This window comes from Lytechinus pictus, chromosome 4 (assembly GCF_037042905.1).
Source record: "Lytechinus pictus isolate F3 Inbred chromosome 4, Lp3.0, whole genome shotgun sequence".
Taxonomy (NCBI): Eukaryota; Metazoa; Echinodermata; class Echinoidea; order Temnopleuroida; family Toxopneustidae; genus Lytechinus; species Lytechinus pictus.
Window position 1 is genome coordinate 11,438,289 of NC_087248.1, and position 123,028 is coordinate 11,561,316.

The 123,028-nt window shown below is 36.6% G+C and overlaps 5 protein-coding genes across 6 annotated transcripts; 3 read left to right on the plus strand and 2 right to left on the minus strand.

Moving 5' to 3' along the window:
* Positions 1–3,180: 3,180 nt before the first annotated feature.
* LOC129259019 (E3 UFM1-protein ligase 1-like) lies at positions 3,181–33,892 on the minus strand. The gene is made up of 19 exons (XM_054897286.2): positions 33,516–33,892; positions 31,235–31,380; positions 30,185–30,213; positions 29,614–29,711; positions 27,799–27,913; positions 27,156–27,286; positions 26,399–26,457; positions 24,896–25,042; positions 23,056–23,231; positions 21,478–21,654; positions 20,707–20,812; positions 18,765–18,890; positions 17,464–17,587; positions 15,941–16,107; positions 15,150–15,277; positions 14,116–14,196; positions 12,904–12,995; positions 11,822–11,956; positions 3,181–6,128 (listed from the first exon to the last, which is right to left on the minus strand). The coding sequence occupies exons 1-19, from the start codon at positions 33,593–33,595 to the stop codon at positions 5,855–5,857; spliced, it is 2,391 nt and encodes a 796-aa protein (XP_054753261.2). The 5' UTR covers positions 33,596–33,892; the 3' UTR covers positions 3,181–5,854.
* On the plus strand, positions 33,237–52,073 carry LOC129258442 (TIP41-like protein). 2 transcript variants are annotated; one of them, XM_054896715.2, is made up of 6 exons: positions 33,237–33,780; positions 43,403–43,582; positions 45,397–45,499; positions 46,091–46,222; positions 47,128–47,223; positions 48,427–52,073. In XM_054896715.2, exons 1-6 carry the CDS (start codon positions 33,659–33,661, stop codon positions 48,601–48,603), a joined length of 810 nt encoding a protein of 269 aa, XP_054752690.2. In that variant the 5' UTR covers positions 33,237–33,658; the 3' UTR covers positions 48,604–52,073. The 2 variants fall into 2 exon arrangements, with proteins under 2 accessions (XP_054752690.2, XP_063954454.1); XM_064098384.1 differs by lacking the exon at positions 33,237–33,780 and adding an exon at positions 42,368–42,457.
* A 1,543-nt stretch (positions 52,074–53,616) lies between these two features.
* LOC129259554 (L-proline trans-4-hydroxylase-like) lies at positions 53,617–61,868 on the minus strand. The gene is made up of 7 exons (XM_064098385.1): positions 61,607–61,868; positions 60,545–60,629; positions 58,994–59,186; positions 58,094–58,185; positions 57,291–57,381; positions 55,226–55,510; positions 53,617–54,838 (listed from the first exon to the last, which is right to left on the minus strand). Exons 1-7 carry the CDS (start codon positions 61,617–61,619, stop codon positions 54,800–54,802), a joined length of 798 nt encoding a protein of 265 aa, XP_063954455.1. The 5' UTR covers positions 61,620–61,868; the 3' UTR covers positions 53,617–54,799.
* A 5,904-nt stretch (positions 61,869–67,772) lies between these two features.
* On the plus strand, positions 67,773–95,262 carry LOC129259018 (xaa-Pro aminopeptidase 1-like). The gene is made up of 23 exons (XM_054897285.2): positions 67,773–68,296; positions 69,801–69,886; positions 74,692–74,805; positions 75,307–75,370; positions 76,223–76,348; positions 76,808–76,951; positions 78,093–78,347; positions 79,448–79,588; positions 79,937–80,018; positions 80,682–80,779; positions 82,460–82,617; positions 83,409–83,495; positions 84,258–84,323; positions 84,971–85,041; positions 86,522–86,599; positions 87,092–87,163; positions 87,654–87,774; positions 88,313–88,382; positions 89,600–89,704; positions 90,242–90,313; positions 90,847–90,947; positions 91,546–91,662; positions 92,188–95,262. The coding sequence occupies exons 1-23, from the start codon at positions 68,251–68,253 to the stop codon at positions 92,392–92,394; spliced, it is 2,481 nt and encodes an 826-aa protein (XP_054753260.2). The 5' UTR covers positions 67,773–68,250; the 3' UTR covers positions 92,395–95,262.
* Positions 95,263–99,893: 4,631 nt separating this feature from the next.
* Positions 99,894–121,686, plus strand: LOC129259017 (xaa-Pro aminopeptidase 1-like). Its single transcript, XM_054897284.2, has 23 exons — positions 99,894–100,456; positions 101,074–101,171; positions 101,950–102,066; positions 102,613–102,676; positions 103,525–103,632; positions 104,618–104,758; positions 105,200–105,367; positions 105,934–106,059; positions 107,279–107,360; positions 107,645–107,736; positions 108,317–108,477; positions 108,972–109,058; positions 110,099–110,164; positions 110,844–110,914; positions 111,567–111,644; positions 112,083–112,154; positions 112,950–113,046; positions 113,522–113,591; positions 114,073–114,177; positions 115,781–115,846; positions 118,536–118,633; positions 119,569–119,667; positions 120,232–121,686. The coding sequence occupies exons 1-23, from the start codon at positions 100,411–100,413 to the stop codon at positions 120,436–120,438; spliced, it is 2,319 nt and encodes a 772-aa protein (XP_054753259.2). The 5' UTR covers positions 99,894–100,410; the 3' UTR covers positions 120,439–121,686.
* Positions 121,687–123,028: the final 1,342 nt, after the last annotated feature.

The following is a 123,028-nucleotide window of genomic DNA, read 5'->3' on the forward strand; positions in this document are numbered from 1 at the left end:
TAATCTGTTATTACAGATTATAATCTGTTTAAACAGATTAGTTGACGTACCGTAATCTGTTATTACAGATTACTAGAAATACCGTAATTTGTTATTACAGATTATAATCTGTTTAAACAGATAAGTAAAGATACCGTAATCTGTTATTACAGATTAGTAGAAATAGTGTTTTTGTTTCTCCGTGGCACTAATGGTCTTTCGTAGTAATTTCATTTGATCTAAAAAAATCATGTAAAATATCATTAAAAAGGTAGACATATCGTATTTTTTTAAAACTTGCTGTATGACTGTGGCAGATCCAGGAATCTGAATAGGGGATGGTAAAGGAGCGAGGGAGGTGAGAGGACACGGTAGAGGGTCGGGGTATCCTATTGGGTCGACTTCCGCCCCCCCCCCCCGCAAAAACAATTGGAAAAGGGGATACCAAAAAGTCACTTGGCGGGCCGTATCTGAGTTTTAAAAAGAAAACCACATTTTTAAAAAGTTCAATATCTGCTCTTTAATTTGATACCTCAATTACAGAAAATGGTCAAATAACAAAGTTCTGGTTATTTGAAAAAAGGCTTGAATTTCAATAATTTCATAAAATGAAGAGGTTTTACAGGCTAGCGTTCAAACTCACTCGACACTCCGTTTTGTTGACGATCAGCCATGCATTAAGTCTTTTGTTACCGTGCGATAGCTTCAGTGGGAAACCGGTTAAAACACGTTTATTTAATGAAATTATGGAAATACAAGCATTGTTTCGAGGGATCATAACTTTTTTACTACTCGACCATTTTCTGTGATTTAGGTATCAAAGAAAAGAGAAGATATCGAACTTTTTAGTCATGTGATTTTCTTTTTGAAATTCAGATACCCCCCGCCAAAGGAGTTTTTGGCATCCTTTCTTCGAATTGTTTTTGCTCAATCATGCGTGAATGAGGAATAATCTAAGTAATACCAGATGAAAGAGGAAATTCTAAGCTTTACATTGGTAGGCCATTTGTCTATTTTATTTATGATTAAGTTATGATAAATCATCGCTAAATTTCGGTTTCGTTTTTTCTGGGACGCACTGTCTGAATATTCTTTCAATCAATTTTAACCTCAAATAAAACATGCTTCGTTCACATTTTCAGAAAATGAGCAAATTGCAAATTGTTCCAAAATCGGATCGCGAACAGTCGTAAGGTGTGCGGTAGCCTTTATGCATTCATTATTTCATGAACCAAGTTTAATTCTGATTTATCCACTGAGCCATGGCGATTATGACTGATCAATTTCTGACCCCATATCACATCAGCACGCCTTCAATCTCGACTGCACTCATGAGCCAATTTTGAATTTGAACCATCAAACTTTATACTTGTGACCCAAAATATGATCAGATATCTCCACTCCAACATCAGTATAAACCCATTCCTCATTCAGTTCATTTATCACAATACACTAGGAGTCAATGAGACTCCAAAATTTATGCTAGCGCTTTATAAGCTGTTTTTCAAGTTTTTATCCAAATAATAATCATTATTACTCTTATAATAATAACGATAATAATATTATTATTATCATTATAATTTTTATTACTATCATCCTTATTATATCTAGACCAGATTAGAAATGAGAGGTCCAGACACCCAATAAAACCTCTTCTTTTTGGTGAAAACGGTGTTTACCTCTGGGGTTCACATACAATCAACACTGTTAGCAGCTAGCCATGTATCTACCTGCCTAAAGACAAAAGGTGACCAATTTCAGCGAATACCTTGGAAGCCGATAATGGATATAAAATATGTCAGTCGCCAATCTTTAAAGATCAGCTTTTGTATTAGCCTTGGGTTGTTACTATAGATAAAATTTACTTATTCTTATTCAGCATGAACAAAAATGGTCTTCAAAATCCACATTGGAATTTGTCCATCTCCATATGGAACTTACACGAACCTTATTTTTAATCTGGATTAATCATTTAAATTTCAATATCATTTTACGCAATACATGAACTGATGAAACAGAACAAGGAAAAGGAAATATACTTTTTAAAGTTATATATTTCATATGACTATATAGGCATCTCATGCATTCTTTGTGACTTTGAAGAAAAAAAAAGTGTTACTCAACTGAACTAAAAAAATATGTTCAGACATTACCAACATTCTACATCCAAATAAAATGCACATTATGTTAATATCAAAAGAAAACTAGACAACAGAAGAGGATATTTTGTTTGAACCTAATGCACTAATATACACAGGTTTACACAGAAATAATATAATCAAAATTTGAAAAGTATATATGTATAATGATTATTTGTTGTTTCTTCTGCTTTCATACCAGTCTTTAATTTATACTCTGCAACATTCAGATAGGTTCTTAACCTTAAAAGGCCCGATAAATATGCTGCGCTAAATTTTTAAACCGCGCCGCTTGCTAACTTTTTACTTTCAAATCTCGCTCAACTTTTTAGACCAAATTTGCGATGCCCAGGTGCGCGGTTAGGAAATTTCGCAACATTATGTAAGTGCACGTCAGACTAAAAACTGCTCAAAAACGTGAATTCATGTACAAATCCAATGCAAATTGTGTATTTAGCTAAAATTTATAAATGTATCATTATTTCTACTTTTAAAGATTAAACTTACTTAATTTTGTCTTGTTTATGATCAGAATTAAGTCTGCAACAATTTCCATCGAAAAAACAATAAAATAAATTGCGAAAAAAATTGCGATACCAAATTTTTTTAGAAGTACATTTGATTGGGATTCTTCAGAGTCTGTAAATTTTTTTTAGCAGTTTTGGGGCCGAATGGTAGTTGATTAGAGCAAATGTTTTATTTCATGCATAAATTAGCATAATAAATTCATTTAATAAAAAATCTTATTATTAAAAAAAAAATAACCATACAGCCTTGTAGATTTTATTGCAAACTACCACCGTGCAAATTTTCGCGGCGCTCGCGCGATCGAAGGCCGAGATCTCGGGGGGGGGGGGGGGGGCGGCGGAATCAACCCCACCTCCCCCCCGGCTGTGAGATGGGTTAAAGGGGTACTCCAAGCTAAATACATTATGATTTGATCAGTTATAACAAAATCAAACATAATAGAGAAATTTTTACTGGTTAAGGAATGAGAAAGTTATTTCGGATCCGTGCTTGTCTTCATGAATATGAAATGAGCAAACTCATAACGTCATATCCCTACTTGTTCTGTTGTATTTTATTACATGAAATTGTATTTATTAAAATGTTGTCCTTCAAGAATTAGAATAATTGGATTGACAACTGATTTAATGCATATCGGATATTCATTGCAACAATTCATCGTATTATTAGGGAGACGAACCATACATACATGTATAATAGAAAATAATTATGATTTAATTTAATAACATAAGAAAAGAAAAGGGGGCACATGACATCAACAACCTAATGAATTTTCATGACGACATGCACATAATTATTTTCATAAAATAATGCTTGATTTAAAATTCAATAAATCACTTATTTGTTGTCAGAATTTGATGATTATTTTTTAAAGCTTTTTGCTAGGTAGATTTTACTTTATTCATTAAGATATAATTATTTTCATCCCAGAGTAACTAAGAGTGGTAGTAAGTAATCATCTTCTTTCAACTTAGCTGCAAATACATTTTTTCCAATTGAGGAAGACAAATCAAGAGACAGAAGTGAGTGAATATTCATTTCAAATTTCACATAACATCCCAAACTACAATGTACCTTTAACCATAAAAGGACTGGGGGGCAATATTTCAGAAATTCCCAAAAATAGCGCCGCAAAAATTAATGACTTTTTTTTTTGAAGTCTCAACTTTTGAGACTATCTTTGCGACATACGGGTATAGCACGCCACACAACTTTTTACGAGACAATGTCATGCCGCAAATGGCTAATTTTTATACTTTGTTTACAAAGTCTATGGGAGTTGAAATTCATAAAAGGGTGATTGTTTTTCATTCTAATTGGTCTGCTTAGTTAATTCAGTTTTTAAATGGTCTGTAATAATTTCCCTTGAAAAGAAAAAAAGAAAAACAAAAGATGAAAAAACAGAGAAATACATAAGAAATTCTAAAAACAAAGAAAATTGGCTTTCGCAATTTTTCTACATGAAAACCTTTAAATTAGATTACAAAGATGACATCTGTAAAAGAAAAAGAAAATTTGAAGTGAAACAGGATGGTAAATTTGAAAATGTTTTTCACGAATAAATTTACATATTTTATTCATAATATATAAAAAGCAATTATTTTCTGATTTTTTTTAAATACTTGCTTGTAGTTTGTTTGGTAAATAATAGGCATGCCAAATTTTGGCGTGGTCGCGCAAACGGCGGCCAAGATCAGAAGGGCGGCCCCCCAGTCCTCAATACATCTCCAATAGCCCTTTCCTTTTTTAGGGTTAAAGGGGGAGTGAACTGTGTGTGGTCTCTCATTGACTGTGTGTTATAAAGACATAGTCTTGAAATATACATTTACAGATATTTACTAATACTACAGAGTATAAAGTGACCTATTATTGTATTTGTAAAAAAAAACTGAAATGTTTTGAGAGGAAAAGTAAGTGTTTTGCTACGTGGTAACATAATTATTGCGGTTTAAATGTATTGAGTAGTTAATAAGCTTGTTATCATTCAAGTGGGTCTGTATTACTAGACTACTCTAGCATTATGGTTCAGGAAACTGGCCAGGTATGAGTAGTTGAGGACTCGAGATGGCGCTTTTAGTTTGTATCTACTTTAAAGCATATACAATCCAGCAGCCCTGCACAGCATCCCGTGAATCCTAGACTGCTCCTCTCGCCATGTTCAAAACGAATTCTAGCAGTGTAGTCTTGTAATATAGACCCATTTGAATGGTAACACACTAATTCACTATTCAATGCATTGATACTGCAATGTTGGTCATCATACAGCGTAGGTCAGTTGGCCCCTTCCCCTTAAATACTCTACACAAAACAGGAATTCATTGGAATTGATTGGAAAGGGTGGAATATAATTATTTGGTGTCATATTTGATATTCAGTCCAACATAGAATATACTATCGTTGAGAAGGTTTGGTCTTTAATCAATACATAATGCAGTTATATTACACTAGGTGAAGATGTTATGGATTACCACGAGGTGACAATCTGAATTTCGAGAAATTTATCTAAAAATAAAAACGAATATTCTAACAATACATAGTGAGCCTCAAGAAGAAGGGGTAGATATACAATGCTGCGCAATTTTATAAAGCCTGTCACAAGCTTGGTAAAAGCATTTCAGTAATGTGAATTACATGTATACTCGGGCACCATTGAACATTATAATATCATACAAGCGCAGAAGTCATCAAATGTATTTAGCCCATTATAATTTCAATATGTTAATTTTCCAGTTGTTGGAATGTAAAGTAAGATCTAGCAGCCCCTCTCAGTAATGCTTTTATCTTTATAAAGAAAAGCCGATTGAGCACTTATTTTACATATTTACTAATTGGATATTAGAAAGCGACTGACAAACAACATGTCCTGAGATTTTCATCTGATTCCAGGAATGAGAAGGTATGTTATATAACCAAAAATATGAAGACATTTTATTCCGCTATTTTTTTTTTTTTTTTTGGGGGGGGGCAACTGATTGAATTCAATTTTGATGTGAAATCTGTAAATTTATCCAATAAAACACACTTTTTAGTTTATATCCATCAAACCACAACCATTTTCGGGCACATGGATTGATATGATCTATAAAAGAAATGAAATAACATGCATTATTTTGATTTATTAATTTTCATATCTATGGATATTCTGGGAACTAACGAAATATAACGGGAAAACATAAGTGAAAATGTATTAAAGGATTCAATCCTAGGGTTTAATCCTCATGATTAGCAGCTGATCCTTTCTTCACCAGAGCTACGTCCTTGATCTTATTCAGCAAATCCTGGAGTTGGGTCTTAGTTTTACTCTCCTCATCCACTGCCCTCCTCTTGTCCCCCTCCTCCTCGCCTGAAGGTGCGCTGTTCTTCTGATCTTGCTCTCGGGTGTGAGCCATGTGTTTTTGGACCAGGTCTTGGTATTGGACTAAGAGGGCGTGTTGGTCGGCAGTGAGGTGTTTACTGAGGAATGTGATCAGCTGAGGTACGCATCTAGGGTCAAAAAATAAACTTGTAAGTATAAAAAACAAGAATAACAAAAGTGATGATGATGAAGATGATGATGCTGATATAATTTATAGGATGCAAAATATTTGAGGAGGCGCAATAGCTCAGTCTGTAAAGCGGGTGTTTCGGATTCGGGTGACCTGAGTTCGATTTCCACTTGGTACGCTAGTGCCCTTTGGTAAGCCATTCATCTTCATTACCAGGTCCCACAGAGAGGACCTTAAGCTGTCGGTCCTCTGTTTGCTTGCTTACAAGCATTTATGCTTCCTTCACAATCAGGTAAAAAATCACTAACATATTTGAAGTAGTCAATATTCAGCGATAATCTAATATTAATGACATCCGATTGAATGGTTATTAGAAGCTAGTTTACAGAGTTTAATAAATGTTTCAATGAAGCTGATCTCAATACAATCTACACATTACCAGCAAGAACTTACGAAAACCGTACGTGTACACATTTAAGGCCTTTACTAGCATGTCGTTTTCTCATCCTGACTTTCCTGAATAATATCACAAAATCATATAAAAAAGTTAACGCTTCATCTTTAAATACCATCAAAATGCTTGAATTGGCAATGACTCAATGATAAAAAAGGCTAAGGCAGTGGCGTAACTACATGGGGAGGGGCGCACGTGGCCCCCCCCCATCAGCTGGCAAAATAAAACAAGGGAAATAGAGAACAAGAGGGAGAAAGAAAGAGAAACGTATAGTGGAGGAAGGAGAAATTATTGTATATTATATTATGTCATATTACATAAGAATTTTTTTCATAACTTTTTTAAACATAATTTGCTTAGGGCCTATGTGTTCATCATTCCTGGTGCTCGCATAGTTGCATTGTCTGTTTAATAATCCTGTTGTACTACAACATCCTGTTTTCAAGTCAATATACACCAAATATATTTCCTTGCACTTCGAGTTATTATTGTTTTATGTAGTGACATAATTATGCTTCTTTTTAATGACGACTTAAAGTGATTGCCCCCTTTTAAGGTCGCTGAATATGAAACATTTTCAGTCTGAGCTTACGTTCGCATTAGTGGATTGGTGATATATGACTGCTCTTCATGAATTCCTAAAACAGTCCTTAAATGTCCCTTTTTCTGGTCTGAATATCAAAACTTCTTGGCTCGCGCTTTGTGCTCGCATCATTTTGTTTAGTGAATCTCTACAAACAAACCTTAGAATGCCCCTCTTGTGGTCTTAATTTCAAAAATTTTCATTTTGCGCTTTGCGCGCAATATTTAAGTAGTGATATTTGTTTCATATTCACGATTACAATGTCTTTAAAAAGTGCTTTAAATGTTTTTAAGTGTAATTATAACAAAATCAGTAAGCACTTGGCACTCGCATTAGATGACTATGGTGAGATATGAATGGTCTTCATAAATTCCTAAAAGATAGTCCTTAAAATGTCCCTGTTTGGGGTCAATGTATAAAAAAAAATTATTGTTTGTTTAGTGAGACAGGTACAAAAATTTGCTTATAATGTCCCTTTTTTAGGTCTGAATATAAAAAAAAAATCATTATTTGATCAGTGAGATACATATCTCTTTAATGGAACAGTCCTTAAAATGTATCTATTAGGTCAGTACACCTGGCAATTTAGCGCGCTTTGCACGCCAACTAAGTGACACAAAATTTTTGTTGGTCCCCCCATGCCGTTACCTATGGTACGCCACTTGGCTAAGGTATACTTAGGACCTGGACTGGTGACCAGCGAACTTAGAAATGGCTAATCTTAAACTTTAAATTTTGAGATTACTTTATGGGCATGTAGAGTACAGAGGATGATTATCATAATTCTATTTATGTAGACATATTAAAATACTTTTGAGAGGATGGCTATTGATATCTGTTTTGATTTTTGGTAACAGGATTACTGCACTAAGGATGTATTAAGTGGTGAAGAAGTGTTTTAGAATTCAAACGGGCCTCTATTATAAGACTACACTGCTGAGTATGTTGCATTATGGGTAGTGATCCTGGCCGGATAGGAGTAGTTGAGGCCTTGAGGAAGAAGGGCCATTAACCCTATCTAGGCCGGGGTATTTTTGGAGTTCATATGGCCGGGGGGGGGGGGGGCCTCCCAGGCCCCCCCCCTTGAGATATCGGCCGTCGACCGCGCTGAAAATTGGCACGCAGGTTGTCTGGGATATAATCTACAAAATTGTATAGTAATTTATTTCATGCAAATTGTTATTAAGTAATTATGCTAATTTATGCGTAATTAGTATGCGAAATCATACTTTTTCCTCTAACTCCATAAATAAAGCTCCAAATGTTCTAATTTTTGGCATAGAAACTCTTTGTGGTGTTCTTAGCAAGTTTACATGAAAAAAATTGTGATATCAGATCAATTTCTTATGTATTATATTGTTTTTTGCAATTTCTTATGTATTTCTTTGTTTTTTGGACCCTTTGTTTTTCATTGTTTTTTCAATGAAATTCTTTGGGGACTCTTCTAAGATCATAAACAGCATAAAATACATACATTTAGACTAGCAAAACTAAAAATAATCATACATTTATGATTTTTGGTTGAAAACACAATTTACATTGACTTTGTACACAAAATCACGTTTTTGAGCAATTTTTGGTCCGACATGCACTTACATAACGTCGCGTAATTTCGGAACCGCGTACCCGGGTGACGCAAAATTGGTCTCAAAAGTTGCGCAAGACTTGAAAGTAAAAAGTCAGCGAGCAGCGCGGTAAAAAAAAATTGCGCAGCGAAAATATTGTGCGACTCGTTGAGGGGGGGGGGGCTTGGAGGCCCCCCCGGCCTAGATAGGGTTAAGGATACTGGCTTGTATGCCCCTTAAAACCTGCATACGTAGGATATCATTTTTTCACACACTGTAAAAATAATTTTAGACCTTAATTAAATAACATTTCACATATTGGGCCCTAATAGGCATTTCAAATCTGAATGTATTTTTGTTTGGAATTTCAAAATGCTGCATCAGTTCTAGGCATCATTTTCATATTAATCGCACATCTCTCCAATCATTTGCATGAAAGCAATAAACATTGCAATTAGTGTATTCCCTATTTCCTATTAACAATAAACACCTTCTACCACTGATATATCCTCTACATTCTAGATTCATTGAATCTACTTTTCCATGTGCCTATATTTTCCAATGTTCTCTGAACTTTATATTGGGGTCTGACCATTTTGAAAGCAAAGTTGTTCAAACAAATTGCAATGATTTTATGGACTAATAGTGCAAAAAAATTATGAGAATTGTGTAAAGTATGGTGACTTTGTTTTGACCTATTCCTTGTCACACACCATGACAACCATCATATTTGCTGGGCTCTTTTTTGGTTTTGTTTCAAGAGCTCTTTCGAGCATTTCGGGGGCTAAATTGCCCCCAGCCCCCAAGTATTTTTGTCCCTGCAATACAACTATGGATAAAGAGGTGCTACCACTTTAATCACCATTATAACTATAAGCAGAATTTCTACAAGCTTTTCCACTACCAGCAGAGCAACACCATCCGACCACCTACTACTACTACCAACATCATGCCACTTCCGTTACTATACCACCATTCCCAACAGTACCACAACCCGTATCAGTGCCTCAACCACTCCTACCACTTCCATGTACATCCCTGGTGCATGGAGCATACATTGGGTATGGTTTTGGGAGGGCAACAGTGATGGTGAAGATGAAGGTCTTAAGCAGAATCAGCAAAGCAAGTACCATCATCAGTACCACAAGCACTAGTATATGTACCACTCCCATTACCATCATCACTACAACCATTGCCTATACACTCCCACAACATAACCATTACCTTTTCTGCCACAACCACACCTCTCCTTATTACTTATAGCAATACCATTTCTACTTCCAACATCATCCCAACCATACCACCACCTGGTCCCGTTGCATATAAGTTACTATTATGGTAACTTTGCCATCCAATGGTAACTACCATGGTAATGCTGATCGACAGCCAATCAAAATCAGGGATTCCATGCAAGTTACCATGCAAAGCAAACTAACCATAATGGTAACTTTTATGCAACGGCCAAGTACAGTAACAAGTGGAACGTCTCTGGCAGTCTCGCCTGCATTATGCAATTTAATATAGCAGCAGTGCTAACTTTGAAAAGTACTATAAAATAATCATTCACAAAAACATCATTCATATAATGACATAATACCACGTTCATTGACCATAAATGACATTTGAACGGAGACTGAAGACTGTCAACTACACCCATGTCCACATTTCATTCACTCTATCCATAAACTTTCAAAGTTATGATGGCACTTCAACAATTACCCCAACATGGCCTAAGTTTATTGACCTTAACTGACCTTTGACTTGATTTTGTGACCTGAAACTCACAGGGGATGTTCAGTGATGCTTGATTACTCTTATATTCCAAGTTTTATGAACTAGATCCATAAACTTTCACAGTTAGGATGGTAATTCAACAAATACCCCCAACACGGCCAAAGTTCATTGACCTTTAATGACCTTTGACCATGGTCATGTGACCTGAAACTCGTACAGGATGTTCAGTGATACTTGATTACTCTTATGTCCAAGTTTTATGAACTAGATCCATAAACTTTCAGAGCTAGGATGGTAATTTAACATATACCCCCAACACGGCCAAAGTTCTGACCATTGACCATGGTCATGTGACCTGAAACTCGCACAGGATATTCAGTGGTACTTGATTAACCTAATGTCCAAGTTTCATGAACTAAATCCATAAATTTTCAAAGTTATGATGGTAATTCAACAAATACCCCCAACTTGGCCAAAGTTCATTGACCCTAAATGACCTTTGACCTTGGTCATGTGACCTGAAACTCGACCAGGATGTTCACTAATACTTGATCAACCTTATGCTTAAGTTTCATGAACTAGGTCCATATACTTTCTAAGTTATGATGTCATTTCAAAAACTTAACCTTCGGTTAAGATTTTGAAAATAATTTTCCCAACATGGTCTAAGTTCATTGACCCTAAATGACCTTTGACCTTGGTCATGTGACCTGAAACTCAGGCAGGATGTTCAGTAATACTTGATCAACCTTATGTCCAAGTTTCATGAACTAGGTCCATATACTTTCTAAGTTATGATGTCATTTCAAAAATTTAACCTTAGGTTAAGATTTGATGTTGACGCCGCCGCCGTCGGAAAAGCGGCGCCTTTAGTCTCGCTCTGCTATGCAGGCGAGACAAAAATGATGCAAACCACCACTATTTCCTTCCCAAGGTATGAAGCATACAAGGAATATGGTTTTGTAAGGCAGCAGTGACGTAAGAATAAGGTCCAAAGCAGAATCTGCTGTGCATCTACCATCATCACTACCACAAGCCACTACTGCATGTTATGAACCACTACCATCATTACCAGCACTGCTACAATTTCTACAACTACTTTAACCATCAATGCTATCAATCAATCACTTACCACAGCATCAATCAATCATTTACCACTTCAATCAATCACTTACCACTTCAATCAATCACTTACTACAGCAAAGCAATTACCTTTTCTTCTATAATCACCACCACTTCCTTCCACAACTACATATACCTCTATCACCAGTACCAATACCACTTCCACCACAACGGCCACAACCAACACCACAACCACCTGCATTGCTGTTGCAGCAACCACCATTATCACTTACCTTCCTGGTGCATGGAGCATGCATTGGGTGTGGTTTTGGAAGGCAACGGTGATGGTCAGATGAAGGGCCAAGGCGGAATCGGTTTCGTTCCTCAGCTGCTCGCACAGGGCTTGTCGATGATGGAACACCGCTTGCCTTCAAATGACAAATGTTTACAGCAACGAAATATGATAAGTGAAGGTGAGGTGACCACGGTGTGGTACAAATAATTATGAAGTATTGCTGAGGGAGGATAGTATACATATACATATATTGTGTTATGTGATTGTGTTATGAGATAAGACATATCTCGCATATTCAATAATATGTCAATTCATAATCAATAATTCTACAGGAAGTATAACATGAAACTATATGTTTACCAATTCCAACTTTCTTAAGAAAGTATTACTAATTCTTCTTCTAGCTGAACTTCTGACGCACACACATTTTATGGGTTTCTTATTCACTACATTTCATGTTCTCACTAAAAGGTCAACTCCCCCAATTCAGAGTAAAGTTATGACATACAGATTGTTTTGGTCAAGCGTGAAAGGTTGACTAACACCTGTTTGGCTGTAGAGTCTTGACCAGACCAATATATAAGGGTTTCACTTCTGAACCCAAGTCAGTTTTTACAGAATAGAGATTAGAGAATACAGATTGGAGTTTTGATTACTTTAGAAATTGTTCCAGGTGGGGGGGGGGGGGGTGGGGGAGATTTGAAAGTAAAAAGTCTGAGCGGCATGGTTGTAAAATTTTGCACGGTGGATTTATCTTGAAAATGTAGAGGGGGCGGATTCTGCCCCCTGGCCTTTTAGGGTTAAAGTGCCAGTGACATGTCGAGATGGCGACAGAATTCATCTTGCCTGGTTGACATATATAAAGTTGTCAATATTGCAAGATACCATATCTTGCCAAGTTGACGTATGAAAATGTGTATGTCATCATGGCAAGATATGCCATCTTCCCATGTTGACGTCATTGTTCGATGGGGCAAGATAAATTATCTGCCATCTTGACAAGGTGATGGCACTTTAAAGCTCCCGTATACTACATTTATCATTTTACTGCATTTCACTGCGATAAGTTTTCATTTTTACCTGTCTTTCTTTTTGTCTGGTTTCTTGAGCATGATGTCACAGACGGAAGGGTCACACGACTGCTCTAGGTTCTCCACGAATTCATCTAGATCCTAAAACAAAGAACAAACACATGAAATATATTCTAGACCATTACAAATCCTAACATTTTTCCACGGTGTGAACATCATTGGGAAGATCCCTTCATTGAACAAAAAAAAATCAGTACAGCTCCGCATACCCTAGCCTACATGTACCTAGGCGGAGGCTGCAGCTTTTGTTTTGTCTTTTATGAGTCTGATGCTGTTACGGAAAACATCAGCAATACCTACATTTGATGCGGAAGACTGTGAACGAGCCACCGCCCATACCCTCCTGTCTCGTGTTTAGTTGTATTCTTTCTATCAAACAGGATTCGGTACAGATTCTTCGAAAAACTGCAAAAGGACAATCATCGCTTGAAAGAAATCAATGCAAGACAGGCAGCCACGGTTCGTAGTATCTTGCATTAGATGTACTGCTGATGTTTCGCGTTACAGCATTAGACTCTAGACTCGTAAAGGCAAAGACAAGCTACAGCCTCCACCTAGACCATCATAAATTATGATCGTCTTCAAATGCAACTTTGCATTTATGTCCTGCCATCCCAGTGATATAGGTGGAGATTTGGATGAAAATTCATTACACAGGGTTTTAATTTTCCTGATTTTAATTAGCAATGAATCTGTGGTCACAAAGCCTTATACATGTTTGTGTTTTATGGAATTCACAAACTTTACATTTCTTAATGGATTTCTTTTATCCAAAATCTTAGAATAGCTATCAGACAGCGATGCCAACAGTAGAGACTGCATTGCAGTACTTTGAAAGTTGAAGATATTTTATAAACAACATCAATTTGTTTCATTTACATTAATTTTACCCATTTCACATTTATGAAATACTCATAACAAAGTCAATATATTGGAAAGTTATTTGAGTAATCAAACAAAATAATCATAGGTCTTGCTAAATCTCAAAATCTGCAAAAGACGAGCATAATTCATCTCAATTTGGAAAAATGCACCTCCAAGAAAACTTTCCTATCTATGTCCCTGCCCTGTCCCTTCCCCATCTCCCTCCCTCCTCTTTCCTATCCCCCTCCCTCTTCGTGCCCTCCCCCCAAAAAACTTCACAAATAAAAGTACATCCATTGTCATATACCATGTCTTGCAGAAAAGAGACTGTACATACCTTACCACTGAGGGAGCTATTTAGTTTTGACATGACTGTCTTGATCTTATCTGGAAGCTTGCTGATGATGTTTAATCGCATCTGTAATAATAATAGTAATAATAATTCTGTCATGTTTTACCCGGGGTAGCCACTTCAGTTCCAATAACTGATCTCCCAGCTGGCTCTGCTGAACAAGATAATGTTAATGCCAGAAGACTATGACTATTCAATATTGATACGAGAGGTGTGACAACGGGTCCAAAGCACTGTGATCTTGCAACCTGGCAATCTAGATCCAAAGCCAATCTTGCATGGATCCCTTTTACTTTTTAGCAAGTAGCCTAGCCTTTCCGATGGGCATTGGGCTTTCTGCCGAGCATGCATTGATGACAATGATCAACCATAGCTGGGAAAAGATTCATCTTAATTACATTGTCCCTTCTAAACAATAACAAACCTGTCCTCTGGACGTCATTAATAATTCTCACATTTCTATATGTGCCTTCGCATCGGCTGCTGGGTGACAGGCTCAAAATTTGGAGACTTCTCCAGAATACATTCTTTCATTTATGTCCTCTCTCGTCTCTTTCGCTCACCATGGAATCTCTTTCATTTCACTCTCTTCATTCCACTAATTCGCTACATGCGGTAATGTTGTTGTACAGCTCAAAACAATTCTTCATGAATTTAGTAAATGTACATGTACAAAGTGTGAAAGAAAGAGGAATACAGGTTTTTTGAGTGGAATGAAGTGGAGTTTCGATTTTCCCTGAACACTATTACATGTACATTACCTTACGACAAATCAGAGCTGCGTCTTTTCCACGGGATTCTTGCAAGTATCTTCTAATCACCTATCTTTATATTTAATGATACACAATACATTGGGGCTGCGGGAAGCTCTATAATGGCTGTATAGTTTTATGGGCTTCTTCCAACTAGCCTCTGGTGCATGTTCCTGGCAAGATGAAAAGACCTTACAGGATTCCTGTGAAAAACATGCAGCTCTGACTTTCGGAAGGTGCTTTAATCACATTGCCCAATCAACCCACCTCTGGTGTGAGCGCGAGAGGATCTGTTGCTATGGCTGGTTCAGCTACAGCACAACATAGCATGGTGGTTACATCGGAGCAGAGTGAACGCAGGAGATAGCGGGATAGCTGGCCTTCAAGTTCCTCATCTAGACACAGTAATGAGAACAAAAGCTGGTATATTGATGCTGGATATTAAAGGAGCGTTGCACTTATGGGATGTGCAAGCGAACATATTTGGGGGCGATGTAGTCTAGTGGTTATGACTCTTGTCCTTCAATCAGAAGGACATGGGTTCGAATCCCAGCCTTGGCGTGTTTTCCTTCAGAAATGACCATAGCTTCTCTTTTATATACTCTTCTTTTTTCCTTTTTCTGTTTCTTCTCTATTAATTTCTTCTCCTCTTTCTGTTTTTATTTTCCACTTCTTGAAAAGTCAAGTAATATAATTCCCTCTTGACCCCATTGCTGACCACACTAACTAAATTTTTCACTCCTTCTGGAAGATAATCTGTAAAATGTGGCTGAATTCTCCAGAAATTATATCAACTTTAATACTCATTCCTGAGCGAATTAATAATCTCACTAGTCACAGTTGTGCAAGAGATAACAAAAAGCTTTCAGTTGGTGCTGAAAATGATAAGAGCATATCAAAGCAATTTGCAGAATACTTCTAGCATTAGCATGGTGACTTTGCCATCAATGGTAATTCCCACAGAAACCTTGATAACGTTTGGATGTTCAGCAATGATGACATTGTTTACAATAGATATCAGGGTCATGTTACACATCACATTCAAATAATGTATGTACCTCCTGAGCACTGCTTGACCCCTTTGATGAACTGTCTGATGTTATTCCAAAAGGCATTGATCCCGTCTTGAAGATCATCTCTCGTCTTTCTCCTGGTGGCAGCGCTTCCTCCGGCCATCATCTGGAATGCCACTTTCACAACATCCTGGTAGGCACGAGTTAGAGGCCTTGGATATTTAAAAATGAGTAAAGTTAGACGTTATAATTAATAATGTATTACAGCCAGTCAGTAATCCAGGTTTTAATCCCCGACAATGGGGTCGGCTGGATTCACCTAGAACTCACAGAGATCCCCCTCACCACCTCCCTCTACTTTACTCTATCCAGTGCACCACCCTCCTCCCTCAACCCAACCCTTCTACTCTCCTCCACTCCATGCTTCTATATCTTCTTTGGTCCCCCCTTCCTCTCCTACCAGCCAACTCAAACTCAAGCGCTTTTCCAAAAAAATAATGAATATTCCTCCTCAGCACATGCCCATACCAACATACTCCCTTCGCATTCACCCTCTGATCTACGGTCTCTTCATAAAGGACTTGCAACTGTTGTAACTTCGCCATAATGGCAACTGCCATGGTAACAGGGCTCAGCAGCCAATCAGAATCAAGGTTACCATGGTAGTTGCCATAATGGCCAAGTTACAACAGTTGCAAGTCCTTTATGACAGGGGCCCCTGGGCATAATCCTATTGTTCCTTGCCTTTGAGGCATGGTTCCATCATCTCCTTGTGCAATTACCAATCAGACATCAGGGATAGATTAAACCAGGGCCATTGAAGGCCATGGTCTGTATATTGGCCATTGCCTTGGCGATTCGTCTGTGCTCTTTTAATTACTTTTCCTCCATATTTGCTATGATAAAGAATTGTGAGCTGTGGAAAAGTGGCTTTGTCCTAAATAAACTTGGTTCCCCCAAAAAACTGATCAAAGTTTTACAAGGGCACTGCACAAATTCTACTCAGTCAAAATGAACAATATTTTTACACAGGCTAGCTTCAATAATTGTTACTAAACCCATGCCAATATTTGAGAGATTGGGTCAATCACAGAGAGGCTATAGCCCTTCACATCAATTGGTTTCTGAATCCAAAGTCACAAACTGTCCAAAGAAAGACCAATGATAATGAGATGGGATTAAACAAACTTCCAAGTGTATTACACATGTACTTCACAGGCATGTTTGATTGATTGGCTCAAAACTTAAAACTTGTGTTAGACTTCACTCAAGACCCACTTGTGAATTAAAGTGTCATATCCGGTTCGAGCCTGCAGACTAACTTGACCTCGGCTAACACAGACCTAAAAGATTGTTCTCACATACTTGTATACACCATTTGTTTTGTCTACCCAGATACTGGATGAAAAGACCCTTCAAATTAAAAAAACACTCAGCAGGATTCCCACTACAGGGTGCAGCTTAACACAACTCTTTTGTTAACTTGTTGCCTGCAGGAACTGAAAGGTTCCTGTACAGAGTCTATACAAACTAGAGAATTCTGCATTCAACAGGTTAACAGGCCTTACCTGAAGAGTTCTTCAGCAAGTTCGGCATGAAGCTCCACTGGACATTCATCCAATTTCTCACTCAACATTTCTTCCATCTTCTCCAGCGTCATGAACGGGAACTCAGAGGCCGATACTCTGGACCCTGCAAGCATTTAGATTTCAAATAAAAGAATCGAAATATGCCACATGCAAACAAGCAAAAATATTCAGAAGTCCAATCTCAATGATGTGCAATGTTCACTACTATATAAATATTGATTTCCGTTGTTATACCTGTATTCCTAAAAATCGATAAATGGAGATCCACTAGTAATAAGTATTTTGAAATGGTTTTCAGATCTTGAAGTTTATCTGTATAAGAACTCTGAATCAGTATAATCCTATCAAAGTCTAGAAAAAAAACATTCAGATACGACTCTGTTTTTACATGTAGGTGAAAAAACTTGCTTATAATCAGCTATTGAATGGAAAGCTCTAGAATGTGATTGAGAATAAACAGTTAAAAGATTAAAAGATACATATCTTTTAAGGTCAAGATATCAGAATTACAGTAGTTATGAAATGAAGAGTATTTCTATGTGATTAACTCTTTACCTGCCACAGGCAAAATTCCACTGTGCCACTTTTGGGTTCAACCTTAAGAGGGGTTCTGCCCAGACTATTCTTATTCAAATCATATTAACTTTTGATTGCTTTATTATTGAGAAAAGCTTTGCGTGTACACTTTACAATAAGCCAGTTCACGGTTAGCTCATGATCAACTTTTCTCAAATGACCTTTGTGATTATTCATTAGGATAAGCACTATCATTTTCAAATGTAGATGATGCGTAAGCTTTACCGTAGAGTATTCAAATTCTAAGAACAAAAGGCATTGTATAGACCAGGTGACTAGAATAGTACATCAGGGATAAAGTTTGGAAATCTGTTTTATTGTCTGCATTTGGCACATCTGACTATTGTTTAGGCTACTGTCAAATACCAGTGAGTATGTAGGCTCTATTTATTACTCTTCAGCTTGGATGTGAGAAAATGAATATTTTGAAAGGAATACATGAATAATCATCTAATGCCTATGTCAGTGAAATTGAAAGCCACCTTCATGGTTTATCTCAAATGACCTTTTTCTGCTCGTGCGCAGTTTGCAACCGTGAACAGGCTTATACACAAGCATCACACACCACTCTGTGTGTATTGTGAATGAAATGTGCCTTGAGCCGTAGTTGGCCGTCCACTGAATGTTACTCGAGTCAAAACAAAGCAAGCAGTGATAAGAGTAAATATAAATAGTATAAAGATTGAAGCTTTGATCTCACTCACCTCTCTGCGTATCTTCATCATCATCCTCTTCAACTTCTTTCCCTCGTCCTTTCTTGACCTTCTTTGTTTTGACCTCCCTGGCCTGTCCTCCTACGCCTCCCTTAGCACTACCACCCCCACCAACACCTAACGGTCAGAGATAGGAAGAGAGAGACAGACAGACAGGAAGAGAGTTAGAAGGAGAGAGAGAGAGTGACAGAGATAGACAGCCAGACAGAGAAAGAGAGGGAGAGAGAGAAAGACACACAAACATAGGCAGAGAAGGAGAAACTTACAGACAGAGAAACAGAATGACAGAGGCAGTGAGACAGGCAAAGATATATGGAGAGAGACGGACAGTCAGAGACAGACACAGAGAGAGATAGAGATTTTTTTTAAATGAAGACAGAGGGTGAGAGACAGAAAAGACAGAGAAATAGACATAGTGAGGGAGAATAAGGGGGAAAGGAAATGAGATAAAGGATTTAATTCATTTTCAAACATATAATTTGTGAATGAATAAATTAAAACAATAAGAACAAAAGGAGAAACATACATGTAAAGGTCAACAAAAATACATATCAAATATTCTACTTGAACTATATGAACGTCATTTTGTCTTTTCAAATTTTGTCCATCATCGTCTCACCCTAACAATGTGCCTTGGAATAGATTATTTCTGGATACATGGCGCTATATAAATGGCTATTATCATTATCATTATGACGTAAACAGGGGGCCATTTCATAAAGCTGCTCGTAAGTTACACACACGACTTTAAACCAGACTGGTGTTCCTTTCTTGTGCTAAATGACATGCGGTATTCCTATGGAGCCAAGTTCGAAACTAAGAACATGTTCCAGTTGTGCGTAAAGCTGTGTGTAACTCTACAAAAATCATTACGAATGGGAGGGGGGGGGGTGTTTTACAAAGATCTACGTATGACTTAGAGTCACACCTGAATGTCGACGCTTACATGATATGCAACGCACAATCTGATTGATTAATACGCAGTAGTGCGCATCCTCTTGGCATGATCTGACCAATGCGGTCATGCCTTATATAACGCACGTAACTAGGCATTTAAGTGCGACTCTACTGGGGCTTTGCAAGAAACTTGCGATCAATTGCAAGTCTATTTTCGGTCCCTAAGTCAATTATATGTCTTGCAGTTAATTGCAAATTAGTGATTATTTGCTAATCTGCTCCTTGAAACAAGAAGTTTAATCTGATTTGTTTACAGCTATCATTGATCTATCGGTTGTAAAACTGCAACAGAATATTTGCAATTGATCGCAAATATTTTCTTGCAACACCCCCTAATTCATACTCAGTCTTTGTAAACACACCCCTTGTCTATTCGCCTAGATGCTTACTAGATGACCTGGTGAGAATTTCATGAAGGAGTCGTCAGATAGTTTATCCGACAAAGTATGTGTCATCCAACTCTTACCCCGGCCCACAGTTACCATAGAAACTGTGCTCCTCAGGTAATCAAAATGAAGGAAAGTTGTCATATCTGACAATGAGGCAGACAAAAAAAATGTTGATGAAATGCTCCCTAGGTAGAAGGCAAAGAAGAATAAGACCATGGGGTAAGACAGAGTGGCCCATATTCTGAAGTCAGGTTCAACTAAGACCATGGTCTAATTCTGTGCTATAGTTACGGGAAAGCCAAAATTTTTATTCAGCTGTATGTTTACTGTGCTCTTTCCTGATTCATCGATGGTGAAGTCAATCATCTATTTATACTTCCGAGACAATTATGAATGATTTGAGAGCCAAATGAGCTGAAATATAATATCTCTACTGTCACTGATTTATGTAACAATTGGCTATCCATCTTTAAACCACAACTTTAAACCTGAGTTTAAGTTAAACCCGACTTCAGAATACGGGCCAGTAAGTTTAGACCGTGGACCTATGGTTCCATGATTTTAGACCAAGCAGTGGTCTACCTTACCTGCCGCCTTTTTTCTCCTCTCTTCTTTGCGATCTCTTTTAGCATCCGATCCCCCCGATGGTTTCTTGTCAGCCTGCATCAGGATGTCTGGTGCTCTCTTGGCATCCTTCATAATAACAGAATGTAGGCAGTTGGACAAAAAAATCAATCTATTGCAAAGTTGCGATTAGTTGTGAACTAACATATGAATAATCAATTACTTGCCATCTCCATGTATGAGGAGGTACATATTAGTTATATTTGTATATTTATTAGATTTGATTTATCAATCGAAACAAAGTTTGTCTCTTGCAATACCCTGTTGTTACATAATATCAAAGTAAATGTGGTTACTTAGTCATGAAGAATCTCATGGAGCATTTTTTTTTGCTTCATCTTTGTTTTATATCATTTCAAGGCTAGACAATAAAAAAACAACAATCAATAAAACAATACAATATGCGGACTGCTCTTGCAGATGAAAAAAAAAACATTGAAACATGTGCATAATCTCACCTTGGTTTTAACAAAATGATTGAAAAAAAAAAGTTACTTGAAATTACATTGATCTAATAACCATATTTTTGTGTATGTTTTATGAAATAGAGACATATAGAGATGATTTTTCTCAATAAATTACAATTTTGTTTAAAAAAAATAAAAAAAACACATATTTTTAAAAAGAAAAAACGTACTGCCATATTTTGGTTGCAAAAACGTACTAAACACGCCTATAACGTACTGGTTGGCAGGTATGGTATATCATTATTATCATCCCAAAATTGTTATTACCTCTTTTGCTTTGACTTTCATGATGGGATAAAAGATTGCCTTGCAATCAGCCATGAACTTATGACTACAGATGATTGTATCGCAGAAGACCTTGCCGTCTAGCTGACGGTTTCCTTTGAGGCAGTGATGCAAGATCTGTCCACAGTCAGTCGATGTGAAGGAGCTCGGAAGGAGGGGCTGAAACATGGAACAAATAGTATAAGTGATGATATATGTCTGCTTCCGGGATGACCACTTCTGTATCAATTTCTCTGACAAAAGAAGTTTTGCAGTTTTATATGGCTTTGGGGTTACAATGATGATAATGTCATAAGGTTAGAACAAGAGATGCACTCGGGTCACTTGGTTCCATCTTCACCTGTGCGCCTTGAGAATTTGAAAGAGATGAATATTGCACCTTATAATTTGCATTTATCATCACCATCATCATTATAATCGCAAGGGATATAAAAGGGGGCAATACATATTTAGTCCATTTGTGCTGTTTGCTTATCCTGACATAATGTATATACTGTTCATCGCTCAGCGTGAAGGTTTATAGTTTTTCATTTTTTTCGTTTTGGGGATACTACTTTCAAGTAAGATGGATTAAAACAGATGCAAGAGATTTCTGTGTAACGTTGGACAAATAATGTGACCAAGATGTTTACTCCCAAATATTGTCAATGATATTATATCATTGACATATTTGGGAACAAATAATAATAAACAATAATATTGTCTGATGACTAAAACGTACTGAAGTCAATAAAAGAAACAAAAACAAAAGAAAGCAATTGTTGAGTTGTACAATATGTTTTCCAGACTGTTATGATGGCAGAGATGTGATGTGATGAAGGTGGAAGAGGAAGAATAGGAGGATGGTGGTGGTAATGGTGGTGGTGATGATGGTTATGATTATGACTATGATGATGTTGGTGATTGAGAGGATGATGAAGAGGATGATGATGATGATAATGATAATGATGATGATGATGATGACGATGAGGATGATGATGATGATAATGATGATAATGATGATGATGAATATGATGACGATGAGGATGATGATGATGATGACGATGATGATGATGATAATGATGATGACGATGATGATAATGATAATGATGATGATGAATATGATGATGATACTGAAGATGGTGATGATGATGATGGCTTAATGCAACAGCTAGTATTTTGCAAGTGCTGTCTTAAAACTAAAACTTTAAACAATTCTAAACCCCCTTAGTTCTAAGGATATTTGTCAATCCTTGAGTAAATGCATCTCTCTCCTTTTCTGCTGTTTTTATACACTGAAATGAATGTTAGGGTGTACTTCTCCTTTCAGTAGTTACAGTATAATGATATCATCACAGGGAATAATTTTCCTTCTTTTATGAATACTACACAAAATTTCGTCTTTTGTTTACATAGCTCTGTACAGAACATGGTTGAAAACGTTTGTTAGAACCAAAATGCTAATCAAATTTGAGAAGTAAAATTATTCAATACATCACCTCAATAGTAATTTTCATGGATTCTATTTAAAGTCATCTTATGCTCATTAGGACAACTGGGAGTTAACAGGGAGGTACTCACTAAGACATCAATCCATGTACCAGACGACAATGCTTCCTCCACGCTAGCCTCTACACGGTCTTGTAAAACTTTGCCGATGCAGCAAGACTGTAGGATCAGGAGATTCTCCGACTTGAAACGACGCTTGGCAAAAGACTTAGGATCGGGGATGCCAAGTCTTGACAAGGCATCAAATTCTGCAGAATTAAGGAAAGAGGTAGGTGTGTGTTTGAGACGAAGGGAGGGAGGAGAGAGGGGAAAGAGAGCGAGGGGGAGAGGGTGAGATGAAGACGAAGGGAGACACGGGGGGAGTGAGTGGACATATGTTGATGTAAGTGTGTATATGTGTTTGTTTAGAACAAATTGTGACCAATCAATATCACTTCATATATATAGACTTCCCTTTAAAGGAGAATGAAACTCTTGGAGCAAGTTAGCTTTTGTGAAAGCAGAAAAATCAAAGAATAAGATCAACAAAACTTTGAGTAAAATAGGACTTGCAATAAAAGAGTTATGAGCATTTGAATGTCGAGATCACTAATGCTATGGAGATCCTCCCATTGGCAATGCGACCAAGATCTGTGATGTCACACACGTACAACTCTCCCATTCGGACACTGAAAATATACCCCAAAACATCTCTTTTTGCTCATTCTAATCATATGACAAACGATTCATCAATGATATAATGTTGTGAAACCTCTGTACTTGTCATCTCATAAAGAAAACACCTAACCTTGTGATAGACTCTATAAAAGTGAGAATATAAGTGAAATAAGTACTAAAGTAATGAGGGAGTTGTACGTGTGTGATATCACAGATCTTGGTCGCATTGCCGATGGGAGGATCTACATGGCACTAGTGATCTCAATATTCAAATGCTCATAACTTTCTTATTATTCATTCAATCTTCCTCAAACTTTCAACAATATGTTTCTTTGATTTTTCTCTTTGATATGGATTCAGCTAGTTTCAAGGGTTTCATTTTCCTTTAAATTGAAAGTGTAATGATTACCTTATGATGTCATGAGTTAAGAATAATATTGTCATCCCCCTTGTCACTAAGAAAAACATATTGTGCTAATTTTAGAATTTGAAATGGTTCAACATTTCTTATCGTCACGTAAAATAAATATATCTTGCACCTACACCATTTGACACATCACATCCCATTGTCTTTACAAAAAAATAATTTGTCGTGCCAAGAAAGAACTTTTAGACACAAGCCCCTGGATTTGTTTATAGGCCAATCCATACGAGTAAAAAGTTGAATGAAAAGAAAAAATCAAACTAGCATGAGGTTGAAAATTTCATCAAAATCGGGATTAAAATAAGGAAGAAATGACATATTGTAGTTTTGCTTAATATCATTAAACAGTTATATGCACATCCTGGACTGGTCGGTATGCAAATGAGGGAACGAATGACGTCGCCCACTCACTATTTCTTTTGTATTATTTGATATATGATATATATTAATTTTTCCTCATTAAAACATGAAACAAGGGTTGTATCCTCCCTGAATATGTGAGACTGCCAATTTGAAATTTGATGTGATACAGATGCATTCTTATTGAAAAATCTAAATATTCTGTATTTTACATGATAAAATTTCAAAAAAGTAGTGTGTGAGTAATATAATTGACTCACTTATTTTCAAATCATTATGTTCTATATACATGTACAAATAACTTTGTTTTTAATAAGTGAAATTTCAATATTCATTTTACATCCAATTTCGATTAAATTTTCAGCATTATGCATGTTGGATTTTTCTCTTTCTATTCAAATCCCTTTTTTGTTTGGGTGGACTTGTGCTTTAATTATCAGTTGTATAGTGTAGAAATTAATAATCACGTACCAAGATAACCATTCTGTGCGTAGAAGGAGTCGACCCAATCATTCTGTGTCTTGGTGAAGATATCAGGAATGTACGAGGCCTTCTCCTGTCTGCCACCCATGAGGGAGCCCTTCAAACGCTTTTCCTTCTCAAGACCTTCAAGAATACCTGTCGTTACAATGAACCATAATGTCTTGGTGATGTAAAAAATACGTTATAGAGTTTTATAGATGTTGTGATAAGCTGTATCCTCTCTGCCACCCATGAGGGAGCCCTTCGAACACTTTCCCTTCTCAAGACCCTCAAGAATACCTGTTGTTATAATGAATCCTAATGTCTTTGTAATGTAAAAAAACAATGTACTGTTATGGAATTTTATAGATGGTTACTGTTATGAGCCATATCCTCACAGCCATGCATGAGGGAGCCCTTCAAACAGTTTCTTTCTCTAGTCCTTCAAGGAAACCTGTCGTTAGAATGAATTGTACTGTTTTCGTGATGAAAAAAATACAATAGAATGTTATGGAATTTTATAGATGTTACTGTGAAAAGCATTCTCCTCTCTGTCACACATTGTATCAGCTTCTTAATTTAGAATTCATCAGAAAATGTGTCACCAAGTCTAGTATAAAAAAGTACAGGACTTGTTACTCTACAAGCACTTGTCACTCTCATTTTGATGTAAACCTTGTTACTGCTCATTTTCATTTAGGTAATGCTTTGAAATGTGTAACATCTTTCAATCAAATTAGATCCTCTGCAGAGGCTGAAAGCAATCTCCGCACAGGTTACCTGTTGTACATGCTTTTCTTGTTTTTCACTCATCACAAGTGGTTTAACAAATCCATAAATCTTTATCGGAACTTAAGGTATTATACCTCATCTATACTTGCTGTACCACATTCTTATAATTCATGGGGGATCCATCATTCCTACATGCTGAGTAATTCCCATGGAATAAACTTCCACACGACATTTGTAATATTTCCTAATTTAACATCTTCAAGCTCTTACAAGTAACAAGACCACAACAGGCAGCTTGTGTGTTTCATCTTCTCTCCATTTCAGTGAGCCATGTGATAATTACAACTTAGTAATTAGTATGTTACATTATGTTTAATAGCAACATGCTCTACTCATTTTAAGTGTACAAATGTGTAATGTCCAAATACTAATCTATCTGCCTACTAGTCAATTGATCACTGTTTGTAGAAGAAATTACATATATTCTACTATACACTGCAAAAACTCTAGTGTTGATTTAACACCAGCCTGGAATCTATATATGTCCATACCAGAGAAGTATTGAAACAACACCAACTTGGAATCAAACTGATGCTGTCTTAATACTAATTGGTGTTGTATAAACACCTATCTGGTGTTAGCCCAAAACGAAACTGGTGTTGATTATCACTTCTCTGGTGTGGACATATAAAGATTCCGGGCTGGTGTTAAATCAACACCAGAGTTTTTGCAGTGTATCAGTGGTATTTTAAATATAAGAGAGTAAAAGGTCAAACTTACTGTGAAATAACCTCTCAGGAATGTGGTATTGGTTCAATATGTTGGAGACTTGAGTTGGCCTAAATGAAGACAAAGACAAATGAACACCTGCTTTCACTCAGGGAGGGGGGGGGGGGGACACTCATCTAGATGTATATTGCTGTACCCACGTAAGACCACAGGTTTTACAACCCAATCCTAATCAAGGTTTATCCATTGGACAAATCCATACCCAATTCAAGTATTTTTGCATGATTTTTAGTCAAATTTACCCATAAACAAGTATAACTCTAAAACATACATGTATGTTTTAATCCACAAATATACCCTTTTTTCAGACTATTGCCTGTATGACCCCCTACACATCCATCCTATGAAACACCATGATCGGCCTTTTCCTTTTGTGTTCTTGTTATTGCATGTTGTGTAAAGCAATATAGTCGAATGCTCCAAATATTCAATTTAATGCAATTCAATTTATTTCAATACAGCAGATCGGAAATATAGTTGAATGAATAAATAGTTTTTTTTAACCATTTACAGCTCACAGTACTATTCCCGGCTTGAGACCTTAGATGTCAAGATTGGCCTTTTCCCCAAATTTTTTGACGTTAGTTGGAACCATCTATGGTCACATGATGGGGTTTAGACCAATCACCTGTTCAGAATATTATTACGAGGGATATAATTTGAAATAGTTGCACTTTGTATCCTCTGGTAAATAATGCTATACAAATCCAGCTATCTTTTTATCATCATTTGTAAACCCATAGCTTACTTGGTGATTGCGCTGAAGATTCCTCGTATCCTAGCCCTGTGCCTGTCAACGAAGGCTTGGGTGAAGATCACACCCCTATCATAGGCATCCATCTGACCCTCAATGATCCGCCCCATCCTCTGCTCAATAGCCTACAAAGATGAAGATATTAATAATAATATTACACTGACATATAGCACATCAATACAAATTATTCTCTACAATACTACATCCCAGTGACTGACCTTGCGGCCTCATCGGAGTCTCATCCATGAGCCCCCTTTAAATTCAAGGTCTTTACACCTCCATGGCTCCCTTCAAGTTCAAGGTCTTTACACCTCCATGGCTCACGGACTAGACATCTAAGGCCAAGGCCACATAATTGTCCTTGTGGCCGGCCTTAGCACTGTAGTATTAACACTATAGTATACACTAACTTGGGGAGGAGGGGCTCCAACGTTTTTATTTAACTTTGCACAGCTCAGAATGTTGTATGTTATGAAATGCGATTAGGATTAAGTTGTAGTAGCATCACAATCAGAAGGAACCGATGTGTTTGAACTTTTATCAAGCTAATCAGAATGAAATGTGCAACAATGGCTATCTAAGAAAGCTGAAAACACAAGCTTCAAAGAAAACTTTTCATGTGGGAAAGTTAACTAACCTCCGTCAAGAAATCAGCAGGGACATCATTGGCCTTGGTGAGTTCTGCAATGGACACCTGGCCGGCATCTTGGAGTTGGTCATTGATTTCTTCTGCTAGATGATCAAGGTAGTCACTGCATAGACAAGGGATAAAGTGATAAGAGTAGTTAGTGCTGGTAGTTCATGGTGAGTTCTGCAATGGACACCTGGCCGGCATCTTGGAGTTGGTCATTGATTTCTTCTGCTAGATGATCAAGGTAGTCACTGCATAGACAAGGGATAAAGTGATAAGAGTAGTTAGTGCTGGTAGTTCATGGTGAGTTCTGCAATGGACACCTGGCCGGCATCTTGGAGTTGGTCATTGATTTCTTCTGCTAGATGATCAAGGTAGTCACTGCATGGACAATGGACAAGGGATAAAATGGTAAAGAGTAGTTAGTGCTGGTGCTTCATGGTGAGTTCTGCAATGGACACCTGGCCGGCATCTTGGAGTTGGTCATTGATTTCTTCTGCTAGATGATCAAGGTAGTCACTGCATAGACAAGGGATAAAGTGATAAGAGTAGTTAGTGCTGGTAGTTCATGGTGAGTTCTGCAATGGACACCTGCCCGGCATCTTGGAGTTGGTCATTGATTTCTTCTGCTAGATGATCAAGGTAGTCACTGCATGGACAAGGGATAAAATGGTAAAGAGTAGTTAGTGCTGGTGCTTCATGGTGAGTTCTGCAATGAACACCTGGCCGGCATCTTGGAGTTGGTCATTGATTCTTCTACAAGATGATCAAGGTAGTCACTGCATGGACAAGGGATAAAGTGATAAGAGTAGTTAGTGCTGGTAGTTCATGGTGAGTTCTGCAATGGACACCTGCCCGGCATCTTGGAGTTGGTCATTGATTCTTCTACAAGATGATCAAGGTAGTCACTGCATGGACAAGGGATAAAATGGTAAAGAGTAGTTAGTGCTGGTGCTTCATGGTGAGTTCTGCAATGAACACCTGGCCGGCATCTTGGAGTTGGTCATTGATTCTTCTACAAGATGATCAAGGTAGTCACAGTGTGGACAATGAATAAAATGATAGGCAGCATAACCAAACCATTTACCTTCATACCTTTACATGTACAGGAAAGAGGCACAAGTAGCACTTTGTTTTCTGTCTTACAGTATGTCCTTTCATTTTATCATATCTTACAAACAAAAGATAATTTGGAATAATACTCAGCCCACAGAAATTCAACAATATATTCACTTCACCTCATTAATTCCAATCTCCATGTAAGTAGAGTATGACTACTTTACATTTATACTGGGCCATCTTGCCAAAAGTCAGAACGTCTTTCTTACAGGAATCCCACAAGTTGCTTTTCATTACAAATTATCATAGTCACCATAGACAAAACAATGGGGACTACAGGAAAACTGCCATGAAAAAACGCAAAGCTAGCCCGTTTAAAAAAAATATTGTTCATTTTACTGTGTGAAATTTGTGCAGTGTCCGTGTAATGTTTGATCACTTTCTTTTGGAACCAGTTAATATTGTATTGTTTTACTTTTCTTTCCTGCAGGAATCCCAAAAGCAGCTTTTCATTAAAAAGTCATCAAAGTCACCGTATACAGAACAATGGGGGCTGCAGGAAAGCTGCAATGAAAAGATGCATAGCATCCCAATAGCTGGATTCCTGCATAAAGACAAGGGACAGACCTTTGACAAGTAGCCTGAATGGATAGGCACTTGTCCCTAGGCTCCAGGATAAACATGGGACTATACATACCTTTCAAATTTTACTGTCTGATTGAGAAAATAATAAATAATAGAAATGAATATCAGTGTTCTTACTTGTCTATGAGTTGTCCAAGCACCAAGAACACATTTCTGTCATTCTTGACTACTTCATTAGCTTTGGCCTCAATGTAGCTAAAATCAATGTTCAGTATCTGCAAAAAAAATATCGAAAATTTTTCATCAACCCATGTATACATACATTACTTAGAAATTAGAATGGTTCCAAAATTAGATTTTCCTACTTAAACACACATCTTATACTATTTTCATATCAATAACTTTGGCAAAAGGGTTATTTGATAGAAAGACAACTGAACGATTCAATAAATATTCTCCTCTTCTTCCTCTTTATTTTCTCACTACTTAAAAAATCACAAAAGGAAGGGAATGGCCACTAATGTACCCAACATCAGGCAGTGCATCCTCTCCTCTCCTCGGTGGAATCGACCCTGACACTGCGTGGAGCATTTCAACAGATGGTCAAATGGGTGATTTTTCATCGACAGTTTTGCTCTGAGTCAACCAGATGCAAGGATTTGTTTCAGGAAATGTTCCCTTGTGGTGCAAAAAGAAAAAAATAAATAAACACACAAAAATTGCATATTAATAGAAAAAAGATCCTCACCTGTTGGAGTTCTACTAGGTTTATTCTACCTGAAATGATAAGAAAAAAAAGGGAATTCAGAAACTGATGAGGCAAATTCACCAAGAGCCAATTGGCCCTTTGCCAAAGACTCCTAGGATCAATGGAAAATATTGGTTATACTGAAATCATATACTCTTCAACAGGTTAAAATTTAATAAGTTGAATTATTGAGGGTAGTGAATAGTTACCATATACGGCTTATTAAGATTTTTAAAAAATATCCAACACTTATCCTCTGAGAAATAATACAGGGGCAGCTGTCACGGAACCAAATCTATATACATGTACATGCACATTATCCGTACCATATTTCCCACAATAAAGCAGCTTGATCTGACTTCTTCACTGCCTGGTATTCAGCTAAAAATGTTGTGAACCAGCTGCAACAAAGATTCTACTCAAATTCAATCCCTCGTCCTCCTGTCCCAATTTCCCACAATGGTTCTGGACCAATTAACCAGCTGCTTGAAGGTCAAGTCCACCAAAAAACATTGATTTGAATTAAAAAGAGAAACATCTAACAAGCGTAACACTGAAAATTTCATGCAACTGTTGCTGATTTGCATTTATTTTCACTTGAATCAGCTATTTGAATAAAACTGTTGGGGTGGACTTGCCATTGAAGTAGCAGTATCTCAGTGCTTGCTATCCTTCAATCTCCCCTTTGTCCAATCACATATGTTTGCTCTCTAGTCTTTGTCCATTATGTTGTTAGGGGTGGAGCATTTGGGAGAGGGGAGGGGGTGGGACTCAGGGGAGACTGCTCTAAATACCCCCTGGCAATTTGTCAAGTTTGGACCTTTGTGAGAGGGAACTTTCCTCAGAGTACACAGACCCCCCCTCCCCCCCCCCCACCCACCACATCCACTTCAGTAGTAGCCTTGTGTTGGCAGATACTGATATGGGCGGGGGGAGGGGGGTGGATAATGTGACTTTTGTAAGACTCCCTCTATGTTGCCTTTGGGGAAAGAACCTGCAGCTTCCCTCTCAAAGGTCTAATCTGAACTGGTGCCTGGTAGTGAAACTTACCTCCATGAATGATGAGTTCATCTCGAATCTCTTTCACTACCTGGGATGGTGTCAGATACTCCTTGCCATCCAGAGTATAGATTACCTCTATATTCTTGTCCTCTATCAGTTTGTTCACAATCTCAATGCAGTTCCTCTCCGACAACCTAAAATTATGACACAAGAAGAACATTCCTCTATATAAAAACTGGTGTAACTTTGAACAATAGTGTTTTTGAGCAAAATAACTTGGGAAGAAGTATGTTTACTTGTTGATTCTGTCGATGCCTACAATACAAATAAGATCAATTTGTTTGATATTCACACTTCAGATTTTTCTATCTTTTTTTTTACTGTTTCTTACCTTAGTTGGACCTTTACCTTAGTTTGTGACCTTTCACCTTTGACCTTTTTAAGTTTTCTTCCCACTGTTCCCAGAACACATAGCTTACAATCAGTAAAAGTTTTTGCAGGCCTTTCTCACCGAGCTGTGTGAGGAAACTAAACTGGTCAGAAGCAATAACGCTAGATCCTACTCCACATTTTGGAAAAATATCTTTTGTTAACAATTCTATGATCTAACAGTGGGAAATTAGGAGAGCTCGAGAGGTTGGTAAATCAAGGCCCCTACTCTAATTTCTAAAACAAACATGAAGTTGAACCCCTATATTTTGGTCATATCTTTCTGATACAGTCTTTACAGACTCTGGGTTGTGGCTTAACTGTTAGGCTGTACTTAGACCAAAAGCTTCGGTCTCTGTTATGTTGGTTGTTCAGCTGAACTCCGTTGGATTCACTCACCAAATACAGAGACCGAAGTTCTAGCGCGATTTTTCAGGGGACTCAATGGCCATATGTTTATGCATTAAGTTTGGATAAAACAGGGAATTTAAGTTGCGCGACAGTCGAGGTAAGTTACTATTCTTGTTCCTTTTAACTTTATTTTTCCCCGTTTTTGGCAATTAATGCCAAGAGGGAATAACTTGCATTTCGGTCACGTTAATTTTCAAAAGTTTGATTCATTAAAGACAAAAATTGAAGAGCCCCGACGGGGGGATTTTGCCTTGTAAGTCCCCTATTGGTGGCTGCACGATAGCGAGCCGTCTGTGTACGAGGAGAAATTAAAAAATAAAAAATGTTTAAAAACTCCTCGAAACAGACGGCTGCCAGCTGTCTAGGCTGTACTTTACTTAACCTGTAACTGTTAACGACGTTAACATTATGGGTACAATTTGACATTTCAATTTTCATTCTCAGTCTCACTCACAAAAGTCACATCATTCATTGACAGCATAATTAATATTAATAACAAATTAACATCGCTAGTGTCTAGGCTAGTCTAGTCAAATGGTCTAATTCTTTGACTTTGTTTGTAAACACAAAAACATATGGCAGTGTGTCCAAACTTCGCGCGTGTCCATACTTCGCGGACGGTCCTTATCTCAAAAACTAGCCAATATCCTTAAAATCTGACATCATCAACGTGAAAAGCGACCTAAAATTACCGTATAATGAAAATTTCTTTAGGATGAGTTCAGTATTCATGAAATTATTGGCAAAAGATCGGCAAATTTGTCACCGCTAGCGCCCGTTTTGAAGAAATCACAAGCATCACGATATCACCATTTTGCAAGCAGAAATCATCAAAAATGTGAGTTAAATGTGGTACTAACCGATTCCATAGCATTTTGCCATCAATCTGATTTAATTTTTCACTTTTTGAACTTGAGTTTTTGTTTAAATCTCCACAAAAGCTTTGGTGCGCGAAGTTAGGTCACACTTTTCTGAACGGTTTTCCAGCACAGCCCGCATTCGCCGATCGGAATAGAATTTTGAGATCGCGATACCGGCGAAACCCCTTGACCTACTTTACATTTTCGTCCATGATTTTATAGTTCACGATCTTGCCGTCAATGTGGTAACTATTTCTTGAATTGGTTTTGTATAAATTATGAATATTTTGTGAACAAAATTAAGCCTGATGAATATTTTTGAAAAGTGCGCGAAGTTTGGACACCCCATCATACTATAACTGAGTGCTAAACTTTATAAGTAAATAACCTCGATCATAGTACATGTAACGTTAGATATAAAGTTTAATTCAGTGATTCAGCCGGATTTTTTTACGTGAATGACTGGCTGGATTTTTAGAAGACACAAAAGTATTCACATGGGACCAAGATAAATAAACTGTTACACAGCATATGGTGCGATACAGTCCAGATTTTTCCGATAAATGTAGTTGAATGAAAAACAATTCATATTTCCCATCCTCTATTTACTGAACGTCTATCATACTCACTTCTGAGTAGCAGTTGTCAACTGAGCTCGCTGAAAGTCTTTAGCGAGTCGCTTTACTTCTTCCCATTCTGAGCTGGCCATTTTACCGGAACGTCAGACAGACTGACAGAGTCAAAGCTAAGGTGAATAAAGTGTGGCGAAAAAATGGCTCAGAAAACGGAAGATGTGGCTTGTAAAAGTGGAAAGAAAACCGAAACATTCAGCTTTGGTCCATGGACAATAACAAGTGTGAAAGCACATATATCAAAGACAGATGTAGTAACCAAGTGAGTAGCATAAAACTTTGTTTGGAGACTTTTTGAATAATGTAATCGGAACTTCGGAATGTCATTCGTTATTGATAATTAAATGTTGGACATTTCCATTACCGGTGTGTGCGATTTTTAAGCATGCATGCCGTATTGCTTAATCACGTTTCTGTGTTTCCTCCGCCTCCGGATACCGCGGATGATTTTGTCATACCTTTATACCTTTATACCTTTATACCTTTATACCGCATCTACTGGAAAAATACAGTTGTTCCTGCAGTCAAGTTTCCAGGTCTATCTTGTTGTCTTCCTATCTTGTTGTCTTCCTAGCTTGTTGTCTTCCTAGCTTGGATAAGTTCGAAAACTGAGTCTGTGCTATTTGTGCAATGTGCTGTGCCAATTAATGTATTGGAATGAAATAGGCACTATAACTACATGTAGGTCCGATCTTATTGCGTTTATAATTTTGAATAGTATTATGTTGATTCCTTTTCCCCTCAAAGGAGGGAGGGAAGGGGCAAAGAGAAGGATAGGAAGAAGAAGGGTGAGGAGGAAGAGAGACAGACAAAACTAAATCACTGTAGCGGTCGCGCCCCTAGCTTGACCACTAGGTTGATACCTGAAGCTAGAATATAAGGAATAAGTCACTAACCAGTATTTTCCTGGAGTGATGTCCTAGTTCCTGTCTATTCCGTGTGAGTTCAGCTTCAAATACGATGATCCAAGGGATCCAACGTCCTCCAGCGTCTAAAAGGGGTCCAGCGCCATCTCCCGGTGGAAGACCTATATGGGGGGTGGGGTGACTTACTACAACAGTCCCCCCCGTTCTATAAAACTCGGTCCCTCGAGTTTCCAACCCAAATGGACACTATCCAAACCAGACAAAGGGAGGAAAAAATTTTCCACTCCCTAGGCACCCCAACCAGGAGACCTTATCTCCCGGCTGGGCATGAGTAAATACAAGCCCATTTCAAAATTCCCTTTGGTCTTTTATGTACACAATGCTCCTTAAAATTTGGCAAAAAGTACTTATGCAGCATTGTGCTGTCCCAAGTCTGCATTCCCAAAAATTAATTATAATTTAATACCCGTAATCAGCCATAAACAAATCCTGTGTCTTATATAAATAAAAACTCCAAAACTATCCAAAACACTTGGCACAACTGTGCTAAAACTTGTTCAACACTTTAAACTTCAAAAAACCTGTAACATGAAAAACGTTTAAACCCGTAATAACTCTTATCAACCTATTTATTTACACTGGAGGTAGAATTTTTGGGTCCATACCTCCCTGAGGTTCTTTAAAAAACCCATACAAAACATATAGAACAATGGTATATATATATAAAAATATAAAACCCATACAAAAACCCATATCCCAGGAGGGTCCCCCCTTCCCAGAAAGCTCCACTTTCCCATAGCAGTGGGCTGCCGCTGGCCCTCCCCTGTCGAGGCACCATCTTACCCGGGCTGTGCAACACATAGCATTCCCGTTCGGTTGAGAGACTGGAGCACCAGTACCCAACCTAGGTCCCCCAGGTGCAGGAAGGGGGCGTCAGCGCTGCCATTATGCAAAAAGGGCCATTTAAAACACTCCCCTCCAAAGCGGACCATGAAGCATTTCCTACATGGCCTAAATATACAAAAAGATAGACGAAAACATAGACAACGAACACAAAAGACACCAAGAGGAGGCGACCCAGCTGGTCTCCTCCTGTACAGAAAACATGTAGGGTCCTAAACGCGCTAACCTAACCCCAAAAAATGCAAAGGGAATCAGAATCCCTTCGTAAAAAATGGAGGACAAAGTTCCTCCATTCCCCTTTCCTACCCTCACTACACCCCATAGAGCGCCAGATGATTAATCCGAGCACGCTCCATGAGGGTGAGGAAACCTATGCGCCTAGCTGAGGCGACAAGTTCTCCCACCTCCCCGATGTATGCAGGGGTCAAACATCTGACCCCCCTACGGGAAGATATGGAGAATCAGTCTCCAGCAATAACTTGGAGAGAGGAACCTTCCTCAATGCGTCCAGCTGCTCCCCGGTGAAATGTTTCACCTTGCAGCCGAAGCTGAAGTAGGTATTGGGGAAAGTTTTTCCCCAAGCCTCGACCTCTAGAGGCCCAAGAGTACAACAGTGGATATGAACCCGCTGATGTCTGTTGGCCCTCGTCCTGGTCGCTTCTCTTACAATCCTAGAGGGGACATCGGAAGTTTTTCCGTCTTCTCCCCGCAGATGCAGTATCAGGACTTTGCCAGTAGCCCCGATAGTACGGCTGCTTGCCTGTAATCTGGTAGAGGAAACACGATCCAGGTGAACCCATTTTTCAACAGGGAGCGATCCCGTCTCCCTTCCCTTCAATTTTTTCAGTTTCCCCCAGCACCTCAGAGCAGGTTACCTTAAGGTGCCTATCAGATGGGTTTACAACATAGAGCTCTGTCTTCCCAGCCCTGTAAACCGAACTGGGAACTAGGAGCAGTAAGCCATCCTAAGGGTTAAACATGAAATCCCCTAAACGTTGGTCTAAAATGCCGGTGATTCGCTTGAGTGCATTCGGGGGAACAATTACTCGCTTGTGCAAATGAACCCGGGCAATCTGCCGCCCAGGGTCATCACTATACCAAAGTGGAATCCTCTGACCTCCCAACTGCATATGCGGATCTTGGAGGTGAATCGCAGCCTTGCGCTTGCTGAGGAAATCTAACCCCAGGAGCATATGATCAGCTATAGGGGCTACATATACTTCCTCCGAGAACGTCTGGTTCCCAAGCTCTATGGAAAGGGGACCGACAATTGTCCCTCTCATCTTCATATCCCGTCCCGCTGCATGTAGGATCACTTCTCTCAGTTTAGGGGGCTGGGGGTCTAGTGACTGCAGGAGCCTATCCGAGATGATGGACACCTCGGCTGCGGTATCTACAACTGCGCTTACTGGCTGCCCCCCTATAACAACTGAGACCTTGAGAGTAGAGCGCGACTCCAACCTACACACCACTACCTCTTCAATCTCGCTTGCACACCCAAGCCCAGGGAGAGCATCTGGAACTGATTCCAGAATGGCTTCACCCAGGTCTGATATTCGGGTGTTCGAGGGAACTGGATCCCTCGCCGCAGCCTCTACATAAGTAGCTATTCCGGTTACATTATTCCCTGGGACTATCAGGCGCTCTGACACGCCCTCTGTTATTCCTTCAGATGAGCCTACAGATGGCCCCTCTGGGCTGCTTGCTAGCTTGGAACCCTCTATTTGGCCTCTGGCGGTGGGGGCCGGGGGCTGGCCAGCTCCTCCGACCCGCTGGAGTTTTCCTCCTCCTGGTCCCCTACAAAGGAAACTTGTACCTTGGCCCTGTTTTCCTGGACCAAAGGACAATTGTTCCTGTAGTGGCCAATCCCGCCGCACTCATAGCACCGGTCCCGACCGGGTGACCTCCCGCGTTCACGCGCTGGTTGGGGCCTAGTCTGGATAGCCTCCAGGACCTTCTTGAGGTCCCGTTCCAAACCACCCAGACGCTGCAGATCCCGCTCGATGTGGCCCAAGCGTTCATCGGTCTTGCGTTCGAGGTTCACCAACCTTTGCTCAAGTGCTGCATTGTTCCCTTGGGGTAGTTCCACCTTACGGACCTCCCCTTCATTAGCCTTAGACACTGCCTTGGGACGCCCGTACATTGCGCGGTGCACGTGTTGGTGCCACTCAATATACTTAAGCGCCTCATTAACAGTAGATGGATTACGCGTAAGCGCATGGCACCCCGCCTCTCGGTTGAGGGCGCCCTGGCACAAGCGAAGGACCGCCTGTCTATTCGGGTAAGGGCCATCGACCCCTGGAAATGCACGCGCCGCTAGTTGGAGTACCCGGTCGGCCCATTCCGGCAGGGACTCGGTGGGTCCCTGCTTGGCCGCCACAAACTCCAGCTGAGCAGATTCGGAAAGACCTTCCTCCCCGAACCTGTGCTGCAGCCTGGCTATCACGTCTGCATAAAGCAGATTGGGCTCTTGATCTAGGACCATTAACAGATAATCTTCTGCCTTCCCTTTCAGGCCCCAGTATAGCTGGCTTACGCGCTCCGCGGCATTCCAATTGTGGTGATCAGCAAAGGCTGAGAACTTCCTAAAGAAAGCCCTCCAGTTACCCTTGCCGTCGAAAGTGAGGGACTTTGGCAGCGTGCAATAAGGTAACCCACCGCCAGTCCCCCTTCCCGAGGAAGCACTAGAGTTCGCCGGTGACGCCGCCGGGCTACTTGGCGGTGAAGATGAACTGTGCTGGGCTGGGCGTGTCATACCCGCCCGCACATTTCTTGCGCTGTAGTCTGGGGTAGGGGGTGGGGCTGAGGACCCCCTCCCATCTCCTACCCTGGTCCTTATCCCCTGCCTCCCCCCCAGGGAGGGATGCCTAGCGGGGAAGTCATCACCCCCGGACCACTCGCTGGAATCACCACTTACCTGCCCGCATCTATTCGCATGGGCCTCATTAGCCTCTTCACCTATTAGATGCCTGGGTCTGACCCTCGGCTCTACACCACCCCCCATGCCTGCCCCTCGGGTGCTTGGGGGCTGGTGCCCCCTCTCTCCCCGGAGGTGCGAAGGGCTGGCGCCCCAGGACCCACTAGACTGGCTTGCCGCAGGAGGTGGGTAATGATCATATGGGTAAGCACCCCCTGGCCCCGCCCCATTCTGGTCGGGTTCCCTGAGAGGGGTGCTCATGGTGGGGCGCCCCCTGGGAGTAATGAAAATACTAGACTCTCCCCCCTGGGTGCCCCCCGAAAAGTCCACTCGTGCGGCTAGTTCTCGATTGTTACACAGCACTGGACTGCTCTCAAAAAGCTCAGGGGTTATCTCCCCATGGTCCAGTCTGACCCCCTGAATTATCCCGGCTAGGGCTGAGCTTAGCCCTAGCGACCTAAACTCCTCAAAGGAGCACACATTAATGGGGATTTTCTCTTCCCCGTCCATGTTGGGTTTACCCTAATTGGTGTTATCCTAGCAAGGTTAAGTTAGGCCCAATACTGAGCCCAACCAAACCCCTGTTGAAATTATCCAAAAGCTATTCTAAAACTAGGTCTCAATCTAACCCAATCTAGCTTATTAAATTCTTTCTTTTATTTTCTTTTGGCAACTAAATTACAAAAAAGGTCCAAAAGTATACCCCAATCAGTTTATGGTTAGGCACAATAATAAGCCCGACCAAAAACCTACTTAAATTTATCCCAGAGAAGCTATCCCAAAAAATTAGGTCCAAATGCAGACCCAATTTATTTTATAACAATTCTTTTAATTTTAGCAACTAAAATTATAAACCCGGTACAAGTCCAAAAATATACCTTTAACAGTTAATGGTTAGGCACAGTAATTAGCCCGACCAAAACCTGCTAAAGTTATCCAAAAAAGCTATCCCAAAAAATTAGGTCCAAATGCAGACCCAATTTATTTTATAACAATTCTTTTATTTTTTAGCAACTAAAATTATAAACCCTGTATAAGTCCAAAAATATACCTTTAACAGTTAATGGTTAGGCACAGTAATTAGCCCGACCAAAAAACCTGCTAAAGTTATCCAAAAAGCTATCCCAAAAAATTAGGTCCAAAAGCGAACCCAATTTATGGTATAAAAGTCTAGCTTTTATTATTAATTAGATTAGTTTAGTCCGGCTGTTGTTAATAGTTTGCGCTAGCACTGCCAAAAAGAATGATTTTAGTTCTAAAAATATTTATATTAACCTCTAAGCCTAACTTGTCTTTTATTAATTTACCTATTTATTTTATTAATCCTCGAAGCTGGTTCTATCACACTGGAGTCCAAGTTCAGCACACACAATATTTCATGCACACCGAGTCACCCCACACTCTCTCTCAAATAATCTTTCTTTTTCTTTCTTTGATTTTTTTTTTTTTTTCTTTCTCTGAACTCCCCACTACAGTGAGTGGGTGGGTTCACACACTACGCCACCTACGTCGCAAACACCCAACACTGTATATCCACACACACACTTCCTACCCCACTCGAAAGTGAACGAGTGGGGCTGCCCGTGTTCTAGATCTAATCTAGATATGCCTAACAATAAACCCAACTTCGAGGAGCAAAACAACACGCTAAAACAACCACTACACCACAAATATACTAATCGGAAAATAGTATGATTAAAATCCTACCTATTTCTGTACTTTCCACACCTTCCTCTGCTCAAATTGGTTCTCAAATCAATTTTTTCGTCCGTAAAAATGAATTGGTCGACGATTGCTCAACGATGGAGGACAAGATGGCGTCTGTGCCAGCAGTGAGGTCGGAACGTATCCCTCCGCGGCAGCCCCGCTACGTGGATCCCGCTCCGTGCCGTCTTCCGGCCCAGCCGTACCACCCTTACCCTTCCGCACCCTGCACCCTAACACAAATAGTGCAATCACAAATCACTCACAAAACGACACCAAAATCACCAAAACAACCAAAAACACACGTAAAAAATACAATCACACTAACTTGAAACACACAGCCACAACAAGAAACAGAAATAAATAGCAAACAACGACAACAAACACACAACTCCACGACATGTGTTCTCCTTCTCCTTTGTGGAAATTTCCGTCACGGTACCGGAACTACCATCAGTCCCCGCGACGGAAACCTCCAAAAAAGAGAGGCGACGACTATCGAAAAAATGTCCCAAGTCAAACTTACCTAGTCTAACTCGGGACACACATACACACCACCTTCCCCGATATTCACAGAATATATATATAAATCGACAGGACCCTAATAACTGGACCCTATCTACCAAAATCACCCCAATTTCCTCCCTGATTTTACCCTCTCCAGCGGCGACCGTTTCCCCCCACGCAGCGGGGCATAGGGAATTACACGTCCGATGCGAATACGGGGGGCCTTGCTCACCGCGAGACAATCAATCAATATCCCAATTTTAATTTTCAGAAATTGGCCTAAAATGCCCACAAAAGCAGGCACAGTCAGGCTCGCAGCGCCACTGTAGCGGTCGCGCCCCTAGCTTGACCACTAGGTTGATACCTGAAGCTAGAATATAAGGAATAAGTCACTAACCAGTATTTTCCTGGAGTGATGTCCTAGTTCCTGTCTATTCCGTGTGAGTTCAGCTTCAAATACGATGATCCAAGGGATCCAACGTCCTCCAGCGTCTAAAAGGGGTCCAGCGCCATCTCCCGGTGGAAGACCTATATGGGGGGTGGGGTGACTTACTACAACATCACTCACTGTAGTTTTACTAATACTACTAGTAGTAGTACTAGGCCCTACTGAAAAACTAGAAGTCTAACGTTAGATTGGATTATCATTTGGATGAGGAGGAAGTAGGAAACTCTGTCTGAGGAGGAGGGAGACTTTACATAGACTGCCAGGAGGAGCATAGTCATGGCCGATAAATCGGTCTATTTCGGTTAGGGATATGACTAGACAGCTGGCAGCCGTCTGTTTCGAGGAGTTTTTTAACTTTTTTTTTTTTTAAATTTCTCCTCGTACACAGACGGCTCGCTAGCGTGCAGCCACCATTAGGGGACTTGCAATGCAAAATCCCCCCGTCGGGGCTCTTCAATTTTTGTCTTTAATGAATAAAAATTTTGAAAATTAACGCGACCAAAATGCAAATTAATATTCCCTCTTGGCATTAATTGCCAAAAAACAGAGAAAAATCAAGTTAAAAGGAACAAAAACAGTGACTTACCTCGGCTGTCGCGCAAATTCACTTCCCCGTTTTATCTGATCTTAAGTACATAAACATATTGCCATTGAGTCCCCTGTACAGATCGCGCTAGAACTTCGGTCTCTGTATTTGGTGAGTGAAGCCAACGGAGTTCAGCTGAACAACCAACATAACAGAGACCGAAGCTTTTGGTCTAGGATATGACTAGCCAGGCGGCTTCTAGACGACTAGAGAGTGAAACTCATTTACTAACGTAAGGTCACTCTCATACGAAGCCAGGGCTTCCGTCATATACTTGTGCGTGTACCACCAAAAAACCTGAAACTTTCGCCCCCGAGATTTCTACTTTCTTTCTAAAAGATCTAGCCCTAAATCATGTACATGAGATAAAACTTCATTTCCGACATTTCTACGCTCTCGTTGTTATTTTTGAACAAGAATTCATCAAAAAAATGAGAGAAATATTGTGTAAAGACGGAAGAGACTTGCCCGATGTTTACGCCGCCATCTTGTTTCCTATTGTTCTTCGCCAACGTTACAGACGCGTGCGTCGGGTAACGTTGGCGAAGAACAATAGAAAACAAGATGGCGGCGTAAACATCGGGCAAGTCTCTTCCGTCTTTACACAATATTTCTCTCATTTTTTTGATGAATTCTTGTTCAAAAATAACAACGAGAGCGTAGAAATGTCGGAAATGAAGTTTTATCCCATGTACATGATTTAGGGCTAGATCTTTTAGAAAGAAAGTAGAAATCTCGGGGGCGAAAGTTTCAGGTTTTTTGGTGGTACACGCAAAAGTATATGACGGAAGCCCTGGCTTCGTATGAGAGTGACCTTACGTTAGTAAATGATTTTCACTCTCTAGAAGCCGCCTGGCTAGATATGACTAGGCTGAGAACTCTGGCCCGGCTCTATCCCTCCTTGTCAACAGATCGATGTCTCGTAATGCCAATGGTGGAGGTTTGTCAAAAGCTAGTTAAGACTCACCCACGGGTACATTACCGCCGCCGTGCACAGGATAACCACTGGTAGGAATTTGCAATAAGTTTATTCCTCTATTGTAAAAATTAGAAATAGGTACCTATTTAAACAAAAAATCGCATTTTGATTGTTGTTTGCGTAATTTCCACCGCAGTATTAAGGATCGGACGGAGTGTCTTGGCTGAGATTTGGGTTAAGCGTTTAAAATCCCTTTTTATAAATACGTTCGAGCACATTTTTAAAATTAAATTAAATGATAAGATGTAGATGCATAAATTTAGTATATTGTGAAGATTTTGGCGTGTTTCATTCTCTCACATTCGTGTGATGAATGAAAACTTTAAAATTCATTATGAAATGACATGCATTGTGCGAGGTTAGTACAAGTACAACTAACCTCGCATGCTTGTGTGAGTGGTTAAGACTAGTTACTAGGTCTACAGCTAACCTTATCTACAGCGTCTATGGCCCTATGGCATAGCCTATGGCCTGGGGAAAAGGGTGAGCTACCCCACCCTCTTCGATTTCATGCAACTTAGTTCTTCTACAGTGTAATGGGCAAAAAAGACACAAGAACTTTAATTAATTAGATCTTACTTAATCAAAATTTTGTATTTTCCAGCAAATATGTCGCAAAGATGGTAAGCCGATTATATTAGTAATAATTGGCTTACCATCTTTGCGAAATATTTGCTGGAAAATACTTAATTTGATGATAAACACAAAGGGTCAGGTTCTTTGATCATTTCTAATACAGCTTTAGCATACAATTGTGCCAGCCAAGCACGTTCGTGTTCCCATTTTCAGTGCATGAATATTCATTTGCAATTTGCAATGCAGCTCTTTGTAAGTTACATGTAGGCCCTACTGCTAAAATAATGCCTTGCTTTGTGTTATCCCATAGAAATCAATCTTTCAGTGTTATTGTTTTTCATAGTGCCCTAGAATCTAATGGTGTATTTGTTATTGTTTTTGTTTTTTACAATGTATAGGCATGAAGAGGAATTAGAGCTCCCTCAGCTACCAGAGATGACGTTTGGAGATAATGTCCTTCGCATCCATCATTCCGGCGGGTTTGGGATAGAGTTCAACACGATAGATGCTCTCAGACTGGTAGATAACAAGCATGATACAATGAAAGTAGCGGCCGCTGATACATGGCAGGAAGCAAGGTAGAAAATTTATTTGAACATTAATGGGAAATCTGACCATGTTATAGTGATCCGAGGAGAGAAATGTGGAAAAACAAATTGAGAAAATTGAATGCAATTGGACAAAAAATTAGAAAGTTACAGCGTAATTGGAAAACCTTTTGAAAATTAAATCTATTTTTACTGAGGCCGTAAAGGTGAATAGAGACTTGCTTTTCTATAAATGAAATAAAAGAAATTTAAATATAGATAAAGGTACAGGTGTATAAATTTAAGAAATTAAGAAAATAAAGAATTAGAAATTGGTACCATGAAATCCATCTTTTAATTAACTCTCAGCTGTTTCTCACTCTTTGTCTTTAATGGGTAAATTATTTGACATCTCCCTTCTATTTTGTATTGCAATACAGTGCGTCCCAGAAAAAACGAAACCGAGATTTAGCGATGATTTATCATAACTTAATCATAAATAAAATAGACAAATGACCTACCAATGTAAAGCTTAGAATCTCCTCTTTCATCTGGTATTACTTAGATTATTCCTCATTCACGCATGATTGAGCAAAAACAATTCGAAGAAAGGATGCCAAAAAGAAAATCACATGACTAAAAAGTTCAATATCTTCTCTTTTCTTTGATACCTAAATCACAGAAAATGGTCAAGTAGTAAAAAAGTTACGATCCCTCGAAACAATGCTTGTATTTCCATAATTTCATTGAATAAACGTGTTGTCACCGGTTTCCCACTGAAGCTATCGCACGGTAACAAAAGACTTAATGCATGGCTGAGCGTCAATAAAACGGAGTGTCGAGTGAGTTTGAACGCTAGCCTGTAAAACCTCTTCATTTTATGAAATTATTGAAATTCAAGCCTTATTTCAAATAACCAGAACTTTGTTATTTCTTGACCATTTTCTGTAATTGAGGTATCAAATTAAAGAGCAGATATTGAACTTTTTAAAAATGTGGTTTTCTTTTTAAAACCCAGATACGGCCCGCCAAGTGACTTTTTGGTATCCCCTTTTCAAATTGTTTTTGCTCACTCATGCGTGAATGAGAAATAATCTAAGTAATTTCAGATGAAAGAGGAGATTCTAAGCTTTAAAATGGTAGGTCATCTGTCTATTGTATTTGCGATTAAGTTATGATAAATCATCGATAAATCTCGGTTTCGTTTTTTGTGTGACGCACTGTATATGTATTTTCTTTCAATATATTCGCCCAATGTATATGTCGTTTGTGTTTGTATATATACTTTATATCATTCATATGTACAGCCAGTGGAGGCCAAATTTCTATGTATTTTATCATGGATCAATAATAAATGAATCTGAATCTGATGCAAAGTGCAAACTGCAATTTTGAAGTAGATTTGGTCACATGATCACAGGGACAACTCTTTTGGTCTGTCTGATGTACAGTAGCTGGGATGAGGATGCCAAGGCTAAAACAGCCAAGTCCCCTTTTCCCTAGCATTGTCCTCAAAATGAAAAATAACTCAGAGTAATGATTTTTTGTTTGTTTGTTTAAGTTTTACAAATCAAACATGGAGAGAGAGGTAAAATGTTTAATATAAGGGGGGGGGGGAGGAGCAGCTGGCATCAAACAGGTGGCGGGTGCAATTCAGTTCTTGCCCCCCCCCCTCCCCCTCACATAAAAATGTATTGGACTGTGAAAAGAGTTGGTTGATTTTTGCTTTCAATAATCTGACCATGTGATGATGTGTCTACATAACAATTATTACATTCAAAGTTTTGGTTATAAATTTTTTTCAAATATAATTTTTGGGGGTTGATGAATTTTAATTGCAACTTCATCATCATTTGTGTTTTAAGGAGTGATTGTGAGTTTATCTCAAAGGTGATAAAGCCATTTGATTGGACATACACAACAGACTACAAGGGTTCCATCGTGAATTCAAACGGAAACCATTGTAAGGTAAGTTGCAACAAGAAGGGCCTGCTCATGGGGGAGGGGGGGGGGGGCTTTTTCATAAAACTGTGTGTTACCTGTACCTGAGAAATTTCCAATCTATTAGAAATATGTTGTTCTTCATCATCATCATCATGTGTACGGGAGGGTATATGTAGTCCTGTAGATCTCCCGGTCGTAAACACTTGATGCATAATTAAAAGTCTAACAAGTACAGTGCGGGCATGGATGTCAGACAATTTCAAAAATGTTCTTGGGCTAATGAGGTACCTCAAATTATCTGCAATGTAGAACTGAAATTTCAAACCATGATCAAAGTGACAATTATCAAAATTTTGCATTCAAATGCTTGAATACTTTTGCAACAAAAATTATACAGGTATGTATTCATCACCGTTACATAATAAGAATTAGAATCTTATTTACCATTGAAAAATATGTTCAAGTATATTTTTATGTTCTGGGAGTAGTTTTAGTGCATTTCTTAACATTGCTGTCATTATCATTTGATTATCATTCACACTTGTATTGTTGTTTCTAATTGTTGCTGTTGTTTTTATTCTTTGCTCATATTTCATAATTTCTGACCCTTCGCAGGTCAGTGAAACGGATGAAAGAATAGACATTGAGAAGCTGAAAGTGAGAGAAAAGATCTTCTTCTTTGAGGACATGCCACTCTTTGAAGATGAACTAGCAGATAACGGCTGTGCCATCCTTACTGTGAAAATGGTGAGTAGTCTGCTAGCTCAGACCCTGTTTTGCACTGTCATTATCAAGTGGGTCTTGGGAGAAGTCTAGCAATATCCTCAAGTTGCTGTGAGAAGCTACACATGTGCAGAGTACACAATTCTCTTTCACCTTCAACTTGTTTGTCCATATAGCAAGAAGCCATAATAAACATATCTGAAATTGAAGGGAGGGCTGCTCTATGTTCGGAAAATATTTAAATGTGCATTGAAATTTAAAAATTAATTCATTAAAATTCTAGAAATCTTGAAAATAATTTACTAAGTAAATTTGTGTTGAAATACACACTCACAAATGATGTTCAATTTCAATGATTATTGTGCAGTAGCACCCACTCTTCGAGTATAATCTGACCAAAGCGGTGATGAAATATAATCCGCATGCAGCTGGGGAGTTCAAGTGTGCCTTCAAGTCACATAGATGAATATTTGTGATACACCCCTGAGGTCTTGTTTTTCAAAAAGAAATAAATATCAGTCCATCATTCCCAGACGTTTCTTTTTGCTCTGAGTACCAAAACTGATGGTAGATTAAAAATATTCTGTGAGACATATGTGTCACTTTTTTCATGTAGCTGAATACTAGTTAAAACTATGCATGGTTTAATGCGGTGCATCTTTGTAACTACGTGTATTACAAGATTGGTCATGAGCAGGACTCGCACATGGCAGACTGCAAACAAGCTATAATGGTCGTGTTAGTTGAAAAAACCCAAATAGTTTGCAGTGTTTAATTAGGTCCAATTCCCTTTTAATAACTGTAGAGGAAAAGGAGAAAGATAGAATAAAGAAGAAAGCATGTGAGAGAGAGAGACAGAGGCCAGGGCTGGGGGGAGACTTGGCAAAGTTTTTATCAATGAACTAATTGATTTTTTTTCTTTGTTTCAGAGAGTGATGCAATCCAGTTTCTTCCTACTGATGAGATTCTTTTTAAGAGTAGATGGAGTTCTAGTCCGCATCAATGATACAAGATGCTATCATGAGGTATGTACCTCGACTACAAGCAGGAATGTTACGCATAACGACCTTCATGAATAATGACCTGGGTCCCGTAACACAAAGCTTAGCGATGAATAGCAAATGTGAAAGAACGCTTCTGATTGGTTCTTGGTCAGTATTTTGAACTAAAATGCGCGCATAACATTGATCTTGATTGGTCAGTCCATTTAGCGATTGATTGTTAATGTTTGTGTTACTGAGCCCAGGGGCCCGTGACACAAAGGTAAGCGATTAATCGCTAACTGAAATGGCCTATCAAGATCATAGTTGCATGTGCATTTTGCTCAGTAGACTGACTAGGAACCAATCAGAATTGTTCTTTCAAATTAGCGATTGATCGAATGATCTTTGTGTTATGGAGCCCTGGACCCAGTAACACAAAGATTAGCAAGTAATCCCTAATTGATATTGGCCTATCAAGATCATCGTTGCCTGGGTATTTTTCCTCTGTAGACTAGGAACCAATCAGAATTGTTCTTTCAAATTAACGATTTATCTGTAATCTTTGTATTACAGAGCCCTGGACCCAGTAACACAAAGGTTAGCGATTAATCGCTTTAATGAAATGGCCTATCAAGATCATCCTTGCATGTGCATTTTGCTCTGTAGACTGACTAGGAACCAATCAGAATTGTTCTTTAAAATTGGCGATTAATCGCTAATCTTTGTGTTATGGAGCCCTGGACCCAGTAACAAAGGTTAGCGATTACTCGCTAATTGAAATTGGCCTATCAAGATCATCGTTGCCTGGGTATTTTGCTCGGGAAAGACTGACTAGGAATCAATCAGAACTGTTCTTTCAAATAAGCCATGGATCGCTAACCTTTGTGTTACGGTGCCGTATGTTATGAGTAGTGAACTTTCAAATATGTCCTGAATAGAATTAATCCAGTGTGAACAGGGTGATCATATATCATAAGATCACAAAGATGATGTTAATAATGATAATGATAGTAAGGAGCCAAATCCCATTTTATGAAAGAAATAATACATATCATTTTGTTGTCATTAGTTTATTTCCCGATAATCTGTTCCTTTGAAAATTTGGGAGTCTCTTGGCTGCCATTCGTCTCCAATGTAATGTTCCGGATAGATGTAATCACCAGGCATTTCAACAAGTCAATTCATGAGAACACTTCTCCTTTTATCCATTTGTATTAACCCCTTCCTTTTTCTCTTCATACATAGGCTGGCACGAAGTACATCCTGCGCGAGTATAGCAGTAAGGAGAAGTCCATCCAGGCTCTGGGTCTCGAACCGCATGAACTGCAGGATCCAATCAAACTTAACGAAATGTTGGACACGGTCTCACAGACTTTTGAAAAACTGGAGTTTCAGACAGACTCGGAACAAGCGATGTCATGATAGGACCTTCTGTATGTTTACTTTCACAATGAAGCTGTCCTACTTGTGGACACTTGTTGGGACAAGTTCAGTCATTCTTGTACATCAGTGAGTGATTAGTGACAAAGGCCAGGGAGAGAAATTTCGGATTTAAAACTCAGAAGATCGACTTCAGTGTAAAGTTTGCTTAATTTCAGAACAGTATGTCCGTCGATTCTGAAGCCCCTTGTCTTCATTTCTTTGGAGAAGTGGAACACCAATTCAAATTTAGAAGGACCTTTGGAATCACACGATTAAGTGTAAGAAGAATGAATTCAGACTTCTTACAGGGCCATTAGGAAACTTGTCGGAAGTCTGTGCTGTGTCTCGTAGCAAGGATCCCGTTACAAAGGAGCCATGCATTTTTTCAGAGCGGCTTTCCTGCACTCCCCATTTTCTTGTCTATGATGAAATATGAAGATTGGCTGAGGGAAGGATGTGTCTCTTACTTTTGACAAGGTACCTTACCCATTATGTTACTTGTTGCCTTCATACATGTAGAAACACGGTGTGCAACAAAGTTCAATTCAAAACCATGGTTGCATTATTGTACCCAGCAATGAATATTTTTCAGAATGCACACTCAACACACACAAGGTGCATTTCGAAAGGCCAATTGGCAGAATCACAGCCGTTGAAAAATCACTTGAGCACATTGGAGTTCATAATCATGATTGTATGGCGATGAACCTGCATTGCTGTGCACACCAAGTTGACCTCTACTTCCTGGGTCAAGTGGCTTGGATTGTATGAGGAAGAATCCGTGTTGATTGAAAATTGCTTGAATGCTATCTAGCCCACAGCAACGATGTTTTATGTTTACAATTTGATTCTTTCAATCATGGTTGTGATCCCAGCATTACAAACTTAGTTGAATACTCCAGGCCAAAAAATTGTTATTTTGTATTCTGGGGAGCTACTTTCCACAACTTGCTGCCTAAGCCTGCAATATTGGATAATCTAAACTGACCGGGGGGGGTTGAATCAACCCCCCCCCCTCAACATTTTCTGTGATCATTTCGCCGTGCGAAATTTTTTTACCGCGCCACTCACAGAGTTTATACTTTCAAGTCTCGTGCATCTTTTGAGACCAAATTTGCGACGCCCAGGTACGCGGTTCCGAAATTACGCAACATTTCGTAAGTGCATGTCAGACCAAAAATTGTTCCAAAACGTGATTTTGTGTACAAAGTCAATGCAAATTGAGTTTTCTCATCTTATTCATAAAGATATGTTTATTTTTGCTTTAAACAGCTGAAATCAATTGATTTTAGCATAATTATGCTTCAAAAAGGTTGTGCAATAAATCTGGTGAAAAAAACAAAGAAAAACAAAAGGTTGAAAAACAAAGAAATACATAAGAAATTCATAAAACAATAAAATACATAATAAATTGATTTTCAAACCGAAGTTTTTTTCTATTGTGATTGTTAAGAATGCTACAAAGAATGTTTTTACCAAAAATTAGCATTCTAGGAGCTTTATTTAGTGAATTAGAGCAAAAAGTATGATTTATGCATAAATTAGCATAATTAATTCATATAAAATAAAATCTCATTATTTTGGAAAATTTTACCATACAGCCTTGTAGATTACATCGCACTCTACCAGCGTGCAAATTTTTGCGGCGCTCGCGCGATCGGCGGCCGAGATCTCAGGGGGGGGTTGAATCAACCCCCCCCCCCCGGCCACAGAACAGCCAAAAAAGCCCGGTCTAGTTAGGATTAACACTGCACTGAATGGAGAATCCAAATATGTTTTGTAGATTTTTAAACAATTTTCAAGAGGATATTTTCAAAATTTTTAAGCTCCACCCCATTCCCTCTATGACACCATCTGTCCATCTTAATCAGCATCACTAACATTTTTCATTAGACAATGTTATGTAGCTTCCCACAGCTCAGCACATACTCATATCACATGCTTTCATACAATACATTTACATTGTCTTTCATTTGCTGTTGATGCTGCAGTATGTCTCACAATGCATCTTATATGTTGAGACTGCTAACAGGCGGTTACAAAATAAATGAGATCCGAACTCTCTGTAGGGGTGGAGCTTAGCAAGTTCGACAAAATTCTTCTTTGAAAATTGTTTAAAAATCAATGAAATATATTTGGGTTCTTAACCCTAATAAGAGGGGGGTGGCGCGATAAATCCTGCGCACAAATTTTTTTTTACTGCCTTGCTCGCGGACTTTTTACTTTCAAGTCTCACACAACTTCTGAGACCAAAATTGCGACCCCCAGGTATGCGGTTTAAAAATTACGCAAAATTTTGTAAGTGTATGCAGACCCAAAATAGTTCAAAAACGTGAATTCATGTACAAATCCAATGCAAATAGTGTTTTTAGCCAAAATTCATAATGTATCATTAATTTTCCTTTTTCTGATTAAAATCAATTAAATTCATCATGTTTACGGTCAAAATAAAGTCCTAATTTCCATTGAAAAAAAAAAAACTAAAAGTTGAAAAATATGTATAAGAAATTAAGAAAACATAAAATCAAATGTGATGTTGACATTTTTTAAAAGTACATTTGATCAGATTCCTATAAAGAGTCTTCGAACCCAAAATTAGCATTTTAGGGGCATTATTTAGTAAATTAGAGCAAACTTTTGATTTTACACATAAATTAGCATAATCAATTAGCAATGAGATTTTTTGCAGGATTTGATCTTGTAGTTTTGAAGATTATGCCATGGTAACACGTGGCAAATTTTTGTCGCGATGGACGGCCAAGATCATGGGGGGGGGGCTTAATCAGCCCCCCCCAGTCTTCTTAGGCATAGAAATAGCCCAGTCTAAAATAGGGTTAAAATGTAACATATCAGTTTTTAGTACCACTATGCATCAATAGGAGTCAACTTGGATTTCGATGGCACAGAACCTTCAAAGAATTCAAACTGTTGGTAATGACATCAATGTGCCCATCTCAAGAGTATAAAACTCCAATGTACATTAGTAATTTTGTTTGCAGAAGTGTGGCTTATTGGTTAAGTCCCTAGACTGTACCACAAGGTCCGAGGTTCAAATCCCACTGCAACACTTGTTTCCCTTTGTCAAGGTGTTTATATTTGCCACTCTCCGCACAGGTGTAGTGAATGGGAACTTGGTAGGAAGAATTTCCTTGAATGCGCCTGATCAGGGTAGCTGTGCCAATAGTATGCAGTGCTTGCATTAAGCGTTATAAAGGTCCCATATCAGAATAAAAAAGTGGAAAGGGCAACATTCATCCAATTCTGTGATGATTTAGTTCATCACTTTGTTGAATCAAATCATGAGAAAAAAATTGTGATGTAAAAGCATTAAAAGGGCTTGTAATTCCAGAAATTAAGACTCAATGGCATTCAAGAAATGATTCTTTTCTATCATTTGTGACATTTCTGTGATACTGGAGAAATTAAGTAAAGTTGTGAATGGAATAAAATTCAATGAAAATAACAGAGAATCAAAGTTGACATTGTTATCTGTGAATACTGGCATTTGTACTATTGCTATCTTTTAATCTACATGTATACCGCATGGTGTGATCAAAATCAATTTTGTAGTAAGTAGTAATGTACTAGGATTTTACTATAGAATTAATCCTCACATAAAAAGTATGCAATTTATCATTTTCCAACATTCTCACTTAAAAAATTGTTCATTCTCAGGGGGAAATAAGTATTTGGAAAGTGAAAAATCATTATATTACTTTTTTGCTTCTGACTTCTGAAGTTGACTTTGAAATATTATGTTGTTGAAGCATTGATAATCCATACTTCTTATTCATATAAAACAAGAGACGGAGCTTATTCCTGTATTCATTTGGTCTACAAGCACCGAAGCAGTTGGTCAATTTCATAGATACCGGTAGTCAAATACCACATGGGCTCAACCCATCTGGCCTACTATGAATTTGGTCTAATTGCTGTTTTGGTCCACACTTTACTCAAATGTAATACCCATATACATGTTGTCTACATGCCAATCGTCATTTTGTGTACTGCTCAGATGGTCTGTTTTCCTCCTCTGTCTGCTAATTGCTTACACTTTGACAACTGAAAATTTAATTCTTGAACAGTTCAGCTAATATACATGTACATGTAGATTACCTGTATAGACCTTTAATATGAAGAGCTTGATTCCAAAAGGAGCTAAATCCACTTTTGACCAAAATTGATTTTTTGATACAAATATATGTATGTTAGACGTGAGAATCAAGTGCAACGTATTGCATTTGAATTTTTTTTTGGAAAAGTTGGTAAAAATTGATTGCAAATTTGAGATTTGTTCCAAAAGGAACTAAATCCAAAATGGTTTTGTTCCAAAAGGAGCTAAATCCACTAAACAGTTATTTAAAATTTGTTATTTTACAAAAAGTTATGCATTCAATTTTTTAGGTAAATGTTGTGGATACAAGTTTACACCATCAGTGCAAATTTTGCTGAAAATAAAAAACCTTAATTTACAGAAAAATACCAAAAGTGGATTTAGCTCCTTTTGGAACAAAACTCTTCATATATAGACTACACATGTAATTGGTGCTAGACCAAGTGGATATGGGATGAAATGGGTATAGCCTTACTGGAACTTTGATAAAAGTTTGTGGAGCGTTGTGTCCCAGTGGATTAGTCTCCGGACTTTGAAACAGAGAGTCGTCAGTTCAAATCCCAGCCATGGCGTAATTTCCTTCAGCAAAGAATTCATCCACAGTGTGCTGCACTCAACCAAGGTGAGGTAAATGGGTACCGGCAGGAAGTAATTCCTCAAAAAGCTGTGTGCACCTGAATAGGTAGCCTAGCTTAGCCGGGTAATAATAATAGCAGGGCCCGCTGGGAGAACAGTTTTTTAACTGAAGTGGCTACCCTGGGTAAATATACTGTTATTATTATTATTATAAAATGGTAATTGGGCCAAATAAATGTCAATTAGACCAAAAGGTTACATGCACTAGACGAATTAAGATTAGACCAATAGATGAAACCAAATGGAAAATAGACAAAGCTTTTGTAGACCAAGTGGCAATTTAAACAATTAGAGGCATATCCACATTCCTGTAACAAAGCTACTGACTTGGACTTTGAGCTGAACTCTAGGAACTTCATTATTGGACATGTATGATACCTTGTACATATATCAAAAGAGATCAATCAACTCTATCATTTGTACTGTTTTTCTTTCCATTAATATAGTTTTAATTATGAATCTTTAAAGTTATTATGTGCAGGACATGTATTATAAAAAGTCTATATATCTACAATATGAAATGTCAAACTATTTAACACTTGAAAGATCTCAGAGTTAAATGTAAATCCTATTTTGCCATTATTTTTTAATGCTTTCAAAATTCATTTACAAAGCAATTTATTTACTGGATTTTTCCATTTCAATAGGTTATCTATCAGCATTGAATATATTCCTTAGTTCATGATATAATTTTTTTTTTGTCTACCCAAGTAAAGGGAATCGCATAAAAAAATGTGTTAATGGGAGAGCTTTTAATTTATTCAAGTCCTTTCATTTGTGTGCAACAAAGGTTATGGTGCCTTTGAAAGGACAATAAATGGATTTAATTTACAGGAAAGGATTCATGTCTTTCAAAGGCACCATAACCTTTTTTGCAGACAATGAAAGGATTTGAATAAATTACCAGTTCCTCCATTAATACATGTACTGCCAACCCCTTACTTGTGTTGACATTGGTTTTTAATATCATGAAGGAATATTCAATGCTGAAAGATAACCTTTTAATAGGGGGAAAAATCATGTATAAAAAAATGAATAGCTTTGCAGATGAATTTTGATAGCATTTGAAATAATGGCAAAAATAATGAAAAGGTTAAGAGGAGTCTGCTGATTAGCAAGTCTGATGATCATATTTCTCATTTTCTTTGGTGCAAGTCCTTTACCAAACCCCGGACAAAAATGTTGTCTTCGCTCAAGCATGAACGATGCTTCTTATTTTTTAAGTGGCATTTGAACGATAAGACTTCAGAGCATCTATGAACATTGAAATGTAGACATAATGTGAAACTCAATTTTCATGAACTGTATAACACTGTTCCAGTGTTTTTTTTTACGCACTGTATAAGCATGGAGCTATTAAACACAAGAGAGTATAACCTGATTCTTCGTTGGACGAACATAAAGTGAGACTCTGTCGGTACTTTGTAGCAAGGTCCAACACCTCACCTAGGAGTTGAGGGATGCTAGTATTTCACTGCTTGGTATCTGAATGCAGAATAATGATAGAAGTAGGAGAGTACATTATATCAATTAAGAAGCAGATGTAGGACTAAATATTACAATTAATAGCATATCTGAAGCAATCAAATTACTACATATTTTAGACTAATTTTAGCAGATTAATACTCATAAAATCATTTGGGTGTACTCAAACAACATCAGCTTCTGCCAAAAGATATCAATTATGTACATCAAACTTTAAAACTAAATAAATGTTTAATGGATGTGTTTTTGGCCCAAGTCCATATCCCACTTTGAGGGCTATTTTCTTCTTTTTTTGCTTCCTTTTTGTCCTCTCTTTTTTGTGTGTGGGGGTTGTCTTTGGGTCCGAAAAGGGTCACCCATCATCGTATCTTTAAGTTTTTCCCTCACCTTGTTAATCGGAGTGTAATGAGCGTGATGGCAGTGCTCGTACACGGGGTCATTGTCCGCGCGGTTGTACGCGACGATGAGGACCCATCGCCGATTGTCGCTGTCATTGCGCCCGCTGGCATGAAGGACGTTCGAGTGAAAGAAGATGGCATCGCCAGGATCGATCTCGACGAAAGCGTGGCCGAGCTTCTTCCTGGCCCACTCGACGCGCTCCATGTCTGCCCCGGTCTGCTCGCCGACGAACTTGTGGTCGACACGGCCCATGTGATGCGAGCCGGGAATCACCTGGTATTCATACAATGATTAACAAACAAATAAAATAAAAAAGACATCAGAAAGGTATCGAAAATGACGACGATAAGCAGATTTAGACAAGCAAAACAGAGGGATGTGTTGGGGGGGGGGGGGGGGGGCTCCTTGCCACGAAGGAAAAGGGTTCACTTGATTCCTTATCATAAATTGCCATATAGGTCGAATCTGAACATTTATTTTTAATCTTTGAAATTTCAGAATCGCAAATTTCGTCTCAAATCACTTTTTGACGATTCTATTTCGCTATTGGCATCGCAACTAGAAGAAGCGAAGCTGCTCGCAGTCAACATCAAGCGGTGTCGTCAATATCAAATCAAGATTAAGTTTTTGAAATTTCATAAACTCATCATGAATTTGAAAGTATAAATTACATGAATAGAACATATGACACTGTCAGATAGTTAAAATGTTATTTCACTACAATGATCTATGATAATGTGGGAGCAATCAACCCCCCCCCCTGCTAAAACAGTGATAGTAATATGAATCCCATGTACACACAGTTTTCAAGAAAATGATAATCATAATTTTCATATCACAAAGTAACAAATGTTATTGTTATAGTCATATACATTCATTTGAATTCCAGTAAATGCTTTCAGTAAATGCATTCTAAACACTCTACAATTCAAAAAGCTGTCGCTCGATCGGTCAATCCACTCCATTATTGACTATCAACATGCTTCACATATCCTGGGTCCCGTAACACAAAGGTTAGCGATTGATCGTATGCTTGATTTTCACAATTGATTGTACATTGTAGTCAATGCAATCAATCGTAGAAAAATGTTTTACGATCATTGCTAAGCTTTGTGGTACGGGACCCTGGTCCCAGAAAAGTGATAAATCATGGTTATGTTATGGGTTTTTTTAAGTTAACTCCGTCGTTAGACCATGGTTACATTTAATCATTATAGTGATTATTAATTCCGCAGACTTTTACAATTATCAAAACCTGTGATTAATAGAATTAAAACATTACATAGACAGTCCCTCGTGTAGCGGGGATGGATATATTTAATCACATTAAATGATACCCTGTTTAGGACCTTTAGGGAAGAGAGTTGGCTATCACACGCTTCAATATGTTAAATTAGTACCAATACGAAGGATTTTGAGATACAGCATCTTGCAAAGCGCTCGCGTTCTTGTTTTAGTAAAATACAATGTTCACGAATTCAAACGGTGCTTGAAATATTCGCTTTTTCAGGAATGAGTAAGCTAGTGATTCAGTAAACAAAATGTTTACGCTTCGCGCTCAGATTATTTGTTCATCGACACACTTGTCCTGTTCATAAATTCAAACGCTGTCTAAAATGCCCCTCTTTCCATTCAGTAGCAAAGTCTATGTTTTTGTTTTTTTAAGTTATGCTGCTCGTGCTCGCATTTTTTGTACATAAGTTTATCAAAAGTTGTTATCGAACTACTTGCTTTAAAAAATCCCACTGAAATGAATCATGACCATGATTGGTATAATACAAAGTAGAATGTTGAGTTTAGAATAAAGTCCGTTCCTATCCACGTAATAGAAAAGCATAAACAAGAAACGTTGTCGTCTATGTGTTATGCCTAAACTAGTTCATGAAGAATTTATTTTTAATCGAATCAGAATTAAAAAAAAACATTGCCATACATTTTCATTAGGTTAATACCTTATGGTACCTCACAAAAAGCATTAGGGCAATATTAGGGCAATAAGTGTGAAAGGAGGAGAACGCTGGATGGATTACAACCAAGAAGAAAAGTACCTTACCTCCAAACAACCATTTGCTTTCTCACATTTGTCGATCGCTATGAATACAGATCCCATATCGGGTGTCAAACATCCGTTCCTATACCAATACCTATTAAGAAAGAACCACAACAAAACATGGTAAAATAGTTTTTAAACAGGTGTGTACACGCATTGTTACCAAGAATTGTTATATAGCGATTTAATTTACTGATATGTATAGCTCACGGTAGGTGCCGCGACCGGGAATCGAACCCCGATATTGGGAAATAATGGTAATAGATATTAAAGGGGTCGTTCCATCGATCTCATCGTATTGTCTTATCTGTTTATGAATAATAAAAAACGCCCTCTTGCTTGTAGCTTACATGTACATACCTTCTTGAAGACTTACATAATCTTACCATAACTATAATAACCATTTATGGTAAAGGCAGTCAATGCACATCCACGCTTAACTTTGAAACATTGAGTTCCTCAACGTGGTTGATATTTTTACGATTTTGAAAGATACGCATTCCATATCGTGACAATGTTCTTATCTAAGTAGACAACAAACTCGATCATATTTCATCATGTACTCTCTAAAATGTTCACTATTGACGCCGATTCCAATGTGAACTCTAAACGTTCATTATACTCTTTACATTATTTAGCCGTCTGAATATGAAAAGAAAAGGAAAATCGTATTTAGCCATAATTAGTTTTTTTTTTACTACATAACATTTGAAGAGTAGCATTAATATGCTCTCCCCACCCGAAAGAAAGGTATTTCTATCACATACTACCCCTCGACCATACCCCCCATGACCAAACGTTCTTACCCGTAGTCTTGGTGCCAGACGTGTTTGCCACCCGTCTTTGCCTCTTTCAGCATGAGTTTGGCATGATAGTGGTACACCTCCCCTCCAAGAAGCTGAAGAGAGGGTATTTGATGAAATTTATTACAAAAAGAAATCATTGCAACATTCAATCTTTCCTAACACACATTGTTTATAAGAGATAGTATTCGGTTATATTGGACATCTATGTACATACACTTGGATATGTTATTCATTACAAGGATGCGAATTATATATTCATTTTCTTCCGATTGAGTTGACACATGGATATACTAAAAATCGCGATGATGATAATGATGAAGATACTGATATGAAGATGATGCTGCTGCTGATGTTGATGTTCGACGATTTAATGAGGGTGATGAATATGAGGACAATAATGATGTTGGTCGATGATGATAATGACGATGTTGTTGATGATGATGATGAGGATAATGATGGTGATAAATATTATTATACTTGTGATGATGGAGACGATTGTGGTGATGGTGATAAATATATTTATGATGATGATAATGATGGCGATGTTGATGATGGTGGTGGTGGGGATGATGATAATGATGACGATGCAGATGCTGCTGCTGATGATGATAAAGATGGCGATGGTATTGATGGTGAAGATGATGATGGTGGTGGCGATTACGATGGTGAAATTTATGATGGTGGTGATGGTGGTGGTGCTGATGCTAATGATTATGACAGCGATAAGGGAAGGGTATATAAGGAGGAGAGGAAAACGATGACGATATACATAATTCAGGTGGTGGTGGTGATGGTGATTATGACAACTAAGACAATAATCGTGATGACAGTGCTGGTGATGATAATTCACAGCATTCGCGCCATCATATGGCACACGACATGAAAGAAAACAAACCGTACCGCTTCCATCGTACCCGCAATCTTCTCCGATCTGCTAATGAGACCAGTGATGTCATCTTTTGGTTCATTCCATAGCGTCATCATCCCTTTCCGACCCTCATCATCAGTCCGCCCATAGGCTTTGTCCAATCGTTCCTGGTCATTCTCCAGGAAGCTGTTCGTCATACGGACTTCTTCCGAACTCAGGGCATGCCTTAGGTAACAAATCATAAAAGTCTACAGCCGCATTCCCTCGAGAGCGGAGAATGTGCACGAATTAAATGTGCAAAATACTGTATAATGACCCGGGGACCTGGTTTCATAAAGAATTACAACTATTGTAACTTTGCCATTATGACAACTATCATTGAAACCTTGATTGTGATTGGCTGCTTAGCCCCATCGTAATGGTAAAGTTACCTCTTTATGAAAATGGGCCTTGATAATCAATGATTAGAAAAAATTAGATTTAGATATTCATTGCACTGCTGCTTCATTCGATTTGAATGCTAGTCGACGCATGGAGTAGAAAGTTATGACTTTTAAAAGTTTTTATTAATTTCACAAAGCAATTATTCCAAAAAAAAATTATTTTATTTCCAATAGAAAATATAATACAAACTCATAACATACGTGGATAATTACATTGAAAATAAATGATAATCAACACAATATGCACAACCTGTGGAACGTTTTTTTATGAAAGGACTTGTCGGACGTTTTATCAGACATGTCCTGTTTTATCCGACAGTTGCCATAGTAACAGTGCTTCTCAACCAATAAAAATCAAGGAAAGTTGTTAGATCTGACAACTTGTCGGACAAGAATGTTGATGAAACTCTCCCCTTGTCGATATGCTAATGGGGAACCGATGACGTCACCTACTCACTATTTCATTTGTATTTTATCATAATTATGAAAATGTGAAATATTTTAGTTTTTAGTCATTAATTATAATGTGAAAAAACGTGATTCCTTCCCGAATATATGGCATTTTCGTTGTGGTAAACCAGTTTGATTTGATGAAGAGTCTTCTTATAATCAAATCTACAAAATAAAAAAAAATGTTTTAGTCATAAATTATGATAAAATACAAAAGAACTATTCAGTGAGAGACATCATCAACTTTCTCATTATGTACATCACAGTGATGTGTATATAATTGTTTTGTGAAAAACAAGCAAACTTTAAAGATGTCAGAACTATCCTTTTTTTTTACATCCGATTTCGATAAAAAATTTGCGCGTCATGCTTGTTTATTTTTTCTCTTTTTATTCAAATCAACTTTTCAATGGGGTGGGCCTGATCTTGGATTTAATAGCCTAAAACAATAGAAATGTCATATCATATTAATTACTTTCAGACGAGATCGCTATTGTCTGAAGAAATGTCAGAATTCTGCTAAAGAAATCAAACACAATCAAAATAACCAGTGTGTGAATTGGTTCCTGATCTTTGAAAGAGTAAAAGTCAAGTATATTTAGACAATAGTGAAGAGAACACAAAAACCTCAATCTGCACAAGTCAGCAAAATACATGTATTGTAAGCAAAAAAAAAATATATATATATACCTTAATATGATAAACCCATAGCGATCGAAGGTCGACTTGACGTCAGAAGTTACTATGAATTTGTCGCTGTAGTCGTAAGTGACATCTGTGTTATTAAGGAAGAAAAGAAAACAAACAAGTACATGTGATTCAAATTCGATTGCACAGACAAAATAGATAAAGGAAGTAAATCAATAAATTTCATATTGTATTTCCCGTATCGTTTACTATGCAAAGTGCTAAACTTGCATTCCTGGTTGCAGGTAATAAAACAATTTACCTAAATAACTTATCGCCACGATAATGCCCGAATGGGTTTTGAACCCCCAGGATCTTGCTAGAAGTCCAACATGATGCCCAATCATTAAATACTATCTAACATAGATATAAGTGGATCAAGGGACTCAAAGTGACCCTCTCCCGCCCCATTATTGCCGGTGCAAAAAAAGGGAACAAAAGGGGAAAGAAGGAGAGAGGTGGAAAATAGAAAGATGAATACAAAAATAAGAGGAGAAAGAAACGTGAATGAAAATAGGAAGGAAATGATTGGAAAATATAAACACTTTTATACAGTCACCATTTACCCCCCCCCCCCAAAAAAAAAGGTTTCTTTTCAGGTCTTAACATAAATTAAAACTTTCCTTTATTGATAAACAAATCTTAGCTCACGCTTAGTGCTCACATGACGGATTCAAGAACAATAAATGCTCATGTTAATTAATGAACAACCACGAAGTCTTTGTCGAAAATTGGTGAAACAGCAGTTTCGGCCAGGACTCTGGACGAATGACATAATTTGTAATTTTTCTGTCAGCTCCGAAATTTAGGACGTCATTGTTCTGGTTCATCGATTTTCGACAAAAGCTGTTTGTATATTATTTACTATATTTATATTTTTACAAACGAACACATCTTCGTGATTTCCTACATAATTATGTCGGGGCAGTATATCTATACAACAAAATATTAATTAAAGTAGCTGCATATCGGCGAAAAAGTTGGATACACCACTGATCACCACATGAGCTCAGGACAATGCGAGAATATAGGACAATAAAAAAGTAATTATAAGTATATACCTACCAGACAGGTCCATTCGAACCTCAGAATATATCGCTGCCAAGAATAAAGAATGTCCGCACTCGATGGCAGCTCAGGAACTTCTGACTCCCTTATACCTGGGTGATTGGTTTGAGGAAATTGCAAAAAAACAAAATCAAATTGTCATCTGGTCCATATTGATCCTAGTGTTCATAAACAGGGAACAATTCTAAGACCGAGCCAGGTAGCACTCGAGAACGCAAATCCAGGTTTCCAAATGGACTTTTGTGTATCACATCATTAAAGGTCAAGTCCACCCCAGAATATTGTTGATTCGAATCGATAGAGAATAATCAAACAAACATAACGCTGCAAATTTCATCGAAATCGGATGTAAAATAAGAAAGTTATGACATTTTTAAGTTTTGCTTATTTTTCACAAAACAGTTAAATCCACAACTCAGCGATATGCAAATGAGAGAGTCGATGATGTCCATCACTCACTATTTCTTTTGTTTTTTATTGTTTGAATAATACAATATTTCAATTTTTACAAATTCGACAATAAGTACCAACTTAACTTAACCATAGACTGTTAAAATAATGGTAATTCCACATGTTTAGGGAGAAATAAAACTTTGTTTCACTTGACAAGGAGGAAAAAATTAAAATATTTCATATTTCATATAATAAAATACAAAAGAAATAGTGAGTGGGTGACGTCATCAGTCTGCCAATTTGCATACCGACCAGGATGTGCATATAATTGTTTTGTGAAATTAAGCGAAACTTTAAAATGTCATAACTTTCTTATTTTACATCCGATTTTGATGAAATTTTCAGTGTTTTGCTTGTTGGATTTTTCTCCTTTTTTCAAATCAACCTTTTGTTGGGGTGGACTTGTCCTTTAAGGTTACTGAAATTGACATTTCCAGATAATGCTCCGTGGGCATGGGAAGCAGGCGATTATAGCCTCGTGTCCCAGGTATCAGAGTTCAAATATTTTGATTGTGTTTGGATGTTTGTTGGTAGCTTGACTCGTAGTTTGCAAACACAGACCCTATGATTGGATCATCATGTATAGGCCTATAAACGAGTGCACGTGTCTTGAGGGAAGTCTAGATGATCTACCTTTTTTTTTATGTCAGTTCCCTTTTAACATCACTTATTTTGTGCAAAACAAGATAAGTCTCTGTGTACTGGTTCCCCTTTTCCTTTCGAGGCCGCCATTAATTAATTCACGCTCTAAGCTTAAGATGGCGGTCTCCCACATTTCAAATGACGATAATATGATTACAAATATAGCCAATATGTTTTTTTTTATGTCAGTCATTATTCTTGTTAATTTTGTTAATAATTATGCTATTTGTATTAATCATTACGCTTTTTTCTTATGGATATGTAATTTTAAACAAATGTATGATAGGCATACTTTTGCCATTTGATTGTGGCAATAAAATCAAATCAAATCAAATCAAATTCATTGTGATTCATCACAGTATTAAGATTGATTTGACAAACTGGCTGTTTGTGACTCTAAAATAGGCCTAACAGATAAATACACTCGCACCCTCACACACACTCGTACACCCTTATACAATCTAAAAAAATGAAGTGCTAATTTAGCTCTTAAGGAGCGTGTGTAGTGACTGCACTTCGGAGTGCTGATTTTTCTCGTTCAAATTTCAACTAATAAAATCAGCGCTTCGAAGTACGCAGACGCTACGGTTAAGTTTCCTCAAAATTAAAATCCTGGCTAATGACAATTATGTGTGGCACATTAAATAAAATAGAAAGGATATACAAAGTTAGGAATAAATCTGCAGAGATATAAGCGAACAGAATATATTTCATGCTTAAAACCCTAAACTTGCCAGACAAGCACCCCCATTGGCGGCGGTAACATAAAAATTTAAGGGGGAAGGAAAAAAATATTTTCACCTATACATTTTCCCAGTCGGCTGCTAAAAGCTGATTTTGTTTATATTTTTGTTTACGGGGTAGTCCACACTAAAGTCTGAAGTTTTAACTACATCTTAGTTTTCCTTACAAACAAGATGAGATAACATAAGGCAGGCGCATTACATAATTTTGCATCCCGTGGGCCCTACCGGTTTTTGGCGCCCTTGTGTACGCCCCCATTAACATGAATGATGAACAGGATTGGTATCTAAACAAACATTTTAGGCGAGCACGAAGCGCGAGCTGAATTTTTAAATATATTTTTACCTGAAATCTTGACATTCTAAGCACTTTTGGTCATCAAGCGAATGGGTATCTTTCTATTAAACAATTGATGCGAGCGTGAAGCGCGAGCAAAAAATATATATTCTTACCCAAAAGCTCGGATTCTAAGCACTTTTTGAAACGATGAATAGGATGGTCATTTAACTAAACAATCAATGCGATCGAGGAGCGAGATGAAAATAAGTGATATAATGACTTGAATCGGTAACACTTGAATTACTGCATCATTGCATTATGAAGGGGTAATGAATCCCGTTCATCCTGGCTGGGAAGCATGGGTGTAGAGTCACCGCCAAGATGTTTATTGGAATAGGGTTCTAATTACAATGGAGAGATTTGACCTAAATCTCCTTTATTTTGGTGCGAAAAAAAACCCTTTTTTGGGGTTGTCAAGTTTTTCTGAACAATATCCCGTTGGATCGAGTAAGTTTGTGTATTTTCCATTTTTGACTGTTCTGTCTTCGTTTCTTTCTTTTTTTCTTTCTTTCTTCCTTCATTTCTTCATTCCTTCCTTCTTTTCGTCTTTTTTTCTCTCTCTTTATTTTTTAGGGGGGGGGGGCTGTTCCCTCCTCCTGAAATTTAGGGGGGACGTGTCTCGGCCCCTGCCCCCCCCCCCCCCGCCCCGCGACCAGTGAATCGCACACTTTGACCCGCTCTCTTACAATCGTCTCGTCAAACTGAAATCTTGACTATGACGCAAATAATAAAAAGTCATCCCAGTAATATTTGCTTTACTAACTCCTCTTCAAAGAAAGTAACTGTATCAGTCATTCCTGGCAAATATTTGATTTCATTGTGATTTCATTCCATTCGTCAAATATTGACGGATATGGCTTATGATGAGAAGATGTGTTAAATCATGGTTAAATTCAGTGAGAGGCGACATGAGAGTGCCTCTTGAAATGAGAGGCGTCATCTCGGAAGTTGTTTATCTGGGCCCTGGCGTGGTTCAAATAATGGATGGCTTTGGGGGATCGACCCCCTCCCCCGAAAAAAAGAGAATAATATGATATGAAATGAAATGATAGATAAACATATTAAGCCGCCACAAAAAAATAAAATATAATATGCAAGCATGTACACGTATATTAAATTAGATAATACGAGTACTGTGCTTTAAAATTGAATTGCCTTCCAAAATTGAAAAAAAATTCACTCGGTCGCTACAAAGCTCCATTTCAAAATCATTTTTAAATCTAGAATTAATTAATACGCCGTTACTGATAATAATTAGCCAATGTTTTAGTTTTTTTTTTGTCTGCAATACAATAGACTGCCGTGCACACATGATACAATTGAGGGCCAGCAATATATTTAGGGAGCAAGAAACAACTTACCTCCGAAAATCAAAATACCAGTGAACAGTTTCAAGCCAGAATTACTTTACATATAGATGTAAAATATATATGAGTTCCTAATAAAGTTCTCCTAATTCTCAGTTTTACTTTGTCAATTTTTCTCCTCGGTCTCATCCCTCTTACTTCGATGTTTTTTTTCTGTATTCTCTCGTTTTAGGTTATTGTCCTTGTACTGCTAAACAGTATACAATTTGTAAAGTCACTCCTTAGTTTATCTTAATGAGACGACCCCCCAAAAAAATATATAAAAAAATTTAAAAAAAGCAAAAGAGGGAGAAGAAAAAGAGTGGAACGGTTATCATTATGAGATTGAATTGAGAACGAGTATGAAATTGAATTTTAAGATATAGCTGAATTTGTTTAATTGTTTTGGGAATCTTGCTTGGATCTGAGTAAATTCTTTGAGCAAGCTCCTAGAAGGCATACCAAGAGAAAAAGAGCTCATCTTTCCACCGAATCTTTACTCAACCTTGATCTAAATGTTCTCTGAAGTGAAATCGAGTAAATAATTCACTCTGCAGATGGTGTGAATAAAATTTCAATCCATCAGTCCCTCCGTTCTGTTCCATTGACTGTTTATAGCCAAAACAAAATTGCAGCTCACTTCAGTTTCTGTTTATGTAATATCATTGAATTGTTTTGTTATTGTCAATGTGCAGAGGCGTCGATCCTGGGGGGGGGGGGGGGGCGATCGCCCCACCAATTAAAATATTGGGGGGGGGCAAACATCATTTGCCCCCCCCCCAATAATTCCGGATATGCATTAAAAAAAACAAGATTGTAATGTTCAGCAAGCGAGATTGAGATACACAACTCGTTCTTTATTTAAAATCGTGCTCAAAATGTCCGCTTTTTAGATTGGAATATAACAATTTTCAGCTCGCGCTTCGCGCTCGCATCATTTCTGTAGCAAAAACCCATAATTTTCATGATTAAATTGGTGAATGTAAATGTCCCGTTTTCAGTTCTAAGCCTCAAAAGAACTGCTTCAATTTGCAATCATCTTTTCTTGGATATATAGCTTGTTCTTTATCAAAAACGTCCAGTAAACTCATTTTTTCAGATCGAAATATCAAAATTTTCAGCTCGCGCTTCGCGCTCGCATCTATTCTTCTTTTAGATACAAATCTTAATCATTGGTACCAAAAATGCTTAGAATATCAAGTTTTCAGCTCAGAATATAAAAAATTTGAGCTCACTCTCGGCACTCGTACTATCTGTGTAGTGAGATACGTGTCTGTGTCTCATGAGTCATATATATATATATATATATATGTGTGCGTGTGTGTGTGTATAAAATATATATATATATATATATATATATATATATATATATATATATATATATATATATATATATATATATATATATGTGTGTGTGTGTGTGTGTGTGTGTGTGTGGGTGGGTGGGTGGGTGGGTGGGTGTTATGTACGATCGAGCGCCTTTGGAACGTTAATGATTTTGCCCCCCCAATCTGAAAACTGGATCGACGCCCCTGTCAATGTGTATTGTGTACTGTTATTCAATTGTATTTTTTATGAACTTTATTTTGTTGAACGGAAATGAATAAGATCTATTAATGAAATTTCACTAAATTGAAATGAGACTTTCGCTCGTTATTTAGTGAAATTCATTCTTCTACAGTGTGCATTTGTTCACTCCAAATCCTCTCTCACTGATGTCACTACATAATACATATGTTAGTGAAAATCGAGTGAATTACTCGTTAGTTGTCTTTATTAAATCAATAAACAATAATTAACGTATTGGTCAAGCTTCAATAGAATTCGGTTTTCATTATAAGGTAGTATATGGGTACCACTCGCTCGCTGTCTCAATGTTGTGGCCCTATATACTCCCGGTATATACTTTACAGATGATGGGGGCTGAAAGCGAATCGGAATTAGTTTTCAAGGAAGAGGTCTAGCCAGTAGCGTACCTAGGATTTTCCACAGGGGGGCAAAACCGTCCGCCAAAAAATTTGACAAGCAAAAAAAAAAAAAAAAAAGGTCCTCAACCACATGTATAGGATTTCGAACCAGAAAAAAAATTGACAAGCAAAAAAAAAAAAAAAAAAAAAAAGGTTTTCAAGCTCGTCAGGGGGGGGGGGAGCAAAAAAGGTCTTCAGGGGGGGGGGGAGGCAGGGATACGTCCTTTGCATGGGTTGTGCCTCGTCAGGGGGGGGGCAGACTGCCCCCCCCGTAGGTATACGCTAGTGGGTCTAGCTCTTATTCATTTTTTTAATACAATTCCTGTATATCAGTCATGAACCTTTAGTTCTTATATCGCGGCAAATCAATTTAATTATTCCATTATCTGGGGCGGAGTTTCCCTATAACCCCACTTCCAAAGTTTTTACATGTATATCTCCACGAGTTCTATACAATTTTTCTCATTAAAAAAAATACCCCACCCTTCCCTTTCTCTATGGCTTTTTTGGTAGATTTATGATTAATCGTTTAAATATGGGGTAAACCAGTGGGGTAAACTCGTGACTGATACGGAATGGATAATAAATAATACGGTAGGAGAATAATAGGGGGAAATTTGCTATGGATTCAGGCTTCAGTGAACACATACACACACGCACTCACCCTCGAGTATACTTGCAATTGCATGTATATACGGATACACACGCAAAAATGGGAGCATTAAAAAGGCTATGAAAAGGTGTTTCGTCATTCGTCATCATGAAAGCATCTATACGCAGACAATAGGGTAAAGCCGTTGAATACATTCAAGCGAAGACCAATATTCTCTCTTCTTTCAACTTGCATGTACAGAATAATACACTCGTCTGTACTGTAGATCGTCTGATGTGACTCTTCGCGGTACTCTATTTTTAATTTATATCCTAGTTTACATTTGAGGACTTTCGATTCATTTCTGCTTGCTGCACGCAGTGGATCAGAAATATACCCCAATCCCTCTGTTCTCGAATTGGAGTAATCTGAAGCTGAAGCGAGAGCAAGAGGACACTTATATTTTGGGAATATATTGAGGTCACGTCAATGGGGATATTCGGGTGACCTCAACCTCGACGAGAATACCAACATCACCATCATCATCACTGTATCAAGATGGACTATATTGGAACTATTACACTACTAATATTAAGCGCCACAGGTGAGTTGGATATACACATCATATCTGTTCAAGTGTATGCAGGTACAGCTTTACTAGTATGTCAACTCATGTAATTTGCGAACGTACGTACATGACGTAATAACGTATATATACTACATTGAATATTTCGATATTTGTGAATACATGACATACTACATGATGTAGTATGTCATGTATTCACAAAGAACGAAATATTCAATGTACATATGTACCACAATCTTTGTTTAGTATTCTCCAAAACCAAAACAACAATTCTTTCAAAATATACACCATCATGACATATGAGATTGATACATGTACATGTAGCATAAAGGATGACAATAACATCAGTGGATACAAATACAATGAATTAGATCGTTGCGTTGGTGCTGCATTGGGCAATCCATTATGGATATTTGTTTTTAATGTATATGGCTTGATATATCATGTACAGACTTAATATAATTTGATCGAGTTTAATGTCTAAAAAAGACTAAAACCTGCTTTCCTGTTTGAAGTCAACGGATTAAGATACATGTTCAATATGATTTCCACGTACAGCAGTACTATAGAGAAACCACAATGGACATGATGCCCACGGCAAAACGTCAACTCCAAGTGTCTCCGTGCTAGAAAAGGGATAATATGGAATTTGCATTTTGTTGCTGGATGAACATGTACAGTACAGTGTGCTTCGTTACAACCATTGTGTAGACTTAATGGTGATGGTTGTGGAAGTGATGGGAATGATGAGGAGGAGAAGAATTGTAATGATGAGGAGAAGTAGGAGGTCTGAGGATGGGAAGATAAATCGAAAATGATTGTGATTATGGGGATGTGATGATGATGATGGTGGTGGTGATGATGATGAATGATAATGGTGATTGGTGATGTTCATGGTTGTGATGGTGGTGGTGATGATGATGGCGGAGGTGGTAAGGAAGTGTTGGAAGTGATGTCGGTGATGATCTGGATGATCATGAATGATTATGATGACGATAATGATGATGGTAATGATAATGAATGATAATGGTACTTAGATGATATGATCATAGAGCTATAGCTCCATGATATGATGTTGGTAATGGTGGTAATGATGATGATTGTAGTTGTGGTGACGACGATAATGGGGTGGTGGTGGTGGTGATGATGATGATGATGATAATGATGGTGGTGGTGAGGAGGAGGAGGAGAATGATGATGATGATGATGATGAACACGATGATGATGAATTGATAATGATGATGATGATGATGACAAAATCTACCATTGGAAATGAATTTGGTAACTTGGGGGAGAGAGAGATAAACAATCATTAATTCTTGATTGTGTCATTTCTCTTGAATAATGAAAAAACCCTATGATACAAACCAGAATAAACACGTGAATAGATTTTCAGTAGACTCTGGGGTGCTGCATATGATTATATATACACCATAGGCAGCACCCCCTTGAAATCACATTGGTAGTGAATCCAATTACAGTCATGTACTCCAATCAAATTTCTTCGTGTATTTCTTGATAGCGCTTCACGATGTCTCGGGAGCAGAAATTCGGGAAAAGAGACAGACTGCGAGGCTCAACGTAAGAGACTGTAGCCCTTTCATACCGGTGAGTGATAATTATTATTTCATTTTCATATGTGAAATATGAAATATTTCGTTTGCCTTAAAAGGGCTGAAATGATACGATATGAACAGATAAAGAAAAATCAGACACAAAAAACATTGAAAATTTCTTCTAAATCGACTCAAAAAATAGGAAACAAAATTTTGGCATTTAATGTTGCTATAACAGTTATGCATGTCCTCATGACTGAATATGAAAGGGCAAGCTCATGATGTCATATCCCCACTTATTCTTTGGTATTTTATTACATGCCTGTAAAATTTGTTCAAATTTTGTCCACCAAGACTTTAAAAGATAATTGACAACTGAGTCAATGTATGAAATCATCTGCCCACCTATACTGAAAATTCATGACGGCGTAAATGTTTTCTCAAAATATTCTTCTAACTTGATGATTTTACAAATTACATTAGGATTTGATGGTTTTACATACCTAGACTCGTCTTGATGAAAAATGACTATATAGTTTTCAGATTATGGTACATGTATAATATACAATATATTATTGTCTTATGAATTGGCAGAGGCGTCGATCTTGGGGCGATGAGCGATCGATTGATTGCCCCCTCCCCGATGTTTTTGACAACCTGAAAATATATCAAATTTTAGAAATAATTGTATAGTTCTATAAAACCATTAAACCCGGCATGAAAATACTATTACACATACAAAATTGTCCATATTCGGCGAGTTTTGCGCCCAAATTTTTTTGCCCCCCCCCCAACGGCGCCCTGTGAATGGGTGTGAGTATATGAAAAAAGTAAATAGTTTTTCCTCTTCGTTCCTTCTACACGTATTCCTTCCTTTCTCTTTCTTTTATTTTCTTTCCTTTGTTTTCTGTAAAGAAAAGCAAAAATGAGAAAGAGAACTTAAGAAGAGGCAAAAACTCACTATTTTCTCTTTCTCATTTCCCCTTCTAATTCAATGATTTCTTCTTTCTTTGTTTGTTTCCTCTGTCCCCTTTTTTCCTTCACATTTATCACATCGACGGTATCAAATTTGCCCTCCAGAAATGAGATAAAAAGTACATGTAACGCTATGACTTTGTCATTTTTGCATCACTCCCTCTAATCCTTTCGTTTCATAACGAATACTGATGAATATTAAAGGGATGGTCCAGGCTGGAGATATCTATATCTCACTAAATAGAGTAAAATTCACATCTTATAGCAAAATGCTGAAAATTCGATCAAAATCGGATAACATATTATGGAGTTATTGAATTTTAAAGATTTGCATTATTCCGGTGAAATAGTTCGAGGCATGTCTTTATGAATATTCATTAGGTGGGCTGATGATGTCACATCCCCACTTATTCTTTTGTATTTAATTATTAGGTCTATTCAACATTTTTCTACCAAGAACTAAAACAATTTGATTGACAACTGATTAAATGCATTAGTTATTGTACTGCCGCAACTCATAATGGAGACACATCATTTACACATGTATGAAAAAATGAAACATTTATGATTTCATGTAATAGCGTAAGAAAAAGGGGAAAAGGGAAAGTGGGGATGTGACACCATCAGCCCACCTAATGAATATTCATGACGATGTGCATATAACTGTTTTCACAAAATATTGATAAACTTTGAAATTCAATAACTTCGTTATCTGTTATCCGATTTGATGAAATTTTCAGCATTTTGCTCTGTGAATTTTACTCTATTTACATACTAATATTTTCAGCCCGGACCATCCCTTTAATTACTACATTGTATACCGTACGGCGTACCTTTCTCAAACCTTCAGTATGCCTGAATCATGTGAATATCATAAACGTTTTGGTAGCGGGATGTTGGACTGTACTCTCACACTCCTCATGAAGACCTCCATTACATAGGCCTTATAGAGGTCATAAATTTGATTTTAAAAAAAGTCTACATTAAAACGAAAAACGTATTTGTCAGCATCGCTAATTTCGCCCACTCGTTTAAACTATTTTTTTCAGGCGGCAAGCAATATAATATTTTCAAACAAAGTGCCGATTTCAAAGCAGAATCATGGTGTAATTCGGCTATGACTTTATTCTTACCATCATGGACCATAGAAGCGAAATAACATGATGCGGATGTGTTTTGCCCACGAAATTACACTTAGCTACAACTAAAAGGTGCTTACTTTGTTTTTCCAACCGTTACGTATGAAATACACGAAAAGTTCTACGAGACTACTACACATCCTCTTTTGAAAATTATCCTTTTTTTATTCCATTTACATGTAGGCATTTTCTTCTCCCTTTTTTCCTCCTCTCTCTCTCCCCCTCTCTCCCCCCATAGGCGGATCCAGGGGGCCGAGGCCCCCCCCCCCCCCCTATTGTCGGGAAAAAATAAATAAAAATGGGGAAGAAAGAAAAAAAAGAAAAGGGAAAAGAGGGGAGGAAAAAAATAAGAGGAAGACGAGTGAATAAAGTAAGGTCAGGGTAAAACTTGGAAAATGAAGAAGAATTATCGCTTCGCGCTCGCATCTCTGTTCGATGAGATATATATCTTGCTCAATAGGCTGATATGGAGCTTAGAATATCAAGTTTTTAAGTCAATATAGAAAACATATTTCAGCTCAGACATCGAGCCTTCATATTATGGTGTGAATATGAACATTTTCAGCTTACGCTGTGCGCTCGCATTATTTGATTTGCCAAGTGTATTTAATAAAGTTTTCAAAATACCCATTTCATGGTGTCCGATTGTCAAAACGTAGGCTTATGAGCTAGCGTTGTGCGGTCTATTATAATTCTATAACAAACTACATGTAATTAAAATCTCCTTTTTATGACATTAATTTTTGAAAATATATTAACCCATGCATCCTATTCCTAATTACAAAATTGCTTAAAATGTCCAGTTTTCAGGCCTCATTTTCAACAAATTTCACGCTCTCATTAGGCTCATTTGATTAATAAATAAGATATAATTTTCATGAATTTCTAATAACTAAATTGCCCCTTTTCAGAATTCAATATCGACAGGTTTCATCTCGCGCTTAGGATTAGGAAGAGGAATAGGCAGATACATGTACATGTAGTAATCATTTTCTTATGATGACAAAATGTAATTAGAATGTCCCGGTAGTAGGTCAAAATAATGATAAAAAGTATCATCTCGTGCTTCGCGCTCGCATCATTTATTAAGTGTGATACACAAACACATCCACTTCACAATTTTCCTACACAGTGCTTAAAATAGTGCTTAATGCCAGGGATGGTCCGGGCTGAAAATATTTATATCTTAATACATAGAGTAGAATTCACTGAGCAAAATGCCGAAAATTTCATCGAAATCGGACAACAAATAATAAAGTTATTGAAGTTTAAAGGTTAGCAATATTTTGTGAAAACAGTCGTCATGAATATTCATTAGGTGGGCTGATGATGTCACATCTCCACTTTCCGTTTTCTTATGTTATTACATAAAATCATAATTTTTTCATTATTTCATACTTGTGTGAATAATATGTCTCCCTTATGATGAAATAAGTTGCAGCAATAAATATCTAATGCACTAAATCAGTTGTCAATCCAATTTTTCTAGTTCTTGGAGGAAAAAATTTGAATAAACCTAATTTCATATAATAAAAAACAAAAGAACAAGTGGAGATGTGACATCATCAGCCCACCTAATGAATATTCATGACGACTGTTTTCACAAAATATTGCTAACCTTTAAAATTCAATAACTTGTTATTTGTTATCCGATTTTGATGAAATTTTCGGCATTTTGCTCAGTGAATTATACGACCATCCCTTTAATTTGACCCTTTTCAGATCGGAATATTGAATATATTTAGCTCGCGCTTTGTGCTCGTATTATTGATTTTCATGATAAAAAAATGTATTCAGAATGCCCAGATATTGTCTAACTCTAAAACACGCGCACGAATGTTTATTTAGATACGCAGCTTGTTCTTAATTTAAAACATGCTTAAATTATCCAGTTTCAGATCAGAATATAAAAAATTCTGCTCGTGCTTCGCGCTCTCATTATTAATGTAGGAAGATACCAAATTACCTAAACTTTTTCATGATGTACAAAACATGAATAGAGTGTCCCGTTTTTATGTCGGAAATTTCGCGCTCACATCAATTGTTTAGTTATATATACCTATCCCGTTCATGATTAAAAAAAGTGTTCAGTATGTCAATTTTTAGGTCGGAATGTAAACAATTTTCAGCTCGCGCTTGCGTTATTTAATCATTGAAATATGTATCGTCTTAATGGCTAACTGCAAAAAGTCTTTAACAGGTCCCTTTTCGATTAGGCCAGAACGAAAAAAAAAATCTGCTAGCATACCCACCTTGTTCAGGATCACACACATTGCCCAAATTATTCATTTTTCAGGACAAAATACATCCAATTTCCAAAAAAATTTAGCTCGCGCTTCGCGCTCGCAATATTTAAATAGGGCTTATGATATTATTACACATTTATGTTGTTTTATAAGAGTGACTGTTAGGACTATCCCTTCAAAGAAAAAAATATCAACTTTGAGCGGCTGATCGGGGAAAATATGGGTGTAAAGAAAACTTTTGCGCCCCCCTATTTGTGGAAGCTGGATCCGCCCCTGTCCCCCTCTCTCCCCCCTCTCCTCCCCTCTCTCCCCCCTCTCTCAGCCTCTCTCTTCCTGATCACTTGAAAAGTTAGAAAGGGCGGTCATCCTTGCCCCCTGTGGCGCTTTATTCAAAGTTTTACTCAACTGAACGAATTTTGAGAAAAGTATGAATAAATTTAAAAAATACTGCAATAACAATTTTGTGATGCATTTCACTTTCTCCAATACTTTTTTAGTACTACCCATCAACGACATTTAACTCTGATGTTCGTCTTGCTGAGTTACGGCGCCAGATGCACTTACGTTACGATTACCAGGCCTATATAATACCCGGATACGATGCTCATGGGGTATAATGAATAACTTATTTATAAATTATTATCTATATTTCCCGCAGTTCATTCATATACATTTATTTGATTTTATATTCCTTCATTTATCTTTTTTAACAATCATATTTCTTGTTTTATTTTTTGTTTGTTTATCATTCATTCCTCGTTATTTTTATATACATTTTTTTATGATTTTTGGGGTGTTTGGACTTAACGAATTACCTTCATTTATATTTATTATTAAGTTTTACATGTATGAATTAGTTTAACATTCATTCGTTTATCTATTAGCTTTTATCAGTGGTCAATTTTATATTTCTACCTTTGTTTATTTACCATTCATTGTTGTTCCTTTTTATTACATTTTATTATTTTTGATTGGAACTGATGGATTTCATTTATTTATGTGTTATTCAATTACTTTGACATTTTGGATAACGGAATACCGATGAACATTTTATCTGATTACTCTGAAATTATATAAATTGTTTAATATATGATATTTATCCTTATTTTCAGAGTATTGACCTAGCTGATCCTGACAAGCGTATATGGTATATGACTGGATTCAATGGAACAGGAGGTTTGTATATATATTTTTTTATTTCTGTCTTATTATTTATAAATTATATTATTCTCCTATTCCAGACAAAGTTTGATTGAAGAAGAAACATTGATTGCTTGTTAACCATCGTGCCAAAACATTGATAAACATGGAAAATGACAACATGTTTTGCTCTTGTAGGAAGTTACACTTTTGTTTACTTGCATATCCTACTGTAAAAAAGTGTAACATTTCCTTAAAAATCATGTCGCATACTGCTGTCTAACAATAACAGAGGGTAGTTTCATAGAACAACTACTAAGTTGAGTTCCCCTTCGCTCCTGGGGACGGGGCATTGATGTCCTAATGCATCGAGACGAAAAGAAAAGTGTTTTCCAACTTTGAAAGAATAAACCATTCTTTTTTTTAGGTAGGCCAAAATTTAAAAGAAAGTTTATGTAAAATAACTTGCTGCCGTCATGGAGAAGAGGAAAGCAGATTTTGTCAGGACAACAGGAGAAAAAAAAATTATTTTGTATCCATGTGATATGCCCATTGGCGGCGGAAGCCAAAAAATTTAGGGGGGGCCCACCTGAAATGTTTGGATGGACACGGACAAAATTTGACAAGCCCCCCCCCCCCCCCACAAAAAAGGTTATCAACCTAAATTTTAGGAGGGGATCGCGAAAAATTTTGACAAGCAAAAAAAAAAAAGAGAGGTCATCAACCTAAATTTTAGGGGGGGACCACAAACATTCAGGGGGGGGGCCACGTCAATTTAGGGGGGACGCAGGAAACAAAATTGACAAGCAAAAAAAAAATTGATAGGATATGCCCCTTTCTAAAATCATAATTTTTGTTATTTTTATTTCATTCCTTTTTTAAAAACAGGTGTTGCTATCGTGACAAGTGACCGAGTGACGTCATCAAACTCGAGGGCGGCCATATGGGTTGAAAAACGGTTTGAGCTCCTGGCGAAACAACAGATAGATTGCAACTGGGATATACACGTCTTAGGTAAATATCAATGAGATTTGGAAATCTTGTACCGTGTTATGTTGCTGTTTGTAATTCATTTATGGAGATTATTCTTCATTTCACTTTCTCCTCTCATTTTGGGGTCCTAATTAATGATAGTTCTAGGGGAAAACTCGATACAGAAATATGAAAGATGCAGCATAGCTCGTAGCAGTATTTTGTTCATCACTTGTTATCACACGAAGCTCTCTGTCGTATTATATTGGATGATTGTTAGAATGTTATATGTTGGTTCCACTGTCATTGTTAGGTAATTAACTCTCTATTCACTTCTTCACGACCCTATCTTTATTTCCCACCTTCCCCTTGCCACATGTCTTTCTTCCCTATACCTGCTTTCTGTGTCCCCCTTTCTATCCATGAATTTACCCCCTTTTCCTTTCTCTCCCTCCCTCCCTCTCCACCCCCTCCTCACCCCATTTCCTTTCCCCTTCATAGATGACAAGAATGATTTGACTCCATGGCAATGGCTCCTGCGAGAGTATGACCTTGATCCCCAAGACCTCTTATCCGGGGAGCTGCGCGGAGCCGGACTCGAGAATGGTGCTAGGGTCGGATTTGACCCTCTACTTATGCCTTACGGTGAGCATCACTTGCTGATCGTTGTTTTAATGTGTTCGTCTTGTTTGGTGTTTGGGAAAAATTTCCTCTAAGGTACATGTAGCAGTGATGAAATCCATCTGCTTTTCATGATAAGAATTGAATCTTGAATTTAATTAATTTCATCCAATTCAATTCAACTTGGTTTTATTAAAAAATACTCATAAAACATTCTGAAGACTAACAATGTGAGTTCACAATCAAAAGCATACAATACCACAGCTAAAATAAATATATAAAATGTAGCGACCATTATTCAACCAAGTACACAGAAAAGAATCAATTGAATGTTTCTTTATGGCAAGCATGCTTGCCTATTGCAGGTTGTATTTGTACGTTACAGATAAAATAGGTGACAACTGTGTCTTTGATATTAAACAGATTGATAATTACTATAATTCGAAATAACAGAATATGATTTTCAAAATTTACAATCATAAAAACGTTAGAAGGAAGGATGCATTTGATATTATGTTAAAGACATACTCACAAAAACATTTTGTGCCTCTACTGTGAACTTTTGAATGATGGTTCCCCAGCATCACCTGTGGAGCTATAAAACCCTAATCAGTTTCAACAATTAAAAAAAAGATGTTTAGACCGTTATTGAAAAATTATTCTGTAGAAAAAAAATTATGGATGAATTAAGCTTATGTAGGCCTACTACCTTCATCGCCATGAATTTACAGTGCCAATCAGTCTTTACTATATATCAAAACAAAATGATATACATGAAATCAACCATCTGAAAGATTCCAGACTATATTTTCAACATTTTGTCAATGGTTCTCGTACATATCTTCCACTTATCATTGTCATAAAATCTACTGAGAATGTCTGTTCATTAACAAGAAAATAAGCCTATAAAATTTGAAATGAAATTATTTGTAATTTGTCTGATATTTTTTTCTTTAAGCAACAAGCAAAGAATTTTGTCTTGATCGTCCAAACAAACCCCATATATTAATACCCCCACATTAATACCACCCTTTCCGTTAAAAAATATCAAAATCTGACCTTGTATCTAATAATGTTTACCTAATTGTGCACTTCTTGTACACCATTTAACAATCAACCAATCCCCTCTCTCCCCTGCCCCCGCCCTCCATCCATAACCCTGTAGGATTCTGGTACGAGCTCCAAGAGACAGATCGCCTGGAACCCCGCTCCGTGAGCCTCCAAGCCACACCCCTTATAGATTTAGGCCTCACTGTAGAGGAACGTAAGACCAATCTAGTCGATAGGGTCCGCATAGAGCTGGCGGGGCGTGAAGGGGTGATTGATCCAGATAGGATTGAACCATTGGATCAGTTCAACCCCTACGGTTTGACCTACCCCGGAAGGGAAATCTACATACAGGACAAGGAGCTTTACGCCGGTAAATATTTTCTTTGAGTATAGGGCCTTTTTGAAAAAGGAATTTTTCAGGCAGTAGAAGTAGCAGTACTAGTATTAGGTGTTCTGTAATCAGAAATAGAAAGAGTAGAAGTGGATATAGTAGTATTGGAAGTAAAAGTAGTAGTAGAAGTAGTATAAGTGGAAGTAGTAGCAGTAGTAGTATTAGTATTAGTTGTAGTAGTAGTAGCAGCAGTAGTAGCAGCAGCAGTAGTAGTAGTAGTAGTAATAGTAGTAATAGTAGTAGTAGTAGAAGCAGTGGTAGTAGTAGTAGTAGTAGTAGTAGTAGCAGCAGCAGAACCAGCAGTAGTAGTAGTATCAGTAGTAGAAGTAGTAATAGTAAAACCAGTAGTAGTAGTAGTAGTAGTAGTAGTAAACCAGTAGTAGTATAGTATTATTATTATTAGTAGTTACATTAGTAGTAGTAGTAATAGTAATATTAGAAGTAGAAGTAGTAGTAGTAGTAGTAGTAGTATAGTATTATTATTATTAGTAGTAGTTGCAGAAGTAGTAGTAGTAGTAGTAGTAGTAGTAGGAGTAGTAGTAATATTAGAAGTAGTAGTAGTAGTAGTAGTAGTAGTAGTAGTAGTAGTAGTATTAGTAGTAGTAGAAGTAGTAGTGGTAGTAGAAGTGGTGGTAGTAGTGGTAGTAGCAGTAGTAGCAGTAGTAGCATAACCTGTAGTAGTAGTAGTAGTAGTAGTAGTAGTAGTAGTAGTAATAGTAGTAGTAGTAGTAGTAGTAATAGTAATATTAGCAGTAGTAGTAGAAGTAGTAGTAGTAGTAGTAATAGTAGTAGTAGTAGTAGTAGTAGTAGTGGTAGTAGTAGTAGTGGTAGTAGTGGTAGAAGTAGTGGTAGTAGTGGTAGTGTTAGTAGTAGTAGTAGTAGTAGTAGTAGTAGTAGTATGATTGTAGTTGCTGCAGCAATATTGCAATCAGTATATAGGCTTAGAAGAAGTAGAAGGAATAGTACATCTGTAATACATTCAGTTATTATGTAGGATGAGAAGTAAGAGGAGGATTAGCAGTAGAAGTACTTTTTCAACAATTCCCTCAAATATACTGCTCTGTATCTTCGTTTCACAGGTTATGACTGGCAGGATAAAGTATACCGTCGACGTCAGACATCCCTGGGGAACCCCATCTTGTACTTTAAGAATCTGCGAGAACTCATGGATGAAAAAGATGTTGATCTACTCATCATAACGAGGCTCGACGAAATTGCCTGTAAGTCTTCACCAAACTATATCTTTTTGATGCAAAATAAGTATATGAAATCACGGAAAGTTACAAAGAAAAATAGTAAATGTGTTCTTTGGGAGACTAAATGTTTATACTAAGTTTGTAGAAAGTGTGAAACAAATTATTCTCTCTTTTTTATAGAGAACACTCAAAGTATGTGCATTTATTCTAAAATACTTACGTCACACTAGTATTGTAATAAAAAAAATCATGTTAAAAAAATGGAGAGTACTTTCATTTATATTTTTTCTACTTATTGATATCCACGATGTATCGGTCCATTATATTTCTTGCGCGATTCTACCACATTTATATTTGTATTATCTGATCTAGGGTTGTTCAATCTACGAGGAGAAGACATCCCATACAACCCTCTCTTTATTTCGTTTGCTATCGTCGGGACACAGTATATCAAGTAAGTGATTCAAGGGGATTATTGTTCTCTGTAACCATGTGCTCGCAGCTACATTGCTGATGGGGATAATGGGGAGAAGAAGAAGGAGCAGAAAGATGAGGAAAGATGCTCATGAGGGGAGAAAGGATAGTATGGTGGTTTGGACGGGGTTCAAAATCGCATGTGCAAGTATGTTTTGTTTAATAATGATATGATAGGAAGAAAGGGTTACACTAAAATGAAATAAATCGGGGAAGTGATGGGTTGCGATTGATGCAGAGAGGATTAGAGTGGGGAATAGATGGAGCTAAGATATCGAAGGAGAGAGAGGGAGATGAAAAGGAAAGAGAGCATGATGAAGAGATTTGATTTAATTTGACTGGATTTATTTATTTTTCTTCTGCATGACAATATAATATGGTAACATAAATATAACAAAGACATTTTGATAATAAATCAGGAATATATATATATCATTGAACATAGGACAGTAAACTCACTTGCGGAAGATGGATTGTCATTGTAAGCAAAACTGCTTGAAAATATGACAGACCAAAACATGGAAGGATGGGAAATATGGTCAGAGTAAGAAAGACAAAGGGTGATACAAATTTACAAAGAATTGACTAAAATTACAATAATGACATTTATAATACCAGTTGTCTTCTTTCTGTCCTCTTTCAGTCTTTATCTGTATGATTCTAATCGCCGACTGGACTCGGAGAGATTCCACGAATTGAGGGAACATCTGGAGCTCGATACGGCAAGGTGTACAAGCTATAGTAAGTTGTAATCCATTCGGGTGTGGCTCCCCGGAAATTGCTGGCTGGTCTACACTCCCTTCATCTACATACTTTCCATTTGGTCTCATCTTACATGGTCTAAATCCTAACTTGTCTACACATTTATCCTTAAAATAAAAGAAGTTCCTGGAGCAGAGTCTTGAGAACACATGTAATCTTACCATTGCGTAATCTTACAGGAAATTGGTATTTGGTGTATGTAACCTTACAAATTTCTTTAAAGAAAACACCCTTTTCCCCTCTTTAAGCAGACCTGTACTGTTAAATTGGAGAAAAATTCCTGTTTTATGAATTTACAGAATGATTCTGTTATTGCTTTCTGCAAAATCTTCTGTTTTTTCGGTAAAATCAGGGTTTTTGTAACAGTGTACCAGTTGTTTATCTACTTACCATTTGGTCTTATTGCATTTGTATCCCACTTAACATTTTGTCTAATTTCCAGCTAGGCTATCCACTTGGTCCAACACCAATTGGTCCATATGATTATAAGATTAACTGTTTATGAGCCAAATTCTCACTTCACAAAGTAAAAAGAATAAATAAGTTGGCAAAGTGGAAATTAGACCGACTTGGCATTTACCTAATTGGGAATGAGGCTAAGTGGGTATTACGTTTTGTCTAGACCAAATTGTTAGTAGACCAAATGGGTTTAGCCCATGTGGTAGTAGACTAAATGAGGAGTCGACCAAGTGAATAAACTTTGGCTAGGGGCTTGAGGTTGGCAACTTGTCCTCCCTCCTTATGATTTTGCCAAGTGATAAAAAGGGAGAATGAATCGATTTAACAGAAAGAGAAAGAGAGAACAGATAAAGGAAGTGATTGACTTGCCTATATTTATAATTCATTTCATTCAGAATTCAGTTAGTGTCATCGCCCCATCAAAATTACTCTAGTGCTGTCCCTTTTTGCCACGAATCATCATTAAATTTCTTTTTTTTTTCTTTATGTTTGCCTTATAGCGAATAAAGGACAACAATGAAATAGTTTTAGGATGACTAGTGGGGCATTATTTTCGGTGTAGCGAATATAATAGGAATTACGAGCTCCCTACTGAAGCAAATCATTTGAAAGAGTGTAGTTCTTGTAACAAAATATGTCCACGTACTCACCAAAAAATACAATTTGACCTTTGTCTTGTTCTCAATACACTATTGATGTTAATGTGCAACAAAATAAACGTGCATAATTTGACCGTTATAAGTCAAATATTGAAGTTGAAGCAATTTCTTTTATATAGGTTTATGAAAAACATGTAGTATGCAGTGGTGCTAAAAAGGTAGTGAATGCCTCCAAAAAATAAACATATCTCAAGTGTTCAGGTTATGCCATGTTTTAGATATTTGATTGAGAAGTCAGGTGATAAAATATAACATGCAATAAAGTTTGTTTCTCTGGACTCGCGGGACATTGTAGTGTTGTTGTCTACATTCAACACTTAGCATGAAGGAGTGCATTTTCTGGTGGGGTTCACTAACTTTCTAGCACCACAATATACCTCTATTAAGTCAAAGTTCTTCACTTCAAAGTCGAACATATTTCTTTGGGCCCATAATCTTTGACCAAGGCAACTGACTACTTATCAAAACTTAGACCCTAGCCAAGACCTTATGAATGCACCAAAATTTATTTGTAAATTATATTCATGGTCTCTTTTTCTAGCTTCCTTCCCAACAACTTGCATAAGAGCGAAGGATATATCAGCCTTTACTGACGACCTGTCCACTATATCGTTTAGCAAGAAGGTGTGGTTCAGTAACTCATCCAACTACTTTGTCTACAAGACTGTCACTGAAAGAGACGATGTTAGAAATGATAGGGTAAGAATTTGTCACCATTCACTCTTCGTTAATTTGTTTCATTGTTTCTATCTTTTGGTTCTTTCGTTTTCTGACGTCTATATATTTCTTTCTAGTATGCACTTCTTGATTCTTTGTTCTTTCATTCATGTGATACCTAACTCTTTTATTATATATTTTTAAAAATATTTATTGGTTTTGTTTTTCATTATTTAATTTTTTTTTTCATTATTAGTTCTTTTTCATCCTATTCCGTCGCTCTTCTATTTTTCAATGTATTTTTTGTATTAAAAAAAAAATGTGGGATTTTTGTTCAATTGTTTCATTGTTTAGTTGATCAATGTCCGCTCAAATATTTGGATTCAATTATTTATGTTTGTTACATATGCCCTTCCTTTTCATAATATGTATATGTTGTCCCTTCTTATTTTTTTCCAACCTCAACAATTTTATTCCTTTTTAGAAATCTAAATTTTTCACTATTTCATTCCTTTTTTTCTAATTTCCTTCATATCATTTATTGTGTTGTTGTTCCCTTTTCCCTTTATTTGGTAAGAAATGATTAAAATAACAACTGTTGCAGTTAATCTTTATTATGAATAAATTCATGATACTTTGTAGAGATACTAATATTCATTATAAGGAAAAATATATTTGCATTCATTAAATAAATATAAAGAAATAGTAGCTGTAATAAATGAAAGGATTCCACTTCAACATTATCAATTTATAGAGTGTTCTATGTATCTAGGCCTAAGTGTATACATGTAAGTGAGTAATTGAGTATTTTTCTTAACATTATCTTTCAACAGAGTAAATACATTATGGAACCTTCCCCCATTCTTTTGATGAAAGCTGTCAAAAATGACGTTGAGGTGGAGTCAATGAACTTGGCATTCGTAAGTTAATTAGAATATTTCTTTACTTTAGATATCACTAATAATTATTTGATAGTATTTATATGCGTATTTAAATATAATTTCTACCTCCTAAATAATTGCATCTGTATACAAAGTGAGAGGTGAATCTAGGATTGGCCAGGGATATAGGCTCATACAGTAGCCCCCCGCCCCATTTCCAAAATTTTTGTGATAATAAAAAAAATGTCCTGTCCAATCATCCCCCCTCCCTTTAACATAGGGTGGGGCCCAATCCCCTTGATCAGCTCTGTTTTATACATGGTTGATTGTGTTCTACTTGAGAGAAGCCACACCAGTAAAACTTTTAACATATATATGAGATTTTATGATGGAAGTTTGAGGAATTTTAGAGGTGCAATCTACTCTGCTCCCGGCCCAAAGGAACCTGCGTAACACTTCAACTACTAATAATTTTATTCCAATTAAAAACAACAACTGTCATAAGTTTTCTTTTTATACCACTTTCTGTTGTTGACTGGAACAACTTACCTAACTCAATCAAATCAATTCTCGACAGAAATATTCAAAGTATCAATCCAGCAGTACTTAACAAACCAAAATCAATACCAAGCAACGCCTCTTACCTCTGTGTAACGACCATCGGCTCATTCTATGCCCTGCCTGTTTGACCCCTTTTATGGGAGTTGAGTTTGTGGTGAAATTCAGGAACTTTTGAGCACAACTGTATATCCGCCTCAGCGGTGTTTATGAAATTCTTTATGTATCTCTTATCAAAATCAGATAGCAGATTCAGTGACGACGATAGAAGTAGCAGCTTGGATGGATAATCTTCTTCAGAATATGGTGGTAAGTTTAACTCATCATTCTGGCAATGCCCAGTTTTCACATGGAGAAAGAACTCCATAAATCTTCTTTCAGGATGTTTTATTAGAAGCATATTGACATATTTTAAAAGAGAGATATCATTTTACATTATGGAAATGCAATACACTTTTTACATTTTCTTCATGATTGTGTATCATGTGTTTTATAATAATTATGTTGTATATATGTTTTCTTTTGAAATATCAAAGTATGAATGATATTTGAAATACTAATTAAGGTACAAGATTTATTCATAATATAAATGTATTTACTTGTGATATCTTCATTGCTAATAAAAAATAACCAATGCATGCACTTAATTTATTGTGATAATCTACTCATGAGTGTTGAATTCTAATATGATTAATCTTGTTTTTGTTTTTATTCGAATAATTAACCATCATCATCATGCCATTAATCATTAAAATGAATGCAAACAATTTTGGCCTTTCATTTCCAGTACAGCAATCAGTTGAAAACTTTGAGATGTAAGTGGTAATTCAGTGCGAGGCCGCAAAGCTTCAATAAAGAATTTGTTCATTATTATCCCGGATTATTATTAGCTTCTATTATTCTGTTGGCTAGTTTGTTGTATTGTTTGATCGTACATTTGTTTTGTTTTATTTTAGAATCCAAAAGAAGGGGATGATCGATCATTAACAGAGTGGCTGGTTTCACAAAGGACAGAAACTATAAGAGAGTATGTCTATCTTTGCATATTCATGTACTAGCTGTTACTAATGATTGAATATTAATTGTTAATAATGAAATTCTTAAAGGGGGATCCAACCTAAGTCATAGAATGTTGTGTGGGGAAATGAGAAAAATAAGCAAAACAGGTCGGTGAAAATTTAAAGAAAACGAACAAGCAATAAGAAAGCTTTGGCTGCTTTGAAATTGAGGTCCCTAAGACTTTGCAAATTTGAAATTGGCAACTGGGTAAGTAATTATGAAAATGGGCAGGGACAACTTTCTCATAGACCATGTACTTAATTATCAGGGATTTGTGGTTTCCTCTCAAGTACCTATTCTCCTGTGGCTGTAATCTAAATATAACCCTGGTAGCATATTGTTTTATGTCCTCATGAAAGAAAAATATAATCTGAAGTAAAATTTTTGGGAAAAAAATGACATTTAACCATTATTTGCATTTGCGTACATGGAAGAGTAGTCCTTGCCTAACATCACTTTGACATCACAAATGTGGTCAATTTGAAGTCTCCATTAGCGATTAACAATTCTTACAACTTTAAAAAAAAATTCATAACTTTCTTATTGTTTGTCCGATATTGTTCAAACTTTCACCTGTCAACTTGTCTGATTTTTCTTTTTCCTCTGAAAACTAATTTGGGATGGATTCCCCTTTAACCAGTAACCTCTATTTATGAATTTTACAAAACTTTGCATGAAAAGATGTAACAATTTAGCCATGTCAAAAGGTAAATGGCAGATGTTAAGATGATATCACAATTTTTTTTATTGTACTTTTTGCCAGAAATTTTGAAATGAAGAATTCAAATGCTGGTAATGAAAGCCACATGATGTATTGGCTCTTACTGTGCTTAGCGGGGGATAAGGGTGGGATGGGAATGAGTTTCCAGTCATTCTTCATAAGTGTGTGGTTATTTTTTTTAAACTAAATTATGACTAAAATTAATTGAGCTTATGCTGTATTTGAGGTAAATTTTATCCATATCTTAGGAAAAGCAGGCCTATCTAGACCCCAAATTAGAAAATCTGATACCATTTGATATTTTAGTCCTCATTCAAGAAACTGTGATCGGCAATTGTTATTTTTCTCATCCACTTCCAGTACTGGTCATTAACTTTCAATGAAAAAGTGCATATTTGTAAATTTATGCACAAATTGGCATTCTTCTATTAAGTCAAGTAATGATTATTTATCATGTTGTCCGAAGCAATTGATTATCCATTGTTTGTAAATTATGAAAGAATGAATAGTAAGTGATATACATGTAGGACTGTGTGCCAATTTCATTGCAAATGTTAGTTCAATGCCTCCACCTCTTCGATAGGTAATGGACAGGTCAAAATGTAATATAAAGTAAAAGAACAACAATCATATTAAGGAAAGGCCAGTATTTTCTATTTTAGAAATATGTTTTACCTTGTATCCTTTGTTTTGGAATTGATCTTATAACTTATTATTTTCTTCTCAGATCACACACTAGTTATCAATATCCGAGTTATGAGACTATAGCAGCTGTTGGATACCACAGTGCAAATTATTATTACCAGTAAGTTTTATCAGACTAATTCAATTGTCCTTAATAAAGATGACATTGTCTAATTTTGTTTAGAAAAAAAGTCCCTACTGACACATTCAATTCCGTTTAGATGTTATTAACTTAGCAAAGAGTATGGTAGTCATACCAACCTATGTTGAATTGACAAAAGTGAAAAGATTTTTCGATATATAATTGGTACCCTCCAAATGCTTGAAGCTTATTAATTGTGGACAATTGTAGAATATGAAATAACAGATTGCTGATGTTGAACCTCAGAAAATTTCATCCTTGCAGAATCAAAATTAAATAACCATAAGAGATATAAAAAAGAGATAGAGAGAAAGTGAATGAAATTCGGACAGGGTGATTTTGTTCTTGATGAAAGAGTGATCGTGTTTAACTTTTATACGTTGAAAATCGATTCAGGCATGTTCAGGTAAAGGTGCTCTGTCGACGACATTAATGTGTTATTGTTTCATTTTTTTTCTCACTTGTGCATAGTCCAATAGAAGATGAACGATTCGCCATCCCTACTGGAAAGATGTTCCTTTATGACATGGGAGGACAATATAGGTAAGAATAATTAAAAACCTATAATATTCATAATATTTCTGTTAATACCTTCAACATACCAAGGATTGGTTTCTGTTTCTTATTTGATAAAGTGCCTATGGATTAGTTACACCTATATGGCACAATATACATTAAAATGATTTTTAGGCATTTTATCAGCTGAATTTTGAAATGTGATATGCAACATTTAGTTCAACCTTGCTATATCGCATATTTAAATTTTATTTTGAAATGAAGTACGCATTCATTTCACAGACAGAGAAGGGGTGACTATAGGCCTTTGCACTTTTTTGAGAAAGAGAATGGAAGAGTGATAAAGAGCAAGAGAGAGAGAGTGTGTGATAGCAAGTGGGAGAGAGAGAGAGAGGCAGAGGGTGGGAGTGAGGGGGGGGGAGAAAGACAGACAGAGAGAAAAAATGTGAGGAAGATGATGAGGTAATGGGTGTCACTTCAATTGCAATCCCTAACACTTGTCATCTCTGATCAACAGGGAAGGAACAACTACCCTAGCAAGAACTTTCTTCTTTGCCAAAGAGTGGTACGAGGATAATGAGAACCGCTATGAATACGACCGCACCTATGATCCAGCAACACCGTCCGAATTCCAAAAGGTATACCTATCTCCCTGAAGAAGTCGATATGGGGAGGGATGTCGTCCACTTCAGAAAATTCAATCAAATTTTTTGTTTGAAACTATGAGGTGTAGGTTTCAGCATTTAGTTTTACCCTTTTTGGTATAGTTATACAGTAATGGTCATTTCTTTTCCTATTCTGATTCATACGTTTATATTATTGATTTTCTGTGAAATTGGCATTTGACCCCCTCTTCTTATAAAATTGTTGAATGAATAGTTATCATTAAAAATGATTCAATTCATTCATGTTATGTGTTCCTTATTTATCTTTTGGTTGATGCTGTTTGATTTATGGCTACCAATCAGATTACTATCATTATTATGATTGGCGGTAAGTAGTGTGTTAATATCAGAAGTGAACTAATAAAAGGATGCAGTGCAAATCCTGTTGGTGAAATTGATCACAGTCATGTATAGGAGATTTCTAAATATATATTTTGTACAATTTTCAAATGATGCCACTTCATGTAAGGATACTTAATATTGTTTTATGTGTTATCTATTCACTTAACAGGAGGTCTACACTCGCATTGTACTTGGACTTATTGATCTGTCTATGGCCAAATTCCACACAAATGTATATGGTAAATTCATCGTTGATGTCTGGCTTTTTATCTTGAGTTTTAATCATTAGCTTCTGCAGTTTGAATTTTACTCCATCAATCTGAAGAAGTGAAATCTGTTCAACGTTGATTAATAATCTGAGCCATGTTGAGACTAAATTGTTTTGTGATAGACTTACGACACAAACGCTATTTCATTTGTTATTGATATTAGGGGAGGAAATATAAAGCTTCTCATGTTTTATGACTTCAAATATATGATTTTCAATAGGCCATCCCTCTTGTGTTGGTTTATTGTAATCGGATTCCAGTTATAAACGCGATTTAAAATTTATGTGATATGCATTCCACTGGGTGTCTCATTAAGTAGTTTGTAATGCTGTTGGTGAATTTATGAACGAGTCAAAAATGAAGGGCCAATAGGCCCTTTATTTTTAGTAAGCAGAATGTTTTACCTATAATGTTTGACTGATTTTCAACCTCTGATTTAACTTTTTAAAGAATTAAAACCTTGTATAAACAAAGTGTTAACATCGATGAAAGTTATTTCAATACTAAATGATGCAATAAGAGATGTCTGGGGATATTGCTGGGCTTGTCATAGTCTGGTCAATCACAAAGTCACAATAAAACCTTTATTTCATGTGGAACCACTTTGATGAACTTTTGGTGGCAGCGGTGGGATCAAAAGTCTTAATATGAAGGATAATACAGAAATTGTCTGAAGTAAGTTACAGGAATTGTCTGAAGTCTAAATCCATGGACTGCTCTTTGTATTTTGATATAATTTTATAGCATGAGTTTACTTACATGTGATTTCCTAATCTGTGACTTGTGACATAGAGAAGCCAACCATATTGCAAGTTTTTTTTAAAACTATGTTCATAGCATTACATTTATGGACAACCCATAGAAAAACTTGTGCCGGCCGCACAGGAACGCTGTTAGCCTAACATAGCAATAACAGTAAGCCCAGTCACCATCTTTCGGATTGTGAAGTCAAAACATTTATTTCAATGTGTAAGTATGCATTGTTGTAACATTAGGCATCGCTGCCACGTTACCGGTTGTAACAAGATCTCTGTTAGCGCAAACAACGTTTCTGTGCAGTCAACACAGATTATTTTATGAGACACTGCCCTGTGGATACCCTTAAGGTTAGTCTTCCCATTGCGTAGAAATGGCCCATAAGTTCCCAAATACTGATGTGATTTTTTTTTCTTTCTTTTCTTGTGCAGGACGTGATCTGGATGCCATTGCCCGCCAGTACTTGTGGGACGTGGGTCTGGACTACTTCCATCCGACAGGATACGGTGTGGGACAATATCTCACCCCTCATGAAGGTACAGTACATTGAAGATATGGCAACATGATTTCATTTTAAGTAGAGAGTAAAATGTGAAAATATAGTAGGTACAAAGAGAAAAGAATGACCAATAATTGAAAATAAACTTTTTGGTAGATTTCACCTTCATTTCATCACTTCTTTGCAGCTATCTGACCTGGTGGGTGTTTCATATAAAAGCTGTTCGTAAATTACGAGCCACTTTATGAATGACTGGAACTTAATCAACCCTATTGTTAAATTTTGGTGCACGTTATTTACCACAAGATTTGTATTGTCAGTCATAACTTACGGACAGCTTTATGAGACAACCATGTTTGCAGGAAAGTTACATTATGATAACTTTGCCATCTGATGACAACAACCATAGTAATTAAACAGCCAATCAAAACTGAGGATTCAATTGAAGTAAACAGTTTTTGACGTTTCATGCACTGGGTCGAGTTTTATTTCATTTGAGCAGCAAATCAAATCAGTACAAAGTCAAAAATCGATTTTGATTATAAATTGTCAGTGCATGGTTTGCCTCTTACAGGTCCTGTTTACATCAATTCGGAATTCATGGTCGACGAACAGCCATTCAACCGTAGCATGTTTATTTCTGCAGGTATTTATATTTTTGTATATAATTATAAATAATTTATTTGACAAATGAATATATTCCTATAGATGGAAAGGTAGATAAATGGCATCTATTATAATATAATCCAATTGGTAGCCTATAGCTGACTTTCATTCATTTGTCTTATTCATTGAGAGATTGATTGATTCATTTGTTTGTTTATTAAGGTATTTGTTTTTTGTTGATTACTTTGTAAATATTATATCTTATAATCTTGATAACTACCAATGGGAGGGAATCAATTGGATTTAGAATAATGGGTTTATCACCTCAATAGGGGATGTAAAAGAAGAACAATATCAATATCAGGGATAAAATGGGAGAGAATAAAAAGTTGAAGTAGAGAAATATACATGTATAATACATGTTATTTATTTATTGATTCATTTATTTATTTATTTATTTATTTATTTATTCATTCATTCATTTAATTAGGAATCAATTAATTCATTTTAATTATAATTATTAAGCTTTTCTTCAAAAAATCTTTCCATCATTGTTTTTTTTTTCATTGATAGGTCCCGGTTATTACTATCGTGATCCTGACGGTGACAGGGAAAGTGACTTTGGTGCTCGTGTCACAAATGTTCTCTATGCCAAACCTGTCCCACGAACACCAGTAAGATTTTTTATTGTATTCCACTCTTCTTTTTTTTTTCTCTCTCTAACACCACTAAGATCCTGAAATCCATTTCAATTCATACTTTATCTCTCTTTACATGTATCATTTAATCTGCCTGTCTGTCTGTCTATATTTATTTGTCTATCTATCTATCTATCCATCTATCTATATATCTATCTATCTATTTATCTGTCTCTCTGTCTGTCTGTCTATCTATCTATCTATCTGTATGTCTGTCTGTCTGTCTGTCTATCTATCTGTCTGTATATCTCTCTATCTCTTTCTCTCTGTATTCTTAATTCTCTTAATCTTACACTCTCTTTGCTCACTCTAACATATATTTTGAAGGAAAAATACATTCATGCAAATGCAGTTGTCTTTATTGTTCTTTAAAAAGGATTTTGTTTAATATAAGTGTCCTTTGGCTGTTTGTTTAAACTTCATTCTAATTCAAGAATGTTTCATCTGTAAAAATCCCATGCCATTCTCCATTGTGAACTCTCAGAAAGTCTACAAAAATAGTATGTTTATCTTACATGTCGACAAAGTTTCCAGACTCCTCAAAAGATTTTTTTTAATTCTTTTATATTTTTAGTATGAATTTTTGAACGAGGATGAAAGCGATGACGTTCAGTACCTTGAATTTGAGACAGTGACCTTTGTACCTTTTGAGCCAAGGCTGATCAAATTTGAATACTTCACAAGAAAACAGGTAATTATCTTAAATTTCAGAGATTTTTTTAACAATTTGACCAAAGGTGAAATATAAAGACAAAACATGACTTTTTTGGTGATTATTAGGTTATGAAGGTGTTGTTTAACTATTATTTTCAAATTCTCTCCATTGTAATTGTTTTTAATTGGGGTGTCAGTATATTGTTCTCATTGTGATTAGAAATAATGTTTTGTGAAATGATATCTTGGAGGAAAAAATTATCATTCTGTAAAGATTGCTCATCATTAAATGAAAAAGTTCTTAGTCGATGCAACATATTATTGGAATTATGACCTGTTATATGAAAACGATGGCCCTCGTTGGGGGGGATTCAAATCTTTGGACCCTAAGCCTGGTATCCCCTAAATCTATCTTCGTCCTCCCCCCCCCTCCCTCCACCAAAAAATATGTAGTAAAATAAATACATATGTAAAAGATTTAGATAAATAAATAAATCATGATCATATGTACAAGCAAGCAATTACCTTACAAACCAACAACTTTATTCAATTACCTTCTCAGCTGGACTGGTATAATGACTACAGCACGCAAATCCGGGAAAAGATGAGCGGTCGTCTCTCCGGAGATGCGCTAAAATGGATGCGGAGGAGAACTCGCTTCCAGAGGTACAAGTGGGAATACATCGGTGGGGCGTCAACAATCTCAAAGACTACTACGGCCATTATAGTTACAGTACTTTCGTTCATAACATCTCTTCTTTTGCTGTAGATATGTTTATTTAGTATTTCAATATGTTTTCTTTGTATTAATTGTCAAAAGCTCCTGTGATGATTACATATTTGGTAAGAACTGACAAAACAATTTTTGTCGATGTAATCATCATAAATGCCAATAAATGATTACCAATCCTAAAGCCTTATGGAAATCTATTTGTGGTTTTAAGTTGTAAGCCTTCACACTGGACTACATATATAGTGGTGGTCAAAACTTAGTGAACCCTACCAGAAAATGAAAACATAATTATTTAAAGTGTTCCAGTTCTGCTTTGTTTTAGATATGTAATCAATAAAGTGTCTTTGGGCTCGCTGAACATTGTATTGTTGTTGTTGTCTACATCCAATACTCAGCATGAAGGTGTGCCTTGTTTGGGTGAGGTTCACTAACTTTTGAGCACAACTGTATGTGAAGTCAAGTTCGTCTGCTGTATATGAATACCAAATCTTGAGTATAAATAATTTTATCTTCATCTGAAATTACATTTTTATACACTGATTGAGTTTGTAATGTTACGGCAACATGATACTAAAGCCAATTGCAATATTGAAATAGCCTATAACTCAAACCACAGAGTGCTTTTAAAAATCGTTTCCATTAGAGAATGTTATATTAATTGAATGCTAAAAAAATAATTTACTGGCTATTTGTTTATAGTTCAAGGCATATTTAAATCCTAAACAATATGGGCTTTTGTTGTTTACAAATACAATTCATATTTTATTCTTTGTTCAGCTTTTTTACTTAAGTGTTAAAAAAATAGGCCTATATATGAATTGTACTGTATTCAATTTGTGATTGAATTATATGTATTCCATTTCTGAAAACAATTTCATTTGAAATATTTGTTGAATGTGGATGGAGACATGAATTACAAAACATTGGCTTTGTGTCGTCTTCAGGAGAGTGATTGATTTAATTAGAAATATCTCGGGACTAGTTTTCAAATGATACCTAAACGTTCTCCTATAGGCCTATTGTATGTCTTTCCAATCATGGGCATATGTAGGCCAATGCAAGGTAGACAGGTATTCTGAACTTTGGCTCAGTTTTGAAGAAAAAAAATAGTCAATCTCCACTGTTAACTATGCGTAGCCAGATGTGTCACCTAGTAATCACACGGTCGTATGCAGATTTTTTTTCTTAGCAGAGCAGGAAATGGGAGGAGATAAAGAGTGTTGGCATTTTTTTTATACAAATCTATACCATTGCTTGACCAAAATCAACTGCATGACGTATTCGATATCACACCCCTCGAGCATCGCAGCATCAGTTAAGAGTTGTTTCTTTCTAATCTTTAGGTATAAAGTTTATGAAAATCTGACAAGTGATTGTGGATTCATGTTCAGTATTCCATAATCATTTTAGTTTTGCGAGCTTATCCCCCATCTCTTCACTTAAGAAAATATGAATTAGTGGTGCTGTTTTGTTAATGCTAAGCTCTTTAGTTTAATTAACCAAGAAACAAAAATGTTAATGTGTCTTATATTTAGGTTTATAAAACAAAGTTTCAAATGTAATTTTTATAGTTGTTAAAAGAAGTCGAATTCTCATCATGTACCCGTATGTCGTGCCTTGTAAATTTGCTTGTTGTACTTTTGAGTAGATAATCACTACTGCTGCTCTCATGGAAAGAATGCACAAATTGAAGATGAAATGTCATATTTTCAAATAATTTAATAAGAGAAAAATTACTGCTCCGCATTCATATATTTTTATTCATACTTATCTTTTTTTGTAGCAAAAAAATCACTTGTTAACAGGGATCGATGTGTAGGCTGAAAGTTTTTATATGCAGGTAGAATACTCTACGGAAAATGTCTAAAAAGTTCTTTATGGAGTGAATTCTGAATAGTCTCAGTAATGCTTTTAAAATTCTTCAGGAAAACATATTACAATTTTCCTCAAATTTTCTAGTGCCAAGATTTATAGTTTTCTATTTCATGAGATATGTCTTTTTTTTAATAGATATGTTGTATTTATATTTGTATATATATCACTTTTGTATATTCTGGTGAACAGGGGCAATTCTTACGGAATGTAAATATCTAGAATATTGTCTATGGAATTGGATTGTAGTAATATCTGTGTCACAGCTGTTGTGATTATGTTTCATTTTTAAAGATATTTCTTGTTTTTGGTGTGATTTCGCTAAATTGATGTGAACAACCAAAAATTGCTGCATGCATAGGCCCCTATAATTTTTCATAATCTCTCCTGATTAATGATGCACAAATTATTGAAAGTTTATTTTACAGTATGTTACAATTTCGTGGGCTGGATGCGAGTTCACATTTTTAGAGGAAAAGTCCTGGTTTGCATTTTATGTAAACACAGTTTACCATAAGCACACATTTTAGATGAGATTGCGTAATATGAGATTTGATTTATTTTCATCGTAAACTGTAATATCACATTGAATATCATAGTATTGATAAACGTTGTAATTATACATTTATTTAGCTATGAATATAAATTACCATTCTTTTAATTCGTTAGTATCATTACTAATTGGTTGTTATTATCATTACAATTAATTTTACTGAAGGATTTAGGTAAAGAATTGTTTCCCTAGTATTGAAAACAAAGACGTTTGAATATGTTGTCAATGCAGTGGATATGTTTTACATTTTTCATGTGAATGTTTCGAGACACAATATTATCTTCTCCCTTTAATATTACTATCTGTATACAATTTAGTTCTAGTTTGTATATTGCACTTTTTAGAGACATTCCACACTATTTCCTGTTGGTAATTGAATTCCAGATTAATGATATTGATAACTGTGTGAGAAATTAAGCTGAAATTTTTCAATTCATGCTTTTGTAATAAACTCCTCGATTTTTATGATTCAAAGAAAAGTTGATAAATTATAGTTATTTTGTTTTATCCTCACGTCTGTATTATTCATTTTATTTTTACTGACTACAGTCAATTAATTACATGCTTTTCATTATCGTAAGGTATGGCCGACAATTTCCATCTCTAAAGAAGTATTTAAAAATAGCAACAGAGAAATTCAGAGAAATGTCAAAAACACTCAAACACGTATAAAGAACAAATTTTGATACGCGGCTGAGATCTTTATATCATTATCATCACCATCATCATCATCCTCCTCCTCCACTTTTACAACATCATCATTATTATCATCATAAACATCGTCATCATCATCTTCACCTTCAGCATCATCAATATCATTATCATGATATCATCATCACTGTCATCATCATTTTCATCATCTTCAGCATCATCATCAATATCATTATATCCATCATCATGTTCATCATCATCATCGTCATTATTCGCATCATCATCATCCATAACATTTATCATAATCGTCGTCGTCATCATCATAATCATCATCATCGATATCATTATCGCCACCACCATCATATCATCTGCATCATTGTGACTATTAACTATGGATCCGACTCTTGTAATGACTTCCTCCGTTCTTCAGCACTGCGGGGGGGGGGGGGGAGAAAAAGTTGTCCACGACCGAGATACAGAGGGGATGGAGTCTATGAGCATCCTTCCCCTGAACATATATGATATAGGCCTACCGAAATCGCCCGGCCTATCATAAGGCACCACCGTATAGGTTGCCTATACTGTGTAATTCCTTTTTTTGACCGGGGCATTTCCCCTTTTTTTTTGTTATTAAATACGGAATTATAAAGATATGACAAAACTATTAGATTGCAGCGTGGAGAGGTTCCTTCCTACCCCATATTTCTTTGTTCTTATTATATCAATATACACCATTGCACTGAGAGAGGGAGGGGGCGGGAGAGAGATTGAGAGGGGGGCTCGTGCACAATATTACAATATTTATATTTTTCTGGATTAGTACAATTAATGTACACCGAAAATATAGAAATTATTATTGCTTGTCATTTCCTGGCAAAGGCTCGCCTGTCACGGTATGTGATATTGTAAAAATTGGGACCTTTCGCAATCCTCACGGACGCTAATATTAGGGTCCCCTAACACAAAAGTTAACGCTTAATCATACACTTGTCTTTTAAGATTGATTGTGCATTATAGTCAATAGAATCAAACGTAGAAAACTGCTCTACAATCAATGCTAAGCTTTGTGTTACAGGGGGGTTACAGGCCCTACAGATCTGCTTTTCGTGTGCAAAATCCTTTTCCGCGACACCCACCATACATGCATGTATATTACGACTGATGGCTGGAGATATTCGAAATGCAGGACCTAAAATAGATTATGACATGGATAAGAAAGTGGTTTTTCAAACAAATTGAGTACATATTGAGTGAGGACAAACTTACTGAATGAAGGCTTAGATATAGATCATTACAGTCCATCGAATCGATATTACATTTAATGTGGATTATTGGTGGATCACTGGCAATTGATTTTATGGGTCAGATCAACCTCTCCAGCCGAAAATTTCGCACGCGTTGATATGTGCACAGCATATGCAATACGTTTGAACTCGTTTCTTTTGTTTCTTTGTTTCTTTTGTTTCTTTTGTTTACTCCTTCTACACAAACGATATGCCTCTCGCACACGATGTAATGGGCATTATGTTTTACTTTCCCCAGAAATGGGGATTAGATTTTAAATTCCGGGGGGACCACTTCAATTGATGAGTGGATACCAGGCACGACCATGAGGTTTCGAAAAGTACCCTAAACAAGGGAAGCAATTCTTTTCCAGATTATGAAAATGCATCTCTTAACAAGTATTTGGCTTGTGAAACCCTACAAGTATTGGATATATATTCCCTTTTTTCAGCATTTTAAACATCGTTTTGACACCCTTATTACGTTACATAGGCCTATAAGTAACGTACCTGCCCACTCTGTCCCCTTTTACGCGTGTTCGCTCCTGGTATCCACTAATCAATGCAGGGGCGGAAATCTCTCCCAAAAGGTAGGGGGGACACAGGGGCGGATCCAGTCTTCGCCAATAGGGGGGGGGGGAATTTGTTTCAGCCATATTTCCCCCGATCGGCAGCTCGAAGATGATTTGTGTTTGTTTCTTTGAAGGGGTAGTCCTCATTAGTCACTTCTTAGCTTTATATTCTTATAAATTCATATATAATATCATAATCCTTATTTATATGATGCGAGCGCGAAGCGCGAGCTAATTTATTGGAAATTTTATGTATTTTTCCCTAAAATTTGAACATTCTGGGCAATGTTTGTTATCCTGAAAAAAATATGTATGCAACTTAATAATTACTACAAACGCAAAGCGCGAGCAGAAATGAACTGATGGAAAAGATACCTGTTAAAGACTGCGTGCAGTTAGCATTTAACAATCAAATAATGCGAGCGCGAAGCGCAATTAGCTAAAAAAAAATTGACATTTTCACCTAAAGAATGGAAATTCTAAGCACTTTATGTAACTCAAGCAGAATATAGGTATATAAGTAGACAATTGATGCGAGCGCGAAGCGCGAGCGGAAAATTTCGAGATTTAGTCCTATAATATTTACTGAACGAGACACTCTATTCATGTTTTGTAAATCATGAGTATTAATCATGCGAGCGCATAGCGCGAGCAGAAAATTTTTATATACGTACCTGTTGAAAAGGTACCTGTTGAGGACTGCTTGCACTTAGCCATGAAGGCGTTACTTATTTCAACAATCAAAAAATGCGAGCGTGAAGCGCGAGCTGAAAAATTTTGAAAATTTCTAAAGAAAGTGGAAAATTTTAATCAATTTTTGTAATCGTGAACAGGATAGCTATATAATTCAACAATTGATGCGAGCGCGAAGTGCGAGCAGAAAAAAAAATCGAGATTTAGACCTAAAAATGGGCCACTCTGTTCATGTTTTGTAAACAGCCATAGGCTGATCGTGGGCTTTTTACCGTGTTTAAATAAAATAAATCAATCAAAATCAATGTTTTGTAAATCATGAAAAGGATGAGTAATAGGGGGTCTTCCTACATTAATAATGCGAGCACAAAGCGCGAGCAGAAAAAATTTGATATTGTGATCTGAAACTGGATAATGATTTAAATAGAGAACAAGTTGAGTATTTGAATAAACATGCGCGCGTGTGTTTCATATTTAGACCTAGAATCTAGGCATTATAAATACATCTTTAATCATGAAACTTTGATATTCCGATCTGAAAAAAGAGTCAATTACAGCTTTATATTTCAAGCACTTTGTAGGAAAATTGTAAGGTGGATATGGATTGCACTTTTAAAAAAAGAGCTAAAATTTTCATTATTATTACTTTGAGTTTTGACATAGGACCGGGACATCCTTACGACATGTCATGAAAGTGATGACTATCTTCCTATTCCTCTTGCTAAGCGCGAGATGAAACAAAAGGGACATTTTAATTATTAAATTAATATTATATTTATTAATGCCTAATGAGGGCGCGAAATCTGATGATATTATGGCATAAAAACTGGACATTTCACTTTTGTAATTATGAATAGGATGCATCAGTTAATATGTTTTTAACCATTAATGCGAGCACAAATCGCGAGCTAAAATTTTTGATAAACCGTCATGGAAAGGGGATTTTAAGTAGTTTTGTTGTATAATCAATATTGAAACATATACATAACTCGCCAATCAAAATGCCAGCGTGCAGCGCTAGCTGATACGTTTTGACAATCAGACCTGAAAAGGGATAATTTGACAACTTTATGGAATACACAAAAGTAATAGGTACCTGATAAATCAAAATTTGCGAGCGCGCAGCGCAAGCAGCAAATGTTGATAAAATTATTCAGACCATAAAACTGACATTTGTACAGAGCACTTTTTAAAAATCAATTTGTAAATCACACAAAATAATGAAAGTTCGATCTCCGAGGTGAAATATGTTTTGCATATTGACTTCTAAACTTGATATTTTAGCTCCATATTGAACAAGATATGTTAATCACCTAACAGGCAATGCGAGCGCGAAGCGCGAGGGAAAATTTTATTTTATGGCACGAAAGATTCTTTTTATTTTCCGAGTCTTTCCCTCATCTTATTTCATGCACTCGTCGTCCTCTTCCTTTTCTCCTCTCTTTTCCCTCCTGTTTTCCTTTTTCCTTCTTTCTTTCCCTTTTTTTTCTTTTTTTTTTGCTCTGCCAATAGGGGGGGGGGGGGCCCTCGGCCCCCCTGGATCCGCCTATGGGGACAAGGGGCGGGAAAATTTGACAAGCAAAAAAAAGGTTATCATCCCAAATACGGTCGTCTCATCCCAACTCGTCCCAAAATACATGTTTTATTTCGATTTAGAATGATGTATTTCTTACCATCATAAAAGACAAAAAATAGTAGGGGGGACATTTGATATTGTGTCCCCCCTACTATTTTGAGTAGGGGGGACACGTCCCCCCTGTCCCCCCTGGGATTTCCGCCCATGAATCAATGGAAGTGGCCCCCGGGCGGCCTCTCGAGCTCTAGGAGGAGTCAAATGTGGCTTTGGAAAGTCGTCCTCAATCGGATATATCGCTGTTACCATAGTAGCAACCAGAATTTTGCACACGAAACGCATATTGAATGTTTCCGTCGGCAGATGCGAAACGAAAAAAATCATCTCATGTCACACAATTTGCATTGCAGGACAGAGTTTTACGACCATGATGACGGGCCCAAAAAGTCTCTTCCAAAATCAACTACCGTCGTAAATAAGCGTGCGCGTCCTCAAACGAAAGGTCGGGAATGTGAATTAACGACGCGTAATTTGTAATCGGGGGAAGATTTATCCTCACTATTCTAGTTCCAGACTATTATGAATCATAATAATCAAATAAGTGTGATACCCAGGTTGTACCACCTTCCTAACCGTCCCGATCATATATAAAGCGGGTTTGTTTGATTTATCTGTAAATTATTAACTCGCGCGTCGAGAGCAAAATAACATTGAACGTATAGGGTGCACACACGCTAACAGACGTAGGCCTACTATACTCGATCGTGTTAAACATTTTTCAAACCTAACGGCAAATGATACTAAATCGGATATTCTAACTGGATAATTTCTGCTTTCTTATATGGTTAAGAAACCATGGCATCTTTGAAGCTGCAGTTCGTTGTTTTTGTAGCGGTTGCCGGTAAGTAATGATTTTACGATGTCATTTCAGCCCATACGCCTATTGTATATGACATCAAAAAGACAATTTGTTCAATTTCTATTCCTCTCTGGGATGATATTTAAAAAAGATATTTATGTATAACAATTATTATATTATCAATTCAGTACCTTGTAGGGCCTATCCCGTGATTAATATTCTATTTAGGAAGATTTGTTTTGTAACGTGACTCTATGATGTTCTTCACTCAGCTAATAGGTATGTAGGCCTACATAATAGACTTATGTATGTTTTATGTACATGTATATGTTTTAAAATATCCAATACATGTAATTACAAGTATGGAATACATAATTGAACTTTGCATCTTGGGGCAAGGGTTTAGTGATTTCTTTGTAGTCCTATCATATTCACAGAGCTTGACTGAGATACAAAAAAAAAATCGTAATTAATCAGATGAATTTAAAAAGAGTCTACATATCTCCTTAAAGAATAGCAGCCTTGTGTGCTCTTAAAACAGTTCTACAAGTGTAAGATAAATTTACCAAACAATGTCTACATCATTTTTGGGAATATCATATTTTTATCAATGACAACATACTTGACTAATTTTGTAATAATTATCTTGATCTCTATAGCTCTGTTGATCAGCAACACTCATGCTGGTGATCGGAAGATCCACACTAGGAGAAAGAGAGCACTCCTTGATGTCAGAAACTGTGATGTCAATCCACCGGTTAGTGATTTTATTTGTTATCCAATATATATATATATATAGGCCTACACTCTAAAAACGAATAGCTAATTTAGCTCTTAAAGAGCGTATATAGTGACTGCATGCACTTCGGAGTGCTGATTTGTTCAAATTTGAACTAGAAAAATCAGCCCGAGGTGCTCTTTAAGAGCTAAATTAGATCTTCGTAGCTCTTCAATTTTAGAGTGAATATATGTATATATATATATATATATATATATATATATGTGTGTGTGTGTGTGTGTGTGTGTGTGTGTGTGTGTGTGTATATGTATAGTGATTCTACAAAACTTAGTGAACCCCACCAGAAAATGAACATATTTGAAAGTGTTCAGGTTTTCTGCCAACTTTTAGACATTTGATCGAGAAGTCAGATGATTAAATATTTTATTCAATATAGTTTGTTTTTGTGGACTTGCCGGACATTGTAGTAGTGTTGTATATATTCAACACTCAAGAGGAAGGATCTGGTGGGGTTCACTAAGTTTTTAGCATTTTGATTCCCATACTTAACAGTGTCTTATTCTCAATCATCTTGTTTGATCGTGGGTATATTCCATCGTGTTGTGATAATGAAATAAATTGAGTATGTTTGTGTGTGAGTGTGTGTAAAGGAAGTATCCACTCGTGCCTGGTAATAACCTTTGTGTGTGCGTTTTTATCCATGTTTTTTTTTCTCTTCTTAAAAGTACTCCCTCGTAAATGTTGGATTCGCCTGCATGTTGTTCATGATATTCCAATCCCTTTTCATTGTTGCTAGAATTATCCACCAAGTACAGTCATCTCGGATGTAAAGTTGGACCGATTAAGAACAGAGATGAGGACGAATCTATTCCAGTACGAGGCTTATATCATCCCAGGATATGATGCACACGGGGTTAGTGACTAACAATATAACAAGCTAGTCAAACGGACTCTTGGATTGATATATTTCACCAAGTCGGTGCCATATATTTTAACAATTATTCCGATGGAAAATTTGCTCGCTAAGACAAACAGAAAACACAACCTCCCAACCTAAATAAACCCCAATCCTTACCTTTACATTATTCTTAACCCAAAACTCTCTTACAATCCTAACTCTAACCTTATGCCCTCTGAGATATTAAGACCAGAGAACTGAGCATAATTATGACATGTCACCCATCATGCCCATCAGGTCATTGTGCATAGAACTCTTACTGTCCCTGAAGATTAAGAAGTTCTGTCCTATGTAGACGATGTCCTTTTGGCTAATTATGTTTTATGAAAAATGATGGAAGGGGATGTATGCTATACACATGTAATAAAGAACACAGGTCCGGGTTTGCACCCATTTTTCTGAATAGTGCAAAGTAGCACCTCATAAGTTGCTTCCAGTGTGACATTTCGTAAAAATACAGAAAGAAATGCTTACATAACCTATTTATCAACATTCTTTTAGAGTGAGTACCCAGCTGATCCCGATAGGCGACTCTTTTTCATGTCCGGGTTCAACGGCACAGGAGGTATTATTTCGTCATTCACATCAATTTCCTTTCTTTAAAAGAGGAAAAATAATCTCTATATATTCAGAATAGTGCAATAATGTTATTTTGTTTCATAGAAACATGATAATATACCTCATTTGTATTTTGTTTATTAATATTTCAACAATGTAGTGAATACTGATTTCTAAATGTTTTGTTATGCGGCCTCTATGTACATAAATGCACAAAACACATCAAACAATACTTACGTTTTATGCATACTTGTAGTGTATAAAAAAAAAAGAAGTTTCAATTCCATTTGTTCATTTAAAAACACGATTCGAAAAGATTATGTTACCGTTTTTGACGTCGAACTTTCATGGGGTATCTTTATGCTAAAATGAATTAATGCTCATCAAAATGAAATACATTTTGGGACATTTTGTAAGCCGTCGGTCCTCCTGTTATCACCTTGATATCTTGGATAACCTTTGTTCCTGGCCAAATCGGGTAAACGATATTTCAAGATAATCATAGTAATATAGAACACCGGAGTTCTAAATAATCTAACTGGAATATGAATAAGAAAATACGAAACCAGGTACATGAGATTTGGCAAATTGTCTTTTCATTTACATTAATGGTCAATACAGTCAATACTTTCCTAATTAAGATTTTACGATCCTAAATATGTGCCCCTTTTTTAACCTTATGCTTCCTTAATGTCTTGTCATGCTCGTATGATACTCGTATAGTTTAAAAGCTGTCTATGAGGGAAAAACATATTCATTAGTTAACCGACTTACAACGTTATTTCAAAGTATTTATTTATTCTTACCCTGTTTGACCTCTGAACATCTGAAGTCTTGTTTTCTTTTGTTTTCAAGGCTTTGCCATCGTCACTTTAGAATGGGGGAACGCGGTATGGACAGAGCCGCAGTTTGAATTACTCGCACAGCAGCAGTTAGACTGCAACTGGGAAATCATGATCCTCGGTAGGTTGTTGCTTTTGAAGTCACTTGCCGTGATTTTAACTCAGTCTAATTTAATTTGTTTTGTTGTATTGATTGATTTGCTTTTATTCAGTTTCAACTCATCTCCCCCACAAAAACAAAAATGTTCAGGGGGCACGATATGGCGTATCGGGCAAAATTTGTTAAAAGCTGTGAGCAAAAATTTCGACATTTTTTATTATAAAAATCAAATTTCGTCATAAATTTTTACATAATATACAGAAAATAATATCATATTTATTCCTTCATTCTTTCCTTTCCTTTCTTATTTCTCTTTTTTCTTGGTCGTGAAAAAATTGGGGAGGGAGCAAGCGCCCCCAGGCCCCCCATGTGTACGCCACTGATGACAAATCATGATGGCATTTGCTCTTTACCCTCTTCTCCCTAATCTACAGTAGATGGTAATTTACCAACCGGTCTACGTACACTCATATCGTCTATTTGCCGTTTGTATCATTGGTCTCATCCCAAATGATCTAATATTAAGGCACACTACCATGTACTTCGTCTACTAACCGTTATCATACTGAACAATTTGTCTAATTTTTATTTCGGCTATACCGATTTTGTCGAAAATCCACTTGGCCAACACGACTAATATAATTGAATACATGGTTAAATGAACGATTAGTGAGGCAAATTTTCATTTGGCAAAGTAAAACAACACGTTTCCTACAAGAAGAGTAAAAAGTATATTTAAAAAAAAAACTAATTCCCTGTGTCTACGAAGAGAAAACTAGACCAACTGGGCATTAGACTAAATGAGAATTAGACTAAGATGGTATTAAATCAAGTCCAGTGTAGACCAAACTGTAATTTGACCGAATTTATAATATAAGGCTATCTGAAAAGTCTGGATCTAGGCTATGCATCTGCTTGTAGACCAAATGAAAACAAACCAGCTCGCAGGATGACTATTGCATGATTTACAATGTTAAGAAGTGTATGAAATATTTTACTCCTTCAGGTGACGATGATTTCTTGACTCCATGGGAATGGCTGATCCGAGATGATCGGACAACCGATCCGGATGATATCAATTTCATACCCGGAGCTGGTATGCCAGCCGGATCCCAAGTAGGATTCGATCCCCGCCTCATGCCTTACAGTAAGTTGAAAAAATTAAGGATGAGCTTTCTTTAAAAAGTAATGGAAAGGGCAATAAATGAATACCTCTGCATACTTATACTTATATTATTACATATTCATTATATTTAGATTGTAGTATTGATATTTCTTTCGTCGAAAAGACTAATAGGTCCATAAATGGTCTCTAAATTAGACCAACAGAGATTGATATGATAGATTATGGATGTAATTAATGAAAGTCGACCCCAGTCAAACTCTATATGCTTAGGATTCATTTTTATATCATTTAAAATGAAATGTGAATGCAGTTTTTTAATTGGTCAATATAGAAGTGTTTGAATTAACATACTCCATCTCTTTGATATACCCCTTCTTCCTCGTCTTTTCTCTCTTCCAATCCTTTATTCTTTTCATCTCACACCCCCACCCCCTCTCCCTTTTTCCATCCCACCCTCTTTAGGGGACTGGTTCGATCTGACGGATACCAACCGTCGCGAGACTCGGTCGATGCAATTTCGAACCCACGACGACGAACACAACCTGGTGGACATCACATGGGAAGATCTTGAGAGTGAGAAAGACCCTTACCCGGGCGAGAAGCTTGAGGTTCAGGGCGATTACATTGCAGGTCAGTAGTCAGCCGAATGCTCGATTTGACAAAGGCCGAAGTTTAAAATGGGTTGCGATTCCATCCATTTCCCTCACTCTCTTATATGATAAAAGATTTTGAAACAAAATCAAGACAGATTAAATACTTAAAGATGACTAAGATGGTCTCTATAACTGAAACAAATTAAACAACCAAATAAACAAACACGAAAAAGAAAAAAACACAACTTAAACAAAAAGGTTGAAATACATTTGGGTCTTTATGTTCTTGTAATGACAATGAATCCGGTTCTGTAACCTACATTAGAGATGGAATTAATTTTGGAAAATATGTTGCAAACCTGGTATGCAGTTTATTGTAAATAATCACTGTATTTTTATTTGTCGTAGACAGACAGGTCCCACATTTAAAACACCATATGCATTGTTAATATATGTTAAAAATAAAACAGATCTTCATTATTGTAGAGCTTTTTATTTCATAGAATTTTAATCTTTTATATCGGTAGCAGTGTCTTGATGAAATTATTGATTATTTTCCATCAACCAGTCCGTAGTTTTGATGTTTCTACGTTGTTTCCATAGGATATACTTGGAGACAGAAGATATTCCAAGAGATGCCTGATCAACCGAACTTTAAGAATGTTCGACAGATAATGGCAGAGAGAGATTGCGACCTACTCGTTATCACAGGGCTTGACGAGATTGCATGTAAGCATACATATTCCACAGTATTATTATCCAATAATATACCACGGTCCGAATTTAGTGGGATTCGGTTATGGTAGTGGTGGTGGTGGTGGTGGTGGCGGCGGTGGTGGTGGCGGTGGTGGTGGTGGTGGCAGTAGTGGTGATGGTTTTGGTGAGAATGACGGTGTTGGTGGTGATGGTAGTGGTAGTGGTTGTTAAGGTGATGGTGGTGGTGATGAAGGTGGTGATATTGTTACTAGTTTGTGATATTTTGCTGATGATGGCGGTGGTGGTGATAGTGCAGCTGCCTACTGGTGGTAATATTGGGGTCATGCTGTTGATGACGGAGATGGTGTTTGTGGTGATGACGACGGTGAAGAAGATAATGACAGTGAGGGGGGTGACGAAGATGACGATTTGAAAAATGACGGTTGATGTATCATTGTATACTTCCAATCGTCGTTTTTTGTGATGATCCGTACGGTCTTGCAGAGTATATTTTGACGCATTTTTATGTCAAGTTTTACCGTAAAATAAATGAAATAAAATGTATATTATATGGAATGAAATGATGGTAGTGATGACGGTGTTGTTGATGATGATGATGGTGGTAATCAGGGGTGGATGCAGGATTTTCCAAAGGGGGGGGGGGCACATTTTTCCGATGAAAATTTGACAAGCAAAATAAAAAAAATAATAAATAAGGTGTTTTCACCTAAAATTGAAGATTATTTTGTCCGCGGAATATTTGACAAGCAAAATGAAAAAATAATAAATAAGGTGTTTTCACCTAAAATTGAAGATCATTTTGTCCGCGGAATACTTGACAAGCAAAAAATAATAAAAATAAAAAGGTCCTCACTTTCAAGGTGGGCAAACTTGGGTAAAAATGGCATATTTACATTACATTACAAATTTTGATTATGGCTCTCAAGGGGGGGGGGGGGGGAACGAGCCGGATGTGCCCCCCCCCCCTGGATCCGCCATTGATGACAATGATGATGATGATGACGATGATGATAATGATGATGACGACCATAATCACGAGGATGATGATGATGATGATGATGATGATGATTACAATGATGTTGATTTGATATTTATAACTATGAAGGGTCCAAGTTTACTAAATACTCAATTAATCACGTGGATATAAACATTGGTTTAAATATATTTTGAAATTGAATAAATTCGTTATGATTTAATCAAATCTTTCCCTTTCTCATCCTCCTTGCTTCAGGGCTCTTTAACCTCCGTGGTGAAGATGTGCCTTATAACCCTCTATTCATATCGTACGCAGTGGTTGGATTCAGCTATATTTAGTAAGTTTCCAATGATGAAACCACTGTTACACAGTCGGGATTTACATTAAGTGATTGTATAAACATGCATATATTTATACTGGGTCTTTGTAATCATGCTCCATAAATCTGTCCCAAGCTACCTAGCAATTTATGACAGATATTAGTTCAAAGAAATACACAAACCGGACACCTGAATGACCGATACTTTTACAGACTTTCAAAGACAGAATTGAATCTGCATATTTTAATACATATTTCATTCATTCATTTCTTTCTATCCCCTCCATCTTCCATTGCTATAGTTTGTACTTGTACGATACAGGAGTGAGATTAGATAAAGAACGGTATCCCGAAATCCGTCAACACTTGGACCTGGACTCCCAGGAGTGTGCCGGTAAGTTACGGGTTCAAGATTGTGATTATCTGCTATGTCATTCGGGTATAAGAACGTACATGTGTCATTCCGTACCACTATGTCATATATTACCAGTTATACTATCACCATATTAATAAGAAACAAATCGATGTATTTCATTTCATGAATATATTCATAATATAGATAAGTTTATAGCATATAATGGGCGAATCCGTATAGGACTTATTTTAGTGCCCAATCGACACCATCGAGTTTGAATGAATACGAGTATTTTTTGGTTCTGGATTTACCAAATCGGAATGCTTTTATATGGTAATTGATTCGAGGTTCATTACTCTTCATGTACATCATTGTCAGTTTTATTGCGAATAATATCCGGTCAACTTCAATAATCGTATCCACAATTTAAATATCTGGTGAATAATCTGTTTTACACATAGACATCTGATCAATACAAAATGATATCCGATGAATTTTCATGTATCTTTTGATTTGTTAATAATAAGAGGGAATAGATTTGCAAACAATCTGTGATTTCATATTCGTTTTTTATTCCATATCAAGCATAGAGATAATAAAAATGTTTTTAAATTGACAGGCTCAAGTCGCTCAACTTGTATCGTAGCAAAGGGACTGTCTTCCTTCTATTACGACCTGACTGTCGAGAACAATCTGGTTTTCTCTCAGAAAATCTGGTTTAGTAATTCATCAAGCTATTTTGTCTACGATGCTATCATGAACAAGGTCAACAATGATGACGTAAGCATTTGAAAATTCATATATTAATTTTGTGTGTGTGTTTCCTAATCGTTCTCCTCTTGCAACTTGAAGAAGTAATGCCGATATAGATAAAAGAAAAAAACAAAGAAAAAGAAGGAAAAGAAGAAGAAGAAGGAGGAGGAGGAGGAGAAAAAGAAGAAGAAAAAGAATAAGAAGAAGAAGGAGAAGAAGGAGAAGAAGAAGAGGAAGAAGAAGGAGAAGAAGACGAAGAAGAAGGAGGAGGAGGAGAAGAAGAAAAAGAAGAAGAAGGAGGAGGAGGAGAAGAAGGGGAAGAAGAAGAAGAAAAAGGGGACGAAGAAGAAGAGATAGCAGAAAAGGGGAATTGATAAGATGAAGAAAAAGAAGATGTAGAAGAAAAAGAAGAAGGGGAGGGGAGGAAGATGATAAGAAGAAACAGAAGAAGAATTTCAATTCGAATCCATACAATGCCCACATTGCATCTTTTTCATCTTTCCTTATTTATTCCATTGCAGAGGAAATACATCATGGAACCATCTCCCATACTTTTAATGAAAGCTATCAAAAATGAACAGGAAGTGGAAAGCATGAAAGAAGCAATGGTAAGAGAAATATTTTAATGTAAAGTTCACGTGATTGATATATACATAAAGAAAGATACCAAAAAGATTTACAAATTAGATCCGAAAATATATTTTATTTGCTGTAGTAGTTTGAATATATATGCCAGTTTCAGGGTTTGTCTGCGACAATATTTTTTCCTTGAAAAGTTATATATTTATTCGTTGAATGATTTGGGGAGGTAGGGATACAGTTTTAGAATTTTTACATGATATCACCCCTATTCTGAAAGATTTGCATTGGTTACCTGTTTATTACAAAATTATATTCGAGATACTTTTACTGGTCTATAAACATGATAAAACCTTGAATGGCCAAGTCCCTAATTTTCTTTGAGAATTGATTTCCATGAACTAGAGCCGTCATCACGTAACCTGCGAAGATCCAGTCATGTAGATTCCTTTTAAAAATACCTTTCATAAAACAAAGGCGACTCGTTCGGGTGGTGCATTCGGATTCTCTGCTATAGAACAAACTTCCCATTTCAATAAGTATGATCGCGTTTTCTTTTAAGGCCTTTTAAATAGCGAGTTTTCGCAATCACAACTGAGACAGATTCTACAACATAGTAGATCTATTGAAAATGCCCGTCAAATAACAATGGACAGCTTAAAAGTCTTTGTTGAAGATTAAATGAACCGGTAGAGTAGATCGTCCTATATAAGATTCGGGGTTGACGAAGAGTTCCAAATATGTCGTTTGTCCAAGACGTGAGTCCAGGACAACTATGCTTTTTTGATTCACCCATTTTCTACAAAGCCTGCTTTGTCATGGAGGGCTCAACGTTCCAGAAAGCGTCCGTGTAGTGGTTGCGAAAACTCTCTGATCTTTATAAAGGACACAGGTGCGCATGGAAGCATTTCAGTGTTATTTTAATTTTTGTAGCATAAGCATTAGGAATATCAAAGCACGATAGACCAACTGTGCTTTTTATACATTTATCTTGTCTTGTCTTTTAATCGAATAATTAAATATTTGGTCAATTATTATTTTTTGGTAAATATTCATTCTTTTCTTTTAGCTCATCGAATCATCAACTATGATAGAGATGGTAACATGGATGCAAGGGCTATTAGAAGATATGAATGTAAGTTAGAATTTCAAAATATATTAATGAAATTGCTAATTATACCGTTTCAAAGATTCCTCGAGGAATTAATTTAAAGAGGATTTAGATTGCGTTTAGGCTAATAGAATATTCGTTAGATATAGTTGTTGTCTGTAACCCCTCCATGCTATACTTTACATTGACGTGATAAAAGCAATTTCATAGACACTATTTCAGAAACGATCTTTTGATGATAATATCACATATAATTGCTTGATCTTTATTATCAAGCGAAAGGAAGATAAGGAGGAGAAATGGAAGCAACTGAGAAATGAAGAAGGAGAAGATAGTAGTACATTAAGTTTTTAAAAGAAAGGGGTGTGTAGTAGAACTACATGGCGTAATGAGCCATTCTATTGACGATGCATGAAGTCATATAAAGGCCATATATATATATACACAGAAATCTACTTTAATATAATTTGTATGTGATAGGCCATGCATGTTTTCAAATTATAGCGGGAATTTCAAATTATATATCGAAGAAAATATCCCTTCGTGTTTCTCATTTTAATTATTCAATACATCAACGAGCTTGTGTGATTTTTGTTAGTATATTCTGGCTAACTTTTTTAATGGATTCTGGACAATACTTGAAGTATATTTCTTTTAATTTTCGAAAAAAATACCTTGTCCTGTCTGGTCTTGTTTCCAATAGAACCCCAAGGAGGGAAATGCGGAAGTTTTGACGGAATATATGGCCGCAGAAAGATTGCAGACTATACGAACGTAAGTTGAATTCTTTAAACATGTTTTAAAATATTTTTCTTTTCTACTCCTTACTTGTCATAAGCAACACATCATTGAATTTTATTTGATACACTTTTGGTGTATCTGTCTAATTAATATCCAATTAGACGCATAGGGACGCATTTGGCAGTGATATGCGCTATAAGCATGTTGGTGATATTATAATTATTGTTACTGGTTTAACTGAACACAAAAATAAAGGAAGTAATAATGGTTTTTAAAAACAGTATCACTTTTATAGCACCTATCATTTTATTTCTAATTGCTGAAGTCATCAATCATGAATAATTGATATCAGGAACCATAGCCAACCTGCATAATAAAGTGCACACGTTCCACTCCCTGGGTGGTAGTACGACCGGATACTGTTTTTCACACCGAACCAATAGGCTGATCCTGGTCGAAGAGTGGCAGATGATTACTTATGTCTTACCAAAATAGGATGGTGGCTCATTGGTAATCAAAACGAAAACAATGCGAACATGTTTATAATAAATTAAAAACCCTGTAGGTGGTATACGTAATGCAAACATAAGAGAATTGCATTTTATTATAGTCCCTAATTAACTGAATTACTGAAAAGTGTCACGCTATTCTTAAAATAAATAATAATTCCCCTTTTGTCTTGAAGCTACCAACAGTCGTACATGTATCCAAGCTATGAAACGATATCGGCATTCGGACCAAACAGCGCAGACTATTATTACCGGTAAGTGATCCTTTATTAAATACACACCATGCTTCTCAACAAAAATGTTGAAAGATAATAAAAAGAATGGATTGTTAAAAAGGAATAAGTTGTTGGACAAGAAATCGAAGCGATACATACATAACAAGACGTTTTACTTGAAGTCGATTTGTGTACATCATGCAATGATTTACATCTGAATAAGCACAAAGAGTTTAACATGATTTCGTTTTTATATGATATATTTTCTTTCCATACAAATTACAGCGTAAAGGAGGTAAGACTAGTAATGACAATTATTTGTAAAGCACCATGCAACTAACCAAAATCAGAAACGAAACATACAAACAATAGCTACAAAAAACGAAACATGCGCTGTTTTGTATTCCAGTCCTACAAATCAAACATAAAACCTGCACCATAATGATTTCATCATTGCCATGTATCATTTTTATTCAGTCCTGAGGAGAACGATCGTGTTCCCATTACTACCGGACAGATCTTCCTTTACGACATCGGTGCTCAGTACAGGTAACTATTTCCTTTATTCATGTTCAGAACAGATTGAAAGCATGATTTTAATTTTGGTTACAAGGGTCCCACGCCATCTTCTTTTGAAATATTCACTTTATATTATTTCAAATTTCATCCAACTGCCTTGGTGTGTCAGACCTTTGACGCAATTTATGCTATTTATGTATGTCTTGCGTGTTCTGTTTATTCAGAGAAGTCCCGAGTCCTTTATTTTCTCATTTATGTATTCCTTTGTTATGATTTTAGTGTGAAATAAAGTAATGAATTTATAGTATCCCAACCAACATGCAACAATAGTTTCCCTTATCCCATTGTGCATTTCTTCAACAAGAGTCGGTTGACGATGATAATGCAGCTAAGAATGATAAGAATAATAATTTTCTGCTTTTGTATAGCGCTTAATACATCGGAACGACCTCTCTAAGTACACATATATTATATACTACCCGAGTTATCGGATCCTGGCATGTCTACACACAATATTTAAACTTTCTCCACTCCCTTGGGAGCATTCCAACAAGAGGTATAAGACTTGGTTGCCAGGCATACTACATAGGCTTTCGCATCCTACACATTTAACACTTGGGTGGGGAGTGGCAAAAGTTGATTGACGCATTGCCAAAGGATGGTACGCCGCGGTGGGATTCGAACACATGACCCTTTGATTACCAGTCGAGAGTCAGAACCGCTACACCACGACGCTTCCACGGTTTAGATTTGATAAATGACCATCACTTGTTCATAATCAATGTTCCTAACTTTGAGTTGTTCTAATCGTTTATTTTTTTATAGAGAAGGGACCACCTCTCTTTCACGAGCGTTCTTTTTTGCCAAGGAAGTTGATCTGTCCCGTTATTATGAAGTAGAGGAACCAACAATGCTAGAGAAGGTAACTTTGTCCTTTTCTATTGATTTTATTTGTATTTATTTACAACAGGACTCGATTCGGTATTTCAAAAATATTTGTAAGCATTGACATTCTACAATAAATTTGCTATCTCCGAAACTTCACATTGCCTCGTGGATTCATAATTATTCTTAAGAGAAATAAACAATCAATTACGAAACCGTATCGAACAAAAGTGAAACAATATTTGATGCAATTTCTCCATCTTCGATCTCCTTGTTCATCATCATCTCCCTCTCTTTCGTCGACGTCATTTTATCCTTCTCCTTCTCATGTTTCTTCCCCTTCTTAATATGTTACTTCTCTTTCTTCTTATTATTATTATTCTTCTTCCTCTTTTCTGTCCCTTTCTAATTGTTTTCCTCTCATAATTACATAAACTTTATTTCGTTTTTTTTTCTCTATTCTCCTTCATATCGCCCCCCCCCCCTCTCATCATATCTTACTTTTAATACAGGAAATCTATACACGAGTTCTCCTTGGTCATATAGACTTGTGTAATGCCTCATTTCGAGCAAACGTCTATGGTAAGCTATTTATTTTATTTCTTTTTGAAGGGGAGTATTCCCATTTGTATTCTATCGACATCAGTTACTTGTATTGACAATGACTTTCCATTCTAGAAAAAAATATTTAATTCACTGCGCTCTTTCTTCCGCGTGAGGTGTGCTTAAAGGCATACAGATGCCGGTTTCAAAACCGCGCGCTTTCTATCAATTTAAGACACATCAAATTGTTACCATCGATTTAGTTTAGAATCGTTTCAGCGTTTCCAATACAGTATTTTCTGATTTACCAGTCGTGTTATTGCACACTGCTCGATATTTTCTGTTTGAAATGTGTTTTATCACCGATTGGATGTATAAATGCATTCCATTTCCCAGTGGATCATTAAAAAAAAACTTCATGGATTGGCGGTTATGGCATTTCATTTGTATTCATCGAGGTATTTTAACAACTTATATTATTCCATCAAATATCTCTTTATGAAATATTATATCGGTATAGGTCGTGACCTCGATGCTTTGGCACGTCAGCATCTGTGGAACGTGGGATTAGATTATATTCACCCCACTGGCTACGGCCTAGGACAGTTTCTTACTGTGCATGAAGGTGCGTATGAAAAAAGAATACTAATTTTTTTTTTATTGTTGTTGTCACTTTTTATAAGAGAAGGAAAAAGTGGGGTCTTAACTCCACAAAATCATCCGGTAAAGCTCCCGAAAAGTAAACTAGTTCAATTAAAATAGTACCTAAGTCTTATTTAAAGGAAATTATTGTGGGCTTTCATGGAGAATTTGACACTATTCGGATGTCAGTCAACCAGGGATGAATGAGAATTATGACCAGCAGTCGTTACTGGAAATTGCCTTATTATGGTAAGGTCACTATCTCACTTTCCCTGCCGTGATAGTTTCCCGAGGCTAAGCACTGGTATACCGAGTTTGCTTACCCCTATCTCTGTCACATGTATTTCCAATGCTTTTACCAAATTCTGGGGTCAGCAATAACAATCCACTCCCTGTGAAAGCTAGCGCGCCCCACTGACTATAAGTCACAAGCAATATCATTAGGGGTCAAATTCACAATTTCTATGACAAATTTACTTTCAGCCAATCAGATTGGCGGATTTCAGTTGCTTATTTTATCGTTTTATGAAACGGGACCCATGACGTATCGAACATATATCAGTAAAACGACTAATGTTATATGAATTCCAGCTAGAAAAGAATATAGCGTGTAAAATAAACACCGAAAACTTTAAACAAATGCATATGTAAATTTTCTTTCTATTGTAAAATTAACACCCCTAAGGTATTATGAAGATGGCTCGGAAAGAAAAAAATATTTATTATTTATGTATTTATTCACGTTTTCTTTAAAAGACAGGGTTGTCCCATTCAAGCCACATGGCCTGCTTTACAAGGGAGCCCTGTCAAAATGTACATACATAATAAACATAACAAATACAGAAATACCAACAGTGAATGAAAATAAATAAAGACAACGCTTTTCATAGAAAAAATCATAAATGAAATGAGTATAAAACAAGGATAAGGATAAAGATATATAAACACAAAGACAGAGCATGATGGGCAAAAATCATTACAAGTAACAAAAAAAACATGATAAGACAGTGGTCATTGTGGTTACATAGAAAATTTGTTCAATGAGTCTGGTGTTTCCTAAGGCGTCTTTTGAAGATTTGGAGGGAAGGGGATGTTTGAATATGAAGTGGTAGGTTGTTGAGAAGTTTGGTTGCAATATAAGAAAAGGAACGTTTTTTTGTTATCTGTTTTGGGTTTAGGCAGGTATAATTGATTGGTATGAACATGTCGAGTAGGGTAGATGGTATGACGGTAATTAATTAGTCTTCTGAGATATGGAGGGGATAATCCATTTAATACTTTATAAACTAAAACGCAATATTGATAATTAAATATAGTGTGTATGGATTGCCACTTTAAACTACGTATTAAATAATTGAACAGTAGGGGTATAATAATCAGCGTTTAATACGAGGCGGGCATATTTGTTATGACATCTTTGTAATCTTAGGGTTTTTTCTTAGTTTCTTAATACAAGAGTGCGTACTCTATATCATGATAACAGATTGCGTTTTGGTGATCATTGAGGCATTTTAAGTTGTCTTTACAGGTTCCAGTCAATATGTTTAACCTTTGTTCATTCCACTCTAATTTCTGTTCATTTTCAGAACCCGTCAATATTGGAGATTACACACTAGATGAAACGTTTCATGCAAACATGATAATTTCGAATGGTAAGTTTTGTTAGCCTTAATCGGTTGCAGCATGGTACAATCCTTGTTTATTTTCATTACATCACCGACAAATATTTCAAACAAAACTCGACATGAATGATAGTGAAAATTGATGTAACAATGTTGTTATTAAGCATTTAATGTTCTCATTTTTTTCTTAACCGAACAATAGTCGGTTGTGTATTTCTTCAATAAAAGTCGGTTGGCGGATTTCAGTACTGTGCATTTCTTCACAATAGTCAGTTGACGAGTTTCAGCATCGCGTTCTGTCAACAATATTTTGTTGACAAGTTTCAGCATTGTGCATTTCTTCAAAATAGTCGGTTTACGAGTTTCAGCATTGTGTATTTCTTTAACAAAAGTCGGTTGACGAGTTTCAGCATCGCGTTTTTCAACAATATTTTGTTGACAAGTTTCAGCATTGTGCATTTCTTCAAAGATAGTCGGTTTACGAGTTTCAGCATTGTGTATTTCTTTAACAATCGTCCATTGATGAGTTTCATCATTTTGCATTTCTTTGTCAATAATCGGTTGACGAGTTTCAGCATTGTGTATATCTTCATCAATTATTCGGTTGATCAGTTTCAGCATCGTGCATTTCTTCAACAGAAATCGGGTGACGAGTTTCAAATTTGTGTGTTATTAGTCGGTCGTCGAGTTGCAGCATTGTGCATTTCTTAGATATTTAATAGTCGATTGGCGAGTTTCAGCATTATGTATTTTTTCATCAAAAGTCGGTTGACGAGTTTCTACATTGTGCATTTCTTCACTAATAGACTGTTGACTAGTTTCAGTATTGCGTGTTTTTTTTTTTAAATAAGACGTTTGACTAGTTTCAGTACTGTGCATTTCTTCAACAAAAGTCGATTTACGAGTTTCAGTATTGCGCATTTTTTCAATAACAGTCAGTTGACGAGTTTCAGCATTGTGTATATCTTCATCAATTATTCGGTTGATCAGTTTCAGCATCGTGCATTTCTTCAACAGAAATCGGGTGACGAGTTTCAAATTTGTGTGTTATTAGTCGGTCGTCGAGTTGCAGCATTGTGCATTTCTTAGATATTAGTCGATTGGCGAGTTTCAGCATTATGTATTTTTTCATCAAAAGTCGGTTGACGAGTTTCTACATTGTGCATTTCTTCACTAATAGACTGTTGACTAGTTTCAGTATTGCGTGTTTTTTTTTTAAATAAGACGTTTGACTAGTTTCAGTACTGTGCATTTCTTCAACAAAAGTCGATTTACGAGTTTCAGTATTGCGCATTTTTTCAATAACAGTCGGTTGACGAGTTTCAGCATTATTTTTTTTTCAACAGAAGTCGGTTGACGAGTTTCAGCATTGTGCATTTCTTCAATAATTGTCGGTTGTTGAGTTTCAGCATTGTGCATTTCGTCAACAAAATTCTAATGACGAGTTTCAGCATTGTGCATTTCTTCAACGAAATTCGGTTGACGAGTTTCAGCATTGTGCATTTCTTCAACAAAATTCGGTTGGCGAATTCCAACGAAGTGTTTTCTTCAATAATCGGTTGACGAGTTTCGATATTGTGTTTTCCTCAACAAAATTCGGTTGACGAGTTCCAGGTTAGTGTTTTCCTCAGTAGTCGGTTGATGAGTTTCAGCATTGTGTATTTCTTCAACAAAATTCGGTTGACGAGTTTCAGCATTGTGTATTTATTGAACAATAGTCGGTTGACGAGTTAGCATTGTGTATTTCTTCATCAAAAGTCGGTCGATGAGTTTCAGCAGGATTTTTGCCTTCATCAGTAGTTTCACACCTTTTTTCTGTCACCAATAGTCGATCGACGTATTTCAGCATTTAAGTTATTGTTTCTTAAACAATAGTCAATTAACGAGTTTTAGTATTTGTTTGGTCACCAATACTCAATTGACGAGTTTCAGTATTGCGTTTTCTTCACCAATAGCCACAGTTTCAGTGTATACAAGTTTGTGACCGTCAACGGTTTAAAGGAATTCAGTATATGTTTGTGTACATCACTAATATGCCATGATGTAATTCTAATATCTTCCCTTCCTTTATCAATTTCCAGTTAACGAGGTCTGGAGAGTTTGATTTGAACCCAATATTAGTTTTCGAGTGTTAGTGCCTCATCTCCCCCCACTGTGCCAAATAAAAGGAAATTTCAACAGCTTTCATTCATGATCTCATTCATTTTTTTTCCTCATTTTTTTTTAAAATCTTATTTTTAATTCATCAAATGTATTTGTAAAGGGGGCCTTCACCCTACAAGCTCTGCTTTTTAGTTGGTCTCCTTTCCTTTCGATTTCATGGTATTATTGTGTTATAAAAATTGTTTTAAATGTTATATTTTGTAAATATGAAAAAATTTAAAGATTAAATAAATGAATTGAATTGAATTGAATTTGGGCATCTGGTTGATCATCCCTGAAATATCAACGCCTATACATCTACAGTAGAAAGTTATTTTACAAGATTCAACGTTTGGAAAAACGGAATGAAGCTCAAGATCAATCTTCTAAATATAAATAATATTACTAGATTCTTAACGTCTCTTACAGCTGTGGTTGAGTTGTTAACACGACGATCTTTTTAATTCAATAAGTGAAAAAAAAAATGGCTGACCACACACACGAGATATTGCATAAACAGATGAAATTAGTCCATTCTGTTTTAAACAGTTTGTATTCCCATAAATCACCCGTACAGGACCTGGTTATTACAACATAGATCCAGAGAGTACAACTGACAAAGACTTCGGGGTTCGGATAACAAACGCCTTGCAGGTGGTTCCGTCGGAGACACCGGTAATTCTTTAGATATATTGTATAAGATTTAAGACTTTTATCTCATTTCCTTTTCAATGAAGCAATCAAATGCAAGATAAGAAGCCGTGATAATAATAGCTGTACGTTGCATTCTCTGGAGAAAACAACGCTACATAAATCAAGCTATTATTATACATATTATCATGTATATTTATATGTTTTTTTACATAATACAATAACAATAATACGCAGCTGTGGTGAATTATAACCAAATACATGTTTGTCTACAGTAAAGCATGTGTCTGAAAAGGAAGGGTTCTACTAAAGTCTATCATAAGGATCGATAATACCTCTTCAAGCTGAATGGCTGCATCATTCAGAAAGATTTCTCATATAAAACCGAAATATTTGATGGTCAGCCCTTGGGACTTTGTCAATCGTATAGTTAGGTTTTGTAAAATGATAATCCACCGTTTTTAAATCAATTACAACAAAGGGGAATGTACTTTGTTGTTGAGATTTGTGCACTGTTTTTTTTTGTCAATCAATAAATAAATAAAAACTGCAGTCATTGTATGTAGACCCTTGTAGAGGCAAATTACAACAACGGAGGAGGCGAATCATGCACATTATGAAAACCTTATCCATTACTTATGTATTTATGTATCATTTGAGATATGTAGATACACCATAATGATGAATAAACCAAAACCCTGCACTCATAGCTTTCCCTTTTCTGCAATATATCATGTTAATGAAATACATATTAATGTTTCACTTATTTCCATTTTCTGTATCAGAGACTATCAAACATTTTCCCAATTCAATGTTAAACCACTGATGGCAAGCAGTGTATTTAATATATTAGTTTGTTATTCTTTTGTAATGTCTTTAATCTTCTCAATTTAAAGCAATGTACAAGTGACATAGATTCAGATTGCACTCGCAATTCAAATGTTTTCTGTCCCATGCAGTACGGAAAGGACGGCGAGGAGTATTTTGAATTCGAGGTTATATCTTTTGTGCCTTTTGAACCCCGGTTGATTAACTTCGAAATGTTTACGAGAAAACAGGTAATGAATCATGACTTTACTTAACTTAGTTAACGCCCAAAGCTGGATCCAGGTGGGTGTTTCACAAAGCTGCTCGTAAAATTACGAACAATTTTACGAACGACTAGAACATGCTCTTATGCCCTAAATGAATGACATAGGGATATATCATCTAGCACAAGAAGGGGCCACCAGTCGTTCGTAAAGTCATTCGTATCTTACGAACAGCTTTATGAAACACCCACCAGGAACCAAACCCTAACTGATACTAAATTCGCTTACTACTAGGAAACAAACATATTTTATCACTTTTTCCAGGTAAAATTGATTTGGTTAGAACATATATCAATATGAGAAATGATGATAAATTTTTCGACATTTCATTTGACGGGATACTATCATGACTTTCTGGAATTAGGTCGTTCCTTCCTTAGGGGAACATAATTCTTTTGGCTTTTGAAAAAAAATATAGTAACAAATTTTTATTTTGTTGGTCAAAGATAACGCTATGTTGACACCAGTATAATATGCTGGAAACCTTTTTTCTCTCTAAAATATATCTTGCTTAATTTTCCCCTTCCACAGTTGGAGTGGTATAACAACTACAACACCCAGATTCGTGAACAGTTAGATGGAAAACTATCAGGCAATGCTCGTGAATGGATGCTTTCCAAAACCAGATTCCAGAAATACGACTGGGAATACATTGGAGGCGCGTCATCCATCTCCATGGCAACCACCTCTATCTTGATTTCAATTTGTTTGATTGTAGCGCATTTCTTGTCAAAATAGAATGTTATTTATTGATTTCATTATATCGTCTAACACGGGGGGGGGGGTCACACATTAAACGTTTTAGCTACGTTATGACGTCGCCCGTAGGGCAAGCCAGTTATTATTTAATCCGATTTCTTGATATATCAACAATTCATTTTTTTACATCGGAAAATCACGGAATTGTTAAGAAGTGTCGATTCCTGGTTCTTCATATGAAAGTAACGACCATTTTGGCTTAGTTACTGTTTTCCCAGGTAATTCCTTACTGGGGGCTTCAAGTATATTATGGCCTTCAATGGTGTCGATCCGCAGAAAGTTCTATTCATCTGGGGCATATAATCCGTAATAATTCAAAGCGTCATTGCCCTCAAATGAATAGAAAGCGCGAAAGCGATCGACGCCCATGATGGCCGCCATAAGTTGCAGTGATATAAAATCTGATTTATATTATTAAGGATATTATGGTAAAACAGCTTGCCAGTATGCACTGGTTTTACGTCACTTGATGAGAGTTCACGACGAAAACGTGACAAATGCAGACCCAGTATCGTAAATGATGCTCGTATGTGGACAAATAGAATGATGCATGGACGGCAATATCCATGTAATTGATTCATGCATTATGGGAATTATATACAGTTGTATTTCTTTCAAATAATTGTGGAAATTAGACAAACCCTCCTATTGTGAGTAATACGTTGTAATTACTGTCGACAATTTTGTGCGAATTATTGAACATTTCCCAAACTAGCTGTATACCTATTCATTAGTTGGCTGACAGTAAGAAAACAAATCAGTTTGAAATTAACTCTTGATCAATAGAAATATATTGAAGTCTAATCAATATCATATTACCTACTATCCTTGTGCTTAATTTGGTCCGGGCTTTTAGATATAAATATTTGAAGCAAAATATTACCTTGACGATAGCGTAACCTCTAATTTATTCCCCTGCTGCTCATTTCCTTCATACATTTCTTGTAAATAACAAACGGCCATTAGCAATATTTGTAAAAGTAAGACTATTCAAATTGCCTTTTCTTCCAAAGATTCTGTGTGTGTTGGTATATGTGTTTTTTAACATTTTTTTTTTTTACAAATAACTTTAATTTAGGAAATATATGTACTAATTATGCAAATTACTGTCGGGGAAAATGAACGCAGGGTATTGATAGAAGCGCATGGGTCCGATGCATATTATCCACGCCTTGTGAGTAATGAAGTTTGTTTATTAAATGCTTATTTTCCTCTGCAATATGGATATTTTTCATTTTTCGTTGTATATATATCTCTACAGTGCGTATACAAAAACGGGACAGATTTGAAAAGTCTATAAAAATTTTTGTTTCAAATTATAATGTCTATATTTTGGTGTTAATAGGTGCTCTGAAGTCTTATCTTTCAAATTCCATTAGAAAATTTAGTTTCGTTCATGCTTGAGCGAACACGGAATGTTTTTATCTGGGGTTAAAAAGGAGGCTTGTGCCAAAATGGCATAAAATTATAAATATGATTATCGGACTTCTTGTTATCAGCAGACTTCCTAACCTTTTCATTATCTTTGCCACAATTTTCAAATTATGCGGTCAAAATTCATGTCTAAAAATTTATTTATTTGCTTGAATTGTTCTGTTGTCGTTTCTTTTTAATATGTTCCCTTTTAGCTTTGAATATTCCTTCTTCAATCAAAAACAATTTTTTTCCACCGAAGTATGGTAGAGCGTGTAATTTTTTCAAATCCTTTCATTGTATAATACAAAGGTATGGTGCCTTTTGAACAGATGCCCCCCCCCCCTCAATTAAAAAAAATCATGACCAAGAAAAAAGTGGAAAGGAAATAAAGGAAAGATAGAAGTAAAATATATTATTTTCTTAATATTATGTCAAAATCTATCACAAAATTTGATATTGTAATAAAAAAGTGGGAATATTTGCGCGCTCGCTTCGCTCGCTCACAACTTTTTAATACATTTTACCCGATCTGCCATATCTAGCTCCTTCAAAATTGACTCAATACACCATTGCCATTGAAAGACATGAATCCATTCCTGCTTGTCCTGTCAAGCATATAATTAAACTTGGTCAAGGAATCAATAACCCCTTGAAAAATGGATTCATGTCTTTTAAAGGTACCATAACATAATTTGTTTCACATAATAAAAGGATTTGAATAATTACAAGTTTTCCCAATTAATAATGCAAATCTTCTTGCTTGGGTTGACAAAAAGTCTTCTTCTCTTACTTATGAAGGAACATTCAAAGGTAAAAGAAGTTTAAATAAAAAACCAAAATAATTCAAGTAAATAAAATTTGACAGCATAATTTGAAAATTATGGCACAGATAATGAAAAGGTTAAGAGGAAGTCTGCTGATTAGCAAGAAGTCTGATCATCATATTACTCATATTCTGCCATTCTGGCATAAGCCTCCTTTTGAACCCCCGACAAAAACGTCCCGTGTTCGCTTAAGCATGAACAAAATTTATTTTTTTAAATTGCATTTCAAAGATAAGATTTCAGAGCATCTATTAACATCAAAATATAGAAATCATGATTTGAAACAAATTTTTGATAGACTTTTCAAAACTGTCCCGTTTTTTTATACG

Excerpts from the sequence above, each read along its gene's own strand:
- LOC129259019 (XM_054897286.2), bottom strand. The coding sequence starts at position 33,595 with ATGGCCAGCTCAGAATGGGAAGAAGTAAAGCGACTCGCTAAAGACTTT. Across the intron at positions 16,108-17,463 it reads CTTGCTGAAGAACTCTTCAG|GCCTCTAACTCGTGCCTACC; the intron begins GTAAGGCCTGTT and ends TAAATATCCAAG. Across the intron at positions 11,957-12,903 it reads CCAGACAAAAAGAAAGACAG|GCAAGCGGTGTTCCATCATC; the intron begins GTAAAAATGAAA and ends TGTCATTTGAAG.
- LOC129258442 (XM_054896715.2), top strand. The coding sequence starts at position 33,659 with ATGGCTCAGAAAACGGAAGATGTGGCTTGTAAAAGTGGAAAGAAAACC. Across the intron at positions 43,583-45,396 it reads GATACATGGCAGGAAGCAAG|GAGTGATTGTGAGTTTATCT; the intron begins GTAGAAAATTTA and ends TTGTGTTTTAAG. Across the intron at positions 46,223-47,127 it reads CCATCCTTACTGTGAAAATG|AGAGTGATGCAATCCAGTTT; the intron begins GTGAGTAGTCTG and ends TCTTTGTTTCAG.
- LOC129259554 (XM_064098385.1), bottom strand. Across the intron at positions 59,187-60,544 it reads TATGGGTTTATCATATTAAG|GCATGCCCTGAGTTCGGAAG; the intron begins GTATATATATAT and ends TTGTTACCTAAG. Across the intron at positions 54,839-55,225 it reads ATTACACTCCGATTAACAAG|ATACCAAGCAGTGAAATACT; the intron begins GTGAGGGAAAAA and ends TTCTGCATTCAG.
- LOC129259018 (XM_054897285.2), top strand. The coding sequence starts at position 68,251 with ATGGACTATATTGGAACTATTACACTACTAATATTAAGCGCCACAG. Across the intron at positions 68,297-69,800 it reads ACTAATATTAAGCGCCACAG|CGCTTCACGATGTCTCGGGA; the intron begins GTGAGTTGGATA and ends ATTTCTTGATAG. Across the intron at positions 83,496-84,257 it reads AGTCAATGAACTTGGCATTC|ATAGCAGATTCAGTGACGAC; the intron begins GTAAGTTAATTA and ends TATCAAAATCAG.
- LOC129259017 (XM_054897284.2), top strand. The coding sequence starts at position 100,411 with ATGGCATCTTTGAAGCTGCAGTTCGTTGTTTTTGTAGCGGTTGCCG. Across the intron at positions 104,759-105,199 it reads TCCCCGCCTCATGCCTTACA|GGGACTGGTTCGATCTGACG; the intron begins GTAAGTTGAAAA and ends CACCCTCTTTAG. Across the intron at positions 108,478-108,971 it reads ACAAGGTCAACAATGATGAC|AGGAAATACATCATGGAACC; the intron begins GTAAGCATTTGA and ends ATTCCATTGCAG.